General features: G+C 45.9%; 2 protein-coding genes and 2 long non-coding RNA genes across 11 annotated transcripts; 2 read left to right on the top strand and 2 right to left on the bottom strand.

Moving 5' to 3' along the window:
* Nucleotides 1-14,755: 14,755 nt before the first annotated feature.
* On the bottom strand, nucleotides 14,756-23,004 carry LOC134475619 (uncharacterized). Its single transcript, XR_010046796.1, has 4 exons — nucleotides 22,782-23,004; nucleotides 22,104-22,188; nucleotides 17,761-17,867; nucleotides 14,756-16,914 (listed from the first exon to the last, which is right to left on the bottom strand). It is a non-coding gene; the product is annotated as an uncharacterized LOC134475619 (long non-coding RNA).
* A 9,122-nt stretch (nucleotides 23,005-32,126) lies between these two features.
* On the bottom strand, nucleotides 32,127-63,214 carry Adgrg5 (adhesion G protein-coupled receptor G5). 6 transcript variants are annotated; one of them, XM_063247379.1, is made up of 13 exons: nucleotides 63,166-63,214; nucleotides 61,924-62,087; nucleotides 44,307-44,479; nucleotides 43,986-44,067; nucleotides 43,036-43,192; nucleotides 42,431-42,553; nucleotides 41,743-41,859; nucleotides 39,967-40,119; nucleotides 39,157-39,305; nucleotides 38,714-38,976; nucleotides 37,736-37,853; nucleotides 34,826-35,103; nucleotides 32,127-34,504 (listed from the first exon to the last, which is right to left on the bottom strand). In XM_063247379.1, exons 3-13 carry the CDS (start codon nucleotides 44,431-44,433, stop codon nucleotides 34,416-34,418), a joined length of 1,656 nt encoding a protein of 551 aa, XP_063103449.1. In that variant the 5' UTR covers nucleotides 44,434-44,479; nucleotides 61,924-62,087; nucleotides 63,166-63,214; the 3' UTR covers nucleotides 32,127-34,415. The 6 variants fall into 6 exon arrangements, with proteins under 6 accessions (XP_063103449.1, XP_063103450.1, XP_063103453.1 ...); XM_063247380.1 differs by having other exon boundaries at nucleotides 39,157-39,278; XM_063247383.1 differs by having other exon boundaries at nucleotides 39,967-40,011.
* A 138-nt stretch (nucleotides 63,215-63,352) lies between these two features.
* LOC134475750 (uncharacterized) lies at nucleotides 63,353-67,264 on the top strand. Its single transcript, XR_010046980.1, has 2 exons — nucleotides 63,353-63,691; nucleotides 66,913-67,264. It is a non-coding gene; the product is annotated as an uncharacterized LOC134475750 (long non-coding RNA).
* A 664-nt stretch (nucleotides 67,265-67,928) lies between these two features.
* Nucleotides 67,929-85,903, top strand: Ccdc102a (coiled-coil domain containing 102A). Of its 3 annotated transcripts, none has more exons than XM_063247376.1 (9): nucleotides 68,087-68,236; nucleotides 74,205-74,930; nucleotides 76,418-76,644; nucleotides 77,970-78,078; nucleotides 79,773-79,889; nucleotides 80,203-80,412; nucleotides 81,935-82,105; nucleotides 82,963-83,066; nucleotides 85,421-85,903. In XM_063247376.1, the coding sequence occupies exons 2-9, from the start codon at nucleotides 74,340-74,342 to the stop codon at nucleotides 85,548-85,550; spliced, it is 1,659 nt and encodes a 552-aa protein (XP_063103446.1). In that variant the 5' UTR covers nucleotides 68,087-68,236; nucleotides 74,205-74,339; the 3' UTR covers nucleotides 85,551-85,903. The 3 variants fall into 3 exon arrangements, with proteins under 3 accessions (XP_063103448.1, XP_063103446.1, XP_063103447.1); XM_063247377.1 differs by having other exon boundaries at nucleotides 68,090-68,236; nucleotides 74,202-74,930; XM_063247378.1 differs by lacking the exons at nucleotides 81,935-82,105; nucleotides 82,963-83,066; nucleotides 85,421-85,903 and adding an exon at nucleotides 81,071-81,924 and having other exon boundaries at nucleotides 67,929-68,236.
* The last annotated feature ends 22,384 nt before the right edge of the window (nucleotides 85,904-108,287 follow it).

The following is a 108,287-nucleotide window of genomic DNA, read 5'->3' as shown; positions in this document are numbered from 1 at the left end:
TGTTTCTGAAATCCAATAATGTTCTCACTGTTTGTTTTGCTCCACTTTACTGTTTTGTTTCATTCAGTGTTTCATTTTGATTGGTTTTATTCTGTTCTGCTTTGTTTGATTTTATTATGTCTGATGTTATGAGCAGCAATTTTGAAGAAAACAAGAGGCATTATGGGGCCAGGGGTTTTGCTTAGTGGCACAAACACTTGCTTGGCAAGTGCAAAGTCGTGGGTTCAATACCCCATACCAAAAAGAAAAAAAAAGCAAGAGGCATTATGGTAACAATTGTTGATTTCCCATTCTCCTGTTTTGAAGTCCTGTGTCACTTTCACTGTTTTGTTTAGATTGGCTTTATTCTGGGTTTTTTTTTTTTTTTGGTTGTTGTTTTTTTTTTTAATTTTATTTAAGGAGAAAAAGGAAAAAAACAGGAAAAGGGTACAAGTAATACAAAATTCAAAAATAAACAGTAAGAAATCACTACTTAATAGATTACATATTCTCATCTTAGAAATAGTTGTTCAAGTTACAAAATTAAAGCATATAAAGTGGACTTTCAAACAGTGAGACTGAAAACAATTTTGTTCAATGATCCAACAACACTCAGTAATATGGTTATCTATCTTATACACTTAAACATATATGAAGTTATAACCTTTAGAGCACTTTCTTTTCTTTTCTTTTGTACAATGACAATTACACATTTTGGGTTTTATTACTCCCACAGTTACTACTTTTTTTTGAAGAGAGTAAAACCAAATGCGACATATCAGAACAGAGTCAGTCAAATCAAAAGGATGGACATGATAGATAATATAAAAACAAAATGCAAGGTGATCAACAATGGTTACCATACTGCCTCTTGCTATCTTAAGAAGTATTGCCTATATCATCAGTTATAATAAAATTGAACAAAACAGTAAAGAATAAAACCAAAACATTGGAGACATTACAGGACTTTAAAAGAAGGTAATAGTCAACCAGAATGGGCATCATATTGAATCTTATTGTCTTCACAGTTGTTGCCTATACTTTCAAACTTGGTACTATCAAGCTAAGCAGAATAGGGGAAAATAAGTCAAAACAAGATGGTGAGAGCAATACAGGGTTTCAAGTTAATAGGAAATCAAAGTAGGTTACTATAATGTATCCTGCTATTTTTTATTTATTTTTCCCTAATTAAAAAGATAACAATAAAAAAGTAAATAATTAAAAAAAGGAGATTGAGATAAAAGAGGGCATAACAACAAACAGCGCAGGTCAAAACATAACCATTTAAGCAAAATAGTGTTTCACCACAAGATATTCTGACATAAAAGTAGTTACCATAGTGTCTCTTTCCTTGAAATCTTTGAGTATAACTTCGTATACTGTAGCACCAAACATATCCAGACAGTGTAAAACCATTCAAGAGAATGACATTATTACAGGGTATTTAGAACCAACTAACAGAAAATGAACAATGGTTTCTGTATAATCTCCTTGTCTATAAAAGTTTTTGCTTATATTATCATATATAATAAAATCCAGTAAGATACAACCTGTTAAGACCAATGGACACAGAAGAATAAAAGCTTGATGGGACTTCAAAACAAGATGATACTAAATCAGCACTAGCTATTATGATGTCTTGTTTTCTCCAAAATAGCTGTTCCTACCATCCAATCTTCTCTGCCTCATTTCTGTTGAGCTCTTTTTCTGTTGTTTGTTGTCATTTTGTCTTCTTCATTTCTCTTTCTGCTCCATTCATTGTGGCCTCTCTGCCACTATTTCTGGAATCTTGGTATTTTCCTTTTTTAGAATATCCTGCAGTATTCTCTGTAGAGTTGAATTGGTGGTTGCAAATTCCCCTAGTTCCTCTTTATCCTGGAAGCACTTTGTTTTTCCATCAATTTCTTGGGACAGTTGTGCAGGGTATATCAATCTTGGCTGGAGGTTATTATCTTTCAAAGCTTGAATTATTTCCCCCCACACTCTTCGTGATTTGATGGTTTGTGCTGAGAAGTCTGCTGTAATTCTGATGGGTGTTCCCTTGTAAGTGATCTGTTTCTTGTCTCTGACAGCTTTTAGTATTCTGTTCTTATATTGGATTTCTGGAATTTTGATTATTATATGCCTGGGTGTAGCTCTGTTTAGGTTGTAGGTGGCTGGGGTCCTGTATGCCTCATACATCTGAGTACCTTTACCATTTGCTAAATTAGGGGAATTCTCTAGGATTATTTCTGTGAATAGCTTTTGTAGTCCATTTGTTTGTGTCCCTACTTCTTCTTTTATGTTCTTAATTCTTAAGTTATAGATCTTCTTGTCATCTTCTAGCCTTTGTATTATTGCAGTTTGTTTTCTTGTTATTTTTAAGAAATTTTTCATTTCATGCTCCCACATTACAAATCTGCCCTCCAATTCAGATAATCTATCCTTAGTTTCTTTCAAGCTGTTATGCCAGCTTTCGATAGAGTTTTTAGTTTCCTGATAATCTCTTTGAACCTGCTTCACATATTCTATGTTTTCTCTATTTTCTCCATCAAAAAATTCTCCCTTTTTTTTCTGTTCTTCCATTCCACCATCTGTTTTTTCTTGGGTGATGCTTAGCACTTCTCTAACTATTCTACTTATATCTTGCTTTAGGTCGCTAATAACTTCATTTTTGAACTGGTCTATGAGGCTCTGGAGATAACACTTTATGTGTATTGATGCCATGTCTGGTACTGCATGTTTCTCAGGATTGGGGGCCAAGGACTTTTCTTGTTGCTCCCTCTTCCCATATTTTTTGTTCCTCCCATACAAGCGTATATAGGAGGCCCAGTTTCTTTCTTTGTAGATTACAGTTTGTTTGAATTGCACCGGCTAGGTGTCCCCGCACACTGCAGTGTACTAGGGAGACACAGACCTGGGCAGCCTATGCTTGGCCCACCCCTCCAGGTCAACCTACTGAAGGCTTCACTGCTAGGGTGCACCTCCAGGCACTAGGACCTGGTTTAGGCTAGCCTACTGGGTTTTAAGTCAGTGGTGACACCCAGGCACTCCCCACCAATCCCACTTGAGAGGGGAATATGCGACTAAGGACACTGCAGCATCCTGTTCCGGCTAGTCTGCCTGGTCCCAGTATGTCCTTTGCTGAAGCCTCCTACTCTATGGAATGGTCCCCAATCTGCTCACTCACTGCAGGTTGATGCAGGGCTCCCGGCCAGTCCCACTCTCAACTTCATTCACTGCTTCCCACTCTCAGAGCTTTCGCACCTCTCTCCTTGCCATGCCGACTGGGATGCAGCAGCAGCTGCAGGAAATTCAAATCACAGCTTCCAGTGGCGCGGGCTCCAGCTTCCATGCTGAGACCTTATCTGTTCCTGTTATAGCACCGGGTTTGCATTTCCAGTTGGTTTCTCTTAGTTTAGTTTGTTCCTGGGTCGGCAGGATATATTTCCCCTTGCTTAGGACTTCTCACCCCACACCATTCCTTAATTTTAAATGGGGTATTTCAGAGAGCTTCCGTAGCTGCTGCTGTCTATCTGCCATGTTCTCCCAGAAGTCTCCACTTTATTCTTTTTTATTTTGTTTGGTTTTATTCTCTTTAAAACAAAAAAAGAAAAATACTAATTACATTAAAGATTAAAGGAGAAACTCTAATTATCATCATAAAACAGATGGCAAAATCCAACATCCATTCATGATTTTCAAACTCATTCCAGTGAAGTTTGGCTCTTTTGTCAAAGATAAGGTGACTGAGTATGTCTGGAGTTGGTTCTGCATCTTCTAATCTGCTCCACTAATCTTGGATCATTCTTTTTTTTTTTTTTTTTTTTTTTGCCAATACCATGTTGGATCTGTTTTGTTTTGTTTTTGTTGTCATAGTTTTTATCTACTCAGCTGTTTTTATCACAGTAGTTTTTGTACTACACTTTTGGGGGGGTTTTTTTTGTTTTGTTTTGTTTTGTTTTGTTTTTGTCTTTTTCCTTTTTATCAGTACCGGGGATCAAACTCACAACTCCCTGCTTGCAAGGCAGGCACTTATGCCACTGAGCTAAATCCCCAGCCCCTGTACTACACTTTTAAGTCAGGGATTGTGATGTCCCCTGCCTTGCCTTCATTGCCCAGAATTGCCTTTGCTATTCTGGTTTTTTTTCTGATTCCAAATGAATTTTAGGATTATTTTCTCTAATTCTGTGAGATGTGTTTTGGAATTTTTATCAGGATTGCATTAAATCTGTATAGCAGTTTTGGAAGTATGGCTATTTTCACTATATTGGATCTTCCTACCCAGGAATACAAATATCTTTCTATTTTCTGATATTATCTTCTGTCTCTTTTTTTAGAGCATTATAATTTTCTTTTTTAAAAAATTTTATTTAAAGAAAGACACTAAACAAAACAGAAAATCAGTAGAAATAATACATACTTTCAAAGAAAAAATAAACAGTAAGAAATCACTAGTTGATGATTACAGATTGTCCTCTTACAAATATTCAAGATAGTAAAGTGGAGCACATAAAGTGGGGATTCAAACAGTGAGACTGCAACCAGTTCTGTTCAACTATCCAACAAAAACTTCGAAATATGGTTATCAATCCTATACACTTAAACATACATGCAGTTATCCATATCTTCAATTATGTTGAGATTGAACAAACCCAAGAGGGCTAATATCACTCTGAACAAAGAATAATAGTATTGCTGAGTTTCACATTATGACACTCCAGGATCAGCACTGGGTATTTTAGTGTCTCTTTTTCTTCAAAGTATCTGTTCATTTCATCATGTGTCATAAGATCAGTGTTCATAAACTGTTTATAGATTCTACGCATGCATGAGTCTTAACATGTATTTCTATCCTTTCTGTATTAGAGGGAGAAACAAAACAAAGCAAGACAAAACAAAACATATTCCCATAAACACATGAAACAACAACAATAAAACCCATATAAGATCATTGTACAAACAGTTCTACCATGGTTCCTGTGCTGTCTCTTGTTATCTCCAATAGAATTGGCTATATCATCAGACATAGTATAATTGAATATATCAGTACATAACAGTATTAATAAAAATACAACTTTGTATATAGTATAAAACTTCAAAAACAGACAGTTATCAAACCAGAATATGTACTGTAAAGTCTTGTCATCTTCAGTGTAGTTGCTTATACTCCCAGATTTGATGCTATCAATCATATCAGTTTTGAATAAAATCTGTTGATACCAAACAGCAATCAAACAAACCAGATTAACTAAGATCAGTCATGATAAAACAGTATAACTCATACAGGGCTCCAGATTAAGATAATAGGAAACTGGGAAGGAGAGGGCACAGCCCAACGGAAGGACTCTGGTCCAGCCCCATCTGCCACCTCTCCTGCCCGAGGAGCGCACCACAGCTGCGGGCCAGAAGGAGGGAGCTGGGCCAAGCTACTGGAACCTGCTCCGGCCTCATCTGCGACCTTCTTTTGACCTGGAGAGCACCAGCACTACTGCCACTGCCTGGAGGCGGGAGCAGCCCTGCTGAGGAGGTTTGAGGCCTACCTAGGCCATAGGGAAACCCTCTATCAGCCTGGGGAGCTTTGCCATCCAAGGAGCTGGATGACTACACAACATCCAATCCCTGGGAGAGTATGAGATCCTGGCTTTAGGGGGCTGGGGGTCTGCTGGGCTTGCAGCCACACTAGACTGGGCTTAGCAGGATTTGGGGTTGCCTGGACCACACAGGGTGGCCTTCTTTCCGTCAGGGGAGCTTTACTACCAGAGGGGGAAACTATGCACTTTGCCCCCTCCTAAAGAGGAGGCTTTAGGTCTACCTGAGAGGAGCCTGGCAACCCTCTTTTAATCCAGGGGCTCCGCTGCCCAAGAAGGGAGCTATACTACCAGAGGAGTCCCAGGAGCCCAGGACATAAGAGACAATTTCCAACACGCCCAGGGGAAACTCTGGAACAACACTTGAAACATGGAAATATAGGAAAATGACAAAACAAAGGACCAAAATGCAATCTCAAACACCCAGCCCATCCCAAGAAAGCCTAGGAGCCATGTACATAGAAGAAAATACATGCCATATACCTGAAATACCTGAAACAATAGTAACCAAAATAAAGAAGCAACTCCGGGAAGCTTTAAAGGAATTCAAACTAGAAATAATCTTTCAGGTAAAAGAAGAAATGATAAAAGAAATGAAGGTGATGCTGAACATATCTAAAGAAGACACAGTTAAAAAATTGGAGGAACTAAACAAAAAGATAGAATCACTGGATGAACAATATAAGAAACAAACAGAATATATAAAACAGATGCAAAGGGATATACAGGAAATGAAAAATTCCATTGAAAGTTGTAAAAACCACCTCAATGAATGCAAAGATAGGATTTTGGACCTCTAAGACAAGATAGCAGCCAGTGAACAGGAAAGGAAAGATCTTTTAAAAATAACAAGAAATCAAGAAATAACAACCCAACACCTGCAAGATGATGCAAAGAAAAACAACATAAGGTTGATAGGGATAAATGAAAAAGAAGGAGACAACATAAAAGATGTCAGGAGGATATTTAGAGAAGTAATAGCTGAAAATTTCCCAAACATGAAATTGCAAACTGATATCAGGATCAGTGAAGCATATAGAACTGCAAATAGCCATAGCCAAAATAAAACTACACCCAGACATATAATAATCACCATCCCAGAAATTGAACAAAAGAATAGAACATTAAAAGCTGTCAGAGAGAAAAGACAGATCACCTATAAAAGAAAACCTATCAGAATCACAGCAGACTTCTCAACACAAACAATAAAGGCAAGAAGAGCATGGAGTGAAGTATTTCAGATCCTAAAGGAAAATGATTTCCAACCTAGACTGATATACCCTGCAAAACTGTCCTTCAAAATTGATGGAGAAATAAGATACTTCCACAGCAAAGAACAGCTGAAGAAATTCATGATCACCAAGCCAATTCTGCAAAGGATACTGAAAGAAAGTTTAGATACACTTAGGAAAAAACCACTACACAAAGCCAACAATTAAACAGAGCAGAAAGATAAAGATGCAGCAGCAGAAATATAACATGTCAGCAATAAACCAATATATAACAGTTATAACCATTAAGGTAAATGGTCTCAATGCACCAATTAAAAGAAATAAACTGGCAGAATGGATCAAGAAACAAAATCCAACCATATGCTGTCTACAAGAAACCCATCTAACCCAAAATGATACTCACGGACTGAAAGTCAAAGGATGGAAAACAATACTTCATACAACAGGAACCCCCCAAAAAGGTGGGGGTAGCTACTCTGTTTGCAGACAATGTGAACTTCAAACCAATAATGATCAGAAGAGATAAAGAAAGGTCACTACATACTGGTTACGGGAAAACTTCAAGAGGAAGAGATAACTATCTTAAATATATATGCACCAAATTCCAGAGCACCCAGTTATAAAAAACAAGTAATAACAGAAATGAAAAACCAAATTAACAGTAATACAATTATAACAGGAGATTTTAACACACCATTGACATCAATGGACAGATCAACCAGACAGAAAATCAGCAAAGAAATAAAAGAACTAAATCACACCTGTGAACAAATGGAATTGATAGACATATACAGAGTATTCTGCCCAAGAACAACAGAATACACATTCTTCTCAGTAGTACATGGGTCATTCTCTAAAATAGACCATATATTAACTCACAGAACATATTTAAATAAATGCAAAAGAGTTGAAATTATCCCTTGCATGTTATCAGATCATAGTGCTATGAAATGAGAAATTAATGATAAAAGATACTGCAAAAATCTCACAAACACATGGAAACTGAATAACACACTCTTGAGTAATCAGTGGGTCACAGAGGAAATTAAAAAAGAAATTAAACAATATCTACAAACAAATGAAAACACAAATACAACTTACCAGAATCTGTGGGATGCAATGAAAGCTGTTCTCAGAGGAAAATTTATTGCACTGAGTTCCCATATCAGGAAAACAGAACAAATACAAATAAATAACCTGATGTTACACCTCAAATATCTAGAAAAAGAAGAGCAAGTCAAGCCCAAAGCCAAAAGAAGGGAGGAAATAATAAAAATCAGAGCAGAAATCAATGCAATAGAGACTAAGAAAACAATCCAAAAAATCAATGAATCAAAGAGTTGGTTCTTTGAAAGAATAAATAAAATCAATAAGCCCCTAGCCAACCTTATTTTAAAAAGGGAAGAAAAAGCTCAAATTCATGCAATGGGGAATGAAAAAGGTGAAATCACTACACACCCAATAGAAATACAGAAGATCATTAACACCTATTTCAAAAACCTCTACTCTCAAAGGTTTGATAACACAGAGGAAATAGACAGATTCTTAGAAGCATATGAAGTACCAAAGCTAGATCAAGAGGATATAAAACTGTTGAATAACCCAATCTCTGCTAATGAACTTGAAAATGTAATTAAGGCCTTACCCACCAAGAAGAGCCCAGGCCCAGATGGATTCACTGCAGAATTCTACAAGAAATATAAAGAAGACCTAATGCCGACACTCCTCAAACTATTCAATGAAATTGAAAGGGAAGCAATCCTTCCTAAGTCATTCCTGGAAGCAAATATTACTCTAGTACCAAAACCTGAGAAAGACCCAACTATAAAAGAGAACTATAGACTGATCTCCCTAATGAATACAGATGCAAAAATCCTCAATAAAATATTGGCAAATAGGACGCAGCAAATCACTAAGAAGATTATATACCATGACCAAGTGGGGTTCATCCCAGGTATTCAGGGATAGTTCAACATACATAAATCAATAAAGGTAATCCACCATATCAATAGAGTCAAAAGTAAGAATCACATGATCATTTCTAGAGATGCAGAAAAAGCTTTTGATAAGGTACAACATTTATTTATGATAAGAACCTTGCAGAAAATTGGAATAGATGGTCTTTACCTCAACATAATAAAGGTCATCTATGACAAACCAACAGCCAGTATCATACTAAATGGCCAAAAATTGAAGGTCTTTACTTTAAAATCAGGCACAAAACAAGGATGTCCCCATCACTGCTCTTATTTAATATAGTACTGGAAATACTAGCCAGAGCAATTAGATAAGAGAGAGAAATAAAAGGTGTAAAGTTAGGAAAAGAAAAAGTTAAATTATCACATTTGCAGATGATATGATACTCTACATAGAAGACCCCCAAAACTCCATTGAAAGACTCTTAGATATAATAAATAAATTCAGCAATGTGGCTGGATACAAAATCAATACTCAAAAATCAATAGTATCCCTATACACTAACAACAAAATCACAGAGAGAGAAATAAGAGAAGCCACACCCTTCACACTAGCAACCAAAAAAATGAAATATTTGGGAATTATTCTCATGAAAGAAGTGAAAGACCTATACAGGGAAAATTATAATACACTGAAAAATGAAATTGAAGATGATCTCAGAAAATGGAAAGACATCCCTTGCTCATGGATAGGAAGAATAAATATTGTGAAAATGGCCGTTCTCCCAAAACTGTTATACAGATTCAATGCAATCCTTATAAAAATACCATCAACATACCTCATAGATCTCAAGAAATCACTCCAAAAATTGATCTGGAGTGAGAAGAGACCTAGAATAGCAAAGACAGTTCTAAGGAGCAAAGGCAAGGCAGGAGGCATCACAATCCCTGACTTGAAGTTATACTACAAAGCAACTGTAGTAAAATCAACGTGGTACTGGAATCAAAACAGAGCTGAAGATCAGTGGAATATATTAGAAGATACAACCACAACTACAAACACACTCAACCACCTTATCTTTGATAAAGGGGCCAAACATGTTCACTGCAAGAACGACAATCTCTTTAATAAGTGGTGCTGGAAAAACTGGCTCTCCATATGCCGAAAACTAAAACTAGACCCTTCCCTATCACCATATACTAAAATAAAATCTAAATGGATCAAAGATCTAAATACTAAAACAGAAACGCTAAATCTATTGGAAGACAAATTGGGTAAAAACCTTGAAGACATAGGGGTAGGTAGAGAATTCATGAACAAGACTCAAACCTCACAGGAAATATTTCCCAGAGTCAATAATTGGGATCACATCTTATTAAAAAGTTTCTGCACATCAAAAGAAATCTCTAACATAGTGAAAAGAAAACCACAAACTGGGAAAAAATCTTAGTGAACTGCCCCTCAGACAAAGGACTTCTGTCTAAAATATATAAAGAATTAAAAAAATCAGACCCCCAAAATTCAAAGACCCCATCCAAAAATGGGCATCTGAGATGAATAAACAATTTTCAGATGAAGAAATACAAATGGCAAATAAATATGTGAAAAAATGCTCATCATCATTAGTCATTAGAGAAATGCAAATTAAAACCACACTGAGATTCTATCTCACTCCTGAAAGAATGGCCAAGATCAAGAAAACCACCAACAACAAATGCTGGAGAGGCTGTGGGGGAAAAGGAACTCTCCTGCACTGTTGGTGGGAGTGTAGACTAGTGCAACCATTGTGGAGGTCAGTCTGGAGATTTCTCAGAAACCTGGGACTGGAAGCCCCATTTGACCAAGCTATTCCACTTCTAGGCATATTCCCAGAAGAACTGAAAGCATCATACCACAGTGATATATGTGCACCCATGTTTATAGCAGCACAATTTGTAATAGCCAGATCTTGAAAACAACCTAAGTGTCCATCAACTGAGGAATGGATAAAAAAGTTGTGGTATTTTTATACAATGGAGTACTACTCAACAATAAAGAATGATCACATTGAGACATTTATAAATAAATGAATGCAGTTTGAGACCATACTCGTAAGTGAAATAAATCAAACTCACATGTATAAATACCGAAGTTTCCCTAGTGTAAGAAATGATAAGAATACATAAAATACATGGTAATCATGATTCCCAGTCACACTCGTCTGAAGCCATATAATGTTTTCACTCATTAATTGGAATGGTTTTAATCTGGGTTGTTCTATTTTATAGTCTGTGATACTACGAATAGCTATTTTGAAGAAAATAAGACAGTGTAATAGCTAGTGCTGATTTAATATCATCCTGTTTTGAAGTCCCATCAAGTTGTTGTTCGTCTGTTTCCATTGGTTCTAACATGTTGTATCTTATTATATTTTAATGTATGCAATAGTATAAGCAAAATTTTTTATAGGCAAAGAGATAATATAGAAACCAATGTTCGGTTTCTGTTAGCTGGTTCTAAATACCCTGCAATACTTTCATTCTCTTGAGTGGTTTCACACTGTCTTGATAAGTTTGATGCTATAGTATACGAAGTTAGACTCAAATATTCCAAGGAGAGACACTATGGTAACTACTACTAATGTCAGGCTATCTGGTGGTGAAACCCAATGATGTTTAAATGGTTCGGTTCTGACCTGTGTTGTTCTATTGATATGTTCTTTTTTATCTCAATCTCCCCCCTTTTTTTCCTTTTTTAAAAAATAATTTATTTCTTAGTATCTTTTAATTAAGGGAAAACTAAATTAAAAATAGCGGGATATATTATAGCAACTTTTTTGTTTTCCTATTAACCTGATTTGAACCCCTGTATTGTTCTCCACATCTTGTTCTGACTGATTTTATTATATTCTGTTTTGTTTAATAGTATCAAATTTGAGGGTATAGGCAACCACTTGGAAGGCAACAAGATATTCTATGATGCCCATTATGGTTTGACTATTATCTTCTTGGGAAGTCCTGTAAGGTCTCCAATGTGGGTTTTATTGGTCTTGTTCCATACTGTTTTGTTCAATTCTTTTATACCAGCTGATATAGGCAACTCCTTTTAAGATAACAAGAGGCATAATGGTAATCTTTGTTGATCACCTAGTAATCGCTTTTTGCATTATATACTATGTCCATCCTCCTTTTCTGACTCTGTTTTACTTTGTCACATTGGGTTTTGTTTTGTTTTTTCTTTTCCTCTTCAAAGAAAAAGTTATGGGAACTGTGGGAGTAATGGAACCCAAAATGTGTGATTGTTAGCATAAAAAAGAGAGGAAAGAAAATGATCTAAAGGATATAACTGCAAGTATATTTAAGTATGTAGGATAGAAAACCATATTACTGAGTTTTTGTTAGATCATTGAACAGAACTGTCTGCAATCTCACTGTATTAATGTCCACTTTGTATGCTTTAATTTTGTAACCTGGACAACTGTTTCTGAGATGACAATATGTAATCTATTAATTAGTGAATTCTTACTGTATATTTTTTCTTTTGAAATTCTGTATTACTTGTAGCCTTCTACTGTTTTATTTTGTTTTGTTTTTCTCTTTAAATAAAAAATGTAAAAAAATAAAGATAATAGGAAATTAAAGATGATTACTGTGCTATATCCTGATGTTTCTGGGATAGCTGTCTGTGCCCTCAAATCTAATGTAAGTAGACAAACTGGGACAGAATAAAATCTATCTAAGCAGAGTGGTGTGAATAATGTGGGTTTTAAATCCTGATTCATTATGAACAATATCTTCTGCCATTTTTTTAGGACTCTCCCTCCCTTTCACTTCCCCAGGGTACACTGTGGATTTTCGGGTCTGACCAAGACCCTTGGTTTTAAATTGAGGGGGGCAACCTGCTATTTACCTAAATGGTTCCGAACCTTCTCGCTCATGGACTTGATCTCTAATTGTATTCCTTTACCTATTAAAGCCTGTCTTTCCAACTTGTCCACAAATACTGGTCTAGTTGCCCCTATTACTCTGGTTGTCTGTCACACAGAGCACTGTTTTCTCATCTTTGATTTTCAGTCCATGTACTCTTTTTCATGTTAATTATATTTCCTATAAATAGCATCTCGGTGGACCCTCCTCCTGATCTACTCCACGTGTGGCTCTTTTTTTTTTTTAATTTAGTGTATCAAGGCCATCTATGTTAGAGATTATAACCAACCTTCTCTGCCTCATTTCTGTTATGCTGTTTTTTTTTTTTGAGCACTATAATTTTCAGTGTAGAGGTCTTTTACTTCTTTTGTTAGACTGATTTCTATGTCTTGCTTTCTTTCTTTTTTGGATGCTGTCATGAAAGGCACTGTTTCCCTTATTTATCTCTCAATGAGTTTGTTATTTGTGTACAAAAAGGCTATTGGTTTTCGAGTCTTGACTTTCTATCCAGCTATGCTACTGAATTTGGTTATTGAATTTAGAAGTCTTTTGGTGGAATATTTGGGATACTCTATGTACGGTATTATGTCATCCGCAATTAATGACAATTTAACTTCTTTCCGATCTTTATTTCTTTTACTTCTTTCTCTTTGAATTGCTCTGGCTAATGTTTTCAGAACTATATCAAATAAGAACAGTGACAGTGAACATTCTTGTTTTATTCCTTGTTTTAGAGTGAAAGCTTTCAGTTTTTGTCCATTTAGTATGATGCTGGATGTTGGTTTATCATAGATGGCTTTTATCAGGTTAAGATAAAAATTATCTACTCCAATTTTCCACAGGTTTTCTTTTATTGTGAATGGGTATTGGACTTTGCCAAATGCTTTTTCTGGATCTATTGAGATGATAATATGGTTTTTGCCCTTGGCTATGTTAATATGTTGCATTACATTTATTGATTTGCACATGTTGAACCGTCCCTGCATTCCTGGGCTGAATCGTACTTGATCATGGTGTATAATCTTTTTGATGATTTGCTGCATCGTGTTTGCCAGTATCTTATTGAGGACTTTTTATCTGGTGGATTCATTTGTTGGTGTCCCTGGAGTTATAATCCTTGTTATTTCTTTCTACAATATCCTTCAGAACATTTTGGAGTACTGATTTGGTGTTTATGATTTTTCTCAAGTATTCTTTGTCACAGAAGTGTCTTATTTCTCCATCAGTTTTTTTTATTATTTGAATGTCACTTTGTATGCTTTATTTTTTTTAACTTGAACAACTATTTCTAAGATGACAATATGTAACTTATCAACTAGTGAATACATATTGTTTATTTTTGTGAAATTCTGTATTATTTCTACCCTTTTTCTGTTTTTTCTCTTTAAAAAAATATTACAATTCACAAAAATATATAAAAATTAAGTTTTAAAGCCAAAGCATTAAGTACATAGACACTGTTTTGCATTAAGAACTGGTGGTCAACTTTACGCCAGCTGGATTACATCAGCATGGCATTGAGCAAAGATGCTCCACCTGAGGAAAGTTGCCAGGATAAGTAGGTGGAGAAGAAGTGACGTGGATAAGGGTTGAGGCATTAAGGAGGCATTGTGGGTTCTCCTAAGAGTCGCTGTCTGAGCTGTTGGTTCTCCTGGAGAAGCCTTGGTCCTCACATCAAGCATTGCTTCCTGGCTCCAGATGGGAAGACATGTGCTGCTTGGTCTCCAAGATGAGCTCGTTATGCTGCTTCCTGGCATGTACCTGACTGTGCTTGTCATCGGAGGAGCTTGTGGCCTCCGTGTCACTGGGACAGCTGTGGTGTGTTTCAGGATAGCCCTGGTCTTTGTTGTGAGTGTGACTTCTCGGCTCCAGGGTAGAACCCTCATCCCAGTAGCACAGCTCCTTCATCCGGCTGGCACAGACTTTCTAGCTTCCACTGCTGACCCTTGGGTCTTCCCGGCATGGATCCATAAAAGAAACTCTGTGAGTCCATCTTGTGGGCTCTGGACCTCCAGTTGGACTTATGGGAGGCATTGTACTGAGCTCTGGATTTTTATATGGACTCATGTGGGACATTGCTGTGGGGTTTAGGCTCTTGACTAAATAATCTATGTCTTTGGTGTTGCGGATAGACTTCCTGCAATTTCCTGTGTTAACTCCCAGTGACTATTATAAAAATAATATTATAAACTCCTGTCTTGATCCAATTGTTCTCTGTGCACAGCCCCTGACTACAACAGTCACCATTCATTCTTGAAAGTGAAAAGCACATTTCAGTTTACCATGTTTAATTACAAGATGCCATGTTGAAGCACAAAGACACTTTAAAAAATCTAGAGAGGTACAAGTGATTAACTGAAAACCATACAACGTGTGCAGTTGAGGAAAGCTCCACCTCAGATTTGTCGTTTCTGGAAAATTTGTGAAGAAATGTTGACATCAAACTTCTGTATTGATTATTTCTTTATGTCTCCTAGGGAATTTTAAAGTAAACTTAGATCTAAACTGTCTGACCAGTGTTTTTCTTCTATGTATTTAACAACAAATATGGATTGCTCTATTGCTAATCCACATAGGATCTCAGCCCAGTGAGCTCTTTCAGATCCGTAACAATTATCATGTGTGCTGAGAGGATTCCCATAACACATAGGATTTATCTCTAGTGTGTGTTTCTTCATGTACTTCAGTTACACTCTGGCTGCTGAAAGTGTATCCACTTGCTTACATAGCCAGTGGTTCTTCCCAGTGTGAATTGTTTCATGTGTTTTGCAATTACTGCATGCAGTAAAAGCTTTGCCACATTGTTATATACATAGTGTTTCTCCCCAGTGTGAAGTCATTGATGTATTTCACAATATCCATGTGTGGTGAAAGTTATCCCACATTCTTCACATACATAGGGTTTCTCAAAAGTGTGGATTTTTTCATGTATTGGACAATGACTGTTTCTGCTGAAACCTTTCCCACATTCCTCACATATATAAGTTTTCTGACAAGTGTGAAGATTTTCATGCATTATGCAATATGCACATGTGCTCAAACCATTGTCACAATGCTTATATACACTGGATATATCTTGAGTGTGAACTTTCATGTTGCTTACAATGTCCATGTTGAGTAAAAACTTTCCCAAATTGCTTATATACATAGGATTTCTCTCCAGTGTGAATTCTTTCATGTTTCTTAGACTGTCCAGGTGTAGTAAAAGCTTTCTCATATTACTTACATACATAGGGTTTCTCTCAGTGTGAATTTTTTCATGTTAATTACACTGTCCATGTATGGTAAAAGCATTCTCACATTGCTTACATACATAGGGTTTCTATCCAGTGTGAATTCTTTCATGTTCTTTACAATGTCCAGATTGGGTGAAACCTTTTCCACATTGCTGACATAAATAGGATTTCTCTCCATTGTGAATTCTTTCATGTATCTTATAATATGCACGTATCTTAAAAGCTTTCCCACATTGCTTACATACATAGGGTTTCTCTCTAGTGTGAATTCTTTCATGTTCCTTACAATATGCATGTGTGTTAAAAGTTTTCCCACATTGCTTACATACATAGGGTTTCTCTCCGGTGTGAACATTTTCATGTATTTGACAATTAATGTTACTGCTAAAAGCCTTCCCACGTTTCTTACATATATATGATTTCTTCCCAGTGTGAATATTTTCATGGATTTCACACTAAGTACGTGTGTTGAAAGCTTTCTCACAGTGCTTACATTTATAACGTTATTCTCCAGCGTGAAGAGTTTCATGTACTTCACAATTATGTACATGTTGTAAGAGCTTTCCCACATTGCTTACATATGTAGGGTCTCTCTCCTCTGTGAATTCTTTCATGTTTCTTACAAATTCCATGTGTGGTAAAACTTTCCCACGTTGCTTACATAAATCAGGTTTCCCTCCACTGCAATATTTTTCATGGATCTGAACATTGTGGTGTGTTTCTGTTTCTTTCACATTCACATTACTTTCTGCAGTACAAAGAAATACTTCTTTACACTGATTCAAAGGTGTATGTCCATAGGATTTCCCTAGCTTGTCATTTCTATTGCAGTCATGTTCCTAAAGGTATCACCCATCACATCTGTGTAGAGGTTCTTTTGGGATGGACTCAGCAAAGCCCACTCTTCATTGCTGAAGTTCACAGCCACATCCTCAAAGGTCACCTCCTCCATTCCGTGTCTAAAGGGTCTCCCAGGTTCTCTGCTAATCAGGCCACAGGACATCGAAACCAGTAAAATCGATCCAGCAAGAATTCTGCTCCCGGGGCTGGGGATTTAGCTCAGCAGCATAAGCACCTGCCGTGGAAGAGTGCGGTCTTGAGTTAGATCCCTGGTACTGATAAAAACAAAAAATCTCTCCATCAGTTTTAAAAGACTGCTTTTCAGGGTACATCAATCTGGGTTGAAGGTTGTTTTCTTGTAGGGCTTGAAATATTTCACTCCAAGCTCCTCTTGACTTGAGGATTTGTGTTGAAAAGTCTGTTTTGATTCTTTTGGGCTTTCCTGTATAGGCGATTTTTTTTTCTTTTCTCTAATAGCTTACAACATTCAGTTCTTGTGCCGAATTTCTAGAATCTTAACTATTATATGCATTGGTGTAATTTTTTATATGGTTAACTGGACTTCTGTATGTCACACTTATCTGTATGTCAAGTTCATTTTCCCTGTTTGGGAAATTTTCTGCCATAACTTCTAAAAACAGGGTTTTTGATCATTTGTGTTATCTTTGGCTTTTTCATTGACTCAATTCTTCTTTGCATCATCTTCTGTTTACTAAATTGATTTCTCATGGTCCCTTGATATTTTTAAGAAACCTGTCTTTACATGATTGCTAACGGCAATACTATCTTCTGTATCTGATATTCTATATTCACATTGGCTGGTTTTGATGCATATACTTTCAAATTTTGAACCTCCTGTATATCTGTTTGAATCTGTTTCATAGATTTCATTTCTTCCCTATATTGGGTGCTCATGCTTTCCATGATTTTCCTAAACTCCTCTATTTTTATCTTTGTCTACTCTAGAGACACAAAGCATGTCTTTCATTATGGTCACCATCTCTGTAGCTATCTGAGAAATGAGTTCTGATTTGATTTTTTCTAGAGCCTCATTCATCTACTTTGATACTTCCACTCTTACCATTTCAGAGAGTTCAGGTGGGTGGCTCTGGAACTGTTTCACCTCTCTGCCCTCCTGGATTTGCCTGTGGTGAGCTGGAAGTCTGGAGTTACATCTTGTTCAAGTGTCTTCTCCATGATTTTCAAAAGAAAGAAATATCTTTAGAAAACTAGAAATAGACAAAAACTTCCTAAATCTGATTTAAAAACAAACCCTACAGCAAACATGATACTTTCGTGTTTTCACTGTGAAAAACCTACCCTTTGTGTTGGTAAAAAGATAAGGAAGCCCACTGTTACCACTGTTGTTAAAATCTTGTCTGCTAAGACCCATAAAGTAAGAAAGAGAAAGGAAGCAAAGATCAGCTAAATAAAGTATAATTCATGATTCATTTATGACATGATTTGTACATTAAAAACCCAAAGAATCTACACATAAACTATTAGAATTAATAAGAGATGGTATCAAGATTACTGAAGACAAAAATCAATATTAAAACATAATCATGCAATACTATATGGTTGCTGTTAGGGCTAGAAAATGAAAAAATAATTATAGCACTGTAAAGACCAGCCTCCACAGTGGCCCCCAAGGGTCTCTATCTCCTGGTGGTTGTGCTTTTGTATAGTCCCATCCTCATGTAGAAGCTGGATTTAGTGACTCACTCTCTTGTAATCCGAAGAATATGATAGAAATCTGTATGATTTCAGATGTTAGTTTACCAAAGGGCTGAACCTTCCATTTCATGTGCTTTCCCTTCTCTCTCAGATCAGCTGTTTTACAGGAAGCCAGAGGCCATGTCATGGGCAGCCCACGATTCAGCTCCCTACACTTCATCTTCAGAAGAGACCACAGCCCAGACTTTGTCTGAAACTTCATAAGAGACCTTGAACAGGGGACTCAGCTAGGCCACTCCTGGATTCCTGCCTCACTAATGCTGGGAGACAAGATCCATTTGTCATCCTGGCCTCTGAGTCTAATGAGTAATTCATTACAACACCACAGATGACCCGTGGAACCATCATTTCTAGTACTTCAAACTACACCAAGCACCAAGAAGTGGGTCTAACCAGAAATGTGCAAAATTCTGACAACATTCTAAAATGTAATTGAAACATAGTGTGACACCTGCAAAAACCTAAGATGGAAATGCGCCAGCAGTCCTGCTCTTACACAGCCACCTGGCTTATGACAGAGGCAGCACTTCTGAACAAGAAAAAGTTGATTTTTCAATAAATGATGCTAGGAGAGACAAAATCTGATCCTAGCACACAAAAATCAATTAAAGAGCAATGGGTAAAAAAGTCATAAAACTACTAAGCAACAACATAGACATTAGAACAGGGAAGGATTTCTTAAACAGATTCAAAAAGCATAAACCATAAAATAAATATTTAACGATTAGAATACATCAAATCAAAGAACTTTTGCTCTTCCAAAGAAAGCAGCACAAGAGGCAGGGGAATGAAAAAGGTGAGTCACAAAATGGAAATCTATTTGCAATACTACAACTGACAGAAGTGTAGTATTCAATATGTGAATAGTCCCAACAAAATCAACAGGAAAAAAATGAAAATCAAGGCTGAGACAAGGCCCTGGGTAGAAGCAGTGTAACTAGAAAGTGACGGTAGGAGCAAGGATCTGGCAAGAAGCCACTGAGTTGGGCAGTGGAAACCCCAACACAATGGCATTTTCAAGGTCACTGTTGTAGCCAGTGGGCTGGGTTCCTCAGGACCTCTGAGCTGCACCACTGTCTCCGTGCAGGTCAAGAGGCTAGCGCACTTCTCCAGTAGCCATCAGCTCCCCATTCTATGTGTTTCCATATCATTAGAGAGAGCCCTAGTGTAGAATGTAGGAAGACTGGTCCTTTGGCAGTGGGAGGTTTGGCCATCTCACAGAAGCTGAAATCAGACATCAGAGGTGTCTGCTGTAAATGCAACTGGGCAAAGGATCTGAGTAGGCACTTCAAAAAAAATGATCCAACTAGCTAATAAACATGCTATGGAAATGCAACCTATAATAACTGTTAGATAACACCAATCACCACCAGAGTGCCCAAAATTAGTGACACCTAGTGTCACTCCATGGAGCGATGGGAACACTCATCTACCACTGGGCTGGACTCCAGAAAACTGGCATAACCTAGTAAAGTAAAGATACAAGGTATAGGGAGCTGTGTGTGGGCTTTACATCCCTGGCTCAGAAATCCCACACCCAGTTGTGTAGTCTGTATAACAAACAGATACAATCACTCTTCACATAAGAATATTCATAATGGGGCTGAGAGTTGAGTTCATGGATAGAACCTTTACCGAAATATGTATGAGACCCTAGCATCATCAGATGCTATGTTTCTTAAAATACCGCAAACAAATAGTTGCCCACATCTTCACACACAGTGAACACATACTGAACATTATAGGACTAAACTAATCAAAACAGGATGATGAAGGCTTTTTAGGTCTTCAAGACCAGACAATAGGGAAGTCAACAATGGCTGCCATCATGTCTCTCGTTCTCTTTGAAGTAACTGTCCATATCTTTACGTATGCTGAAATTGAACATAAGAGACAACACTAATATCACTCTGAACAGTGAATAATAGTACTGCTAGATTTTATATTATAATGCTACATAATTAGCACTGGGTATCTTAATGTCTCTCCTTTAGAGAATCTGTTCATTACATCGTGCATTATATAATCTGTTCCTGTAAACTGTTTAGAAATCCTCCACATGTGTGAATCTCTACATGTATACCTATCCTTTCTGTATTATAGGGCAAAACAGATCAAAACAAGACAACAAAAAAAATTCCTAGAAAAACACGAATCGAAAAAGACATATAAGCCGGGTGTGGTGGCTCATGCCTGTAATCCCAGCACTTAGGAGGCTGAGGTGGGAGGATCGTTGCGAGTTCGAGATCAGCCTGGACTACAAAGTAAGCTCAAGGCCAGCCTGAATTGCATAGAGAGACCCTGTCTCAAAAAGAGAAAAAGAAAAAGACATATAAAACCACAATATTAGGTGATCTACAGTAGTTACTATGCTGTCTCTTGTTATTTCCAATAGAATTGTCTGCATCATCAGACATATATAATTGAACATAGCATTACATAGCAATTTTAATAGAAACACAACATTGGGGACATTGTAAGACTTCAAAAGCAGTTAATAATCAAACCGGAATGGATATCTTATTACATATTATTCTCTTTCTTTGCCAAGATGGTGGTGACACAGAGACTTGCTTTATTATTTTTACTAAGCTGTGCATACTTAGGAGGCTAAGGCAGGAGACTCCAAGTTCAAGCCTATCCCAGGCAACCTAGTAATCTTATCCCAAAAATAAGGATAATGCAGCTCATTGTGTAGTTTCTGGGTTCAGTCTTGAGTACCACCAAAACAAAACAAAACAAAAGTAAACCCCTATGTGCATCTTCTGTGTAATCTCCAAAACAATTTTTTTAATGTTTAAAAATAAAGAAAAGCCACCCACACCTGCTGTCATTTCTCTCCCTCTTGAATTTCCCAGCTCAGTTTCAGACAGGCCACCTGCTCTCTTACTCAGGGATCCACTGCATCAGTCTTGTTGACTCCTGCTCCTCCCCAAGGTCCTTTCTTACCCCTGCTGTCAGTGTGACCCTGGGTGGAATGACTCACCGTCGTCTCCTAACTACCCAACGACAATCTAACTCCCCGGATACCCTTTCAACCTGGGACCTTCTTGAACTATCACTTGGATCACTCTGACTCCCCTGGTCAAAGACCAATATCTCCCTGCTTCCCAAGCCCTATGATCCAGTCCCTCTTACCTGCCTTCTTCTTGTGATGCCTTGAGCAAGACCTGGCTCAACATAGAATTTCATTGCATGAGGGAGAGAGGGTGGATGGATGGATACAATCATGATGGATAGGTAGATGGGAATATGTTAGACAGATGGACAGACAGATGAAAGGATGAAGAAGGATAGATAGTTGGATAGATGGATGAATAAGACAATGGGCAGACAGGTGGGTAACCAAGTGACTGGCTGGTGAAGGAACGGATGAATAGGCAGATAAACCAGTGGAAGGTAATAGAATAATGGGTGGATGGACAGACAAAGAGATGAATGGATAAAAGAATGAGTGGATAAAGGGACAAATGGACAGGCTGGTGTGAGTATGAGGTGAACGCACATATACAGCCCCTCGCAGCATGGAGTCGCCGCCCGCGGGCTCATCCTCTCCTCCGACTACTGATAGGGCAGCAGAGCCCGGTTCGGCTCTGAGAGCAGCGCCAAGAAGCTGTGATTTTGGGGGAGCAGCTTGCCACCTGTGTGCTTTGGTTTCCTCGTGTGTTTTGTGTGACGCTAACTTACCTCACAGGGCTTGGTGGAAAGTGAGTGGGCTGGTAATGTATTCTGAGGCCACTTGGTACCCAGTGCAGACTTCCTCTTATCCTTACTAGGAGAGAAAACAGAGTTCAGGGAAGAAAACGCCTGAATGTGCAACAGAAGTGATGCCTGCCGCACACCGTGGCATCTTTTCAAGCACCCAATGGAATCGCCATTCTTCTTAGAAATGTCCCCTTGACCTGGAGGTGCAGCTCCCTGGTAAAACAGTTGCCTGGTATGCATGAAGCACTGGGTCGCCCCCCACCAGCACCTCAAAAATCAAAGCAAAGATCTACTTCCTAATGCTGTCACCTTAGGGACTAAGATTTCAGTATATAAATTTTGGAGCCGGGTGTCAAGTCAGGAGTAGAGCACTTGCTAAGCATGTACAAGGCCCTGGGTTCCATCCCCAGTGCTCCAAAAAAGAAAGGAAGCTGGAGAGAGAGAGAGAGAGAGAGAGAGAGAGAGAGAGAGAGAGAGAGAGAACAGGCTCCCACATCTGTGTATAAATAACATCCAAATTCCTAGCCTCCCCTTCCCTTGCCCTAGAGGTGACCTGATTTTGTATATATCACTGCCTTGTTCTGCTTGCATAACTTACTTAGCACCATGCATAGATATTATGTTTTTTCTTAGTTTCAAATATTACCAAAAAAAAAGTACCAAACTAATATATTCTCCGGGACTTGGGTTATTCACTCATGTGGAGAAGTGTTCGTCTGTGTCTGGCAGTAGCTGTGATCCATTCATTTTCATGGCTTCACAATATTCCATTGCATACACAGCACAATTTTCTCACCACACTTGCACTCATAGGCAGCACGCTACTTCTGACACTTCTGTAGCTACAAACAGTGCTGGTAGGAACATGCGAGGTGCATCTCTGGCTCCCTTTTAGACAGAATCCTGAACACAGAAGAGCTGGAATTAAGTTCACCAGTGCGTGAAACCAGTGAATGGTTAACTCATTTCCAAGCCCTAGCAAGTCTGTTTTTCTCTGTAAGTGAATTCCACTCACTCCCCTATGTCTCCCTCTCCAAATAATTAACCAATATAGTCAACCTTGTCAGAAAAGGAAAACACAGGGATAAGGCAAAGAACAACACCAGTCATACATCTCCTAATAAGTAACCTTCCCCAAGTTTTACAGGAATAACAAATGCCTGAAAGCCTGATCACCCGTAGACATCATCAAAACCACACCCAAGGGAACTGATGAGCATTCTGGGGCCTGCCTATGGCTAAAATTGGCCCCACAGAGCCCCCGTAGAAACTTTGCACCTATGTCCCCTGGCAAGATGGAATTTGAGTGACAGCCTCCGTCTCCTACTAATAAAGCTTTTCTTCTCCTATTATTTTGTCTCTTAAGTTATTGACTTTATCTGGTGGCTGTGGAGTGGAAACTTTGATGACTACATGGTCATTTGTACAAACAAATGCCCAATTATTTCTCCAAAGTGCTAAACCTGCTTACACTCCTACCTGCAATTTTTTGAGTTCCTGTTAATTCACATTTTCAACAACATTTAATAATGTCAGACCTAATTGTTAGCAATCACATGTGTTGGTGATACCTTGTGGCACTCTTGACTTTCATGTGCCTGATTGCCAGTGGATTTAAGCATTTCTTCACACTTCTTGGCAAGAACATTCATCTTTTGTGAAATGCCATTTCATTTTTCCCATTTCCCCCTTGTTTGTTCTTTTCTTACTGATCCATTGGGTTTCCTGATATAAAGCCTAAATCAGATATGTGTGGGCTATGCTTTGTATACGGTTTAAGTGTGTGCTCCCATGGTTTATGTGTTGGAAGCTTGGTTACTGGAGCAGCAATGGTAAGTGGTGGGAAATTTAAGAGGCGGGACTTTTTAAGAAGTGGGGCCTTGGGGCCTTTGACTTCCTGTCTTGTTACATGATCTCTTCCTCTCCCATAAACCCCCACCATGGTGAAGCAATCTGCCAGAGATACCTCCCCGGAGCCAGCACAAGGCTGTACAGACTACAACCTCTAAAACTGAAAGATAAATAGACCTCTTTTCTTTGTAAGCTACCTTGCCTTAGGGAGTTCATTATAGTAATAGAGAACAGATCTGTATATTCTAGATCTGGCTTGTCTTTTCACTCACTTTCAGGTGTCTTTGGGTGAAGAGAAAGTATTATTTTTTATTGTTTCGGTCTTTTCATCATGATTAATTTTTTTATTTAAAAATTATTTCCCTACCATGAAGTCAGAAGATACTAACCCATATTTTCTTCAAGCAGTATTAAAGTTTTGCTTTGAGCACTTAGAAGAACTCATTCTCAAGGAAGCTGTAAGGTGGTGATCCAACGGTTGTTTTATCTACATGCATAGGCACTCAGTCTATGAACCTCTTGCCTGCTGCTCTGACAAGTTCCCCTGCCCTAGATCAGCGTTCCACATTCTTTTTGGTTCCCCTCTTCTTTGGTCAATTTGTCTATCCCTAAGAAAATTCCCAAATACATGGAAATTTTTAAAATCATGTTTGTTTTTATCTTTTGACTGCACGGCATTGTGGCCAAAGAAAGTCCTCTCTCTTTGATTTTTTGGAGCTTGCTTTCTAAGCCAGGATATAATTGATTGCTGTAAATGGCCCATGAGTGCCTGGGAAGAATCTGACTGCAGGATGCAGGATTCAATTACTGTCCATTAGATGAAGTTGTTACTCGTGCCATCCAAATCTTCTACATCTTGGTTATTTTTTCATCTTTTCCATTAATAATTAAGAGATGCATTTGAAATATCTGATGCTGATGGTGGACCTATGAGTTTCTCCCTATCAATTTTTAAAAATCAGGTTTATTGAAGTAAATTTAAATTATTAAATCCACTTTTTAAATGAACAGTTCTGTGATTTTTGATAAATACAGTTATGCAATAACCACTGTCAAAATATGTAATATTGTCATCATCCTAAAAGTTCCCTCATAATCCTAAAAAACTCTCCCTACCCAGATGGTCCAGATCAACATCACATTAGCAAGCCCTTTGTATGGCTTGTTCCTTGGATAGTTTGTGACAGAAGTGACATTTCTCTGGGTTCTCCCTCCCCTAGACCAGTAGTCCCAGTCAAAGCAGAAGAAAAACATCAGACAAACATTAACTGAAGGACATCCTACAAATGCCTGACCTGTTTCTCAGAACTGTTACAGTCATCAAAAACAAAAAGGTCTGAAAAATTGTCACAGCCAAGAGGAACTTAAGGAGACGTGATAGCTCAAAAGAATGTGCCACCCTAGTCAAGATCCTAGAGCAGAAAGGGGACATTAGAGAAAAGCTGAACTCAGTAAAGTGTGGACTCCAGTGAACAATGCTGGATCAAGACTTGTGACATTTGTACCAAACTAACACAAGGTGCTCGTAATAGGAGAAGCTAGGTGTCAGTGTATGGGAATTATTGGGGTTATCTTCCGTTTTTCAGTAAGCATAGAATAAGTTAAAGCTTTTTAAAAATTCCCTTGTGATCCTTTGTAGTCAATCCCTTCTCCAGCTCCATCTCTGGTAACCTCTGGTCCATTTGTTTTCTGTCCCCATATTCTGCATTTTCTATAATGTCATGCAAGTGGGATCATTCATAGCTTTTGTGTCTGCCTTTTGTCATTTAGCGTAATGACTTTGAGATCCATCCATGTCATTCTAATGTATGAGTCTTACTGTTTATCTAATCAGTGTGCATTTGGGCTATTTCCCCTTTGGGGAAGGTGTGAATAAATAGTCTATAAATGTTTGTGTACAATTTCTTATGTCTATTAGGATGGCAACAATAAAAAAGCCAGACAATCACACGTGTTGGGGAGAATATGGAGAAAGTGAAATCCTCACACACTGCTAGCCACTGCCAATGTCTTCCATGAAGTGAGCCCAGTGGAAGAGCTTCATTAATACCAGACCACAGTGAGTGAAGTTCCATCTTTCTCCTACCTGATAGCCACCTTCCTGCTAAATGCTGGAAGTCAAAAACAAATGATGATACAGCTATTTTGAAAAAGTTCGATAGTTCCTTAAAAAAATAAAATTGAGTTATCCTATGATTCCTGGACTCCGTGGGCCTCTACTCCTAGTCCTGAGAAAATCAAAAACATAGTCATACAACAGCTTGTACATTATTATTCACTATAGTATTGTTCGTAATAACCAGATTGAAAGTAATCCAAAGAGCCACCAACAGATGGACAGACAAATGAAACGTGCTATATTCACGATGAAATACTTTTCTGACATGAAAAAGAATGAAGTTCTGATACACACTACAGCATGGACAAGCCTTGGAAACATGCTAAGTTTCTGGCTAAAAGAAGCCAGAAATAAAATATTCCACTTCTAATGTGTATAAATCCATGCATATGTAAAATCCAAAAAAGCAAATCCTCAAGACAGGGTGGATTAGCAGTAATGAGAGTCTGGGAAAAGAACGAGACAGGCAAGTTTTGAGTTTCTTTTTGAAACAATGAAAAGTTCTAAAATGAGATAGTGCTAATGGTTGCACAGTTTTGTGACTATCTAAAAACCACTGAAGTGCGCATCTGTAAAGGGATGACGGTGTGGTATATAAGGTATTATCTCAACAGAGCTGCTGTTTTTAACAATATTTCCAGACAAGCATCAGCATAAATATGTTTTTCTTTCTCCAGGTAAATATCTAGGAGCAGGATTTCTGGGTTGTAAGGCAGATGTATATTTAACCTGGAAGAAACTGCCAAACTCATTTCTGAAATAGTTATGCCATTTTACATTCTTGCAAGCAATATATTTATAAGATACTTTTAGTTGCTCCACATCCTTGTTAGCATTTGGTGTAGCTTGGGGGTTTTGTTTGCACGCTAAGTAGGTTTGCTGTCAGACATACAGAGTGTCATCACTGTGAGGCTTTTTACATAACATTTATATACCTTTATGGGGCATTATGAGAATTTTTTTCAGTTGGTACTGGAGACTGAGCCCAAGCAAGCACCCTACCACTGACCTATTTCCCTGACCTTTTTGAAATTTTATCTTGAGACAGGATCCCACTAGGTTGCCCCACTAGTCTTGCACTTGCAATCTTCCTGCCTCGGCCTCTCCACAGCTACAATTAGATTATGATAGTCTGATATGTGTGTACAATGTCTAATAAATCAAACCAGAGTAATAAATACTTTCATTTCTTCAGACTTGGGTTAGTTTTGTGAGTTGGGAATTTCACTCTTCTTTTTGAGACATTTTGACATATGTCATAGGCAAGTATAACCAATAGTTATGCTACTATGCCATAGGAAACCAGAACTGATTTATCTTTTTTGTGTTTTAATGTTTTTAACCTACATTTCCTTTATGGTTAAAGATGCCCAGAGCACATTGAAAAAAAATGTGCTTTTTTTTTTCTACCTGCATCCATTCTCTTGTGAAATACCTGTTCAAATCTTTTATTCATTTTTATTGGCTTGTTTTCTCATTTTTAAGTTGTCAGAATTCTTTATATATTTTGGATACTTTCTCAGGCATGTTTTGCAAATATTTTCCACTTTGTAATTTGCCTTTTCATTTTCTTAAGAGTATCTTTTGAAAAGCAAAGTGTTTAATAAAGTCTAATTCATTGATTTTTGCATGCTTTTGTATCCTAAGAAATATTTGCAAATCGAGGTCACTAAGCCTTTTGCCTGTGCTTTCTTCTAGAATGCTATGGTTTTTCATTTAGGTCCATGATTCTGTTAAAGTCAGTTTTTGTCTATGGTTCTGAATATGGGTCAAGGTTCATATTTTTTGCATATGGATTCTTACTGTTTTTGTTTTTTATTTTGAGACAGGGTCTTGCTGTATGTTCAGGCTGCCCCTGAACTCTCTGTGTAGCCCAGGCTGACCTTGAACTCCCAGCGATCCTTCTGCTTCAGCCTCCTTGATGCTGAGATTATAGGCATGAGCCACCATACCTGACTCAGTACCATTTTTTGAAAACATTATTCTTTGTTCCACTGAATTGCCTTTGAACTCTGTGGACGAGGAGTCTCTTGGGATTAGGGCTGGAATTTTACTGAATCTCCCTAATTTGAGGAGAACATCCTTTTAACAATATTGAGTCTACCAATCCATGGATACTGTATTATAGCTGACACTTTAGGTTTTCTTTTTAATTCCTTAATTTTTCTTTAAGATCCATCGTTTTCTTTTCTTTTCCTTCTTTTTTTAATACTAGAGATTAACCCAAGCCTTTGCGTTGAGTTACATCTCCAGGCCTTTTGGAAAAAAACAAAAAAAAAAACAAAAGAAACAAAAAATTTTTTTAGATAGGCTCTTTCTAAGTTGCCCAAGTAGACTTAAGCTCTTTGGACTTTTGGCCTTCCTGCCTTAGCCTCCCAAAGTGCTGGGATTACTGCATGTGTCAGCACATCAGGCTGCTTCCTATCTTTTGAGGCTACTGTATAATATCTTTCTGGTGAATCAAATATTTCATCACTATGTTGTGATCATCTCTATGTCTATTGATGCATTTTATTTTCAAATCTGTTTTGTTTTGTATCAAAAGAGCTGCACTGGCTCCCATTGGATGACATTTTTCCTCATCTATCTTGATTCCCCCTTTTACTTTCAGACTTCCCATGTCATTGTTTGGAGCTGTATTTCTTAGGAGCACTACATATCCAAATTATGTTTTTGCATTCAATCTTAAAGTCTCTTACCTTTTAACTAGTCAGGTTAGTCTCTTTATTGTGTTTTACTTTTTGAGGTAGAGCCTTGCTGTATTGTACAGGATGGCCTTGAACTTGCAGTCCTCCTGCCTTGGCTTCCTGAGTGGCTGGGATTACAAGTGAGTCCATTTATTTTTATTATAATTATTTATACATTTAGATAAGTTGTACTGTCTTACTTTTGAATTTCTACTAGTTCTGATTTCTTTGTTTATTTTTCGCCTTTGTCCTTTTTTAAATTGAGTTACTTTTGTTTGCTTTTCCTATGATACTTTTTCTGTCCACTAGAACAGAATATACAAATTCTAGTTTTATTTACCTGTTCTTGAAGATTTTGTCACAAATATTTAATTACCAATATCTAATTGTATTGAGCTGTTTTCCACTACCGAAATACTGCAGTCTAGATATTTTACAAAGAAAAAAGGGTCCATTTCACTCATAGATTCTGAGGCTGAAAGCTGAAGACCAGGTGGTCCCACTGGCTGGGCCCCTGCTGAGGCTCTCACAGTGAGGACATCACAGAGGCAGGCGCACATACAGACAGAGGAGGAAAGGCTTCCTCTGTTCCTGAGGACACACTCTCGTGAGCTGTCTAAGGTTCCATGAGAGCTACACGAATCTCTTCCAAGCATGGTGAAACCTTCATGAGCTGATACCTCCTGCTAGACTTCCTTTCTTATGGACTCCACCAGCTATCAACATCACGACGCTGGGGACCAAGCTTCTAACATATGGCCCTGTAGGAAGTACAGTTAAACCATATCCAAACCACAGCACTAATGGCAATCTCCAACACAAGGGATTTAGAACACTGTAGTGCAGCCTTCACCTCCCTGACTTCTATGCTGTTGCTTCCCAACATTTCAGGTCAGTCTTTCTTTCACATCACAAGTGAAATGGTCACTTCAGGACAGAGGGTGTAGCTGAGTCGCAGAGGCTTGCTAGACATCTAAGGCTCCAGGTTCAATCCCCAGTGTGGAAGGAAGGAAGAAGGGAAGGGAGTAGGGAGGGAGAGGAAGAGGAAGAGAAGGAGAGGGAAAGGAGAAAAGAAAGAGAGGAGGAGAGAAGAGAAATTACTTCATACTTAGGATTAGTTAGTGGGCTTCCCCTACATTTTCTATTTTCTATGCTCAGCCGTCTTCTTACGTCTCAGACTGACCTTCTGGAATCATTTTCATTCTTGAAGTGCATCTTTTTGAAGTTTCTTTAGGCCACTCTCAGCTTTTCTTTACCTATAAATGTTCAAAGAAATGCATTTTTTCTTTTGTCTCTGTTCTTGAAAAGATCTTTTGTTGGTCATAATTCTAAATGGACCTTTACTTGCTCTTCACTTTAAAGGTATAATTTCAGTCTCAGTCTCTGCTGTGGCTTCGGAGAAGTCGGCTCACATCCTGTCATCCCTCCGGAGACAATCCGTCCTTTTTCAGTGGCGACTTTCATCATCTCTCTGCCTTTGGCATTCTGTAGTTTCAATAAAATGTGTATAAACTTGGATTTATTTTTATATATTAAGCCCGAGACACTTTGTGTTTCCTGATTCTATGGATCTGTTTTTCATTGCCCCAGAAAAGTTAATACCATTTTATCTTCAAGCATTGCCTATTTTCCATTTCTTTTATTTTCCTTCTTCTGTGATGCTAATATGTAAGATCTTCTCATACTATTCTTTATACCTCTGAATCACTCTTTGCATGATTCAACTTCTTACCTCTCTTTCCTTTATTCTTTATAAATACCTTCTGGCTCATTCTCTATTCAACTGTTTATTGTTTACTGACTTAAGTTCCATTTTCTCCCAAACCTCCCTCTTTAACTGCTTGTTTTATCCACCTATCTTTGTAATTGCATCTTTTATTCTTCGAAGCGTCTCCCGTGCAGCCACTCTCTATTCCGTTGCTGGGGCACGCACGAGCTGTGTCTATGAAAGACACAGCAGGCCGACTCCTACACCTGGCAGCCGACCTCCCCAAACTGGGAAGTTTCACACAGAAGCTGCCTGCTGTCTCATACTCCGCAGGATCCTCCTGGCCTAGCATAGGAACGTTTTCCTCCACGTTGAGTTGGCTTTCTACTACACACAGAGGGTACCCCAACCGGAGGCCACACCTGCCCCAAGCGCTTTATCTCAGAGGAGGCTGGCTTCCCTTCTGCCTCATCTCCAGCTCCATCAAAGTTCACCACCACCATCTGGAAAAAAATTTGCAGGACTCCAGCGTTGAACCAGCTCCTTTCTAGGCAGCAGCCAGCTCAGGCCAGCTAGCTGACCCTCTCCCGCACCCCCAAACCCAGCATGCTGTGGCTGCTCACCAGTGTCCCTCTGCTGAAACCCAGCTAGAGTTCCCTGCCGCTCTCTCCCCTCACCCTGCTTTATTCTCCTTCATAGCCCAGCTTCACCTGTCAGATTTTCTATTTACATACTAAATTGCTTATTGTAGGACATTCATACACTCTAAAATGTGATGACTTGCTCATTTATATGACCTTGGCAACTAGTGCAGTGCCCAAAATATACATGTTTAAAATTATGTGATGGATGAACAAGCAAATGAGACATAACACCTGCCTCCAAAACACTCCGGTCTAGCAGACCAGACAGATGGGGACGGTTGTAACACAGAGGATAACTTTTGTCATGGGGGTAGGGAGCAGAAAGAGGGCCTCGCCCTGGATTCAGAGTCAGGGACCACGTCCTAGTCCAGCCTGGGGGGGCTGCATAGAGCTGAGCCTGTAAGGCTACCCCATTGTCCTTCTGCAAATGCAAGACACTGGGGACAGTGTGCCAGGCAGAGAAGGCCCAAAGATGAGAAAGAAACTACTCAGGGAACTGAAGGCAGTTTGGGGAGGCAGGATAGAGTAGGACGAGGCAGGAATAGGAGCAGATGGGCAGAAGGCGGCACAGGCCAGACCCCCTAGACCTCCAAGTCCCCCCAGTAGTTTGGAAGTGATGAAGGGGGGTGGGAGGCATTCAAGGAGAAGGACATGGTGCCCTGCAGGATGGAAAATTCCCTCGGGCTTCCGGGTTGGAATTGGGAGTAGAGAGGCAGGGAGGGCTGTGAGGAAGCTTTGCAGGACATATGGTGGGGTGCTGGGGGCGCCAGGGCAGATCCCTAGCAGTTCTGATGGTGGTCTTAACGAGAAACGGGAACACAAGGACAAGCCTCAGCTGGACCGTGAGTGGGGGACTCATTTGGGAGGCAGCAGAGCTGCTGGGTTGGGTTGATCTGAAGAGTAAAGAATCTACAGCCCCAGCTCTGAGACCATGCTCTTCTAGTGGGGCTGCCAGACTCAGCCCGAATAAAAACAGATGTATAAGACTCAGTTCAATTTGCATTTCAGATAGACAATGAGTAATGTTTAGTGTAAGTTTGTCTCCAAAATTGGGCTTTCTGCAGTACATCTGAAAACTCTTCTTTCAGCTGTGCCCCCCCCAACTTGCACCTTTCTGGAATAAAATAAACAAACCACACAGAGATCCTTCATCGGTGGCCCCACGTCATCCCTTCTCCAAGCACCACCACAGGGAGCCTGGTCCTCTGAACAGTGGCCCCCAGAACCTACCCCATTCCTTCTTCCCAGAAGCTCCCAAGGGCTGGCCCCAGTGCCCCATCTGGGCTGGGTCAGGACTCTTCCTGGGAGTGCTGGCAGTGAGGGGAGGCCACTGGAGTATTCCCAAGAAATGGTCCCCACCCAGAGCCTGGACCCTGATAAATCTTAAGGCCACATGCTTGGGATTTTCTGAGAAGTACTAGACCATCCCATGTCACTGTGGCCATATCTTCCCTCAGGATTGCCAGGGACTCAAGACCAGGCTGGGGGTCCTTAGCAGGGCCCTGCTTCATGGGGCTGCAGACCCAGCCACCTTGGGAACATCAGTGACCTAATCCAGGAGTTGCCTAAGTTGCTTCAAGACCTCAGCATCCTCATGGGAATGGTTAAGGAACCCACTTTTGGGAGCTGCCTAACCTAGGGCACTTTGATGGGGACACGGCACACTGCCCAGAGACAGAGTGGGAAAGAGGCCTTCTCTATGATGCAGCTGGAGAGGAAGACACAACACCGGGCCACCAGACACTAGGGAGCTGGGAGACAGGAGAGGTGGTGACAGCCTGGAGACAGTCCTCAATGGAAAATATTTCTAGCACAGCAGAGGCCAGAAAAGCTGGAAGGAGAGGTGAGAGTTGAACACACCTGAGCCTGGGGTGAGACAAGCAGGCCTCTGAGACCCAGTTAACACTGTTAATAATAGTCACAAAACAGTAATAACTGTGTACTAAATACTAACTCTGGGCTAAGCCTCTGTATATGCATTCTTTTACTGAACTTTCAAAGTAGGTATTATTACTGGCTCTATCACACACATGGGAAAACTAAGGCACAGAGAGATTTAGTGACTCATCTGCGTCACAGTTAGCAAGGGCAGAGCTGACACCAGAGCCCAGGCAGCCTGATCCCAGCGCCTGCAGCAATCACCAGCTGCTAAGGAGATATTTGCATCCAGAAACGTACAGATGAGCAAAGGAAACACTGGCAGGACACAGGTCCAGCTCCAGTTCCCTTGCTGTGAGGTTCAAGGTCATAAATTCTGTCTGATGTCCGGGATAGGTCCCTGAGAGTCTGCCCCAGCCAGCCTGGGCACAAGCCCCTTGAGAGCGACCTCGGACAGCTGCACTGGGGAAAGAGGTAACTGGATGTGTAAACAAGATTAGAGTTTCCTCCTTCGGTCACTCAGTTGGTGCATTCTTGGAGAGGATGACAGACTGTGCATCAGATCCACGGACGGTGAAGGTAGCGAGCGAGCGTTTCCAGATGCAATCGCGAGGTCGATGTTTCTGCGCGCAAGCCACCAGCGCCTCCTGACGTCCATCCTAGGAAAGGCAGGGGCTTCACGCGCATTCTCTCCCACTTGATCAGCCAGCCAGGCTCAGGCCAGTGACGATTCTGAGTCTGGCGCTTAGAACTCTCACCTTCAGTCCCATAATCTAACAGCCCAGTCATCCCTAGGCAGGACGCTGAGGCCCAGGTGGCTCAGCTTCAGGGAAAGAAACACCACCCCGAGGAGGCCCTTTGCCTGGGATGCTGGTCTAAAATGCCCTGAAGTTCTCAGAACACTGCAGAAGGTGGCTCTGGGAAGGACTAGATTTCCCAATCAGAGGTGGGCTGGGAGTGAGGTTGTTATCATTTCAGAGTTAAAGGAAAAACAGCTTTAGGGATAGGTCACAGGGTGAACCCCCACTAATACCCTCCTTCTTATTCACAGTTCACAAAGCTGCCAGGTTAGGCAGGACCAGAGCCTCTTCTCTCTATGTCTCAGACATAAAAACTGAGGGTCCACGAGAAATGACAGCCCCAGGGTCACAGAGTGAGATGCAGCTAGGCCTAGAACAGCACTCAGGCCATGGGTCTTCTGCCCACAGGCCTGGCCAGCTGTGCTGCCCTCAGGGGGGCTGGGCCTACCCTGCAGCAGGTCACAAAGGCTGGGGAGACAGTGGAACTAGCAAAGACTCCCCAGAAGGAACAGAGGCTTTGGTGTCCAGCCTCTAGGGGGAGCCAGAGCCTCAGGCTGCAGGCTCCAGAAAGGCTGAGGCTTCTGGCCAGCCTGGGTTAGTGCACCATCTAGGAGGAGCTGAGTGCCTCCATCTCTGCCTTGACCTCCACTTCAGAGCGGTACTTCTGGGAGCAGAACCACAGGAAGAAGAAGAAACCTGCAAGAAAAGGTAGATTGGTGGGACTGGTGTTGTCAGCCAGGGGCCACGCCCAGGACCCAAGGACCTCTGGGCCTGGGATAAGCAGGGCCTCCCTGGGTCCTAGGAGTACCTTACAGAAGCTCTCCCTGTTGGGGGGCAGAAAAGGTGGGCTCAAGACATGAGACCCACCAGTGACCCAACAGCTTGGATGCTGCCACCTCCACCCCAGCCAGCACATGGCACTGGGACACCACCTTGCACTTGCCGTTTGGACAATGAACACCGTGCCACCCTCTACAATCCCGGTGGGCTCCCTGCAAGCCCATGGGCTCCGCCTACCATAGAGTGAGTTGAATATGCTGAAGAGGAAGAGCTGGGGCAGCAGGAAGACACCGAAGGAGAAGAAGGCCAAGGCCCAGGTGGTGCCCAGCAGCACAGTGAGGCCCAGCACAGTGACCGTGTCACGGCAGGCCTGGGGGCCAGGCCCCTTGGTCCGCAGCCGCAGTCTTCGCAGCACACCCAGTGCCCAGGCCAACACTACCAGGTTGAAGAGGGTCGTGAAGCCACTATAGCCCATGACCAGGACACCATGCACCGAGGGGCTCCGCACCCAGCACCTGTGTGACATGGGCAGAGCACCAGGCTGGGATGGCTCTCGGACCAGCAGGGGCCGGGTGCACTTGGGCCCTGGATTGCCTCAGTTTGCTCTTTTCTTTTCTTTTCTTTCTTTCTTTCTTTCTTTCTTTCTTTCTTTCTTTTTCTTTCTTTCCTTCCTTCCTTCCTTCCTTCCTTCCTTCCTTCCTTCCTTCCTTCCTTTTTTCTTCTTTTGTTGCTGCTGCTGCTGCTATTATAGGGATTTGAACCCAGGGCCTTCCCACTGAAGTGCATCCTCAGTCCTTTTTCTGTTTTGTTTTTTTATCCTCAGACAGGATCTCGCTAAGTCACTCACTTGCCCAGGATGGGCTCAAACTTGTAATTCTCCAGGCTCAGCTCCTCTCAGAGTCCAGGGAGTACAGGCATGTGCCACCATGCCCCAAGGCAGCCTGCCCTGTCAGTGTGCCCACTTCGCCTCTCCAACCATTGTTTCTTGCCCGAAAGTACACACTGAGAAGCCCTTGGTCTAGCTGTCCAGCAAGGCCACCTTCTCCCTCGGTCTCTTTCTACAGCACCCTGGTGCTCCAGCCACACTCATCTGTCAGGCTCAACATCTTTCCCAGCTGAAAACTCTTCTTTCTCTCCTTCTCCCTGGCCAACTTCATGCCACTGTGTGTGACATCCTACTGGGTCCCGGGCCCGGGTCCTCTCTCCTAGAAACCTGCCTCTGCCTTCTCTGTGCAGCCAAGTCCCCACCGCAGCAGCCTGTCCCACCTAGACTGGCCTGGCACAGCCTTCTGGAGCAGCGAGCAGTGTGGCGAGGGGCCCCTTCATGCCAGAGCAGGGTACAGACAGGGCAGGGAGCCCGTTCGCATGGGCTTAGCATAGCCAGAGCCCTAACTGGCCCAGGCCTGGTGCTAGGCCTTCCCTCAAAGGCCTCTGAACAGGTGCCCCCTGGTGTCCCCAAGGGGACACCAGGTCATGTGCCTTATGTCACAGGCTGTCCCACCTCATGGTGAGGACCCTTGAGTAAGTACCTAACCAGTCCAATTACAAAGATGAGAAAACTGAGGGACTGAACCCAGGACTTTCACACTGAGCTACATCCCCAGAATGTATTTATTTATTTTGACAGAGTCCACTAAGTTGATAAATTGCCCAGACTGGGTTGAAGATTGTGATTCTCTTGTCTCAGCCTCCTAGAGTGCCAGGACTTCAGGCATGTGCCCGCTGTGCCCAGCTCAAGGGTGGTTTTTAAAACCACCACTTATATTGTGGAATGCATGCGTTTGTAGTGAGCAATGTTTGAACTGCAAAAGAGTAAGTCTCAGAGGCCAGAGTAACAGTTTCCTGAGGTGGGGCAGTGAGGGAGCCCAGGGAAAAGCTGTTCTAGGGTGAGGTCCCCAGTTCTCACACATAATGTGCTTCCTGTCTTGTGAACATGTCACATATCACTTAAACCCTGTTGCTGTTTTTTTCAAGCCAGTGGTTGAATACAGGGCCTTCACATTGAGTTACATCCCAGCCCATCTTTATTTTTTGTTTTGAGACAGGGTTTATCTAAATTTCTAATTTGCCAAGCCAGGACTCAAATTTGCAATCCTCCTGCCTCAGCCTCTTACAGTGCTGGGATCATAGACATGTGCCACCAGGCCTGCTCTTTAGTGCAGACCACATATCCCATAATAAAATACATCTCTGAGGGATGCTAAGTCACACTTCCATGGAGACAGCAACCTGACCTGCTAGGGAAGAGACTGACTCTACCTCTCCACTCAGCTCCAAGCCCTTAGTGAAACTTGAAACTGGATGGAGGCAGTGGAGGACCACAGCTCTAAACCCAGCTGCCTGTGACCAAGCTCCAACTCTATACTGAGTACCTAGATTTCCTTGGGCTGGTTCTTAAACAGAGCTTCAATTGCCCTGACTATAAAACAGGGTGACCACAGGCCCTCCTGGCCAAGCAGTGAACAGCTCATCCCCGGGCCATCAAAGGGCAGCCCTAGGCCACCCTGAGCTGCCATTGGCTAAAAAAAGACCATGAAGGCTAGAGGGCCATGGACGTTTCTTATGTTCGTGGTTGGAAATGTGGTCTGATAACATGAGGTTTAACATCTCATGACAGGAGGAGGAGGCTGCAGTGGAACCCAGCCCCCAGGCCCACCTCTGTTGCCTCCCCCAAGCTATACATATGCTGACCCCTGACCCCATAGCGTGCCCACCCCCCGTGTCAGCCCCAAGCACACTCTCTTCTCCCACCAGGAGGCTGAGGGGCTTGGCAGTGCCCTGTGCCCATGCAGGTGCCAGCAAAACCTAGAAGTCTAGAGGCAGAGCTGTCACGTATGGGTCCAACCACACAGTCCTTCACAACAGGAAGGCAAATCTGAGCTGGGTGGCTGGGTGCCCATGTGCCACCAGGACCTAGAAGCATCAGCATGTGGTGGTTTCTGTCCTTGGCTCCCTAGAGGCACAGAACACCACCTTTCTTCTTCAGGAGATACCTGGGTAGCAGAAGGGGTGGACAAAGCCCCCCTCCCCAAAGCTTGCCCCATCTAAGAGTTGGTTTCCTCACTACCCCTCGGCTAGGGCCTTGTCTATGAGATACCACCTCAAGTACCAGCCTGAGTGGCCCTTCTGCCCTGCTGGGGCACTCACATGGACACGTTCTGGAAGCTGGTGCCATTTTCCTGGCTGCTGGAGACGGGGATCGTGTGGAGTCCGTACACTGAGCTCTTGACAGCGAGGACCAGTAGCACCAGGAGCGCCGGGACTCCTGAAGTGGGGCACAGGATCAAAAGACCTCAGAGACAGCTGGCCTTGTCCCTGGGCCTAGGAACAGAGAACTGCACTGGGCAAGGGAGAGGGAAGGAGACTGTGCTGAGCTCAGGCCCCTGCATGTGGTCCAACCTGAGAGCAGTGAGCCGGAGGGCTTGGAGACAGAGATGCTTTGGTTTCTGTGGCATCAGGGATTAGGGTTAGAGGCTCTCCTGACCCTTCCCCAAGATGACTCTAGTGACCATTCTAGGACAAAATGGGAATGGCAGTAGTGGTGGTCACAATGGGAACATGGTGGCAAGGAGTAGTGGGAGAGAGGGAGGAACCTAGTGAAGAACTAAGACCATAAAAAAGGGGGCTAAAACAGTGGCATTGGTTCCCATGGTGACGGAGACAGTGATAATGATGAGGAGGAGGGTGGAGGTGATGATGGAATACAGGAAAATGGTGATGGAAATGGTAGCAGTGGAGTTGGGGTGGTGGAGATTAAGGCAGAGGTGATGCTGTTGGAAGTGGAGGTGGGCACGGGGCTGGGGGAGGTGATGGTGGGTTGGATGCTGAGGAGGAGGAAGTGACTATGGTGGAGGCACTGGTGATGGAGCTGATGGTGCTGCTGGAGGTGGAAGAGATGTTGGTAGTCATAGTACTAGTGGATGAGTTAGAGGCGGTTAGAGGTGATGGTGTTGCTGATGGAGGGGGAGGTGTGATCAAGCTAGTAATACAGAAAGCAGTGGTGGGTGTGAAAGGGACTGTGGCTACATTTACAGAGGAGTGACTCTGGTGAGGAAGAGAGGACCAAGAGTTAACTCCGTGTCCACTGAAGGCTTCGGCAGGCATGGGAGGAGGGTACTGGCTCACCCCAGCCCAGCGTGCAAAGCTTGAGCACATAGCGGTGGATGTAGACATTGTAGACGCGCCCCAGGAGGAGGTAGAGGTTGAAGCCCTCAATGGCCATCCAGGTGAGACAGCTGAGCAGGGCGTAGTGCAGGACAGCCGCCAGCGCCACGCATGCAGCCCCAGCGGGCACAGCCAGCATGGCACTCAGGAGGAAGGTGACATTCAGCAGCAGCACTGAGATTTGCAGGTTCATATGGATGCGTCTTGTGGAGTCATTGGGCTTCCTACAGGAAAGAGTATGGCCTGGGGATGTCACTCAGGCAGCGCCACCCCCGGGCTCCTAGATGCACAATGCTGGGGACACTGAGCAGGGACCTGACAGCAACCACAGGTCTGCAGGGCTGAGCAGGAGCCCAGGTGAAAAAGCAGGGTGTGGGGCAAGCCAGTGCCGAGACAGAGAGTACCTGGCACGGAGGTGCAGCACCATGGTGAGTAGCGAGGCCACGACGGAGACGCTGCAGCCCACAAGGGAGATGTACTGGAGAGGCGCCAGCAGCTCTGCAGGCACAGGAGCCGGGGACAGTTGCTGTGGAAGGGATGTGGGGCTGCAAGCCTGAAACACGGAGGGGCCCTTCCAGGCTCTGTCAGGAGGACCACGCCGGCCTTCTCTTCCCTTTCCCCCCAGCCAGGCCCAGTCCTAGCCTGACAGAGGCCACGGCAGACATAGTGACTTCTGCCTTTCCCAGCTCCCATCCCCCTCCTCTATGCAAATGCCCCTCCTCTGTTCTGGGAGCACACGGATGTGTGGGTAGGGGCCTAGCAGAGTCGTTCCTCTTCCTGCCTGTAGAGATTGGCTCAAGACACAACATAAAACACATATGAAGCCAGTAGATCTTTCTCCAGGCTCTGGCTGGCAGAACTGGGTAACAGAGGCTGTGGTCCCGCCAGCCTGAAAGCTGCCTGGCAGGCCTTTTATTACCCTGATGGGACATCATGCCTGAGGGCTGAGCCAGCATGGGGCAAGCACAGGTGAAAAACAAAGTCTTGTCTTAGGAATATTCAGCCCTCTGGATCAATACTTGCCTGAAGCATAACCCAACCTTTTCAGCAACATGAGCCAGTATGTGTGTGTGTGTGTGTGTGTGTGTGTGTGTGTGTGTGTAACCAATCTGAGTTGGATTTTCTGTCCCTTATACCAGCTTTTGCTTTTCCCCCTGCCACACACCTGGGTGCTCTGCAGCTCTGATCCCTCGCCAGGCTGAAAGTGCACCTACCATAAGAACCGCGAAGTAGGTGAGGTGGTTACAGCGGCACAGCACCTGTGAAGGTGAGGGCTGCTCAGTGTGACAGCCCTTGGGACTCCAGGCCCCCCAGCGGAGCTTGCTGGCTCCCTTCTTCCAGAAGACACAGGTCAGAGTGTAGCCTGCCTGAGGGGAGATGAGGATTAATCCCAGGGATGCAGAAGACCGGCTGAAGATCAAGGTGTCAGGCGTCCCACAGGCCACAGGAGACTCAAATGCACAAATGCATACTTGTCAACACTTGACAAGACACTGGCTGGGCTATGATGGTTCCAGGCCAGCCCCACTTCCACCACAGGTGCACAGAGGACCTTGAGAAAGTCAGCAAACTTAGCTGGGTCTCAGTGTATCCATCTGAAAAGTGGGATCATTCAGGCCCAGGCCCCAAGTTGGTGGGAAACGAAAGGCACCAGGGCATCACAAGTACCTCTCTAGCCTTGGGTGCAGCTGTCCCTTTCCTTCCTCCCCATCAGTGGGAAGCATGCGTTATCCAGGCCCAGGCCCAGTGTGAGACACAGACATTCTGTCACAGCCACCCAGGTGGTGGAGGGCTGGGCAAATGACAGGGCTATATCAGGACACTGTGGGGTGGAGGCTGGTGCCAAGGCCTCAGAGGATTTGATTTTATTCCATTAGAGGGTACTGAAGTGGCAAAGCCCAGTAGTTGCAAAGAAAGAACAGTGGTAGGGCTAGGGATTTAGCTCAGCGGCATAAGCGCCTGCCTTGCAAGCAGGCAGTCGTGAGTTCGATCCCCGGTACTGATAAAAAGGAAAAAGACAAAAAAAAAAAAAAGAAAAGAAAAGAAAGAACAGTGGTGAAGTAGAGTACAGAAGCTGAGTGCTGGTAATGCATTCCTATAATCCCAGCACCCTGGGAGGCTGAGGCAGGAGGACTTTGGCAGGAGGAAATCAAACTGGTGATATTCCTTAAAGTAGGAATATCACCAGTTTGAGTCCTCTGAACAATTTAGTGATACCCTGTCTCAAAATACGAAAATTTTTAAAGGTTTGGGCATGACTCAGAGTGCAAACACTCTTGAGTTTAATTTCCAGTACCCACCCCCTAAAAGAGTGTAGAATAATCCTCACGGAGAGCAGAGCAGGGCTTTGAGCTTTCCAGAGATGACAGGGACAGAGAAGCAGGGCACTGAGTTTGTGCCCACCCAGTGGCCAGCATCTGCCCTGCACTCCCTTGGGCGTGCACTCCACGACCCCAGTTCACACATCTCATCCCCCTGGGCAGAGGCTAACTCAGGCTTGGCTACATGACCCATTTGAACCTCTAGGATCCTGGAATACTGATTTGCACTGGTAGGAAAAGCCCTCTGGAAAAACAGCAGGGAAGACTGTTACTTCAGCATGCACCTTGCCACTGTAAGGAAACCACAGCAAGAAACTACTGCTGAGAGACCGAGACAGTGTGAGCCATGAGGGAACCAAAGCAACTGCTGCACATTTCATCCATATAAGCTAATAAAATTCCCCTCGTGCATACGCTGGCTTGAGATGGTTTTCCATCACCAACAACTAGAAAAATCCTGATAATGAGTGCAGTGACCAGAAGCTTCTTTCTTATTCCTTTGGCAGGAATTCTGACTGTGTAATGGTGCCTTCTTTGCAAGGTAGCAGCTCAGCTCTGAGTCAAACCAATCTGAACATTGACTCTAATCTTAGAGCCAAACCAGCATTCAACAGGGCAGCCCCAGAGAGGACAGCGATAGGATGGAAATGTGGGCGCCCCCAATAGTACCAAACTTTGGTTGTGCCAAAAGCTGATGTTGACCAGGTCCCTGAGGTTCTTCACTCGTCTTTGGTCCAGCTGAGCTCCCAGGACATAGTTATTTAGCAGAGATGAGTTTTTGTCATCCTGAAGCACAAAACAAGGGTTAAGTGGTAGGGGGGGGTAGTATATGGATAAGGTTGCATCCTGCTTCCTAGCCCCTCCTCCACAGCAAGAAACCAGAGTGGCCTCCAGGTGTCCAAGTGGCAGGTGCAGTCTCAGCTCAGCATCCCGCCCACCTCCGAGCTGGCTGTTGCAATCCAGCCTCATCCTCTCACCTTGTCACTATCCCAGCTCATTTTCAAAACCAGGGTTGAAGGGCACCTTCTCCAGAAGCCCTCCTGGCCCCAACCCACCCTGACTCATCCAACGCTGTGTGTCTCCATGGTCACAATTGATCTACTGTTAACGTTACTTTTCCAAGGTCCTGGTTTAGGTGTCTACATGGTGAGTTCTCTCAGGACACAGACCTTGTGCCTTGCACCTGCCTCCTGCACAGGCCTCTATAATTTGAGTTTCTTAGTTTCATCTGTGGATTGCAATTACACCTCCCTATAGCCAGTAAAGAAATGAGGCCCAGCTCAGGCACCACAATGTGCGGATGCCTGCGGAGCCCCAGAAGACATGGGCTCTGCCCTCCTCTGTGTCTTCTGCTGACCTGGAAAAAGGAGTTGGTAAAAAAGTAGATGCAGATGAGCCGCAGCTCCCTGGGCCGGACAGGGGTTGAGCAGGCGTCCCGGGTCAGCTCTGCAGGGAAGTGCATGGCATGCCGGGCCCGGGCCTGTGGGGACCATAGGCAGCCTGAGCCCAGTGCCTAGGACCCCCAAGTGGGCCCCATGCCTTGGGATCTTCCTGGCTTCCCTGGGAAGCTCCCTCCTAGGTCCACCCACTACAGAAACCTCTAGACTCCCCAGCCTCAGGCTTTCTGTCATGCTGTTCCAGCTGGAATCTGGGTGATTTCCCCATCAGCTCAGGCCCCAAGGAGGAGCAATCTCCCCACCAGCATCCCACACCAACCAGGCATCCAGGGTGCTAAGAAGGGGCCAAGGTTCTGGCCTTTCCCACACCCAGGGACAGCTGAAGGCAGGAAGAAACACTGCCCTTGAGGGCCACAAGCACCTTCCTTTCTGCTGGTTTGCACAGGAGGCTCTAGTCTGGAAGGAGCCTGGGCTGGGGGCAGGACACTGAGGCCCAGGAAAGCCTGGACTTTAAATTCCCGCAGGACTTGGGGCAGCACTGCCATCCCATGCCCTGGTCTCTGACCTGGGGAACCTTCTCCAGAGCAGCACTACTCAAGGAAAGGCCAGTGAAGTTGCAGCCCAGCTTGAAGACCAGAGAGTGGATGTTGTTTGTGCTCAAGTTTAGCTTGTCGTCATTAAAGGTGGCATTCAGCAGCTTCTGCTCCAGGTTATGAACTTGGCTGCAAGCAGGACACAGGGCCAGGTGGTACCAGGGGAGGGGGCTCAGAGCCAGGGGGGACAGAGCCTCCCACCCCCAACCCCAATCCATCATTCCCATCTCCAGATCATGTCACACTCTGGCCTCTCCCACCCCACCTATCTCCTTTTCCCAGCTAACTTCTGTTCAGGTTCCAGTTTGCTGTCACCTCCTCCAGGAAGTGTTTCATGATTGCTTCCCCCACCCAATGAGCAAAGTAGCCTGTCATCCCAGCCAGTAACCAGCAGAACCAGCTTTGACTTTTCCCCAGAACTGCTTAATCTTAGGGTCACAGACCCTAGAAAGTACAGCCACAATTACAGAAGACCCATTCTGGAAAAGTGAGCTCACTTAGGTTCATGACAGTTAGGGGTCCCCACCCTGGACAATAAACTCCAGGAGAGCAGTGACTGTTTGTTCTGCACGCTGCAGATACTCAATAAATGTATGCACACCATAGGTATTCAATAAATATATGCTGAACACAGGCACAGAAACTTTTCCTTCTGAGGCACTAGAGAAGGAACCCATAGGTGTTCTACCTCTAAGCTACAAACCCAGACATTTTTATTTTGAGATGGTCTTGCTAAATTGTCCAAAAAATGGGCTCAGTTTTGCAATCTCCTGCCTCAGCCTCCCAGAGTGCTAGGATAACCAGCATGCCCCACTATGATTCGTGGTAGAGTCTAGGCTAGACCAGCCCTAGATCACTGTTGAGTGCAGTGTTGGGACGGGAGGTAAAGCTGACTGTGCAGATGAGGATGATACCAACTCACTCAACAGAAGGGGGTTTCCGGCCCTTGAGCTGCTGCTCCATCCTCCGCATGTAGCCCAGGACCTCTTCTTTCCCTGTTATCCCTGTGAACATTGTTGGCTTTGTGAAAAGCAAGCTTCAGACTCCCCTCAGCCTGCACCCTCAGCCACCTCTGCCCCCAAGGCCTGCCACATCCAACCTGAGAGACTTCTTTTCCTCAGATGTTGCTGTGCCTCCCAAAGCCAAAATGGCCCCTTTCTACCTCCCATGGCTTGAGGCCTTCGCCTCCCACATCACAGCCACGGCCTGGACTGGGCCAGCCCTTGCAACAGAGCTCTCTTACCTTTTGCTGTGCCCTGCAATGTCAGAAGACACAGAAAGAAAAGGGCCCCGCAGCAATCCATGCTCTGTCCCAGGTCTCCTCCAAGAACTGGCTCCTGTCCTGGAAAAGGTGAAGCCACTGTCATCATGGTAAAAGCCACCTTTGACTTCTAGGACCCTGGCATGTCGTAGGACCTGGAGCATAATGAGATGAGGAAACTAAGACACAGAGAGCAAAGGGTCTTACTCTGCTTGAAAGTATCTGAAATCAGGTCCCTAAATCTATGATGTCTGAGCACTAGGTAATAACTGCCATTGGCTCAGCGTGAGTTTCCCCCCATTAGAGGGCCTATTAAGAGTCCCTCAGCATCAGCCCCAACCTTATCCAAGGGTAAACTGCTTGGGAGCAAGAAATATGTCTCCCAATCCTTCCCTGTCATTGACTCACCTGTAAAGGTCTTTCTGCCCTCATTTTACTCAGTTTTAAAATGAACAAACAAGCTTCTGCTTAAATACAGTAAATTCACATCTCCCCACTGTGACCCCACGAAAATGAGAGTCAATGAATAAAACAGGCACTGAGCCACCGATGAGACCGTAGAGAAAAGATAACAGCAGATGTCAGGGATAACAGCAAACTTTGAAGGCCACAACGGAAGAGGCCCCCTGGTAATAATTTTGTCAGGCTACAAAGCTGGACCTGCAGCAAACTGTGTGGCTGCAGTGAGAAGGGGTGTGGAGAGGTGGGGAAGCGGATGAGAAGAAGCCTCCCACCTGGGAAACACTGGAGAGTGAGGCACCAGCTCTTTCTGAAACAGGGATAAAGGAGGAGGTTAAAACAGGAGGTTGTTGGCTGTGACATTAGAGTCCAGCTGCCAAGTATGGGACAGGCCTGTAATCCCAGCTCTCTGCAGACTGAGCCAGGAGGCCTGAGCCAAGGCCAATCTGGGTTACACAGTGAGTTCAAAGTCAGCCTGAACTACAAAGAGACTCTGTCTCCAAAAAAAACCCCTAGAAATTAATTAATTGTCCAACTTAATCCCTAAATCTCCTCGGCCACCTGGAGTGTCCAGGAGTCTTTTTAATCACTATACCATGCACAGGCCTTCTCCAACATAAAATTTACTCCCTGGAGAGTAAATTTTCTCATAGAGAATTGTAGGAGAGCTACATTTTGGTATAAAAAATTAAGCCAAATCCCCTCCTCATCTCCTTGCCAGCTCAGCCTCCAAAAGGCTGCAGCAGTCAAGGCTAAGGCCCAAATCAAGAGAAAATTCTCTGAAGAGTTGGCCGTTCCTAGAAAAGTACTTTATAGCTACTGACATTTTGGTATTCTTTGATGAAATGGCTAACACCCAACTTACAGGAAAGTCTCACAAGTAATGAAGCCCAAGCAATTGAGTTTTTAGGTTTCAATTTGTGAGTGATCAAAATTAAACAGGGACCCTTTCTTAGGAAGCTATCAGAGGATGTGTTCCAACAAAATGAGGGTGTAAGTCATGGAGAAAGAAAACATGGAGTATGGGAAACCTCACCACAGAAGGGGGGAAGCCTCTCCCTTAGGATGTGTGAAGAGAAGGCCCAGGCTGATGATTGAAGAAGTATAGAACACATCCTATCCAGAAAGGAAAAGGAGAAAAGAAGTTTCCAGAAGGGAGACCTCAAAGAAAAAGAAGAAAGAAAAGAATATATAGTCTGATTTGAACACATGGAAAAATTATTTTGAGACATGTCTTACAGAAAGCACACAAATGAAAAGTAAAAAGCAATTAATTTCAATAAAAGCAAGTTGTATAAGGAAAAAATTAATCTTTTTATACAAGTTGGTTTAACAGAGAATCAAATGTATATAGTCATAATAGAAACACTGAACAGGAAATTTGTTTTTTAACAAATTTCTTTCCAAAGAAATTTTCTTTCCAAAGTTCTTTCCAAAAACTATATTAAAATGATTTCTATTTCCACTTAGGACATAGAGTCACAAAAGACTATTACTCCATCATGAGAATGTAAAAATCCAAACGACATACAAAATCCATTTTTGAGCCCTTTGGAGAGTTGAGATCCAAAGTAAACTAGTGAACTGATTCTAATAATAATGGCACTGGTAGACAACACCACTGATACACAAAACACACGAACTGTTTGGCCTCTGACTGTGGATGAAGGGGCAGCTGTCACTCAACAAAAAACTGATATTTTAATGAATTCTTAATGGCTAAAGCAGCAGTTTAGAATCGCCAAGAGCCCCCAGTGCGAGAGAATTCCACAGTCACTAGATAGTGAGAATGTCTGCAGGGAGAGCAGGACCAGAGGGAGGCTCCAGGCCGACACACAGGACCTGCCAAGGTTTGAGGCTGGAGAAAGAAGGCCTGGAAAACTCCTCTGAGCTCTGGGCCTTGCAGAAGTACAAGGTGTGTGGCTGCTGCAGAGAGCTATCTGCACCTTGCTTGATGCGAGACACCCCATCCCCCAGCCCACAGGTCCCTAACTTACTGCCAGGTAAAAGTCCATCGCTTCCACGTAGGAGCAGGAACCTTCCCTCCACGCGCAAGCACACACACACACCTCACCCTGCACTGATACTGAGCAAAAACCATTTGGCACTAGCAAGGACCAGGAAACCCATAGTGCCCAGGACCTTACACTGATACAAAAAGCAAGAGGCAGTGTTGTCTCCTCCTCCTCTTCCTCCTCCTCTGCTTGCTGCAGCCATTGCTGCTGGGAGATCACAAATCTCATTCACACCCCCCACCAGTGAGGCAGAGTTTGGTTCCCACAAAAGGGAGGGACAGAAACCTGCCTCTGATCTAGCACCTGCACTGAAGAAAAGGTAGAGCTATCGGAAACTGGAGAGGAACAGAAACAAAGCCCCTCTCCTGAGGTTTGAGGTCAGGACTGTCTGAGACTGAAACTAGAGCAAGAGAACCAAGAGTTCATTGCCTCCACCACAAATCTTGCACCACATTAAAAGGAACAGCAGTTTAACTTGAGGAAGGGGCTAGAAGCCACAAAGAGACGCCCTGTGTGTTGCATGCATGCGTGACTAGTGGAGCAAAAAGTCATGAGAAAATACTTTCAGGACTCAAGCCCTCATATGAAGCATAAAGTAGTGGCAGTTCCCTTGAAGAAATGTGAAGCACGTACAGCAAAGACAGAACCTAAGGCCAAAGCAACTACAGGCTGGCTTGGCTCGGTACCCTAAGCTGAAGATGGGAGGAAGAAACAGGCCCATTTCTAGAAAGCTTCGTTTACCTCATCCACAACTATTCTTACATATACAATGCCTGGTAGTCAAAAATTGTAGTACACACATAAAATTAAGTAAAAGGAAATACCAAGAGCTGGGGCGGTACCTCAGTGGTAGAATGTTTGCCAGGCATGCACAAGGCCCTCGGTGTGATCCCCAGCACCACCGTACCCCTCCACAAAAATCAAAAACCCTATTTTTGAGACATAAAAGGAACCAGATAAAAACATCAGACCTGTTGGGCACAGTGAGGCACAAGAGTTGTCCTGGCTAGTCAGAAGTCAATTGTGCACATGCATCTAGAGAACATCTAACTCAAGAAAATAAAACCCTAGGGTTGACTAAAATATTGAAACTATCAGATAATAGTGGGGGGCAGCCTCCAAGAACAAATAGGAAATTGTTGGAAAGTAGCACTCAGTACAAGTGACAAAGAAGTCTTGCAATGAGTTTATCAGCAAACCAAACATAGCAAAGACTCAGTGAACTTGAAAATAAAGCAATACGAACTACCCCAGCTGAAACACTGTGTTAGCTTTCTGTTACTGCAGTGAAATGCCTGAGATAATCACTTATAAAAAGAAAAGAGTTCTTTTGAGCTCACAGCTTTGGAGTTCCACTCTATGATCAGTGCTCCCATCACTTTTATCTTATGCCAAAATAGCATAGTGGAAGAATGTAGCAAAATAAAATTCCTTACCTCATAAACCAGGGAGCAAAGAGAAAAAAAAATAGAAGGCCCATATCTACAATACTCTTCTGGGGTGGGCTGGGGATTTAGCTCAGCGGCATAAGCACCTGCCTTGCAAGCAGGCGGTTGGGAGTTCGATCCCCGGTACCGATTAAAAAAAAAAAAATACTCTTCTGGGGCACACCCTCACTGACCCAAAGACCTCCTATGAGCATGCACCTCCCAAAGACTCCATCACCTCCATTAGTGCCACCCTGGGGGGGGGTCAGGCCTTTAACCTAAGGGTCTTTGGGATGCATCCAACACCTAACTACTGCAAACACAAGGAGTAAGAGAGTACAGATAAAAGCTAACCGAATACCCAAGGACAAAAGCAAATGATCTAATATACATGTAAAGCCACAGGTAAAGAAGGGAGAACAGAAAATAAACAGAAATAAAAAGAAAATATGAAAAAGATAATGACAAAATATTTTCAAATTTATTAAAGTTTTATAAAACTGTGATGGACTGACAATGAGTGGTCAACTTGTGACACCCAGCTGAACTGAATCAGTGTGGTTCTGGATATAGAGGGTTCATCTGAGGACTGTCGCCAATAATATAGCAAGGAGAACTGGAGAGGAGGAGGTATGCTGTTGAATCTCCTGGAGAAGCATATTGTGCTGGTTTTCCTGAGATGAACTCGGCTGTTCTTGTCATCAGAGAAACTCAGGACCTTGTTGTCACTGAGGATGGCTCTTAGGGGGAGCTCTGGTCCTTACCTTAAGCATCGCTTCCTGGCTTTAGCCCTGAGCCTTTAGCCTGCTGGCACAGATCCTCCATCTGCTAGTGCAGACTTTCTAGCACCCACCACAGGCCTTTGGGCCTTCACAGTGCAGATCCTTGAAACAGGCTTGCCTGAGACATTGTCCTGGGCTCTAGGCCTCCAGTTGGACTCACAGTGGACATTGCCTCGAGCTCTAGGTCTCCAGCTGGACTTGTTAAGGACATTGTTCATGAGATGAAGGCCCTCAGTATTCTTTGGGTCTCTAGAATGTGGATAGATTTCCTGCACTGTTTTGTATTTGACTCTTTTGGGGTGACTATTATAAAATAATTCTATAAATTATATGGCCTGTATTATGTCTTTTCCCTTGCATACCCTACAGCAACCAGTGGAGTCTTGCTGTGACTATACCTGACTATGTGGTTCAAGAGTCTTTGGGAATGGCTTGTGGGAAGACTTTGGAAAGGCTCGAAGATGTCACCTGAAAGAGCAGAGCTGCAACGCCTTAGGTGGTTCTGTATGGGAGATTCTGTTCAGAGCTCAGAAGACCAGAAGGCTGACAGAAATCCTGCTGGGAAAGATCAGGCTCAGGAAGTTTCTTCTGGGAAGGATTGCACTGGTTATTGAACTCCAGGTGACGTGTGTTACGGCTTGGCAAAAAATTTGTCTGTATTTTGCTCATGTCCAGAAACATTGCCCGAGATGCAGATTAAGGGCAGTGGGCAGATTAATGTGGCGGAAGAAATATCAAAGCAGTCAAATGTTGAGGTGGTAGCATGGCTATTGTTGGGGGCTTTCAACCAGATCTTTGCTGAAAAATCAAGTGAAGAGAGCCCAGCTGAATGATTTAAAATATTGTGAGTTTGGCCAGAAGGGAAGCTCCAATATAGAGTGGAGGAGATCTTGATTTCTGAGAAGGAACAGAATAATGAATAAATAAATAAATAAATAAATAAATAAATAAAAAAAACATGTCATCAGGGCCTCAAAACTGCAAAAGTGAAAGACTTGGCTTTGAGGAAAAAGCCACAAAGCACCATGTCCCAGATGGCAGCAGCAAAGAAAATTTACTCCTCAGAACTGGATTCAAAGTGCCCAAAGATTCAGGCACTCAACCTCTACAGCCAAGAGAGAAGGAAGCCTGACTACTGCTCCAGCTGGCAGCAGACCTTGGCACCATCCATATGATGCTGGTTTTAGGCACAAGCACAATGCAAGAGTTATGGGCTTAAGGCTTCCACCTCAACTTCAAAAGGCCTTGGAGGCCAGGCAATGTACCCCGGAGAGGGCAGTGTGTGAAGCTGTGAGGGTGAAGCTGAAGATCCAGTGGAGACCCCAGAAGTTTAGAAAAGCCAGGGACATGGATTATCTGAGGCAAACTGCAAGGAGGGGAGCAGAGCAGGCCTAAGAGAGAAGCCGTGGAAGCTACTACCACCAGAAGAACCACAGAGAAAGAGCCACGCAAGCCATTTGAAGTTCACAGCTGACCACGGATTGTCCTGGATGTGGCACATGGAACTACAGGACTTAATGTTTGCTCTAATCAATTTTGGACTTGCTTTAGTCCCAATCCTTTATATCTCCATGTTTGTAACTCTTGGAATGTAAATGTTTATCTTGTGCCATTGAATGTTGGAAGTGTTTAACTTTTCATGTACACAAAGGCCCACAGCTAAAAGTTGGCCTTATATCTCGGAGGAGACTTGGGACTTGGACTTCTTAGCAAAGCTAAATCTATTAGGACTTTGGCAACTCTTAAGAGATGGACTAAATGCCTTTTGCAAAAAAAAAAAAAAAAAAATGTGCACAAGTCCTTGGGGGTGGGGGCCAGTGATGGAATGTTACGATTTGGGCCTAGATGTCCCCCCAAAGCCTCATGTCAGGGGAGGTGGCTGAATCTAAAGTTTGTGATTATTTCATTGTCTAGTGTTAGGACTGGCAGTGTGAGTGGTGTACCCACCTTAGGATGGGTAGCCTGCATACAATACAAAGGAAAGAAAGAGGCTCATTCCCCTCTTTTACTCTTACTGTTTTGTTGTCTTCTGCTACTGTGAACTGTTACCCTTACGCCATGCCACCCTGCCTTGCAGTCCACTGATTACGAACTGAAACCTCTTGAACTAAATAAACCTTTCCTTCCTTGACTCTATATATTGGGTATTTTGTCTCAGCAATAAGGGAAAAATAACAGATAAAAACCCAGTGGCATAAATGCAAAGAAAATCACACATTATCCCATGGCTGCAAAACCAGACAAAGTCTTGAAGGCAGTCAGAAAATAAGAACTACTGAATACAAAAGACAAATGGTAAGAACTATGAGACATTCCTCATCATAAACTATACAAACTAGAAGATAATGCAGCCAGACTGTTGGAGAAAAATCTGTCAACCTAAAATGTCTGCCCAGAGAAAATGTTTCTTTCTTTCAAAAAGAAAGACAAATCTTTCTTTCAAAAAGAAAGACAAATCTTTCTTTCAAAAAGAAAGACAAAATAGGATTTTTTTTAACAGATGAACAAAGATAGAGAATTCACTGCCAATAGATTGTAATTAAAGGTAAATTCTTAGAATAATTTTATTTCTGATGTAATTTCATTTAAGAATAAAATTATACCAATTAGGAAATTGGACCAAAACAAAGAAACAAAAAGGGTGGATTTGGTTATTTTGGAAAAAAAAATTGTTAAATATAAAGCAAAATTCTTTAACTTTAGTATCTATATAATGTAAAAATAGTAATAATGTACTACAGGGATCATAATAGTTAGAAGTAGAAATGCACCATAAAAATAGAACAAAGAACCAAAAGATGAAATGAAAGTACCCATTTGTAAGATTCTTATGCTGCATTTTAAGTATACTGTAATGTCATTTGGAGGCCAATTATAGAAAGTGAGAAAGTGAAACATGTATGTTTTAAATCCTACAGTAGCTGTTAGAAAAAGAAAACAATATGATACAGTTAATATGACAATAGTAGAGATAAAAGAAAATGATTTTAAGATATTCAGTCTAAAATAAGACAGGACAAGAGGAAAAGGGAAAACAGATGAGATAAAGAGAAAGAAAACAGCAAGACGGTAGAGTTAAACCAAATCATATAGAAAATTACATTAAATATAAATGGACCAAATGTTCTAATTAAATGCAGCTTGTAAGATTGGATTATAAAATCCAGATCTAACTACATACTGACTATAAGAAACACACATTAAATCTTTTCCCAGATACTCTTCCAACAAAGGAGTAATCATCAGAATATATAAAGAACACAAAAATTAACACCAAGAGAACAAGCAATCCAACTGATCAATAAATCAGCAAAGGAGCGAAAAGACTTGTCTCAAAAGAAGAAATACAAATGGCCAATAATTATATAAAAGTTGTTCAACAGTTTTAGCCACGAAGTAAATGCAATGTAACACTGTATGGTATTGAGAGTTCACCCCAGTCAGAATGGCTGTCATCAAGAGAACATGAAAAAAAATGATAAATGCTGGTAAGGTTTTAGTAAAAAAAGAATCCTCCAGCACGACTGGTGGGAATGTAAATTAGTACACCCACTGTGAAATCAGTATGGAGGTTCTTTAAACAACTGAAAATAAAAACACCATGTGATCTCCTATACCATTCTTCAGTATATACCCAAAGGAATCAAAGTTAATATACACACTTGTGTTTACTGCAGCATAATTCATAACAGCTGAATTGTGGGATCAGCCTGGATGCCTATCCACAGATATATATCGATAGATATAAAGATAGAGATATATCTTTAAAGAACGATGAAACTGGGGGTGGTGATGCATGACTATAATCCCAGCACTCTGGAAAGCTGAGGCAAAAGGACTAAAAGCTCAAACCCAGCCTAGGCAATTTAGCAACTTTGTGAAACCCTGTCTCAAAATAAAACACATAAAGGGCTCAGAATAGAGCTCAGTCCAAAGTCTCTAGGTTCACTCCCCAGGAAAGGAGGTGGAGAGGAGGAAGAGGAGGAATGAAATGATTCCATTTCATTGTGTTATGCAAAATAAGCCAGCATCAGAAAACAAGTATCACAGGTTTTACATGTGGAATCTAGAAAAAACAATATGAAAATAGAAAGGAAAATATCAGAAGAAGGAGGGAAGGGGAAGAGGAGGGCAAGGAACAAGGGAGGGTAACTCAAAATGAACCATAGACTGAAATTATAAAACTTAAACTATAAAATTTCTGAGAAAAAAAAGGGAGAAAATCTTTCTGACTTTGGGTTAAGCAAAGATTTTTTAGAAATGACACCAAAACCATGAATCTGTAAAAGAAAATTAGTAAATTTGATTTCGTCAACTCTGCCCTTTGAAACTCACTGTTACAGGAATGAGAAGACAAACTACTACAGCAATTTTAGGTTAACTGGAGTGAGGAAAGAGCGGCGCTCAGAGGGGTGGAGGGACCAAACTTTACTACACCCGTGGAGATTCAGGAGTGAGGAGAAGCTGGACACAGGCGCCCACTCCGTTTACCTACAGGCAGCGATAAGCTGCGTCCCCACATAAGTAGGCTGCACTGGGTCACCTGATTGAAGGAGCAGAGGCGGTGAGATACTGGTTCCAGGGGCCCAATCTTTGGACCAGGCTGGTGGCGATGGAGGCACCTTGCTTGGCCCTTGAGCTGTCAAGGAGGACCCTAGTGGCCACTGGAGCTATTAGTGCACTCAGGTTCAGTTCTGAGAGATTTCTCAGGAGATTCCAATTGGTTGGAACTGGGGTTCCCATAAAGACTCTCCTGAGGTGGGGCAAAAACACAGCCAGAAAAACTGAGGTCTTACCCTGTGAAGCAGACCAAAGGTGACATTTGGGATCCTATAAATCTGAGAGGCAGGGTTGGTAAACTGCGGCTGGAAAAGTCTATACATCAGTAGGGCTGTTATTGTTCTCAGCCCACATCTATCAGCTATTTTTGAACCTCCTCCACTTGTTTTTCCACATGCCCGGTCTTTTATCCTTCCCCTCTCCCGTCGGACATGCCCATGTGGGTCACACAGGTCCAACATGCAACTTTTTCATATTGGCTGAGGCAGGTTGACCCTAGGCCTGTGATTTACCTAATCATAAGACTTTACCTTTGGGAACATTGTCACCAGTATGTTGGCACAGGGCAGCCTTCTGGTAGTAATTAGCCAGCACATAGGTGTAGGAGTTAAACCCGTGGTCATTAAGTGATCACAGGCTTCGGAGGCACAGGACAAGTGCAGATTACAATGTCATTACTGCCAAGCAAATCCAAGGCCTGCAAACTGACAACCAGGGCCACAGGCTGTGACCAGCAGAACTAAGACCTCAAGTGAAGTAGTCTGAGGCACCCAGGGCTTGGGAAGACAGGGAATCAGATAATAAAATCAGATAATACCAGTCAAGGCCAGCAGATACCCCTGAGCTTATGCATAATTGGCTGGGCACCCTCAGCTAGGGCTATAGAGAAGAGCATAGTTAAAGGCCCAAGGGTTGCCAAAAAACAGGGATGACAATCTGTGACAGTCAGTCTTCATGAGTCACAGGGGATATTTTTCTTCAAAAGGTGTCTTCAGCCATCTACCAGGCACAGACTAGTCAGCGCCAGTGTGATAGAGTGGAGCTCTCATCTCTTGGTATGCTCAGGTGGTCTCCATCTGAGCCGAGTTTTCAGGAGGTCTTGTGGGTCAGCCTGAGTGGTCCAGGTGAATGAGGAGTCCTCAGGATAAGCCTTTTTCTGCTTCAAATTGTACAGCACAGGGACGATACCCACAACTTTAACAGCAGTTGGGGTAACAAGCACAACAGTGAGGCCCTGTCCACAAAGGCTGAAGGGATTCCTCTATTCAGTCTTTAATCCAGCCTGGAGTTCCCTGGCATTCAGAATTCCCTATTAGGAACAGGTATACATGGCTGCTTGAAGCGATTCAAATTCTCAGGAACAACCTTGCTGATATGAGAGAACACTTTTGCCATGGCCTATACTTCAGTGGTCAGGTTTGATTCTCCTGACTGCCAAACATCTCTTGGAAGACTCTAGTTATGGGATGGGGGCCTCCTAGGTAACATCTTGTAGGTAGAGTAGCTGGATGGTCCTGCTGTGTATCAGATCCATAGTGAAGCTAGCAACAGCATGTCATCCCTGGATGGTGGGTTTCTTGGCAGAACTTGGCTGGAGTATTTTTCAAGGTAAAATGCACATGAAGATTTCATTTCATATGCATCAAATTCACTCGTCACTTCCGATAGTGAGGGGCAGGCCATACTGGGGAATGATTTCTCACAGAAAGTCTTCTTAGGTTTTCTCTGTCCATGTAGGTGTACCTCTCACCCAGCCCAAGTACAGACAGATGAAGACTAGCAGACATTTGTAGCCACAGCATGGCTTTATCTCTGTGAAGTCTACCTCTAAGTCTTCAAAGGAGTAAGTCCCAAGGTGTCATATCCCTGGAGCAGGCTTTGGCCATTGGAGAGGGTTGTTCCAGGCACAGGCGTGGCATCCATTATTTATGGTGGCACAGAGAGATGACAACTGGGGGATGTAGAGATACTGACTCAATGAAATCTATAATGCTGTCTTTCCTAGGTGGGGCAGTTAGTGATATTGTTGGACCAGAGAGAAAACCATCTTCTGGGCTACAAATGTTCTCTGATCAGGTAGGCACCACCATCCTTCTGGAGTCTCATAGGCCTCTTCGCTCTGGGCCCTTGGTCTTCTTCTGGAGAATATGTTGGTTCTCTGGGTTAGGTGGGCCCGTTGATATTCTAGGAGCCTCTTGAGTCAGGGCTGCTTTGTTTTTGCATGATGTCTCCTTAGCTGGACAATCCACCCACCGATTTCCCCTAATATTAAGATCTTATTCCTTTCGGTGTCCCTGATAATACAAGATGGCCATCTCTTTCAGTTTCCAGATGGCCTCCAGGAGTTGGAGTATTTTGTCATGTTTAATTTTTTTCCTCAACATTCAGTAATCCTCTCTCTCTTTGTAATCCTCCTCCCACGGACATGGACCATAGCAAAGGCATACTTAAAGTCACTGCACATGCTAACAGTTCTTCCTTTTGCCCCCTGGAGGGCCTGATTAGGGTCCAGAGTTCAGCCCTTTGCGCTGACCATCCCTTTAGAAAGGGGCCAGCTTCAAGAACTTGCTTGGTAGTGACTGTGTTTTATGCATTATCCATCTGAGATAAAGCTGCTGCTATCAGTGAATAGGATGGCATCTGGTCTGAGCTCTAGAGTATCACCGAGGTCAGGCCAGCTGGAGAAGCATTTATCAGTGATTTTCCTCACAGTCATAGTCCAGGTGTCTTTCTTGGTCAGCAAAAAGGTGGCTTCATGCAGGGTCTTAACAGTTTCTAAGGTGACTCTAGGGTTCTCGCAAAGAAGCCCTTGGTACTGAGTCATTATAGTATTCAAGACCCATCTATGTCCCTAGCTGTTCATCAGAGTCATGACAGAATGAGGCACTGTGACTAGAACAACTTGTCCCAGAGTCAGCTTTTTGGCCTCTTTGACAAGAATAATTGTGGTTGCTCCATTGTGGAGGCAAGAGAGCCATCCAGAGACAACAGCAGTTATTTGGATAAGCACTAAACTGGCCTGTTTGGATAAGTATGCTCACAGTTTGTAGAGGTTTCAATCTATAACTGACTGGCTCCAAGCAGGGTGGCATGGCAGATATTCATTGCAGAGGAGAAACAGTTCATGGTGGTGGGAGGTACCTAAACAAACAAGGGATGACCACAGCTCTTTCTATCCCTTATATCTTATCCAGGCTACTTAAGGCAGGTGATTCTCACACTCTTAATCCTGGTGCCCCTGATCCTAGCATTGCACCAAGTGTCACACAGTCACCTCTGAAAAAGCCCATCGATGACTGCATGAGGCTTTGGAGAGACACAAGCCACGACATTGATAGAGGGTCCAAAAGTGTAAGTGGAGGGAAGATAACTATTCAACAATTGCTGTTGGAAAAACTGGTTACTTGTTTGTAAAAGAATGAAACTGGACCTTTATCTTTCACCATATATACTAAATTAAAATCAAAATGGATCAAAGCTCTAAACATTAAAACAGAAACATTGAACATTTTATCTGGAAGATAAAAATAGATAAAACACTCAAAGATATAGGTGTAGGAAAGGATTTTCTAAACAAAAAGTCAATTGCACAAGAAATAGCAAGAATGAACACATGGGATTATATCAGACTAAAAAACAAAGAATCAATCATTTGTGTGAAGAAATAACCCACAGAATGGCGAAAAAATTAGGCAGAGGACTAATAGCTAAAATATAAAAAGAACTTCCAGGAAGAGAAAAGCCAGTGCCTCCTGAGAATCAACCATGCTGGGACTGGGAGGCTCCCACAAGAAGCCAAATAGCCAGCCTTTCTGGTAAGCTGTGTAATTCACATGCTTCTAGGAAGAGGAAAGTCAGCACCTTCCATGAGCCTACTGGTGCATGGGCTGAGAATCAACCCCCTCCCCCTGGCAAGCAACCTGCTGGTTGGAGGACAGGATGAATTGATAGCAACTAAGGTACATAAAGCAACTAAATGTTTGTATTGTTTGGTCGATTTTGCAGGCCTGGGGCCAGTGGTCTGAGCATCTCTTGGGAGGATGACAGTATGCAATATGGCAAATATGAGGGATTTTCTTTATCTTGTCTTTGAAATCCAATATTGTTCTCACTGTTTTGCTTTGTTCTGATTGTTTTGATTTATTCAATATTCTGTTTTGATTGGTTTTATTCTGTTTTGCTTTTGGTTTGATTTTGCTATACCTGATGGAATGAACAATTATTGTGAAGATAACAAGATATACTATGGTAGCTGTTGTTGTTTTCCCAGTGTCCTGCTTTGAAGTTCTATACTAATTTTGATACCTTGCTTTGATTGGCTTTGTTCTGTTGGATTTTACTATCTAAAATTTTTAAAACTTCAAAAAAGGAAATTAAACCAACTAAAATTAAAGAGCCAATCAAGAAATGGGCAAGGGAAATGAACAGACACTTCAAAGAGGAAGAAATGCAAATGGTTAACTAATTTATGAAAAAATGTTCAACATCTTTGATCATAAGAGAAATGCAAATTAAAATAACATCAAGATTCCATCTTATTCCAGAAAGAATGGCTATGATTAGGAAATCAAACAATGACAATCCTAGAAAATCCTCTGGCATTGTTGGTGGTAAAGCAAACTAGTAAAACTATTATGGAAACCAGTGTGGACATCTCTCAAAGAATTGAAATTAGAAATTCCATACAATCCAGCTAATCATCTGTTACGTATCTTCCCCAAAGGGATTAAGTCATTACACCATAGTAATACATGTTGCAAATGTGTACTAATACAATAAAATAAAAAAATTTTTAACTTATCCTATGGAAATAATAGAGCAATCTAGGAATACATATACTTCCATACAAAAATACGTAGAATACTATTGTTGATAATAAAGAAAATTTGAAAACTATATAAGTGCTTTATAAAAAAGGAATAATGAAAAACTGTTGAGCAGATTCATAAAAAACTGAATGCCCACCATATGATCCAGCAGCAATGATCTTGGGCTTTTGCCCCTTATTTAGCTGAGCATGGTGGTGCATGCCTCTAATCCCAGTATTTGGGAGGCTGAGGCAGGAGAATCTCTGTGAGTTCAAGGCCTGCCTAGCCTACAAAATGAGTTCAAAGTCAACTTGAACTACATAGTGAAATCTTGTCTCAAAAAAAAAAAAACCCTCAAGTTCACACAAAAACTTGTATGGACATTCCAGGCAGCTCTATTCATAATGGCCACAAGTTGCAAATAAACTCTATGCTCCTTCAAAAGATGAATAGTTAAACAAATTGTGGCACATCCATACCATGGCACAAAACTTAACAATTAAAAAAAACTTCTGATACATACAAGTTGGATGACTCAAGAGAATTAGAATTATCCTGAGCAAAACAAAAAAGCCAACTCAAGATGTTGCATATTATATGATGTGATTTGTATCACATGCTTGAAATGAAAATTATAGAACAGGGACAGATTCGCGGTTGGCAAGCCTTGGGGAGGGCGTGTGTCTAGCAAGGCAGCTGCAGGATCCTTGTGGTGACAGAATAGTTTCGTGTCTTGATTGTGGCGACTGTTACAGGAATTTACATGTGTGATAAAATTGAATGGCGTTAAATACACACCCATACTATGCACATAAATAAATGAGTGCAAAAAAACTTGATGAAGTCTGAATAAGCTCTTTGAATTGTACTAAGTCAATCCTGGTTTTAATATTATACTACAGGAGCACAAGATGTTACTATTGGAAGAAATTGGGTGAAGGATACATAGGATTTATCTGTACTATTTTTTTGCAAGGACCACTGAATTTATAGTTTTTCCTAAATTAAAAATTTACAAAGACAGTAAATGGATTAGAATTTTTCTATAAAAAAATTATGTGTATATATAGCCATGTTACTGAGAATGGCATATCCCTGCATAGAAAGAGCAGGTAGAAAATAATTCACAGGATATAATCACATTTATTATTATTTGTAGAAAAGTATGTTAACACACATGTTCAAACATATTGAGATATCTAGAGGAGTAATTAACCCAAATGTTAAGTTAATAATGTTATATTGAGGGAGGCTTTTACTTCATTTTAATTTTTTCTTGCTTTGCTTCAATTTTACACAACTAGCATGTATTACCTTCACAACAGAAAGAAGAAAATTTTAATGCTTAGAATTTTTAAATGCTCCAGATGACTATTTATCAATATGGAAATAATATTTCTTGTAAAAACTAAAAGGCATGCTGCAAAACAACACCATCCCATCCTTGCAAAAAAAAATTATATTTCTTATATATGCAAAAGCAAGAAGATATACATCCAAATATAAATGGTGGTCACTTCTCGGTGATGAGATTATGGGCCTACCTGTATGTATTTTCTGATGTTTCCTCATATGGCACAGTTATAATTTTCTCAATTTCTATTTACTCTTCAAAATTTGGAATCTTTCAAATGTAAACAATAAATAACAGGAAAGGGCATAAACTAGTCCTCCGATCTGCAAATCTGACCATTTAGCTCTGTCAGTTGCCCCCAGGACACAAGATGTTAGAGTTTTGTGTATTTTCCAGATCTCCTCATACAAACATAGGCTAAGAGGATTTCCTCTGTTTTATACAAAAAGTAGCAGACTCTACATATTGCTCTGCACTTTGCTTGTTTCTCTTGAAAATACATCACAGAGAGCTTTCCATGACAATATTTACAGAGATTCCACTTCTTAACTGCATATTCTAACTTTGCAGAGATAAGCCAGAGTTTCACAACCCGCAGTTGAAAGCCGTTTGTAGCAGTTCTAGTCTTCTGCTCTTATAAACAGTGCAGCTGACTTACATCATTTCCCACTCCTGCCAGTTCACCATGCGTCCATTTGTATATCTGGTTCGACTTTTCCCTAGCAGATCCTACAAACTCTTTACATAACAAGGAAGACAGCTGTTTGTTACATGAATTGCAAATATTTTTCCTAGTTTTTCATTTGTCTTTCACCATTATATATGTTTTGTTTGGGGTTTGTTTTTATTTTGTTTGGATTTCTTTTTGCTACATAGAGGCTTTTTTTGTTTTGCTTGTTTTTGTTTTTTGAGACAGGGTCTCACTATGTAGCTAAGACTGGCCTTGAATGCTGGCTTACATGCATGTGCCACCACTCCTGGCTTGAGGTATTATTTTAATTTTGTTTTTTTCCTGTACCAGGAATCAAACTCAGGGCCTCATGCTTGCCAAGCAGGTGCTGTGCTGCAGTGTTACATCCCTGGCCTAAATTATTTTTACGTAATAAAATTTATCAGTATTTTCTCTTTAGGTATCTGGATTTTAAGTCACAGCTAGAAAACTCTTTCTCATTTTCAGCGTTTAAAAAGAATTCTCGGGCAACTTACTCGGGACCCCTTCTGTCTCTCTGTCTCAGATAAAAGCTTTCTTTCTCTCAATAAATATTTCTGCTCTTAAAAAAAAAATGGAATTCTCCTGCATCTCTTCTGGTGCTTTTTTTTTTTTTTAAGACAGGGTCTCGCTATGTAGTTTAGGCTTGCCTTCAGCTCACTAGTAGCCCAGGCTGGCCTCAGTTCACTCTCAGCCATCCCAGCCTCCCAAGTACTGGGATTATAGCTATGCACCATCACATCGGGCTTCTTCTAGTACTTCTATGCCTTCATTTTCACATTGGAATCTCCAGTCCATTACATTGGTCCTAGAACATAGTGTGAGATAAAGACACAATTTCATCTTTCCCCAACAGTCACCCATTTTTTTTTAATGTTTATTCTAAAACAAATGGAGATGTTGGAGTCAGAGGCTAGATTTTTGTTTATTTGGCTATTGCTCATGTACGTGGCTATGTTAGCTTCTATGCAGTCACTTACACTCTCAGACCTCAGAGAACAGAGGAAAGGCAAGGTTTAGGGAGATCAAGAAAGCTGCTAAATAAACAATGTAAAGGATTTCAGATGAGGAAGCCAAGGCTGCAGTAGTAGAGGACCTGAGAGTGTGAAGGGGACCTCTGCCCAACCTGTCTACTCCTTCACAGTACTAATGGGGAAACTGAGGCCTAGCAGGCAGGTAGACTTGACCTGGGTCCCCAGGCCCTTAGCCACACTGCTCCCAAGAAGGCACCAATGGACAAGGACCCTGACCCCATCTTACAAATGGAGAAATCAAGGCCAAAGCAGAAGTGACCCCTACTCCAGTACCCCAGATAGAAACTGTGGTTTCTACCACCTTTCTCAGGGGCAAGCCACCACCCTTACTTCTGCTGGCAGCTTCCAGGTGCCCTTCCCATCCTGCGCACCACCCCCATGCTCCTGACCATCAGGCTCCCCTCCTGGTCAGTCATTAATAGCGGCCCTCTGGGAATCGATCACACCTTACCTGACTTCCAAGTTGGATCCCAGGGAAACCAAATACCGCACAAGAGAAGTTCACTTGTGGCTCCACAGCAGACTGGTCAAACTGGACTGAAACCCAGGACTCCAGACTCCAAGTCCTGTGCTCTACTCAGTGATGGCCAGGTAGCTGAACCTCCGATGAAGACCCTAGTTAGGCCAACAGAGCAATGAGGAGACATGTGAAGCATGGGACAGAGTCTTTGGGAGATGCGAATTAGTATTCAGGGCCCAAGCTGTGTAACAGGCTGTGTGACACTGCAAGGAACTTGGGTTCTCTGAGCCTCAGGTTTTCTCATCTGCAAAATGAGGGTACCTGGATCCCAGTACCAGGGAGCCAGACTCAGACAACCACTGAACTCATCCACACTTCTGGGAGTCAGGCTCTGACCCAGATCCAAGGCTCTGAGCAAAATCGTTGGCCAGGAATTCACCTGCGTTACTCCCTATGGCCATTCATGGGCTTTCAGGTTCACACACTCATGAAAGCCCACCCTGTTCCTGCGCGTGGTTCCACTGCCTCCACTAAGATGCTGTTCCTGTCCACCCAGCCCCGAGCCACCGCCTCAGGCTTCCTCTTGGCCTGGGAAGAGAGTGAACTTGTAGTCTCTTCCAAACAGCACTGAGAGTTTCTATTGCCAGAGGGGTTACTTCACAGAGGAACAAAGGGAGGATGCAGCAAAGCCAACTGGTAACTGTCAGTTCTGTTGCTCGGAGAGGAAGGTCACCTGGTCCAGTTTGTTGAGCACAAACTGTGTCTTGTACTAAGCACCTGACAGGCCCTCACCCCTGCCACTCAAGGTGCAGCTTACAGGACCAGCCCCATTTTACAGAGGAGAAAACTTAGGTCCAGATAGCTCCAATAATTTCTCCCAGGCTACATGAGGAAGCTAAAACTTGAACCTAACACCTAATCACACCTCAGTATTTTTTTTCCTTTTTTAAAATTTCTTTTTGTCAGTCTATGGATCAAACCCAGGACCTTGTGCATGTGCTGTCCCCAGCCCTTTCACTCCCAAGCCTCTTCTGATAATACAGCTCTCTACATCCCTGGAATCTAGAGTTGCCACCCAGAGTGGAAAGGAGGTTGGATCCTCAGCTTGCTGCTCTGGGGGCATCACACAGCCAGTGACCACCTGGGCAGGGGTATATCCAGAGCACATGAGGTGCAGGGGTGCTGGGGATAAGGACAGAAAGCGGGGGGGGGGGGGAGACCTGGGGAACTAACCTGTGATGCTGCCACCTCTGTTACCGTCTTGACTCAATGCTGTCTTGCTGCTTCTGCAGCAAGAAGAGGAAGTCGGAGGCGCCAGCTGCAGCACCCACTCTGTTCACCCCTCCCCACACTCCCACTTCAATCCTATCGCCTTTTTCACCCGCTGCACACTGCACCCTCGCTTCACTTCTTCTTTTGCTGCAGCAGCTCCTGTTTCCCCTGAGCCGATCCCCAGGCCAAACTCCCCATGGTCTCCTCCCCAAGGCCCCGCACCTCCAGGGGACCGCTACATCTCCCTGGAGGGGTGCAAGCACTGGACAGCACGGTGCTGCGCAGGACCTAGCACCAGCTCAGCCCTGCACACTGGGAAAAGGGATAGCACTGCCCAGTACCTCAGTTTCCACATCTGTAGAGAGGAGAATAAACTGCTTAATGTGACAGTTCACAGGATTAGTGATGACGGAGACCTGGAGCAACGGCTGGGCCTGGCTGCTTGAGTTTCAGCATCAAGCCACCATGCATCGGCTGGGTGACTGGGGTAAGAGACTTAAACTCTCAAAGTTCAGCTTCCCTGTTGATGGCAATGCCACCTGGTGGGATGGGTGATGGCTGCAAAGTGATCAGAAGTGCTTTGTAAAGTTGTCACATTTCATATAGGAGGAACCTGAAGTCCAGAGAAGACAAGGACCTGGTCCCAAGTTGCCCAGTGGTAGGGACCACAGGGAGAGAGAACTCCTGGCAGCAGAGCAAAGAGAATATGGCTACAGAGCTAGGCAGTAAAACTGTCTGCTTTTCCTTAAACCAGGAGTCCCCACAAGTGTGGCTGTGCTCCACCAGCCACACTGCAAAACTCTTAAAGAAATGAGGGAGTGACTCGGGTATATGCACGGGTATGGGTCCATGTGCATGTGCATGCGTGCGTGCGTGTATGCGTGCATGTGTGTGTGCAGGGAGGAAATAAGAGTGCTCTGCTACCTAGGCCCCAACCAGATTCCCTGGAAAAATCATGACTCAGGAATGTGTGCTCTTCCATCCCTGCGGGGTGGGGAGTAGGAAGGGAGATGCAGTAATGGGCAGAAAGCCGACAGGTCCCAGCACTGTCTCCTGCCTCTGTGCCTGACACATTCACCTTGCTGCTTTAGCCCAGGCACAGCCCACAGGAAGCACAGGTGTTTCTACAGAACAGGGCAGGAGAGCTGCATCTTGGGTAGCCAGATCCCCACCCCAGGGGGAGCACAAAGTCTCTGCAGGGAGACTGGCCACACCCCTGCCTGGTGACTTGGGTAAGCCCTTGCCTCCTCTGTAGTCTTCTGGGGTTCTGTGATCTGGGATGGAGCCCAGGACTTTGTGCATGCTAGCCAAGTGCTATATCTACATCCATATACTTTGGTTTTCTATGCCAGTCACCCAGATCTTCATCTCCAGTCCTTCCTGTCTGAGGCCTCCTAGCCATCTCTAGATTTGAACCATCAGCCACCTCCTTCCTCAAATCAAGTGTAAGCCCCACCAGCTATTCTCAGGGCCCAGAAGACCTTCCTCCCTAGCCCACCATCCATGGCTCCTCTGTTTCCCAACTGGGACGCCAGTTACTTAGTCCTGCATTCCGTATCCTGGAACTTACTTCATATATTCTCCTGCTCAAAAGCCAGGAGTGGTCCCATGTTACTGCTCTCACCCCACTCACATTCCACTTCCTTCAGGCTCTGCATGTGCTGGCCACTCTATGTGCCGTCCCCCGGATGCGGCTCACACAGACCTTGGCAACCCTCCACCACTCCCCCAACCACTTGGGATCCAGCTCAAGTTTTGCCTGGAAGACTTCTCTGCCCACTCTACCCCTACAGAACATTCTGGAGGCTGAAGCATGAGGAGGCATGTCAGGGCCAGGCAGGCAGGGGGACCACATGCTATTCCTGGAGAAGGTTCTGCCCACGTGGGACTACTCACCCTGGTGAGATTTAAGTGAGATCCCCAACAGAGCACGAGTGCAACTGAGTCACACGGTGAAGGAGTTATTTACTTTCCACCTCTTTCCCAATTTTAGTTGCACCCAGAAAAAGTCTTGGTTTAGGAATAAATCATCTTTAGTCTCTTCCTAACAGACTTAGATTCTAGTTTTTTCCCCATCCTTCATTCTTTTCTTACGAGACATCCAAATAAAAATTTGATGTCTAATTTTTCATCAGACATCAAAATTAAAAAAATTTTTTGCAGTACTAAAGATTGAACCCAGGGCTTTCAACACTGAGCTACAAACCTAACCACTTTGATTTTTTTATATATGGGTTCTTGCTAATCACTACTAGACACTGAAAACAAAATTTTAAAAAATTGTTATCATAGTAAATTATATACAACATGAAATTTACCATGTTAAGTATTTTAAAGCATAAGTTTATCAGCATTCACATCATCATGCAACCACAGCCACAATCTCTAAAACTCTTTTCATCTTGCAAAACTCTCCAACCTACTGTAAGTCCCTAGTAACCACCATTCTTCTGTCATTTGCATGAATCTGACTAATCTAGATACCTCCTGTGACTGGAATCCTACAGTGTTTCTTTCCCAGGCTAGTTTAGTTCACTTAGCATAATGTTCTCAAGGCTCCTTCATGTTGTGGCATGTGTCAGAATGCCCTCCCTTTTAAAAGTTAGAAGTTGAGTAATATTCCCGTGTGTGCATTTATACCACATGTTGTTTATTTGTTCAACCATTAGTGGACACTTGGGCCTTTTCACCTCTATGCTATTATGAACAATGCTGCTATGAACATGGCTGTGGAAATGACACCCCTTTCAGTTTCTAGACGGGTTTTAATAACATTGTTTTGTTTGCTTGCTACTTATTTGTATAATTTTTATTTACAGTAACTAACTCAGATTTCCTATTTATCCAAGTAATATGAAATAGTCCCTTAAAATGTAGTTGTATCCTAAAAAGTAAAATAACTTGTAGGAAAACATGGCTAGTAAACAAAGGTACAAGTGCTATTTATTGATGGCAAAGTGCTGAGGTACAGGACAAAATCGTAGCGTAAAAAAAAATACTGACACAGACCTCAAATCAAAAATTCCATTGTCCTCAGCTGGTGATAGAAGCCTGCTAGGGTCACTGGGGAGGCTGACACCACATTCACATGGCATTCAGATACCTGGAGGGTGCAGTGTGTGGAACAAGGGTGACATGGGTAAAACCAAACCGTCAGACCCACCCCCCCCCCGGCTTCATCCCTCTCCCCAGCATGACCTGAGCTTCACTTTCCACTAAGATGTGGTGGTAACAACACCCAACATATGGACTGCTGTGACACTAGGTGACCCATGTAAAATGCCAGAACACACCTTGGATCTGAGTAATTAGCGCCTGTCCCGAAAGAAACCCTTCCCCAAGGCAGTACAGTATTTCTTGCTTTCTTCCTTGAAAGGATCTCATTGTGTTGAGGCTGGAGCCAGAGCTTAGGTGTAGCCTCCTTACCTGTGTCCATCCCCACCTTTAAAAACTGAGGAAGAATTCTGGGTTTTGGGTTTAAGACTGTCACTTACTGCTGTGAGACCCCGCATATGCTTTCTACCAGGAGTCTCTTTGAGCTTTCATTTCCCTGGCTCTAAATTTCAAATGCTCTTTTCCTGAGTTCTCAAAGTCTTACTCTCTAAACTCCACAAGCCAAGGCTCAGCACTGCAATATTTGCAGATTAACGATCTGTAAATGCTACCCAAACTCCCTGTATTCCCACCAAAGTTGGTCTCCCCTATCAGCAGCCAACAAGTCAACCAGACCAAGCTGCTCAGCAGATGAGATGACATGTGAAACTGCGAATCTTGCAAAAAATATGAGACTTCATGAAGTTGATAGAAGCAAATGCCAGAGAAACGTTCACCAGCTGATGACCACAAAGACAAAGAACATTTATAAAGGAAGTGACGGGGACTTCCAAAATGAAGTGATCGGTTATCAAAGGATTCAGAGAGATCTTTGGGTTTGCGGAAGCCTTCAAACACTTTAAAAAAAAAAAAATAGAGATGCTGCAAAACCTACTCAAAAGGGAAGGATGCTATATACTCAATTTTGTCAGTAAAATAAAGCCTTCGAATATTAGCATTTAATTCATTCTTTGCCCAGTGTAATGCGTGCACGATTGCAACCATTATCTAAATATTGCTAATCACGGGCTAAAAGTAATTTATCTTCATAACTTTTAGTTTTTTTCTATGTACTGACTCACTCCAGCCAAGTTCACATCTGTGAACTTTTCACCTTTTAAGAACAGATAAACCTCAGCAGCCTCTCCAGGGACAAGATATGACGAGAAGACGTCTGCCTTCCCTACCAGACCACAGACAACCTACTCCCACAAGAGGACCCCCCCCCCCCCGCCCCGCGCCCGCCGCAAAGGGCTGTGCAGCTGGAGGGAGGGGAAGTGCTTGACCCTGCACCACCTCCCCGCCCGCCCGCCCGCCCCCAGGCGTCTTCACCGGCTTAGAGGTCGCTTTGGTCAGCCGTTTTGTGTAACAAAACCGAGCTTCGGTGAAGGCACAGACACATTGGCCCACGTCCACTCAGTGGCAGCAATGCCAGTAGAAAAAAGTACAGTTAACAAAAGTCGAAAACTTGGTATGCGCGTTCCACGTGTAGAGCTGGGACGGCGGTGCCGCTCCGACCGTGGGGCTCCCGGTGAGTCGCTGGCGGTCGGGGAACCTGAGGCGGGAAAGCCGAGCCCGCGGCCCCCCACCCAGCTTTCGGTCCCCCCACCCTGGCCCCTGCGCTAGGGTGGGGCCTCCGTCGGGTCCGGCCGCTGTGCAGCAGAGCCCGCCGCCCGGCCGCGGCCGTCGCCCGAAGTCAGGCTGCTGTCCCCAGCCCCAGCCGCTCGGCCGCACCGGGTCACGGCGAGGCCGCAGCTCGCGCTCCCGCCCGGGACCCCGCCGCCCCCGCCCGCCGGCGCCCTCGGTCCCCTCCCCCGGGCGGGAGGAGGAGACTCCGCGGCCCTCCCTCGGCCTCCCGGCGGCGGCCGCGGCCAGCAGCGTGCCCGCTCCACCCAGCCGCGGCGGCCCGACGTCCGGAGCCCGGCAGCGCCGGCCCGAGGTGAGCGAGGGCTGCGGAGCGCGGGGCAGGAAGCCATCGCGGCTCGGGAACTCGCGCGCGGGCCGGGTCCCCGCCGCAGGGAAGGGGTTAAACGGGGGCGTGCAGGAGGGACTGAGCGGTGAGGACGCCCGCAGCAGCCCCCACGCTCTGAGCAGAAGTTTCTGACTCCCTCCCCCGGGTGCCCCCCAGTCCCGGGACACCGGGCCTCGGTCGAGGAGGGGCTGCGGGAGGCGGGGGCCGGGGCTGCGGAATGCCAGGGCGGGCGCCGGACGGGAGGGGGCGGCGGGCGGGGGCGGAATGTGGAACTCTCCCGGGGGACCCAACGTGGTCACCATGGCGAATGCGGGACGGATGGGCAGCCCTGGCCAATCAGAATACAGCGCCTCTGCCTAGACCGACGGCGGTAGCCAATAGGGGCCGCGTGATAGGATGGGCGGGATCGATCGCCCCTTGTAGGCAGGGATCCCCAACAGCCCGCCGCCAGGGGGAGCGGGACGGCTGGGGAGGGGGTGACTAAGTGGGTACCTAGGTGACTCAGAACCCACAGTAGCTGAAAATTAATTTCTGGAAGAAGTTGGGCCAGTGTAGGGATGGCTTAGCGCGCAGAGAAAGAAGTAGGTCTCAGTTGCCCCACCGAAAGTTCTGATGGTTCCAGCCCGTGGCATCAGCAAGCTTCTTTCCCCACCCAGGGCTTCAGTTTCTCTACTTTAGGTGGAAGTACCACCCTCATTCCACCCCGGTCTTCAGAGCCCTTGTCAGGTGGGTTTGGTTCAGGCTGGGACAAAGTCTGCTCATCTGTTGGATAAAAGAATCTTAGTGCCTTTCTCCATCCTCTTATAGGTAAGGAAACTGAGTGAGGTCCAACATAGCGAGGGGTCTGCACCTATTATGCAGCATGTGAGTAGCAGAGCTAGGACTAGCAGGGTGGCTTCTGTTCAAGGGCTGGTTTTCCAGGGAGCTGCTTGAGTGTGGCTGGGTGCGGGGGTGCAGGTCTACCCTGTGGGCCTAGTATCTGAGGATCCCGTCTTGTAGGTGATCCCAGGGGCATGGTGACCTTCCAGTAGTCATAACTGGAGAAGAGGCATCCAGTCCCAGTACTTCTGCCCTGGCTTTGTACTGCGTGGGTATGGACACAAGTCCAGAAGAGCTGCAGACGACCAAGTCTGTAAAGACAGGAGTTAGAATCACTGAGCCAGGGTTTCTTTATGGCGCCTCTGTCTAAGATGGTGGTAGTACCTGGGGACAGACCAGGGTGCTACTGGACTCAGGTCCAGCCTGAAGACCTAACATTCTTCTTCACTGCTCCTAGAGGTCCAGCAGCTGGAGCTTGGGCAGCTGGTCAGAAGGACAGGTGCCCACAGTCTGCGGGCTGACCAGCCTTGGGCCCTACACTTATCCAATAAGTCTGTCCCTCTGTGGTTTCCTGCTGGGCTCTGCTCCCTGCCCGCAAACAGGCCTGTGGCCATGGACTCACCCCAGAGCCCTACCTGAAAGATTCCACGAGGTTATTAGGATTTCTGAGCTTGGGGTGGTGGAAAGGGGAGACAGGGCTTTGGACCCTCAGCCCCTCGGCTGGCTTCCAGCCAGGCCTCAGTATTGCTCGTTCCTCTCAGTGGGTATAGAGAGATGTATCCTAGTATTCTGGGGACAAAACAAAGCTACCCTGTTTGAGTCTCTCAGGCAAGAGACTAGACCCCTGAATAGCACTGAATTTACCTCGGACTCTGACGTTGGCTAGTCATCTTAGAGCCTGGCTGAAAACTGACTTCTAGTCCTTGGATGGCTCAGCCCTCTCACACTCTTTGGTCACAAAGGAACCTCCTAACATTAAAGGTACCCATCGTCTATCCCTTAGCCCAGTAAGCATTCACACAGTACCTGTCGTATGCTGGGCCCTGTGCTGACAGCTAGAGGTACTGAGATGCCCATCTGGACTTCACAGGGAACCACTGCTGAAAACCACTGGGAGCAATAGCATATACTCGGAAGGGAGGGAAGGCTTCCCAGGGGAAGCCAGGCTGGAGGTGGGCCTTCCAGGGTGTGTAGTGATTTGCTGATGGAGGAGAAAGGAGACAGACATGTGAGCAAATGGAGCTATTAGCTCCTTGCTGTGAGCAGGGCTGATGAGGCCCCAGCTTGCAGTGACTGTTTTATTTCTGTTCTGGAGCAGGGAGTGAGGGTAGCTGAGGGGCCAGGGTTCAGGAGCTGTGAGTCCCAGTCAGATGGATGCCCAGTAAAAAAGTACACAATGATGTTTCAGCTTTTCTGCTCTCAGAGTACCAGCCAACTTTAACCAACTTTATGCAGGGTCTTTCCTGTAAGATCTGAGTGGCACAAAGGTCCCTCTGGGTGGGAGGAGCCCCAGTGCAAAGGAAGGACTGGTGGGGGTCCAGCGTCTGCAAGGGGCACTGGGAATGAACAGATACCTGCAGGACAGAGCAGGAATAGAGCTGGGGGAGTCGGGGGAGGAGACGCTAGGAAGGGAAACTCCCCAGCCATCTCTGTTCCTCCTCACGGCTCCCGTGGGAAGAACGCACTGAGCCAGGTGGGGAAGGGTCAGGCAGCCGCCCACTGGAGCCTGGGGTACAGTATGAGCCAATGGGTTACCAGGGCTGTGTGTGAGTCCCCGTGGCTGTGTTATGTGAGCAGGGTGGGGGCAGGGTCTGACTGGCCTTGGTCTACAAGGGTGCGTGGGGTTCCTGCTGTGCTGGCTTCTGCAGAAGCCAACCTGAGGACCCCCGCCCCAGTCCTTGCCACACTCGACTGCTCACAGCCTCTGGGCCTACCAGAGAAGGGCAGGGGGGCTGTTCCTGAGCCTCCCTGCTGACGCTGTTTCCTTCTCCCCCCAATGCCCAGCCCCTAGAGGGGCTTAGCCAGGCAGTCAGGAAGGGGATCAGGCGCTGATTCTGGAGCCTCAGGCCCTGGCTTGTGCATGGGTGCCTGGAAGCCATTAGGGGCCTGGCTGGTGCCTGCCATGTCCTTGTATCATGGGCTTAGGATTCCTAGAAGGATCCAGGGCCCCTCCCAGCCAAACCCCACAGCAGGCTTGGTGGTCCAGAGGCAGAGAATGTGGCTGTGGCCCCACCTTCCCATTCTACTTTGGGACTTCAGGAAGAACCCAGCAGAAGGCCAAGCCAGTTCCATTCTGCTGGCTGGCACTTTGGGTTTCCTGCCCCCGCCCCCAGCACACATTGTTTTTCTTTCCCAAGAGCTTCTCCATGTGGAGCTGGGCCAGGAAAATGAGGAGAGGGGGAGTGTGTCTGTTGCATGTGTGAGTGATCTCCTAGGGATGAGCATCTGCCTCTGCTGGCTTCGTGCCTGGCAGTGTGCTGTGGGGCGTGTGTGTGTGTGTTTCCGCAGGTATGTCTGTCCTTTGAGTGTGTCTGTATAGTTGTGTGTGCACATGTGTGTCTGTTTTGCCTCTGTGTTTATGAACATGGAATTGCACATGTGCTTGCAGATATGTCTGTGTGTACACAGTTGTGTGGAGTATACAGGCCACTGCCTCAGTGTACAAGCAAAGAAACTGAGTCACAGGGGAGTCAGCCTGCCAGGGATTTCTTGGGGTGCCAGTGGTACATGCAGAGTGGAACCCAGATGTGTACAGCTGTGTCTGATGATTGGTCAGGTATTCCTGGGCTGGGACATGTGCACACATGTGCATGCCCACCTGTGGGTGATAAGGCATCACCAAATACTCAGATGTCCCCGGATTTATACTCCTGAAATGTGCATTCCCAGCTGCCCTACTGCACCTCACTCTGTGGGGGCTGGACCAAGAAACTGCATTTTAAGCAAGTGTCCAGTAAGTCTGAAGCTACCTCTGATGAAGAGGTACTGGGCTCCCTCACTGCACCCCCATTCTACAGGTGGGGAAACTGAGACCCATGAAGGTACAGTAACTCACATGAGGTTGGTGAGAGAGCTGGGCCTGGATGGCATGTCTGGTGAAGGCAGATGGACCGTAAACAGCCAAAGGATAGAGAAATGTGGGAGGGTCACTGAGGAGCCTTGAGCATCCATAGAATTTAACATGGCACTGCTCCACTGGTGACATGCAACCTGTGATGCCTGATCATGCATCACATGATCAGGGATGAGGAGATGAGCAGGGCCAGTGATGTCTGGAGACAAGAGCAGGAATGGGACTGGGGGCCTGTGAGTGCTTTGGGGGAAGAGGTTAGGGCCCCAGCGTGTGGCCTGTGGGGTCAGTGCACAGGTGGTAGGACAGTGGCTGGGCTCCTTTGGGACTGAAGGAATTGTTGGAGTCCTAGAGGGGATCTGCTGGGAACTGATGAGAGAGAGGAGTCCCTGCCACTGGTGGTGACAAAGGTGATGCCTCCAGCACAGGCAGGTGGCTGCTCTGTGAAGAATGGATTTGAAGGAGGCAAAAGTATGTGGGATGGCTCAGGCGGGGGCCAAGTAAAGAGAAGAGGGCTGGGACGGTGCCAGCAGCACTCAAGGGCTGAGCCCCACAGGGAGCCTGCCCAGGAGGCTGACAGCCAGGGAGGCTGCATCTATGGCTCAGGGGCACAGCAAGCACCACCCAGGCCCAAAAGGCTTCCTCGGCACCCATGCACCGAGAGCGCAGTGTCCCAGAGGAATGACAAGGAATCAGGAGCGATGGTGTGTCCAGGTCAAGAGCACACACAGTCTCACGGTATAGCCAGGTGAGAGTGAGAGGGCAGTGGTGAGTGTGGGCCACTCTGGAGAGGCTGTGAGCAGGAGAAAAGTGGGGCTAGGGGGTAGCGTGGGGAGATGATAGGTAGGAGGTTCCCTTTCCACTTAGATTCCCTGCTGACAGTGAAGAGGGGGTTGTTGGGTCAGACCGGGGGCTGAAGGCTGCCAGGCAGTGGGAGCCAGCCAGGGACAAGGCACCCCTCTGTGGTGGGGCGTCCCACCCACAATACACTGGTCACTCAAAAAGGGTTGCAGCAGGAGAACTCAAGTCCAAGACCCACCAGGGCAACTTAGACTCTGTCTCAAAAAATAAAATAATATTTTTAAAAAGGGCTGGGGATGCATCTCATCTCAGTGCTAAAGCCCTGGATTTAATCTCCAATACCAGAGTGGGGGATAAAAATGTAGATCTTCAGAGCAGGTGTGAAGATCCATTGACCAGGGCTGAGCCCAGTGGTGAAGGAAGGGAGGGACGTCCCAAGGAGCTTCAGTGGCAGCTGGTATGAGGCCACGGTGGAGGGAGTGTCGGCTGGGTTGGGGTCAGAGAATGATAGATGCCTTCATTATTTTTAAGGACAGTGAGGCCCAATGCAAAGCCCAGGGTGTAGGGGAGACAGAGGTGAGACAGGCTTTGGCAGAAAAAGTCAGAGCGCCTCCCACCACCCTAGGACTCTCATCTAAGACACTGGGTCCTTTCCATCGTCGTCACCCACGTGTGCATTTCTCCAGGTACCCACCAGTGTTTGGCTTTGGGCTCATATATACTGTAAGTGGCAATAAGAAGTTCCCTCACTTTAAATCTGAGAAGTGAGACAACATAAAGCCTTGGGCCTGGTACCTGGCCTATGGGGGGCTTCCACAAATTTGTGAGGACTAGATGAGTAGCCAGGTCCCATTTCATTGCCTGCTTTCAGTGGCCTCCCAGCCTGGGATGCGGTGGGGAGAGCTGAGCAGATAAATGGCCCAAAATGGGCAGGACTGGACGGATGGGCCTGGCCAAGGAGACCCTCTAGGAGGGGGATCTCAGATGAGAGCTGAGGTTGAAGGGAATCAGCCAGTGCAGGAGGGAGCTGTGCGAACAGGTGTGTGACCTGGTGCTGTGAAGATAAAGGACAGCGGTCATGCTTTCAGATCCCCCTTGCTACCACAGAGAGCAGGAATTAGAGGGACGTCAGCAGGCTCTCTCAGCCTGAGGGGATGGCCCTGGAACCCACTTATCTTCTCGCCCTTCTGCTGATCTTACAGACTGATGGTGGCCACAGCCTAAAAATGTTTGTCCCCTCAGCAGGTCTGAGAAGGGTCCCTCACCAGGTGGCCAGGCGTGGCAGCCATCATGCCACGGAGTATCGTGTCCGCACCGCGTTCCTACCGCTGTTCCTAAGTCCGGCCACGAGTTCGAGCCCAGCACCCGCCTACCCGCGCCATGAGCCACGGGCCGAGCCCTAGGCTGGTCGAGTCCCCGCAGCTGTCCAAGGGCAGCCTCCTGACCATCTTGGGCAGCCCGTCGCCCGAGCGCATGGGGCCCACCGACTCGCTGCCGCCCACGCCGCCCAGTGGTACGCCCTCGCCGGGACCACCACCCGCGCTGCCTTTGCCGCAGCCGCCTGCGCTGCTGGCTGACGGGGACTGGGAGAGCCGCGAGGAGCTGCGGCTGAGGGAGCTGGAGGAGGCGCGCGCGCGGGCTGCGCAGATGGAGAAGACGATGCGCTGGTGGTCGGACTGCACGGCCAACTGGCGCGAGAAATGGAGCAAAGTGCGCGCCGAACGCAATCGCGCGCGCGAAGAGGTTCGCCAGCTGCGCCAGCGCCTCGATGCGCTCACCAAGGAGCTGGCGGGTGCGCGGCGGGAGCGCCAGGAGGCGCAGGGCGAGTGCGAAGCTCGGGGCCGAGAGCTAGCGCGGCTGCGGGGCACCCGGGGCGCAGCGGACAAGACTCCCGACGGCCTGGACCCCGAAGCCGAGCAGGAGCAAGAGCCAGTCCGCGACGTCGGGTCCGAGAGGCCACAGGGCAACCAGGTGCGCGCAGGACAGGGCTGTGGATTTGGGGTGGAGGGCGGCTGCGGAGCCAGACAGGCAAAGCGTGAAGTCAGGTCCCGGGCTCCGAAAGAAGCTAGTAATGGGCTAGCTTATCCGGGAGATTCCACTCCTTCAGGTTAGACTCAGCCCCCAGCCCAGCATGGCAACCCAGATTGCCTCCCTTCCGGAGACCACCCCCTCCCCAGGATGGAGAAGCCGAGGTCCTGGTGGCTGACCACTTTGGACAGGAAAAAAGCCCTCCATCTTGCCTGAAAGTCAAGATTAGTAGCCACAGCTCAATCCAATTCATCTGTTCAACTTGAGGGGGTCGGGGATCACTAGGCGTACAGAGGTGCTTGACTCTAGCTTTGCCTGAAGGGTTGCTTTCCTAGAAGAGGTCACGTTTAAGCAGAGACTGGGTAAGAATTAGTTTTGGAAGTGCTCGAAGGCATTTCAGGACAAGGAGATGCCAGAGCCCGGAGGCGGAGGAACACGCTAGTGGATGCCCCACCGTCAGCCCTGCGTGTGCTCTGAGGAATGTGCTTCCGGAGCACTCGAGGTACAGGTGAGTCTGAGCAGCTCCCGGCTAGTGAAAGGAGCCTCGGAGTCTGGAGCCCAGGCCATCTGCCTCCCGAACCCATGGTCACCATTAGGATTGAGGTGACACAGTCCCCTTGAGCCATCAGGCTTGTCGCCAGAAGGCCACCTGGTGCAGGATCCCAGCTCAGCTCCCCAGCTCCTCCAGCTGGGTGTCAACCCCCACCACACACACACACACACACACACACACACACACACACACACTCCTCCAGCCCAGCCCCTTCCCTGCCACTGCTGCCTCCTGGGGGCTGAAGCCTGATTCCCAGGAGTTTGGAGGAAGCATTTCTTGCTCCTGTTGTGAGCCTCCTCTCCTTACTGTCATCACAGTAAGAAGAGCCCGGGCCAGCATCTAAGTTTGCATCCCAGCCCTGCTATTTCTATGCTCTGCAGCCCAGAACAAGTCCCTGTTTTCCTTGTGTCCTTGTTTGTGCAAGAGGATTTTGGACCAGGTGGCATCCAGGTTGCTTCTTGCTGGGCAGTCTGAAAGATAGGAGGCAGAGAAGGAGGTCAGTCTTCCAAGATTGCTCAGTCTCCTTGTGCCTCAGTGTAAAGCCCCTGGAAAACAGAGTCATAGAACTGGAATTCCTTTGGAGGGAATCTAGTCCTCAGCCATCTGCTTCAGTATGTATTTGTGACACAGTGCACCACCTCTCCTGGGGAATCTTCCAGGATGTAGGAAATCCTGATAACTGGCACTGCAGTAAGGGAGAAGGCCCAGAGGTGGAGAGGCAGACAGCAGGAGAGGAAACAAGGGTGCAGAGGCACGATGGACTTGCCAAGGGTCACCAGCAAGCTGATTCCAGCCCAGGGCCTGCAAGGATCCATGGGGAAAGTTACCAGGGTAGTAGAGTGGCGGAGTGGTACAGCCTCCCCCTTGGTTCCTGCAGGAGCTGGAACTGGTGGAGACCCTGCTGAAGAGCAGACCAGAGGAGCCGGAGGGCTGCTGGGAGGTACGCAGTGTGGGAGCTGGAGCCTCTCGGGGCAGCTCAGGCCGCCAGGAGCGCAGCCGGCTGCCCTGGGAGGACACAGCCGCCACCGAAGAGGATGCCTCCAAGTTGACTGCCCTGCGGTTGCGGTTAGATGAGTCCCAGAAGGTGCTGCTCAAGGAGCGAGAGTGAGTCTCAGAAGGCAGCCAGGGGGCTGGGCTGGGGCACCCTCAGAACCCCAGTATGAAAATCAGTGTTACCAAACACGAGACCCACCAAGGTACATATGCTACACATGCATGCTTTTTACTTTTTGGATTTTTCCCCCATTACTGGGTATTGAACCCAAAGCCTTCACAATGAACTACGTCCCTAGCCATTTTTAATTTGTTATTTAGAGACAGGGTCTCAGTAAGTCTAAGTTACTCAGGCTGGGCTCAGACTTGCAATCCTCCTGCCTCAGCCCTCAGTGCTGGGGTTATAGGCATATGCCGCCACCTCCAAAGCAAGATTTTCTTTTATTTCTGTTAATTCCTTGGGCATCTTCTGCTACCGGCCAGGCACTGGACTCTGCTTAGGGACAAACCCATAAGTAGATAAGCCTTCCTGGAACTTGTGTTCTGGTGGAACACGGCAGAAGTAAAAGCAGAGAAGTGGGTAGGGGATCTGGGAATTTGAGGTTGGAAGTGTTGGAGTTGCTCAGCAAGGAGGCAGGTGGGTGCATAAATGAGTCTGAGTCTGGAGGTCAAGGTCTGGCGGAGGTCAAATGCAGGTGTCATCACCCAACAGGTGATACTGCAAGCCAGAAGCCAGTGAGGTCAGAGGATGGAACCTGCTGTCAGCCAGCTTTAGAGGTTGCTAGAAGCAGCAGAGGAGATGGGAGAGAGAGCCAGTTCCAGGAAAGAGGAAACTGGGGGAAATGGTTTCACAGTAGACAGAGTGGTCAGCTGGTCAATCGAAAAGAGGACTTAGCACTGACCACTTAACCAGGGACATAGAGGTTACTAATGACCTTGGTCAAGGAAGTTCAGAAGGCACAACCTGTACTGATGAATATTCTGCAGCTTTACTGTTCAGGAGCTACATATAATCTAGCTACACACATGATTTTATTTTTAAAAAACCAGTGTAGGGACTGGAGCTGTGCTCAGCAGTAGAAAGCTTCCCTAGAGTGTACAAGGCCTTGGAGTTTGATTCCCCAGCACTGGAAGAAGTGAAAAACCATGACCCCCGCTGTGAAGGTGAAGGTCAGGGTGATGCTTCTTTGGCCAAGGAGCATCAAAGATGGGCAGCAAACCACTGCCAGAGGCCAGTGGGGCAGGGGGAGGTGAGACGTGGAACAGGGTCTTTCTCACAGCCGGAGATGGGACCATCCCTGCCAACATGTGATCTAGGACTCACAGTCTTCAGAGCTGTGAGAGAGTAAATTTCTGCTGTTCAAGGAAAAAAAAATCAACCTGATGCACTAAAATAAAAACACTTGCCCATCCCCCCTGTCCTCTCCTGTCTCCAGGGACAAACTGGCACTGAGCAGGAACATTGAGAAGCTGGAGGGGGAGCTCAGCCAGTGGAAGATCAAGTATGAGGAGCTGAGCAAGACGAAGCAGGAGATGCTCAAGCAAGTGAGTCTGGAGGCGGGGGGCTTCCTGGAGCACACTTGAGTTTCAGCAGTGGGGACCAGAGCGAAGGGAATTCTCTCATTCAGTAGTGGCTCTGTATGCAGGGCTGAGCGGGACCCCTGCCTTCAGGAGCTCACTTTGTAGAGGCTGGGAGTGAGCAAATGATGGAAAGTCCATGAGCTACAGAGAAGTCTAGCAGACCAAAAGAGATGAGTTGGTAAGCCCCAGAAGGCCTCTCTAAAGAGTGACATTTGAGGCAAGAGCTAAAGGGGTAAGAAGAAGCCATCTTTGGGAAGGTACAGGAACAGAGGGTTCACAGCAGATGCAAAGGTCCTGAGGTGGAACCCAGCTTCAGAGAAGGGCACTGACTATAATGAGTGAGAGGTAAGCCGCAGCTGGGCTGAATTTCACAGGACATTATGATCTGGATGGAGGAGTTTGAGTGTGACGGGCTTTGGATGCCTGCTTTGTGCCAGATGTTATTGAGGCCTTGTGGCAGTCAAGAGAGCAAGGTCTTGACATCCTAATCTTATACATGATGAAACAGGCCCCAGAGAGGGGAGTCCCCCCAGGGATCCTGGGATCACGGGCTGGCTGCCTGTTTTTTCTCCTTGCCAGCCCACATGGCCACCAGGGGGCGCAGCCACCCAGGGAAAGCCCGGCTGGACTGGCTTGGGTGTCTGGGTGAGAGGACCAGAGCCCTGAGAGCCTAAACCCCAGCCCTGGAACAGGACAAAACCCCTCTTCCACAGAACCTCCCCGAGCCATCCATCATCTTGGGGATTGGGCTCAAGGAACCCAGCTCTTTAATCTCTTCAAACTGTGAGGTATAATTATTTGAAGAAAAGTGAATGGAACACCAGTGTGCAGCTCAACAGAAAGCCATCTTGTATCTGGCATCTTGCCCTCCACATTGTTTTGAAAACTCACCCGTATGGCTGCATGGAGCAAAGTTCAGGGGTTTTGCTGCTGTACAGTAGAGGACTGTGTTATTTGTAAAGCAGCCTGAGCTGCTCCAGTGCACCTGCTTGCAGACCAGTCCTTAGATCAGTGGTATGTACTGAAGGCTGCTGTGTCAAAGCCAACCAGGACTCAAGGAGAGCAAATAGACACACCTTCCACTTCCATTTTGCGTTCTGATGGGCAGTGGGGCAAGCACAGGAGAGGCCTGATGATAAGATGACTCAGTCCTGCAAATTACCTGAGGGTGTTCCAAGCGGAGAGAGCCATGTGTGCAAAGGCCCTGTGGTAGGCAAGGGCTTAATGTATTCGCAGAACAGGACCAGCCTAGAGCTCAGTAATGGGAAAGAGATGGAGAGTAAGGATGGGGAAAAGCAGACAGGAATCTGATTGTGTGTGACCAAAAGAGTTGTTTTTTGTTTTTGTTTTTTTTAAGGCATCCGGGAGCCATCAAAGGGGCTTTTGGTGTTAAGCAGGGATAGAAATTGAATTTGTGTTTTTAAAAGCTCACTGTGAGTTGCTGTTTCACTGACAGGTGTAAGAGTAGACACAGGGAGAGGGGGAGCTAGAATGTTAAGGAGGGGAGAGGTGAGAGACATCGGAGGCCACAGAATGGCCAGAGTCAGGGTCTGTTCGGAACCCCAGGTGCACCAGTACCCCGCCCCCCGTCCCAGAGCTTGGTTCTTGGGTGTATCCTGGTGCCCCTCATGTAACCAGGCTGGGCGATGTCTATGCAGCTTAGCATCCTGAAGGAGGCACACCAGGACGAGCTGGGCCGCATGTCCGAAGACCTGGAGGACGAGCTGGGTGCACGGTCCAGCATGGACAGGAAGATGGCTGAGCTGAGGGGCGAGGTGAGGTGGTCAGCAGGACGTGGGGGTGCTGAGGAGGGGGCTGGGACCCCACCCGTATCAGCTGGTCACTGGGAGGAGAGTAGGAGCCAAGTCTGCTCTGAGGGTACCCCCATCTGCAGAGGGCGGCTCCTTTCCCACACAAGGACCAGAAGCACCCCCACATCCTGCACACCGTGAAAGAAGCCCAGCTTAATTATAGCAGCTGCAGCTGGATCTACTTCCTGGAGCCAAAAATGGCTCCAGGAGGTGGGGGGGCAGCGTGGCCCTCAGCCCCCCTCCCCCGGGAATCTCACTCCGTCCTGCCTTGTTGCAGATGGAAAGGCTGCAGGCTGAGAATGCAGCTGAGTGGGGCCGCCGAGAGCGGCTAGAGACTGAGAAGCTGGGCCTGGAGCGGGAGAACAAGAAGCTGCGGGCACAGGTCGGGGACCTGGAGGAGGCGCTGGCCCGGCGGCGGCGGCAGACAACCAGTGCCCTGGACTGCGATCTGCGGGCCAGCCAGGCCGCACTCTTCGAGAAGAACAAGGTGGGCAGGGAGTACAGCGGCCAGGGCCTCCCCGCAGCCCCAGAGGGCGCCTCCTGTGTGCCAGGGCTGCTGGTAAATTACGGTTGAGACTCCCTAATCCAAACTCGCACCTCTGAAAGGCTCCAAATTCCAAAAGCTTGTGACCACCAGCGCAGTGCCACAAGTGGAAGTTCCACGCCTGACACAGGTAGATCACAGTGGAAACCCACTGTGCACTAAGAATATTGTATAAGGTTTCGTTAGCCTCTGTGTCCAAGGTGTATGTGAGTCATAACTGAGTTTCATGTCTATGCTTGGATCCTATCCCCCAAGTATTTTATTGTATAGATGCAGATACTCCAAAATCCAAAAAACTTGAAATCCAAAACACTTCTAGTCCCAGGCATGTTGGATAAGAGATGTTCAAGCTGTAGCTGCATTTATTGAGCAGCTACTATATGCTGGACCATCTGGTAATTATGTTTATTTGAGTACCTATTATGAGGTTAGGCCCAGTGATATTTACAGTAGCTACACATATTAAGCACCTGCTGTGTGCTGGAGAAACAGCAGTGAACAGATAGGTGTGTCGTCTCCTCATAATGGAGCTAATGTCTCAGGAGACCCAGAGATTGCTCTCTCTGTCACATATGCTTATACCGATCACATCGCTCCACAGTTGTCACAGGAAGAGGAACTGCTGAGAACTCGTCCTGTATCCAGGGTCCTAGAAAGGCTTCCTGGAGGGGGTGACATTTGACATTATTTGCCGGTGGCCTCATTTGGGAAGGGAGAGGAATGGGGAGTGAGGTGAGTGAATGTTTCATGGTGAGAGGATGGGGCACTGTGGAGGAATGGGAAGGCCAGTGTGACTGCAGGGAGTGAGCAGAGGGCCAGAGCATGTGAGGTGGGTACCCGGCCAGCTGGGCGGGCAGCGATGGGAGGGCAGGCCAGCGGGGAAGCCACGGCTGTCAAGGCAGCAAGGACGGCTGGAGACCAGGACCAGGCTGGATTTGATGGAGTGAAATGAAGGCTGGACTCAGGAGACTTTTAAACAGCGTCATCCCCACTTCACAGATGGGAAAACTGACCGGTCCCAGAGCTCAGGGCTGGTCATTTTCCCTGCTGGCTGCTACTCCTCTTCCCAGCCACTTTGACCTCTGATCTCTTTCCTCCCACACCCATTGCTCAGCTTAGTTTGTTTCAGATCAGCACTTCAAATGCCATGGATTCATTACCAAAGACTTCAGACCTTGTGCCCCACACAAGTGCTGCCCCAGCTCCAGGTTCCTGCTCACATCTCACAGTCACATATCTCATGTGGAGTCATCTCCTGGCCTGCTCTGTTGCCCCCTGAGCCTTCTCAGCCCAATAAGTGCCATCTCTTTCCCCCCACACGCTCCCTAAACCTTAGTGCTTGTGTTTTGAATAAGCAACAACCCCAGGGAGAAGAGACACCCGCCCCCCCAAGTGCTGTCTGACCTGCGGGACACTGTAGTGCGGTGCCCAGCGACACTGAGCCCTCCCTGGCTGTCCCCTGCAGGAGCTGGCAGACCTGAAGCACGTGCATGGCAAGCTGAAGAAACAGTTCCAGGAGAAGGTGGCAGAGCTGGCCCACGCCAACCGGCGGGTGGAGCAGCACGAGGCGGAGGTGAAGAAGCTGCGGCTGCGAGTGGAGGAGCTCAAGAAGGAGCTGGCCCAGGCCGAGGACGAGGCAAGTGTCCCCGCGGGGCCAACGTAGCAGTGTGCAGGGCCACCCGTGCTCCATGCTGGGACTACAGGGGACTACGTGGCAAGGCAGGACTCTTGTGAGGCACTCGGGGTAAAAGGGAGCCAGTGGGTGGCAGTCGGGTGCTGCTGGGATAGGAGTCGGGGCGAGAGGAGAGGGAAAGGTGACCGAGCTGAGAGAGCAAGCTAGTGGATGCATGGATGAATGGGAGGTGTGCAGACAGTTGAATGGAGGACAGAACGGGGACTCCGTGGATGAGTGAACAGATGGATGCAGGACTAGGTGGGCAGATGGATGCGAGAGGAGGGAGGCAGGGAGGAAGATGGATGAATGAGGTGTAACAGCAGATGTCTGCTGGCTGGAGGGAGACATGGTGGATGATGGGTGCACAGACAGATGGAGGGCTGGATGGGTAGACTGCGGACAGATGGACCGACTGAACTTCAGGGGTGTGTGGAAGAATGAACACAGGACAAAGGAAGACGGAGGGTCAGGGGCATGGAAGGGCATTGTGGGCAGGCAGACGAGTGGGTGCTGATTGGGTATTACATGGTGAGGGTGGGTGAGTATCTCCCTGGGCAGACAGGCTGGTGAGAGTAGGTGGTAGGTGGGTGGGCAGCCGTATCAGTGATTTAGAGCACTGGGGGCTGGGTAGATTTGGGGAGGACACCACAGGGACGGAGAGGAAGGAGCACAAAGGATGCTGCTTGGACAGGGTGGCTTTGACTAGGCCTCAGGAACAGAAGCCCTTGAGAGGCCCAGTCTCAGAGTGGAGCAGGAGAAGCTGATCCAGCTGCCCCTGCCCTGGTCGCTCAAGTGCTGCTGGTCCTGCTCACCCACAGCTGGACGAAGCCCACAACCAGGCGCGGAAGCTGCAGCGGTCGCTGGATGAGCAGACAGAGCAGAGCGAGAACCTGCAGGTGCAACTGGAACACCTGCAGTCCAGGTGGGCTGCGGGGATGTCTGCAGGGGAGCGGGGCACCCATGGCCTGGGTGCTGCTGAGAGCCTTCTGTTGGAGATGGAGCCCCTAGGAGGACCAGAGGGGAAGACAGAGAAGGAGAGATCCTGGGGCCAGAATCCTGTCCCCTGCAGGCAGGAAGGGCCGGGGCCAGGAAACCAGGGAGGTGGGTTCAGGAAGCCAGGACAGCTGGGGAACCTGGAATTGTCTCCTCTAGCAGGCCTGGGGGTGGCCAAGGAGGTCAGGCCCGAGATGTGGGGCAGCATCTGGGAGATGTCGGCAGGAAGATCCAGCCCCCGTCTGGTCAACTTAATGACTTGGCGAGATCCTGTCTCAAAATAAAAAAAGACCTAGGAGTGAAGCTCAATGTGAAGCCCCTAGGTTCAGTCTCCAGCACCATTAAAAAAAAAAAGAACAAGCAGTTGCCAGCAGGACTGCAGGCCTCTGGTGACACAGGATAGCAGGAATCTGGAAGGCACGGAGTGGCAGAGGCCCATCAGATTGGTAGGACCCGAAGGTCTCCAGTTGACTCACCCCTGCTCCTGCCCTCTGTGGATCGTGTCTTTTCTCTGCACTTCCCCTCAAGCCAGGAGATGTTAGAGAACTTCAGGTCCAAGTCCCCACTGCACGGGGAAGCCCTGAGCATCAGGCCCCAGCACTGACTGACTTCCTTACCCCAGGTCTGGGTACCCCCTTGCCTGCTTTCTTTGCCTTGCAGTCAGACAGCGTGGGTGGTCTTGGGACAGCAAATATCTCTGAATCCATTCCGAATCTTACAGATGGGGATGATAATAAATCTCACCTCTTGGTCACTGTGAGAATTAAATGAGCTGATTTGTGTTTATAAAGGAACCTGAGGGGCTAGGGATTTAGCTCAGCGGCATAAGCACCGCCTTGAAAGCAGTTGGTCGTAAGTTCGATCCCCAGTACCAATAATAAATTAAAAAAAAAAAAAAAGAACCTGAAAGACTGGGCATGGTGGTGCACACCTGTGATCCCAGCATTCTTTGAGACTGAGGCAGGACGATTGCCAAGTTCAAACCAAACCTAACTTAGTGACTTGGACATTGTCTCAAAATAAAATATGGAAAAAAATCTGGGGAGTAGGCTGGGCTGTTGTTGAGTGGTACAGTACTTGCCTTATATGCATGAAACCCTGGATTCCATCTCTAGCAATGGCAAAAAAGAAAGGAGAAAGAGGGAGAGTGAGAACCTAAGGATATAGTCCATTGCAAAAGCCCTGAGTTCAGTTCCCAGTACCTGCCATAATGCTGAGTAATTGTCGGCTGGTATAGCTGCTGTCACTATTGCTGCTGCTGCCAGTGTGGCCACCCCTGGAGAGGGGCTTAGGTTGGGTTGGATAACCATGCTTCAGGTAGCGCGCTCCTGTGGGCCAAATTCTCTAGCACAGTGGCAGACAAGGAAACCAAGGCCCAGCAGGAAAGGTGCTCCACAGCCATACAGCTGGATCCTCTCTTCTTTGGTACCTGTATTTGCTGAGCATTTACTAAGTGCTGTGGTGTGCTGCAGCATCGTAGGTAGGAGTCCAGCTCAGGAGCTAGACCTGCGGTGTGGTCAGCTGCACCTCAGTTTCTTCACCTGCCTAAGGTCATGGCCACGAAGTGTGGAGCAGGGGTCCAGTTGCGGATCTCGGTCCAGCGGCAGCACTCACACCTCTGGAGACCACTGTGTATAGGGCTGTCCCAAGTCCAGTCCACATTCTTCAGGAACCATAAACTCCCCAGATACCCAGCACCCCCAGTGGGGAGGGCGGGGCCGCCCACACGTCCACCTCCTTATAGTTTCCAACTTTCTGTGCTTTGCTATCATTCGGGACAGCTCACTAAATCACCTCGGTAATGGAGGCATGCGCCCCTCCCTGCCGTGTTAATAATTCATGCCTTCCAGTAAGATGCAGCAGGGGCAGCCGCTTTGATGGGGCGGGGGATGGGCACGCTCTCCACCAGCCCTGCTCAGGGTCTTGAGTTTGCTTCCTGTGTTTTGGCTTTGGGAATTTTAATGCAGGGAACAAGGGCCAAGCACTTGCTTACCAACCCTAGGACAGTAGGCTCCCAGACCACCCTCCTCATGCCATCCCCTGCTCCATGTGCCCTTGGAACAGGGCTTTAGGCAAGTCACTCAACTTCTTTGGGCCTCAGTGTCCTTGTGTGTAAGTGGGTATGACAGTGGTGCCTGCCTCACAGAAGCAGAATAATGAAGATTAGCTAGCAGCCGGCAAGCACTAGAGAGAGTGTGGCTGCTCTCAGCACAGCTGCAGCCGTGTTATCAGGAGGTGGCAAAGCCAGACCCTGCTCTAAATCTTGTCACCCCTGTCCCACAGGCTCCGCAGGCAGCAGCAGAACGCCCCCCTCTTTGGGAAGATCCGCAGTGCCCGTTTTGGCACCGAGGAGGCCGGAGATGGAGCCAGTGACCTGGATGAGGATGAGGACCTGCAAATCCAGGTGGCCTAGGGCCTCCCGGGGCTGCACAGGACTGGCCGAGGCCACAAGCCTCCAGCCCCTCAGACTGATGCAGCTGGCTGTGCTTGCTGTGGGTCCCAGCCCAGCGCTCCTTTGGAAGGGAACCCCATTTCATATATATATGCGCCCAGGGCTGCCCTTTTGGTCTGATAAACAAGGGACTGCTCAAAGCTCCGTCCAAGGGATCCCACCCACCCAGACTTCATGCAGAGTGAACTGAGTTGGGAGGGCGTATGGGGGCCCCAGCCCAAGGCCCCTTGCCACGCCTTAGTGATCTGGCAGGACCTGTTCATAATACAGTGTGACAAACCCAGGCTTTTGTAATAAATGGAGTTCAAATTGTTGAGCAGAGTCCTGAGAGCATAGCAGATGTGGAGGGAAGGGAAGGGGTCAGCCTCAGCCCATATCAGGCACTGAACTGGAGCTGAATAAATGAACAAATGAATGAGAAGAAGGATGCGTGAATGAGCATCTGAGCTGCTGAGGCGTCTGGTATACATCTGTGAGGGGCAGGAAGAGGTGTGGTGCCCATCTGATAGGGAGAAGACAAGACTTGAGTTCTAGCGCCTGACGGATTCAAACGTCTGCCCCTTACTGGCTGTGTAACCTCAGGAAAGTGGCTTGCCCTCTCTGAGTCCCAGCTTCTCCAGCTGTTGATTAAAGTGTCTTCTAGCAGAGTCAGGAGAGTTAAGTGCATTCATCCAGAGCTCAGTCAAGGTGATTGAATATCAGAGTACCTGGAGGTCCTGGATGGGAGCAGTGGCCTGGTGGGCACAGGATCTGGGGAGCTCGGTCAGAGGCAGTGTGGCTGCTGGTAATGCAGAGTCCTTTCCCTCAGCCTAGCTCAGGTGACAGAACTCCAGGAACTTTTATTTTTGACATTTAATTTCTAACATCCCTGTAATCAGATTTATGTCAAATGGATGGAAATGGTTATTGGAAACAGCCAGTCCAGCTCGGTGTGGTAGTACACAGTACACCCCATCCCAGCACTCGGGATGTTGAGGCAGGAGGATTACTGTGAGTTCAAGGCCAGTCTTAACTGCATAGCAATTCCCTGTCTCAAAAAAACAAAAACAAAAAGGGATAGAAAGAGAAGAAACAGCCAGCCCTGCCATGGTGGTGCACATTTGTAATCCCAGTTATTCCAGAGGCTGAGGCAGGAGAATCATAACTTTAAGTCCAACTTGAGCAACTTAGCAAAATCCCGTATCAAAATTGTAAAAAGAACTGGTAATATAACTTAGTGGCAGAGTGTCTAGCATGCATGAGGACCTGGGTTCAGTCCCCAGTGCCCCCCGCCCCCACAAAAACAACAGATACTTTCTATTCTTCACATCAAAATGGCATAGCATGGTGCCTGATGAGTCTTTTCAGATGAGCTCGGACACTAGGGCCTGCTTCCTGCAGGGAGCTTTGTCAGGGCCTGTAGTGAGCAGGAGCTAGTGAGTTCTCCATGTGCAGGAGTGTGCAAGGAGAGCTGGGGCTTCAGCCTGGTACTGAAGAGTTAAATCAGCTGGTACAGGGGCTCCCTACTGGAGGTACTAAATGATACTCTTGAGTCTTAAGGGTCCCCCGGGGCCACAGTACAGGGATCCCTGGTGGCTAAGACAAGGGGACAGACTGGCACATGAGACTAGCTGGGAGCCAGTAAGGTGCCCTGAATATGTTCTTGTTGCTAAGCCTCCCTGACAGTGCTAATGGGGTGAGCTTTGCTGCCATGGCAAAGGCCCCAGGTCCCCTCTCTTGGGCTCCCCGGGTGCAGGAGCCAGCCATGCAGGTTTCCCCTAGATGGCTCTTTCCCAGCAGCTAGACCTTTAGAAAAGGCAGCATTTCCTGCCAGGGGTCTTTCTGTTTTCTCTCTCAAACAGGAAGTTGGCCTGGGAAAAAGCTGAAAGTGCTGCCCTTTGACCCCGAGGAGCTAGGAGCCAGGCCCTCACTGACAGCAGCCCTGAGAGCCACCTTCACGGGACCTGCCATTCCCAGACACAGAACAGACCCTGTCCCGGCTCCCCCAGACTGCCTGGCACCTCCAGTGAGATAGCCTTGAGCAGGGGCCTCATTATAGCCCCTATCTCCCGGCAGCTCTTAGAGCCTCACCCAGGAGAGGAGCTGGCCTCCCACCCCCACTTGCCAGGGAAACAGCCATCAGCAGGGGGGACAGCTGTGGAGGGGCTTGGTGACTTGGCCTGGAATGCAACTGCTTCCCTGCTCACAGCCCTCCGTGGCTCCTGTTTACCTGTAGCAAAAGTCTCCAAAGTCACCCAGTGGTCACGGCCACAGCATCTGCCAACAAAAGCATTAGCCTTAGCTCACATGATGCTTTTAAAAAATCTTTAATGTGGTGCTAATATTAGTAATGGGAAGTTTTCACATCAAATGTGGGTTTCCCTCTCCTGAAACATCAGCACTGCAGACCATGTGGAGCTCAGGCTCCTGCATGCTGGGAGTGGTGGGTCCTTGGGGCATGGCACAGACACTGAACACCGCAGGCCTTGCCAGTTCCTATAGTGTCCTCTGCACCCAGCTCATTTAAATCGATGCCCCACCCTGGAGTATCTCCAGTTCCTTTGGTAGAGAAATGACAGAAGGAGGCATTGAGCCCAGGGAAGGTGTGGTCAAGCCAAGCACACGTGTCACTCATGGGCTCAGACCTCCCATGGGCTCCTGTCACTGCAGGGTGACTGCCAAGAGCATATTTACTGAGCCACAGTGGCTGTCACAAGTGTGGCCTCTGTGCCATCAGTCTTTCGCCATATAGGGGCCACCATCATTGTGCTATGTTATACTCCACCCAGAAGCTCAGAAGAGGCAAGTAGCTACCCCAAGGTCACATAGCTGATTAGTTATGCCGCTGGGATTCCAAGTCAGGCGGTCTGAGTCCAGAGCCCACCCTCCATGCCCCTCCAAGGCCACACCCCCACATCCCCTGCCAGGGCAGCCACCACTCCATTCCAGCACATATCCTGCAGCCCCAGCCAGGCCTACTCATCACTGCCACTCAGAACTGTCCTCCCATCAGAGTCCCTGCAGAATGTGACCTTCTCTTTTCATTCTCAGGATGTCCATTGGCTGTTTATGTCTGCTTCTGTCCCACCAGCTATTCTTTGGGCCGAATCCCAGGGACCAGAATCCCAGTCTGGGCTTAGTAGACATCTTTAAGTGTAGGGAGGGAAGAGAGAAAGGAGGAAAGAGGGAAGAAACTACAGTCAATGGACAAAAGATGGATAGTGTGATAGAGGAAGATGGGTGGATGGTGGGAGGCAGGGTGAATGGAGGATGGGTGGTGAAGGGAGAATGGGTGGCTGGATGGGTGGAGGAAGGAGAAGTGGAAGGAGGGTGTCGGGAGGGAGAAAGGCTGGCTGGATGGAGGAAGGATGGGTGGGTGGAGGAAGGAAGGATGAATAGAGGAAAAATGGGAGGTGGGATGGTGAAGCCTGAAGCCAGATCCAGCCCTATGTGCTATCCTCGGACAGCCCCAGATGAGCCTTCTGCTGGTCAGCAAAGGTCCCTGCATGGAGGAACGACTCATCCTAGGTACTGGATGCCAGGCAGCAGTGCTAGGGCCTCTCCATCTGGGCCTAGAGTACCCAGACAGGCTGCAGAACCAGCAGAACCAGACACTGTGCTACCGGCCTGGCCCTCCTTTCCCTGCAGCTGAGGCCTGGGGGTGTGGCTGGAGTCTGTTTTTGCTCTGCACCCAAGGTCCTTTCACCCAGCCTAACTCTCCAGGCCACTGACACCCCACCATGCCCAGAAGTGAGCCATCCATACTCCAGCCCCCCTGACTTTGGTCCAAGCCTGCTACTCTATTGATCGTGTGTCTTTTGTAAACTCCTGACCCTCTCTGGGCTTTATTTCCCTCTGTAAAATGGGAGCCACAGCAAATGGGTTGACCAAACTCACATCCAGTAACAGAACTTCATTGTTTGTATTATCTTGCTGGCTTTTCCTGTTGCTCTGCACACTACCACCACCACCACCACCACCATCCCACCCCACCAGTCCCCAGTTCTTGTCTGCTTGGGGGACCTCCAGCCACTCTGGCCAGCCTTTCCCGGGGCAGCAGATTGGGGCTGGAGGCTGAGCAGCACCCAGGAGCCAGCTGCAGCTCTCAGCCTGCCGGCCCCCACCCAGCTCCTCTGCTGACTTTATCTACTAATTGCAGGTTGCAAGATGCCAGCTGCCTCCTGGGCCCCAGGCGGGAGCCTCCCAGCCCTCCTCCAGCCCAGCTCTGTGCTGGGTGGTCTCCATGGTGTTCAGACTCCTGCCCCTGAAGAGGTGTGACTACAAAGCCCTCCTCTTCCCCCACCTAGAACTCCAGAGCTTTCCACCCTGCTCTGGCCCCTGAGTGAATTCTCCAAGCGCTTCAGACTCTGCTGCCCCAGGATGGGGCACAGTCCAGGAAGACCCCTTGCGGTGGCCCTTCTGTCCCTGCCACTTGCTTCCCCAGCACCATCTCTGTCCCTACCTAAGCACCAGTGACCAGGTCAGACTGGATGCCAGACAGCTCCACAGGGATCTGGGGACATGCCTGCTGCCCACAGTTGGACTCCAAGCTCTGAGGATGGAGACCTGTCTGGAAATCCCCAAGGGACCAGTGTGTGTGTATGTGTGTTTGTGTGTGTGTGTGTGTGTGTGTGTGTGTGTGTGTGTCTGTCTGTCTGTCTGTCTGTCTGTCTGTCTCATTCTGTTGTTCCTTTAACTAATCTTCATGACTGCCTGGAAGATGGATAATGGGGAAACAGGCCCAGAGAGGGAAAGGAGAGTTAATAAGTGACCAGATCAGGATTCAGATCCAGGTAACTCCAAAGGATGAGCAATTTTAGCTGCAGCCCCCAGCCAGGTCTGAGCCTGGTGGGAGGAAGAGGGCCCATGAGCACTAGTGAAACACTAAGAAAGGACAGGAAGCCTGAGCTACTGTAGCACCGTGGCCATCAGCAAGGCCCCTGCCTCAGAGCACACACGAAGTCCTTTCTCCTCTGGGGCCTCCTTCCCTCCCTCCTCTAACTTAGGCAGTGGCAGTTGGGAGCCTTATTCTCTGGATGAGGAAATTGAGCCAGGCAAGTTGCGTGACTTACCCCAGGACACCCAGCCACTGTGTCCTGGGAGTCTATAATTCTTTTAGTAGGACTGTGATTCTTTGCTCCTTGGGCCCCTTCATTAAAGCAACTCAAGAGGATGTAGCTCATAGTGGTTTGCTTACCTTCCATGTGCAAGTTGCAAGCCACAGCACCATAAAAATAAATAAATAATAAAAGTAGCTGGAGAGAGAACAGCCAATCAGATATAGATCCATCTTTACTGTTAACTAACCAGGAAGCACCACCACTCTCAGCCTGAATTTCCACACGTGTACTATGGTGGGCTAGAAGGGACATGTCAAGCCCTGGCCCCAGCTGTGGTCTGCCCAGCTTTGTCCAAGGCTCTCTGGCATGTCTGAATACAGGACTAGCTGTCCAGGTGGGAAAGTGGCCTTATTCACACTGGGGCAGGATCCACTGCTGTTGCCCTGAGCCACTCCTCCCAATCACCCCTACTCTCCATCCCCAGCGCATTTCAGGAGCCCCCACCTGATGACTGACTCATTTCTCAGGGAATCTTCATTCCAAGGATTAGTGGGGTGGGGGAGCAATGCACCTTCGTCTATTCCTGGACCCCCACCCCACCCACACTCCCTGTCAGGTACAGTGAGCATCTTGAGAACTGGGATGGTGGGACCCTGCCTTAGTTTCTGATTCCCCCAGTCCCTGGGGGGAAGCTGCCGAACTAAGAAGGTGGGGCAGAGAGAGAAAAAAAGGTCAGCTAGCCTGTCCTCCTCTGTCATTTCTTGTGATGGTTCTGACAGCCCAGTGGGGTGATCCCTTATTATCCCACCTTGCAGGTGAGAGATCCAAGGTCCAGCTCTCTGGCTGCCTCTGAAGTCTCATAGCCACTAAGAAACAGGACGTAGACCTGGGCCGCTCTCTCCAGAGCCAGTGCTTGTGACCCCACTCAGAGCCCCAAAGCTCTGCAGCACCTTGAATGTGCCACATGTCCCTTCCCAGGTCTCCAGGATCCCTTGAGGTCTGGATGACACCCAGACCCTCATGCTTATGGCCAAGGAGATACTGTTCTGTAGGCACCTGCCTGCCAGGTGTCTCTGCCAAACTTCACCTGCACCATCTCCTCACCCACTGGGACCCAGCCACTGCCTCCTTTCCACCCCTCCAGCAGCCCAAGTTCTGCAGGCCCGCTGCTCCTCCAGCCCAGAACCGTCTTCCCCATCTTCCCAAGGGCAAGGAAGGGGTGGCACTTTCCCGACTCCTCTGGCCACCCAGACCCTTCCTCTCCTATCCCTCCAGGAACTTTGAGCCCTGAAATATATTTTTCAAGTTGTCCTCCGCTCCTATAATTCTGCTTTGTTCTGACTTCCTTTTCCCTTGTTCACCTGTGACTCCTCCTTCGTTATAAATATTTTTCCAGTACTGAAGATCAAATCCAGGGATGCTGTGCCATAGAGCTACAACACCAGCACTTTTTGTGAGGGAGAAAAATTTGCCTGGAACTTGTGATCTTCCTGTCTCAGCCTCCAGAGTTGCACGTGCCACTCTCCCCAGTGACTCCCCCTGTTTTGCTCACCTTAGTACAGCTCACCTAAGCTGGCCACATGGCTGGACCTCACTAAGCACTGGAAGAATGAATAAATGAATGAATGAATGAATGAATGAATGAATGAATGAATGGGGAAATGGGTACGCTTCTGTGTGCTCTCTCCAGCCCCTGCTCTGAGCAGCCATCAGAAGCCAGGCCAGGGGCTCAGGTCAGTCAGAGGAACAAGAGAGGGATGGATTGAGAGAGTAGGCAAATGGGCTGTGCGAAGTTTTTTGAGAGGAAACTCAAAGATGCAGCGCTATTAAAAATTGATATTTCAATGAGATAATCCCTCTCCTAGGCTTTTAATTGATTGTCTAAAAAGCCTTCCTCCGTTGTTATACTGCTTTATTTGCAGGGACCATTAATTTTTTTATGGACGAGCAAACCAGCTAGGGTGGAAGGGCTGCTTGTTCGGCTAATTCAAAGCAGTGTCCAGGGCGCCAGGGGCGAGCAGCAGGGGCAGCCAGGCCAGGCATGGCCATGACACTGGCCTTGCGCTCCATGCTAGCAGGTCAGGGCTAGCTCCCTGGAGGAAGAGGGAAGCCCCTATCCAGGACGCACACACAGGTTAGCACACACACACACATACACAAGCCCTGACTCAGTCCCAATCAATAGAGCACATGACAGGAGAGGCTGCAGGTAAGGCATAGGAGTTGGGATCCCTGGGCTCCTCCCTGGCTGCTGGCGGTCTGGTCCCCACCTGCTCCAGGCCTCTGTTCCCCAAGGACTCCCTTGCAGGGAGGAGTGAGAAGTGGAGGGGGAAGGAATGGGCGGCAGGAGTGTTGCCTGCCCCTTCCCTTCTCTGGACCTCGGTTTCCTTCTGTATCCAGGCACATCCGGTTACAAAGGGTGGCTCTGTGGGTCAAGCACAGAGGCCAGGACATGGGAGTGCACAGGAGTAGCCCCTGTGGCCTGGCTCCCACATGGTCCGCCTCACCATCCTCCTCTCTGCTCCACCAGGCCTCCCTTCTCTCCCCGCCCACACACTGGGTTTGCAAGGCTGGTGCTGCAAAGAAGTTGTTCTGTGCACACCTGTCTGCCAGACTGTTGGCTCCATCCCCTTCCCACTCCACACCAGCCATGCAGGCCATCAGGCAGCTGCAAGAAGGCCACAGAGGGTCCCTGGCTGGGGTGGTGGTAGGTCTGGTCTGGGCCCTGGCTCTTTCACAACAAACTGGCCCCTGAGCTGGTTCCCTCTCTTTCTCTCTGCTGCTCTGTGCCCATGTGAAGGAGATGCAGGCCAGGCATGGCAGGCATCACAGGCAAGCAGGTGATCTGGGCTGACACTGGGCCCTGCACTTCCAAGGGCCCACTGCTTGTTTAATGTTCAAGCTACCTTGAAATTATTGATGATTTGCAAAGGTGGGAGATCCTGCATTTTAATTTTGGAAAGGGACAGACCTGCTTCAAGAAATGGGCACGGGTTGGCTTGCCAGGGGGGCACCCTGGTGTTTAGGCCGTGGACTGTCCCCCCAGACGGTGGATGGCCCCACACTTTGCCCCCCTTCGCTGGCGCTGAGTCCTCCCAGTTTGACAGCCCTGAGACATGTTCTCTAGAAGGCTGAGTAGATTCATGAGGAAGGGCCTCTCCTGGTATCTCTAAGTCACAGAGCCTGCAGAAGGGGCCCCCCAATCCGTATGTTCATGAGGCTCATCTGTGGACTTGACAAATACCATTTCACCCAAACAGGTATGACTGTCCTTAAGCAGAAGCCACAGAACAGATGAAATACAAATTAATTTAAATAATCTGTGGATTTCATAATAGCCTTTGATCATCATATTGGGTTTGGTACATTTTTTTATTTTTTAGGTACCAGATATTAAAGATACAACAGCTCTAACCTTAGGTATCAGGAAATTTCTTCTATCAGTGCTGATGCCCTCAGATGGCAAAAAGGCAACCTGGTAAAACACAGTAATAACAAAGACAGTTCTCTTTAAGAAGTCTCTCCAAAGGGCATCTTGGAGCATGTGCAGTCTGTAAGTGCAGGTGCAAATATTTAGCCACATAAGTGCTCATTGTGGCACTGTTTACAAAAGCAAAAATAGAGACAGCTCCAGAGTCAACGGTCAGGGCAGGTTAAGTGAGTGACAGCAGATTTTTCTTCAGGGGCTTGCTGGACAGTCTGGAAAACCCACCTTGTTAGAGACAGGGAAGCAGTGAAGTCAATTCTGAAAAAAGTATGTGACGTGGGCTTGGTTTGCTCTCTACATGTGTGGAAGAATCAATGCCATAGTGTTAGTTTCGGGTCATTGCTTTTGTTCCTTCTCCTTGACTCTCCCAGCTCCCTGCAGCCAATCACCAAGAACTCAAGACACTGCCTTTCTGAGGGTCCCTCAGAGCTGTCCACCACCGCCACCCTCCACTTTCTCCCTCTGCTCTCCTGCAAGATTTTTGTCTTGCTGCCCCTAATCCCACTCAGGATCCTCATATTCTCCAAGAGTGGCCAAAAGACTATTTTTTCAAAATCCAAATTGGGTCTTGGCTCTTTCTCTGTGATTGACTAGCAATTGGTCACTCTTCAAGTGAAGACTGGCCCTGGACAGCCTACGAGATGCTGCATGGCAGCCTCACCAAGCCATGCTTCTCTCTTGTCTGTGCTCTGCCACTTTGGTCTCTTCCTATGCTCTTCCACAGCCAGCTTGTCAGCCCGGCTGTTAGCGTCACACATGCCTGTGCTCCTGTGCTCGAGAAGAGCCACCCCCATCCCCTTAGAGCCCTGTGCCGGGAGGAGCGGGGAAGTCCTCCTGGGCCTCCTTCCTGAGCGCTGCTCTCTGGGTCCTTCGGAAATGGCCCCACACCGGCAGGGCCTCAATGGAGGAAGCAGGAGCCAGGGGCTCATCTCCTTCCTCCCCACCCTCCTGATCCATATGCTTTGATGTGAAGCCTCCCAGGGAGGCTGCTTTGTGTCAGTGGAGCTGGGGGAGGGAGGCAGGATACTGCTTCACCTTCACTGGTAAAGTGAGACATCTGGGCTCCAGCTCCGGCTCTGCTGAAGGCCTGGGCACCGCTGGACACCAGCTCCTTTGAAAAGAGTTGGGGGCTGGGGATCTAGCTCAACGGCATAAGTGCCCGCCTTGCAAGCAGGCAGTCATGAGTTCGATCCCTGATACTGATAAAAACGAAAAAGACCAAAAAAAAAAAAGAAAGAAAAGAGTTCACCAGTCTGATGGCTGCAGTGGTGCTGCTTGGGATTCTGGGGACTTCTCAAGACACCATATGTTGTTTCCCCTGGGCCCAGCTCTGCCAAGCTGACACTTCCCAGGAGCACATCCTGGGACATGGGGGAAGCAAGGTCTCTCCAGGAGGTGACATGGACAAAGATCTCTGTCCTTGTGGTCATGTCAAGGCCCCAAGAAACAGTCTCCACGGCCACTGAGTCAACTCCCAGCATGACTGTGTCATCATGGGCCAATTCTCCCACTTCCTGGGTCTCAGTGTCCCTACCTGTGAAGTGGGGATGACATTTCCTGCAACAGCTTGCTGCTGGGAGGCCTCAGAAAGGCGGTGCCCTTTCCCAAGGGCACTCATACCACCCTGGCAAACACAGTGATGTCATCTCACTCCACAGGACAGTCCCTCCAGCCAACAGAGGAAGAACCACCAGAAAACAATCCCTGTCCGTGCTCTGCCTCACCTGACTGTCCTCAGGGAGAAAGTCTCCAACAGTTTTGCACCTCTGTTAGCACACACTGATACCTTTTTAGCAAAGGGCTTATTATATCTGTTTTCTTTTCACGGTGTTTTTATTCTATTTGTTTCAAGGCCAGTAGAAAAGGGTGAGCGGTCCTTTGAAAAAAGGCGTTAAGAAATAATAGGAAACTTGAACCTCACAATCACTGCACAGTCTGGACTAGAGCTTGGAAATACTGCTGGAGGGTGGGTGAGAATTCTTTGAAAGCTGTTGAGAGGTACAAAGCCACAGTGAGGTCAAAGGAAGGAAAGGGTCAACTTGGAGAAGGCTTTGTGTTTCCTGGGAGAAAACCTCAGCCAGAGGGACCAAGGCCTGGGGAAATCATTAATGACTGAGCCGGGACCTTGGCATCCTCTGCTGGGACTAGATGCATCCACAGGAGCTGTTTCCCTCAGCCGTCGCTGCTGCCAGAGCTGGGCTGATGTCTGGGCTCCCAGAGGCCTGGCCCCCATGCTCCCTCCTTCCAGGTGCCCACTGATGCCGCCTCTCTCCTGCGCTTTCAGCAGGTGGCCCAGCTTAGACTCCACAGCCCGCTGTGCCCAGGCAGTAATCGGAATCTGGCAAATGACTCAGGGCTTCACCTCTGCCCCATGGCTGCAGGGAATAGGTATGTACAGTAACTAGAAACAATACATTGTGTGGCTTTAGAGTTTGTTTGAAAAATTTACATGTGGCCCTTGCAAAAAGTTTATAAAACTAATAGGAATAAATATGTGATTGCTGTGAATGACAATTTACCTGTGTGGGGTTCATTCCACATGTCACGTATCCTGTTCCAAAAGATTTCATACGCATTTTCTCATAAATATGCAAAGGGAGACATTATTCATCAACACCATTATCACCTCCATTTTATAGATGGTAAAACTGAGGCCCAAAACCAGACCCTGGTGGCGCATGTCTGCACTGCCAGCTGCTCAGGAGGCTTAGGCAGGAGGATCAAAAGTTCAAGGTCAGGGGCTGGGGATTTAGCTCAGTGGCATAAGCACCTGCCTTGCAAGCAGGCAGTCGTGAGTTCAATCCCCGGCACCGATAAAAATGAAAAAGACAAAAAAAAAAAAAAGTTCAAGTAAATAAAAGGGGTTGGGGATGCAGCTTAGTCCACCTTGGGTCCAATCTTCAGTGAAGAAAGAAGAAAGAGAGAAAGAGAAAGAGAAAGAATGGAAGAAAGGAAGGAAGGAAGGAAGAAAGGAAGGAAGGAAGGAAGGAAGGAAGGAAGGAAGGAAGAAAGAAAGAAAGAAAGAAAACAACCAAAGCCCAGAGAGGTTGGGTGAGTCACCCAAGGGTGGAACCAGGGTTGGGTTCTAGAACCCGTGTGCCCCAGGGCTGCCCTTCTCTGCCTGGAGTCCCCGTGGTCTGTAGAGCTCAGTCTTTCTGGAGAGGCTCACTCTTTTTACCATTTCCAGAAGGAAACAGAGACTGAGCTGAGTGCACCCTACTCACGGTCCCTGAATTATTGCCTCAGTTTCTCTTGGAATGGTATTGTGACAGCAGATTTCCTCTCAGTCACAGAGGCCAGGAAAGCCAGAGAGGAGGAGGAAAGGCAACTGGCTCTGGAAGTGGTACACATGCCTGCACTGAGGCCTGCCTGGGCTTGGGTGTGCACCTGGGGTCACCATTGCTACTCCTGAGCCTGCCCAGGCATTGCCCCAAAGAATGCCCAGCTTGGTCACCCCCACCACACTCCCAGACAAACTGGGCCAGGAGCCAGCTCCCAGAGAAACTGAGAGCGCCCAATGCTGTCAGGCGAGAAAAAGCCAGTTTCCTGACCTAAAAAGAGTGTTGGCTGAGGAATGAAAATGTGATAAAACAAAATTGGTCTGCCTAGCAGAGGAGGGACCTTGAGAGCTGAGTGGCCTGTAAGCATGCCCAGGAATGCAGCAGCCTTTTAACTCAGTAGGTTTGGGCCAAAGGATCTCCTAAAGAAAGCACATCTGGGAACCAGAGTCCCCTTCCCAGCCTGGGCCCCAGCTCCAAGATCAATACTGGCCTGAAATCGTAGGCAAGGACCTTGCTCCTGAGCTGGAGAGCTGAGCCCGACTGGCACTATCCTCCTCAGACAATGCTGAGGAAGGAGGGAGAGAGCATTCATTAGAGATTTAGGGGCAGTTCTGACACCACCCATGATTTTATTTATTTATTTTTTTTTTTTTTTTGTATTTGTCTTTTTACTGGTACAAGGGATCGAACTCACAACCACACGCTTGCAAGGCAGGCGCTTATGCCGCTGAACTAAATCCCCAGCCCCACCACCCATGATTTTAAACAGGAGGACCTTGGGACTTGCCAATGGCCTGGCCACCAGGCAGATGTGCCACCAGGCAGAGGGACACCAGGCTGCAGCTGATCCACTCCTGGTAATCCACAGTGTCCTCCATGTCCCCAGTACCCTCCATGCCCTCTGACCCTGCCCTCAAACAAGCTTCAAGGTTGAGGTTGAGTGACCACTTCCAAGGTGCAACTTCTGAACGCGGGCTTGGATATAGGGCCTTGGAAAGATTTTTTCAGAGTAGTAAGTTTGTAAATACTTGATTTTAGTTGGCATATGAAACAGTGCCACATGAAATATATATGTATATATATATATATATAATACACTATATATTATATTGTGATATATTATTGTATTCATGTGTGTGTTGTGTGTGTACATGTGTGTACTCATGTTCTATATATTCTTTTTAGTCTTGCTCTTTCACTTCTACTTTGTGTAATTAATTTGAGAACCCTCCATGTTGCTTTTATTGCCGACTGTACCCCAAGGCGTGTAATACATTCATGTGCTGCATAACACTCCAGTCAACAGTGGGGTGCATCACAGTGATGGTCCCAGAAGATTGTATGGCCTATTGTTGCAGACACCTTAGTTTGCGTTAATAAATGAAGCAATGTTTGCACAATGAGAAAACTGCCTAACAATGCATTTCTCAGAGTGCGCCCCTATCATTAAATGACACATAACTGCGTCTATAAAATTACTCTAAATGTAAAGAATTATACAGGACAGAAAGCAAATGGATGGGTGTCTGGTGGGGGTGTGGTTGACAGGGGCAGAGGCACAGTGGAGAACCAGAGGAAAGGAAGAAACTGGGATGATGGGTCTGTTCACTAACTTGACTGCGCTGATGGTCTCATGGGTTTACACCTAGGTCAAAACTCATCAAGTTGGGGCTGGGGATTTAGCTCAGTGGCATAAGTGCCTGCCTTGCAAGCAGGCAGTCGTGAGTTGGATCCCTGGTACCAATTAAAAAAAAAACCTCATCAAGTTATAGATTTTCAATATGCAGAGTTATTACATGACATATATATGATTCGGCACTATCGGATCTGTGATTTAGTGAATATTCACTGTTAAGTCAAAGGCAGAGCAAGGATGGTGTTTGTGGTTTGTTTGTTTTAAAGTAAGTTGGCCATTTTGCTTCCAGGAACATGGAGTAGGCCTGCATTTCCCTATTCGTCCCACTAAGTGTAATTAATAATGCTGGAAGTTATTCCTCATAAGTGAAGTAAACACAATAGATTAGGGCATGTGGGTTCTGAGCACCAGCACAGCGGTAGCATTCCTGGGTTTTGGCTTCACCCCACACATGCTGCACACATGGAGCTGCACCCCAGAAACACCAGTGGCACAGGCAACAGCAACCGACCAATATGCATAGCCTGCTCTCTCCCTCCCAAAATCAGGAAAGGAAAATCCCAGCAAGATGGGAAAATTTGAGACAATATCACTCTATTCCAACCACAAACCAAAGGGAAAAGCTGTGGTTCCACTACCATCCATTTTACCGGAGGCTAACTGGGGACCCTAAATTTCCACTCTTGCTGGACTATCACGAGGCCCCCAACAGCTCCAACCATGAAATAATGAGTCTGTCTTGCTGCAGTGGCAGTGGAGTCACCTGGCATTTTAAGGCATCCAGCTCCCTCCTCTCCAGGATGGCATCAGAGGAGGCCTGGAGGAAAGTCAAGACTTTCACCACTAGCAGAGGTGGCAAGGCACTCCCACAGTGTCAACGGAAAGCTCCGAGAGAGCCGAGAGCAGAGGGAGCTGGAACTCCCACCCTTTCCCAGGTAATGCAGCAGCCTTCTGCGAGGTGTCGACAAAGGGAAAGTGGGGCACTTGGACCTCTACCTCCATCTTCTGCTCTACCAGGGAAGCAGGAGGTGCACTCCTCCTGCGGAGCAGGGAAGAGAAGCCAGATAAAATGTAAGGCCCACAGTCTATGATTTCTCTTATATGAGAAACCCAAAATACAAAAAGGAGCACAATAAAAGATAAATAATAGGGGATAGGGAGACAGAGCTTTTGCAAAAGGAAAAGGGACTGAGAGATGGAGGTACCAGGGAAGGAGGAGAGGGGAAGGGGGTGAAAAGAATTAAGGTGTGTCACTGACTCCCCACTAGGGATGTGATCATTACGTGCTGCAAACATGTACCAATAAAAATTAAAAATAATAAAAATAAGGTCCACAGTCTCAAAACATAATATGAAAATGTCCAGGTTTCTAAAAGGTACCAATTCCCAATCATCAGAAAGATCTCAAGCTGAGTGAAAAAAGACAAGCAGTACATAGAGTCTAACACTGAGACGGCAGAGGTGCTAGAATTATCTGATGAAGATTTTACAGCAGCCATCACAAAAGCATTTCAATTAGCAACTACAAATACGTTTAAAGCATGTAAATAAAAATAGTCTCAATACAAAGGGGTGCAATGGAATGTTAGAACTGGAAAGCACAACAAATTAAATTTAAAGCTCAGTTGGTAGGCTCAACAAAAGAATAAAGGGGACACAGGAAAGAATAAGTGAGATTAATAAAAACTGCCCAGTCGGAGTAACAGTGAAAAAGTAGGATGAAAATAAAAATAGATTAATAAAGCCTCAGGAGTCCACGGGATTACAAAACTATAATCTTTGTATTAACCAAGTCCGTAGAAGAGGAAAGAAAGAGGTCAAAACTGATTAAGGACATAACTGATGAAAAAGTTCCCAAATTGGGTAAAGGACATAAATCTTACATGTGTAAAAAGATGAATGAACCACAAAGAGGACGATCCAAAGAAACACACTCCAAAATCATCATGATTAAATTTCTAAAAACTAGAGATAAAATCTTGACAGCAACCAGAAACAAATGATGCCTTACATATGGGGAAACTCAGTTCCAGTGACAGCAGATTTCTCAACAGAAATCATGATGTTCAAGAGGAAGTGGGACAATATTTTTTAAATAATGAAAGAAAAGAATTACCAATGTGGAATCCTATAACCTGTGAAAATGTTCTTTGGGAATGAAAAGAAAATCTAGACATTTTAAAATAAAGGCAAACCAAGTAATTTATACCTACTATAAGAAATAGTTGCAGGGGGGCTGGGGATTTAGCTCAGTGGCATAAGCACCTGCCTTGCAAGCAGACAGTCGTGAGTTCGATCCCCAGTACCGATAAAAGTTAAAAAAAAAAATAGTTGCAGGAAATTCTTCAAATGGAAACAATGAAAGAAGGAAATTTAGAAAATTGGGTGGAATGAAAGAATATGGGAAGCAAATAGATAAATGCAATAGACTTCCCTCTTTCTTTGAGTTTTCTAAATTATGTTTTATAGTTGAAACAGAAATTATTGTCTCATCTGATATGATCCTAAATGTATTTATATGAAGCTGAGTGTGATGGCACAGCCCTGTAATCCTAGCATGCAGGAAACTGAGGCAGAAGGATCACTATGTGTTCAAGGCCAGCCTGAGCTACACACTGAGACCTTTTCTCAAAAATTAATATATAAATGTATTTGGATGAAAATTTTTAAACAATCATATTATAAATTGGGGAAATTTCCAGGCATACACACTTGTAATCCTAGTACTCTGAGAGCTGAACACAAGAGGATACTGAATTCAAAACCAACCTAGCCAACTTAAAAATTTAGCAAGACCCTAACTCAAAACTTTTTAAAAAGGCCTGGGATGTCGCTCTGAGCAAAGGTCCTGGGTCCAATCCCTTATGCCAAAAAAAAAAAAAAAAAATAGATGCATAGATAAATAAATGAAATTAAAGGGACCTGAAAGGAAGTATTGTTTCTATACTTCACTAAAACTGGTAAAATAATCATACTAGTGAATTGCAATGTTATATATACGCATAATGTAATACCTAGACCAAGCATTAAAGAGCTATACAAACATATATTAAAATAGAAAAGACAAATCAAAATGGAATTCTAAAATAACCTCCAAATAACCCATAGGAAGGCAGGAAACAGAAAATACAAAAATAAAAAACAGAGAGCAAATAGAAAACAAAAACACAGTGGCAAACTGACACTCTAGCATGTCAATAACTAGGTTAAATAAAAATAAGGTAAATACCATAATAATAAGAAAATAACACAAAAACACCAACATCCATTAATTGAATAAAAATGAAAAAATGAGGGGCCGGGGATTTAGCTCAGCGGCGTAAGCACCCACCTGGAAAGTGTGAGGTTGAGTTCCATCCCTGGTACCAAAAAAAAAGAAAGAAAGAAAAAGAAAAAATGAAAGTAAAATATCAAAATATGTAGAACACAACTAAAGCAGTGCTAAGAGGGATTTTATTTTCTTTATTCCAGTACTGAGGACCCTGCCCAGGGCCTTTTCATTTCTTAAAGACAATCTCCCTAAGTTACCCAGTTTGGCCTGGAATTTACTATCCTCCTGCTTCAGCTTCCAATAATGCAAAAATTATAGGTGTGTCTACTTATTTTTGCTTTTTCTTTTTCTTTCTTTTTTTTTTTTTTTTATCAGTACCAGGGATCGAACTCACAACGGTGCACTTGCAAGGCAGGCACTTATGCCACTGAGCTAAATCCCCAGCCCCAGGTGTGTCTACTTATCTTGAGAAGAAAATCTACAAATCTATAAGCTCCCATATTCAGGATCAAGAAAAATAAGAGAAAAAAAAAAAAGAAAGAAAAACCACAAAGGAAACAAACGGAAGCAAATAAGAAATATAAGAGCAGAAGTTAATAAAATTCTTTAAAAAATAAAAAAAGATAAGGGCTAGGGGTGTACCCAGTAGTAGACCACTTGCCGAGGCTACGCGCCCTGGTTCAATCCCCAGCACCATCACCACCAGGTAAATACATAAATAAATCATTTTAAAAATAAAAACCAATGAAATAAGACAGTTCTTAAAGAGATCAATAAAATTGACAAATCTCTAACAAGAATGACTGGAGAGGAAAAAAAAGAAAAAGTGAACAAGGCACAATTGCTTGTATCAGGCATGAACCAGAATTATCACTATATACCCTGCAGTCGAGAAGCAACAATAAAGGGAAACACTAGGAACAAATAAGATAGCTGCTCCCCACCAAAACCTGATTTCCACAACTCATTCATCCTGAAATAGACCATTTACATAGACCAATAATGAGGAAAGAAATTGAAACAAAATTTACAACTACCAAAAAAGAAATTTCCAGACCCAGAGATATTGGTTGGAGAATTCTACCAAACATTTGAAAAACTAACACCAATTCTACACCATCTGTTCCAGAAAACAGAAGAGGAGAGAACATTCTTCAATTTACCTTTAGAAGTCAGTATTATAATACCAAAACCAGGTAAAGACAGGAAAACAAAACAAAAATAAAACCACAGACCCTCATCCCTTGTAAATATAGATGCTAAAAAACCTTAACAAAATACTAGCAAGAGGAATTCAGCTATCATATAAAAGAATTAGACATCATGACCAAGTGGGATTTATTTCAGGGCTGTAAAGCTGGTTCCATCAGTTGAAGTCACCAAGCCCCAACTGAGTATGGTGGCACACACCTGTAATCCCAGCACACAGGAGGCTGAGGCAGGAAGATCACTGTAAGTTTGAAGCCAGCCTGAGCTACATAGAGAGTTCAAGGTCAGCTTACATTACAGAGCAAGACCTTGTGAAACAAAGCAAAACAAAAACATATTTGAAGCGATGCATAACAGTAATCCCAACTACTTAGGAAACTGAGGGAGGAGGATCATTTGAGCCCAGAAGTTCAGGGCCATCCTGGCCTAATAATGAGAGACTGAAAAAATTTTAAGGGCTATGGATGTAACTCAGTGGTAGACTTCTTATCTAAGCATACAAAAGTTCCTGAATTCCATCCCGAGGACCACAAAAACAATAAAGCTTTAAAGTAAAATGAATAAAGTACAAATAAGGCTTGTATGTCAAAAGTTCTATAACACCAAGGAGAGAAACTAAAGAAAACATAATTAAGTGGAAAGATTTCCTATGTTCTTGGATTGGAAGACTCAACATTATAAAATATCAGTTCTTAGGGCTGGAGATTTAGCTCAGTGGCTCAAGCACTTGCCTTGCAAGCACAAGGTCATGAGTTTGATCCCTGGTACAAAAAAAATCAGTTCTCTCCAAACTAATACACAGGTATAAGATTTCTATCAGACTCTCAAAAGATATTTTTCTGCCAGCAGTGTTGAACCTAGGGTGTATGTGCCTCAGCAAGCTGTGTTTATCACTGGAAGCTCTGTTATTGTTTTTCTTTTATGTATGAATTATTTTTTCTAAATTAAAACTTCAGTATTGGGTTTTAATTGCAGTACTGGAATTTTGTGACAAATAAATGGGTTTTGGGTTGCAATTTGGGCACTTGGTCTCTAAAATGTTCTCCATCACTGCTCTATGTAGGTAGATAAGATTGCTCTGCCAGGGGTTTAGCTCAGCAGTGCAAGTACCTTCTTGGCAAGTACAAGGTCATGAGTTCAATCCCCAGCACAAAAAAGAAAAGATTGTTCTAAAACTTGTGTGAAAAGCAAAGGAACTAGAGTAGTTAAAAGTTCTGAAAATTAATAAAATGAGAAGAGACAGTGAATCCTAATTTCAAGAGTTATTATATTACTTTAGTGACCAAGACCATGTGCTTTAGAGGAATAAACACTTTGATGGAACAGAACAGAGAATTTAGAAATAGATCCAATTATATTTTTTGAAAGGAGGGTATCTTACTAGTGAGCTACATCTCTAGACCTTTTTGTGTATTTTATTTTGAGACTGGATCTTGCTAAGTTTCCCCGGCTGGCCTTGAACTTGGGACCCCACCCTCACCCCCTTGGGCTTGCCAGCCTCCTTACTGACTTGAGTTACAGGAGGTGTGGATCACTGATTCAGTTGGTTTTTGACAAAGTTGCAAAAACAGTTCAGTGAGAAATAGAGAATAAGTCTTCCCAATAAATGCTAGTAGAAGTACTGGACATTCATAGGCAAAAAACCCCAAACCAAACCAAACCAAGTCAAAAACCAAAACACACACACATACCTGATACCAAAGGATCACAGATTTGAAAGTAAAACTTAAAGAATTATAAATATAAAACATAGAAGTCTAGATTTTGTAAAATTGGCACCAAAAGCATAATGCATAAAAAAGAAAAAATTGACAATCTGGACTGTCAAAATTAAAACTTTTTGCGCAGTGAAAGATCCTGTTAAGTGGATTTAAAAGCAGGCTACAGATGGAGGAAATATTCACAAATTACATACTCCCCCCCAAAAGGACTACTATCTAAAATATATAAAGAATTCTCAAAATTCAACATCAAAAAAAAAGCAGTCAAATTAGAATGTGCACCAAAAAATGAAGAAAGATTTCATTAAAGAAGATGCACAGAAAATTACCATATGATGAAGCGCTGTCCTATGTCAGAGCCACTTGATATAAATTTAAACTACAGTGAGATATCACTACACACCAGAATGGCTGAGGAAAAGAAAAGCAGAGGTAACACCAAATGCTGGAAAGAATGTGAAGAAAGTGGACCATTGCTACATCAGTGGTGAGAATGTAAAATGTTACAAACACTATAGAGAGGTGTTTGGGAGTTTCATTTAAAAAGAAAAAGAAAAATAGAACATGCAACTACTATCCCAGAGAAATGAAGACATATGTTCACACACACACAAAAAAACCACTACACAACATTCATAGCAGCTTTATTCACAGCAGCCAAAACCTGAAAATAACCCCCATGTCCTTGACTGAGTGCACAAATAAACAACTTGATATATCTGTATCACCACGGAGTACTACACAGCAATAAAAGGAACAGATTGTCGATCCATGCAAGGGAATGAATCACCAAAGATGACTGAGTGAAAAAAAGCCAATTCTCAAAGATTACATTTTTATGGTTCTAATTGTAGAACACTCTTGAAATAACCAAAGCACAGAAATGAAGATACTGTTAGTGGCTGCCATGGGTTACCGAGGACTGGGTGGGGCAGGAAAGTGGGCGTGGCTAGGAAAGCGTAACATAAAGGTTTTTTGTAGAGATGGAAATGGTTCTTACCCTTTTTTCTTTTTGTTTTTTAATTTAGAACAATACCACTTCATGGAATGTCATAATGGTTGTATTTCATTGCTGGTGTCTTAAAACTGTCAACTACTAAGGGAGGTTCTCATAACCTGCTCTAGAATTCTACCAATTAGTGGCAGAATCAAGACCAAAAATCTGGATTTCCAAGCTTTTTACTCAGCCCAGGAAGTTGACAATCAAGAAAAAAACCAACCAATATGTCACTTAATATTTTCTCCTATAATGAAAAATTCACTTGTAGGGGCTGGGGATTTAGCTCAGTGGCTTAAGCACCTGCCTGGTAAGTGTGAGGTCATGAGTTCGATCCCTGGTACCAAAAAAAAAAAAAAAATTCACTGTGTTCTGCCAGCCTTCTTTCAGTAATATTTTGGTTTCTTAAGAATCAACGCAGTTTAGATCACAGTATAGCAAAAACAAAAGATGTGGTCTCCACTTGGTACTTGAATCCAGAAGCACACTAGAAAAAGTGAAGTATGTCCCTGAGAAATGGTTCTCCCCACCCTTGTTTCTCTCTTCTGTCTTTATTGGTACTGGGAATCAAACTTGGGACCTTGTGCTTGCCAGGCAGGCACTTACACCTCTAAGCTATATCCCTGGCCTCCTTTTTTTTCTTTTTTTCTTTTTTTTTGGTAGTACTGGGGATTGAACCAAAGGCTCTATGCATGCTAGGCAATTGCTCTAGCATTCAGTTACAGCTCTTTTTCTTTTTCTTTTTCGAGGCAAGGTCTTGCTAAATTGCCCAGGGTGGCCTCACACTAACAATTCCTCTGCCTCAGCTTCCCAAGTAGCTGGGATTACAGGCATACACCACCACACTTTAGTGGAGACATTTCCTATCTTGACTGCACCAGTGTCAACTTCTGGGAGGGGAGATTATACTATAGTTTTGCAAGATGTTATCACTGTGGGTCCAGAGTAAAGAGTACTCATAATGTCTCTGTATTATATGTTACAACTGCACATGATCTAAAAATACTTCAAAATAAAGTTTTACTTGGAAAATGTAGGTGAAAAAATTAGGTGAAAGTTGTACAGATTGAATGTGGACTGGGTAACAATTCTGAGAATGAAGTTTGGGAACTGCACTTGGAAAAAGATGCCTTTTTGTCATGAAAACTCATTTTCTTTGTTGCTGACCAAAGTCCTCCGGAGGTTTCTGGGAGTGAAAGCTGGTGTCAGTGATCGATTAAGTGTTTGGCCTTTATGGGCTGTGGTTTGAAGCAGAGCAGGTGGGGTCAAGTTTGGAAGATGGATAGGCAGGTCAAGAGGTCAAGGCCCAGGCCAGCAGGCACTAGCAACTTCCTTCTTGAAGCTTCCCTGCATTCTGGGGCTGGTTAACTCAAGCTCAGGGCCTGAGGTGCTGGGAGCACCAGGGGTTCCTTTCTTTCCTGGTCACAGGTACCACAATGGCCATTCAGTGACATTTTCAGGGGGTAGGAAGTAGCTTCCTCCGAAGTTCCCAGAGCAAGGCTGAGGTACAGGGGCATTGAGGATATTTTCCTTTCTCAGGATTTTAGTTGTTCAGGTGTGACCTTGGGTTTAATTTTATATATATGTTGCAAAGCAGGAATTTTCAAATGTTAGCATCCATCAGAATTACTGGGCTGGGGGTGGGGTGAGTGGTTCCTACCTTGAATTCCCAGAAATTTGGATTGTATAGGTCTGAACTGGGATAGAGACTTTTTTTTTTTTTTTTTTTTTTTTTTTTTTTTTTTTTTAAAGATAAGAGTCTTGCTATGTAGTTCAGATCAGACTTGAACTCACTACGTAGTGTAGCCCAGGCTGGCTTCCACTCTCATGATTTTCCTGCCTCAGTCTCCTGGATGCTGAGATTACAGGCACATGGCATCATGCCCAATGGGGTGGGAAATTTGCATTGCTGACAAGTTTCATGGTGGTACCAAACTTCTGATCCAGAGCCCACACACTGTGAAAGGTGTTAAACCAGCAGGATAGACTTCCCCATCCCTGGCACAGCTGTCATCTGTCACCATCTGTGATTCTCACAGCGCAGGCACCCAGCACCT

The sequence above is a fragment of the Cavia porcellus genome, unplaced genomic scaffold, assembly GCF_034190915.1.
Source record: "Cavia porcellus strain 051 isolate PalLab524CR breed Dunkin Hartley unplaced genomic scaffold, mCavPor4.1 scaffold_4, whole genome shotgun sequence".
In the NCBI taxonomy this organism is placed as follows: Eukaryota; Metazoa; Chordata; class Mammalia; order Rodentia; family Caviidae; genus Cavia; species Cavia porcellus.
The sequence above is the reverse complement of the archived record's forward strand: the minus strand, read 5'-3'. Positions and strand labels throughout refer to the sequence as shown.

Coding starts and splice junctions, on each gene's coding strand:
- Adgrg5 (XM_063247379.1), bottom strand. CDS start 44,433: ATGATGACAGTGGCTTCACCTTTTCCAGGACAGGAGCCAGTTCTTGGA. Junction 41,860..42,430: donor TTACCAACTCCTTTTTCCAG/GTCAGCAGAAGA, acceptor TTTGTGCTTCAG/GATGACAAAAACTCATCTCT. Junction 38,977..39,156: donor GTGCTGCACCTCCGTGCCAG/GTACTCTCTGTC, acceptor TCTTTCCTGTAG/GAAGCCCAATGACTCCACAA.
- Ccdc102a (XM_063247376.1), top strand. CDS start 74,340: ATGAGCCACGGGCCGAGCCCTAGGCTGGTCGAGTCCCCGCAGCTGTCC. Junction 74,931..76,417: donor AGAGGCCACAGGGCAACCAG/GTGCGCGCAGGA, acceptor TGGTTCCTGCAG/GAGCTGGAACTGGTGGAGAC. Junction 79,890..80,202: donor TGGCTGAGCTGAGGGGCGAG/GTGAGGTGGTCA, acceptor GCCTTGTTGCAG/ATGGAAAGGCTGCAGGCTGA.